The sequence below is a fragment of the Sebastes fasciatus genome, chromosome 19, assembly GCF_043250625.1.
Source record: "Sebastes fasciatus isolate fSebFas1 chromosome 19, fSebFas1.pri, whole genome shotgun sequence".
NCBI lineage: Eukaryota > Metazoa > Chordata > Actinopteri > Perciformes > Sebastidae > Sebastes > Sebastes fasciatus.
Window position 1 is genome coordinate 14,947,217 of NC_133813.1, and position 144,179 is coordinate 15,091,395.

Consider the following 144,179-nt stretch of genomic DNA (forward strand, 5'->3'; position numbering starts at 1 on the left):
TGATGAGAAACACAGCAGGAAAGCAAACTCAGACCAAGAAAAGACAGTCTAACAAACCAACACTGCTGAGCACACAAAGGAATAACCCATTGTCGAGATCCTCATCAGATTCTTGTTTGGTTTTCATCACGCTGACTTTCAGATAACGGCAGACAGAATCATGGCAACTTTCTTAAGTTAGAATGGAAGAAAACTGGGTTTACTCTACTATTATTATTCAAGCACTGTGCTTGGGTCTTTAAGTTGATGACTGAGAAGCCTACACACACACACACACACACACACACACACACACACACACACACACACACACACACACACACACACACACACACACACGCGTGCATACTGGTAAACACTCTGCTCAGCAAGGCCGGGGTGGTCCATGACTGTTCTGAAAGACGCCACCCATCAAGGGATCAACGGACGTCAGTAAATCCATTACTAAAAATACTTGCCAATCCTTTGGGATTACTACGCGTAGCAAGTGGACACTGTGTATGCCACAAATCTGGAATTAGGCAGTGAAAGGCTGTCAATGGTGCACCAACACCTGATCCACTGTCTAGGCATGTGTGTCCTCGGGGCAGAGGTGCTTGTAGCTGTGTCATTCGACTGACATGCAACATATGTCACACTGAACTTTCTTTAAAAAGGTTAAAAGCACAAACTTTAATTTTGATGGAGAAAGTAGTGGCTTAAAGGCTTTATGTATTCAATGCCACCTCAAGAAATATGGTTAGACATGAGCAAAAATAGACATGCACGAATAGTAAAGTCCATTATATAAGTTACTGCATACATATACTGTTGAAATTCAATAGCTTTAATAGGTTGCAGTGTTTGAGTTTTGTCAGAGGACTTGGTGGCACAGATTCAGAGGAGATGCAAGATTTGTTGGAGTATTACTAATATGTATTACTATATTTTCGGATCATGTAACAGTGTTTCTCATTGGGCTACATATTCCAGGGTGAGGTATTATGTACTTAGTGAGCTCCAAAATGATTTACTTGTAATCGCCACCAATTATTAGTCCTCCAAGCTAATCAGGATCAGGTGTTGGGCCACTCTGTTGTGTGAAAAAGCTGGGTTGAATCCAGGTTAGAGCGTGTTAGGAGCTAACTCCTGCTGTGTCTAAATTCCATACTACATGATACTAATATTATACAGTATGTTACAAATTTTCTTAGTATATTGTAATAGGACAAGAAATCAATGTGCAAAAAACCGGAGGTGATAAGACATTTCCCAATAGACATCAATCAATCAAACTTCACAAACAGAAATTAAACTTAATTATCCAATTAGTTTAATTCAATTAATCCAATTCATAAATTTTTCCTCCTGGAGCTGTTTCATCATTCATCCGTCACTATGGAGCAATAGTAGGGCTGCACAATTAATCAAAATGTTATCAAAATCTCAATATGGCCTACTGCAATTTTCAAATTATAGTATTTGTTAAAATCACAATATTTGTTAAAGGTAAAATGTGTGTCAAAATACCGTTTTAAATTCAATATTTTGGTGCTGCAGAGATTTCCTGGCCTACACAACATATTCTTCAGGCTTAGGAAAACATTGTGGTTTGGTACAAAAATCACACCTTAATCACTTTAATATATTTTTAAATGAAAATTTTTAAAAAATGTTAAAGATTATCATACCGTCTAATTTCGCAAATCATATCACAAATGCAATATCAGCCAAAATAATCTTAATTAGATCAGCCCTAAACAATAGTGTCCATATTCATACTGACTTTTTTTCAGTATGCTTAAGTTTTTTTTAAAATGGCAATATATATGGCCTTTCTAACAGTATCGCAATATATTGAATCGTTACCCCTGTATCATGATACGTATCGTATTACCAGATTCTTGCCAATACACAGCCCTATTGCTTGCACTATGCAACTTCGGCCACTGACAATGTGACATCACCTCATTAGCTTTGAGGCACACAAACTGTGTTATGTGGTGTTGATAAGCAGCAGATGACCATTAATTCATGGATATGAGCTTAAAGGTTAAGTGCAGCCTGTAGCCTCGTGGCTGCATAATCTGTAGAGGTTAAACAAGAGCTCAGCTGCGTGGATCTAATTATGATATGGTAAAGCCAACTGTCACATTAACCCCGCTGACATGTAACTGGTTTACTTATTTGATTGATGCACTGTCATGTTGCGACTGGCATCAAGTTAAGTAAGTGGGTTGTTGTTTTTGATTTCATATTGTTTTTATTGTAATGGGAACACTAATTTGTTTGCGGTTGCAGTGGATTCTTGCGGACGAGTTCATAGATCGGTGAAATTGCCTACTGTTGAAGAAGAGCAACAATGGGACGGTGTGTTTTTGTACACTCCATTAATTGGGTTGCTCGTTTTGCTGTTTACAAAACCTATACCCCGTCGTTTTTATCATAATCATCTTCTTGACTGAGCTTCGTAAATGCTCTCATTTGTTTATACCAGTTTGCTGATTAAGTCAACCTTGGCCTCAGCTGGTCCCCGTCCAATGCCTCCGCCTCATCCCTGAGGTCCATGATACCCTGATAGTCTCAGCTGGAGACGGACCAAAGCTTGCAATCCTATTAGACCACCATCTTCCCAGCCCCAATCACGGTTTAATTAAAGCAGTCAGTCATGGGACAAGAGTCCAAAGAGGACAAGTGAATTAGTAGTCATGTCTGACCCAGGAGGAGGAAGATTTGGATTTTTAATTTGTGTCAGTTATTGAGCTTGGTCTCTCGGATGTTTCAGTGACACTAGAGGTGATTTACAACTTTTAATACCAAAGTTTACTGGAAATGGGACAACTCCTTAAACAATGGACACTACAGATAATGTATTCCAGTTAAGGGTGTCACAATATACCGGTATTGGTGATAACGGTGATGTTTAAAAAATTAAATATTTATATCATGTTAAAAATACACATAAGAAACAACCTTGCGCCTCTTAAATCAGGCCTTTGTACAGTTATGGCCATCATGGTATAGTGATAATCTGATATTGTGACTTCCAGTATACTAAAACAAACAAATTTTGTTGTAGGCATTACTCTAAATGTTGCCTCAAAATATTGTGAGCAGAAATCTGGCCTCTCTGAAGGATAAACCCACTATACATTGAATGACTTGCAGAAAATGAAAAGGGGCCAAGGAGGGGCATTGTAACACAATGCTGCCATCCTTTAGCTGGCCGGTGCTATTTGTGGCATAAGCAATAGCTGGCAGAGCGGGGGTATGTAATGTTTCATGTCCAGATGAGGTATTGACTGTAAGCAGAGATGACTGGATGTAATCTTAGAGACACAATGCAATTTCAGCAGGGCCAATGAGACCATCATAAGGAATCAGGCACACATTTTATCAAGCAGGAAGCAGGATATTTGGGCCACTATACTCTACTATAATACGAGGCAATTTCCAAGAGGTTAGAAATCTCAATACTAATATCTCAATTTCCACTATACATTTTTATGAAAAAATGTAAAAAAAAGAGGAGTTCACCTATCTCATTTTTGACATTTTTACCCAGAGAATCACACCCCTCACTCATTCCTACAATAACACACTGTTGTTTCAATAGAGGAATGAGATGCGTGATGTCACTTGGGATCAGAGATGAGATTTGGCCAAACCTAAAATGAAGGTTTAACCTACATGAATCCATCTGACGCACAAGTTCCACTACGGGTAAATATGATTCTTGTTGTATTTATTCCGTGACATGCAAATGGGCCATCTGGCATTTACAGTTTGTTCAATATCAGTATTACTTTAAGCCATAAATCTTATGCAACGTTTTTTTTCTTTTTCTTCTCTCAGTACCCCTCCCTGCCCCATCAACTGTGTAACTGAAGTTACACAAGCGTTGTGTAGGGGGAAACAGTTGGCATGCCAACTAATCCAACCCAACACAAACCCAGCTGAGAGAAAAAAACGCACACAAAAAAAAAAATCAAGGGATGTCTGTTTCAATTCCGATAACATTTGGATCATTACATAATAATCCAGTACCAAACATGCAAAATATCTGAGCTAATGTCCTCTCTGGTGATGTACACGGCCAGCTGCCGTTTTGTGTAGCAATGAAAAGACTGAGCGTGTGGGTTCTGTCAGTGTGGGTATGTAATGTCACATTGTGGAGAGTCTCAGTCTCACTGAATGGTGCTCTCTGACAGCTCTAGTGTTTCTATTATTATTTTATAAAATACATTTTATGTAATGGTTCAATATACACATATTCATTAAAAAATCAAGCAAGAATGTTAATGAAATATTTAATTCACAATTAAAGGCACAATATACACGGATCAAAGTAAAGTATCTGTCTGTGTACCTATACAGCAGTGGTTGAAAAAGTACTTTTTACTTAAATAAAAGTAGCAAAACCTCAATGGAAAAGTACTTTGTTTAAAGTGCTGCATTGGAAATCTCATGTAAAAGCACAGAATTAATCAAATGTGCTTATAGTATTACTTTAAAAATAGTCTCCTGTGAGTGTTCAACATTTTATAATTGGATTATTATTGTTATTGATGCATTAATCTGTAAGCAGCATTTTGTTATTTTAGCTCATTTTACTAACTTGTTGAGTAGTTTAATCCAGTGGTTTTCAAAGTGGGGTCCGGGGACCCCCAGGGGTCGCTGAGGGGGTTCCAGTGGTTCCCCAGCAAAAAGGGGGATCACCACTGGTTTAATCTATAACAACGCATGGTATTATATAAATGGATTATACGTTTTGTATACAAAATCTTTATCTGAAAAGTTACTACTACCTAAAGTTGTGAAATAGATGTAGTAATGCAGTAAAATGTACAATATATCCTTCTGAAATGAAGTGGAGTAGGAGTATATGTATGTAAGTGGAGTAGCTGGAGCTATCAGGAAATAGAAAACAAATCAATTATGAAAATAGTTGCTGATTAGTTTTCTACCGACTGACTAATTGATCTCTACAGTTGTCTGCTGTGCATCCTGTATTGCTCTCCAACACCATTACTCCTTCTGCTCTCTCCTTTCTCTGTAATAAATATTCATTCCCTGCTCTTTCACTGTTTGTACTTTTTTCACTGTTTCTCTTTAATCTTATTCTGTCTGGGTCTTTTTTCTCATTCTGACTTTTCTTTCAGTAGTGTAACGTTAAGTAAGTACATTTACCCGAGAACTGTATTTAATTGCACATTTGAAGTAGTTGTACTTGAGTATTTTATTGTCATGCCACTTTTTTACTTCTACTTCACTACAATTTATAGGGAAATATTGTTCTTTTTACTGCACTACATTTGTCTGACAGCTTTAGTTACTTTACAAATGATAACGTTTACATTAAAAACATACAAAGTGCTTATAAAATATGATGCTTTATCACAAATGAAACTTCCCCACAGTATATACAAGTAGAGCTGAAACGATTAGTCGATTAATCAATCAGACAATTGACAGAAAATGAATTGGTAACTATTCTGATAATCGTTTAAAGGATTTTTCAAGCAAAATGCCAAATATTTCATGGATCCAGCCAGGGTTGGAAATTAACTTTTTTGTCTACCTGCCACGGTGGCTGGTGGTTTCCAAGTTTTACCAGCCCACTCAATAGTCTACCGTTGTGTATTTTTGGCTGGTGAGTGAAGAAAATCTAGCAGCCACTTGCATATTTTACCAGCACTTGGCTGCTGGCTGGTGTTAGTTTCCAACCCTGGTTCCAGCTCCTGACATGTGAGGATTTGCTGCCAATTTATTTTCAAAGGTCTTATTGATAACATTTTTATGTAGACGGATATTTAAAAAAATAAATAATAATAATACATTTTAGAGCTTTTAGAAAGGTGCCAAATAAAAGTATGACTTTTTCTGAAAAGAGTTATGATTGTGAATTGAAAATGACTGTTTTGTTTATCTCTGTGGAATACAATCAGATGGTTGGTTCCCAACTTCTAACAAGGCTTGTGAGACAATCGTATAACGACGTTGGTGTCACCTGGTATCTCTGGGTCGTCAGTTAGTGTGAAAAACAAATAAATGGCTGAGATTGACGGTGAGTGCCTGGCAACGACTTGTTGTGAAGTAAATGCAATGGAACAGAGGGGAGGGAGAAAATAATCAGGAGTTTAATCATTAAAAATGAGCAGTTCATGTAAAATCCTGCTTTTACATGAATGCATGAGTAATAATAATAACATGATATCATGTTTAATACATTCACACAGTCACAGGGAGAAGTTTTCTGCAGTGAACTTTTAATACTTTAATTATTGTGCATACTTTACATAATGAATGTAGGACTTTAACTTGTAATGGAGCTTTTTTTATAGTGGTATTAGCAATTTTACTTGAATAAAAGGTCTTTTATATCAGTAATCACATTATATTCTGGCTGGTGTCCCATGTACAGGTGGCTGTTTTATAAACATCAATTAACCCTGTAATTAATTAGAAATGCTTTCAGAGAAAGCTGATATAACAAAGTTTGTAGATGTTTTAAGAAATGAGGAGATGTATAAGAGACATTACCTCATTAACTGTGGCTTAAAATACACCATGAAGATGCTTATTATCTACTTGCAATGCATAATGAACCTTATGTTGCTTACATGCAAACAGGTTGCATTCACACTCTAAATGTTGGATCATGTCTGCAACACCTTCTTTAAAAGGTGCGACTTCCACAAGATGTTCCAACTAGTTTTTTTCCTCTCAAACGACCAGTGGCTCAAACTTCCGATCACACCGGCATCACAATCTGTTTCACCGTGTTGTCTTTATTATTATCATCGCTCCTCAGTAGGAAACCAACCTGCCCGCCAGGCGAGCCACAGGACGCACACTGTAAACAATTGCTGTTAATTTACAGCAGGATTTCAACAGTATTAACCTGTTATTGCTAAAAACAGTGCTTTACTGTTAATACAAAAGAAAACCTGTTAAATTAATTCTTAAAAAACAGCACTTTACTGCTGATTTACTGTCTAAAGTATCATCAGTAACAGTTTCATGCAGTATTTTTTTAATTCTGGGACCTGATCTGCACATGTGAGGCTTGTACATTGTACATGATTGTAAAATCAGTGAATTAGCTTTATTGTTCTTCACTCACATGTTGTTATGGTTTGCATTCTGTGCTTGTAGCCAGCTATAGACATACATTTTGGGAAAAGTGTCAACAAGTCTATTATAGCCTTTTTCCTAACAAGTGCCTTTAATTGTATTTAGTGTGACTATTTTTATGTCTGTAACCTGATAAGTCTATTCATCTAGGCAAAAAAATAAGGTTTATTAAAATGTATGTAAAAAATACAACCTAAATAGTGCATTAAAACAAATCAGTAAGATAATGTAAAAGAAAGGTGGAAAAACAGCTATATGATGTATCTTTAAACAGTAAATTAACTGTAAAATACTGTGAAATTTATAAAAAAAAACTGTATTTTTTATTAACAGTACAAAGCTTTACTGTGGGGAAGTTTCATTTATGATAAAGCATCATATTTTATAAGCACTTTGTATGTTTTTAATGTAAAAGTTATCATTTGTAAAGTAACTTAAGCTGTGAGACAAATGTAGTACAGTAAAAAAGTACTTCATTTCCCTATAAATTGTAGTGAAGTAGAAGTAAAAAGTGGCATGACAATAAAATACTCAAGTACAAGTACTTCAAATGTGCATTTAAATACAGTTCTTGGGTAAATGTACTTACTTACGTTCCACTACTGAAAAAAAAGTCAGAATGAGAAAAAAGACCCAGACAGAATAAGATTAAACCAGTGGTGATTCCCCGTTTTTGCTGGGGACCCCCTGGAACTGTATTTAAATACTATCCACTACATTTGTCTGACAGCTTTAGTTACTTTACAAATGATAACGTTTACATTAAAAACATACAAAGTGCTTATAAAATATGATGCTTTATCACAAATGAAACTTCCCCACAGTATATACAAGTAGAGCTGAAACGATTAGTCGATTAATCAATCAGACAATTGACAGAAAATGAATTGGTAACTATTCTGATAATCGTTTAAAGGATTTTTCAAGCAAAATGCCAAATATTTCATGGATCCAGCCAGGGTTGGAAATTAACTTTTTTGTCTACCTGCCACGGTGGCTGGTGGTTTCCAAGTTTTACCAGCCCACTCAATAGTCTACCGTTGTGTATTTTTGGCTGGTGAGTGAAGAAAATCTAGCAGCCACTTGCATATTTTACCAGCACTTGGCTGCTGGCTGGTGTTAGTTTCCAACCCTGGTTCCAGCTCCTGACATGTGAGGATTTGCTGCCAATTTATTTTCAAAGGTCTTATTGATAACATTTTTATGTAGACGGATATTTAAAAAAATAAATAATAATAATACATTTTAGAGCTTTTAGAAAGGTGCCAAATAAAAGTATGACTTTTTCTGAAAAGAGTTATGATTGTGAATTGAAAATGACTGTTTTGTTTATCTCTGTGGAATACAATCAGATGGTTGGTTCCCAACTTCTAACAAGGCTTGTGAGACAATCGTATAACGACGTTGGTGTCACCTGGTATCTCTGGGTCGTCAGTTAGTGTGAAAAACAAATAAATGGCTGAGATTGACGGTGAGTGCCTGGCAACGACTTGTTGTGAAGTAAATGCAATGGAACAGAGGGGAGGGAGAAAATAATCAGGAGTTTAATCATTAAAAATGAGCAGTTCATGTAAAATCCTGCTTTTACATGAATGCATGAGTAATAATAATAACATGATATCATGTTTAATACATTCACACAGTCACAGGGAGAAGTTTTCTGCAGTGAACTTTTAATACTTTAATTATTGTGCATACTTTACATAATGAATGTAGGACTTTAACTTGTAATGGAGCTTTTTTTATAGTGGTATTAGCAATTTTACTTGAATAAAAGGTCTTTTATATCAGTAATCACATTATATTCTGGCTGGTGTCCCATGTACAGGTGGCTGTTTTATAAACATCAATTAACCCTGTAATTAATTAGAAATGCTTTCAGAGAAAGCTGATATAACAAAGTTTGTAGATGTTTTAAGAAATGAGGAGATGTATAAGAGACATTACCTCATTAACTGTGGCTTAAAATACACCATGAAGATGCTTATTATCTACTTGCAATGCATAATGAACCTTATGTTGCTTACATGCAAACAGGTTGCATTCACACTCTAAATGTTGGATCATGTCTGCAACACCTTCTTTAAAAGGTGCGACTTCCACAAGATGTTCCAACTAGTTTTTTTCCTCTCAAACGACCAGTGGCTCAAACTTCCGATCACACCGGCATCACAATCTGTTTCACCGTGTTGTCTTTATTATTATCATCGCTCCTCAGTAGGAAACCAACCTGCCCGCCAGGCGAGCCACAGGACGCACACTGTAAACAATTGCTGTTAATTTACAGCAGGATTTCAACAGTATTAACCTGTTATTGCTAAAAACAGTGCTTTACTGTTAATACAAAAGAAAACCTGTTAAATTAATTCTTAAAAAACAGCACTTTACTGCTGATTTACTGTCTAAAGTATCATCAGTAACAGTTTCATGCAGTATTTTTTTAATTCTGGGACCTGATCTGCACATGTGAGGCTTGTACATTGTACATGATTGTAAAATCAGTGAATTAGCTTTATTGTTCTTCACTCACATGTTGTTATGGTTTGCATTCTGTGCTTGTAGCCAGCTATAGACATACATTTTGGGAAAAGTGTCAACAAGTCTATTATAGCCTTTTTCCTAACAAGTGCCTTTAATTGTATTTAGTGTGACTATTTTTATGTCTGTAACCTGATAAGTCTATTCATCTAGGCAAAAAAATAAGGTTTATTAAAATGTATGTAAAAAATACAACCTAAATAGTGCATTAAAACAAATCAGTAAGATAATGTAAAAGAAAGGTGGAAAAACAGCTATATGATGTATCTTTAAACAGTAAATTAACTGTAAAATACTGTGAAATTTATAAAAAAAAACTGTATTTTTTATTAACAGTACAAAGCTTTACTGTGGGGAAGTTTCATTTATGATAAAGCATCATATTTTATAAGCACTTTGTATGTTTTTAATGTAAAAGTTATCATTTGTAAAGTAACTTAAGCTGTGAGACAAATGTAGTACAGTAAAAAAGTACTTCATTTCCCTATAAATTGTAGTGAAGTAGAAGTAAAAAGTGGCATGACAATAAAATACTCAAGTACAAGTACTTCAAATGTGCATTTAAATACAGTTCTTGGGTAAATGTACTTACTTACGTTCCACTACTGAAAAAAAAGTCAGAATGAGAAAAAAGACCCAGACAGAATAAGATTAAACCAGTGGTGATTCCCCGTTTTTGCTGGGGACCCCCTGGAACTGTATTTAAATACTATCCACTACATTTGTCTGACAGCTTTAGTTACTTTACAAATGATAACTTTTACATTAAAAACATACAAAGTGCTTATAAAATATGATGCTTTATCATAAATGAAACCGCCCCACAGTATATACAAGTAGAGCTGAAACGATTAGTCGATTAATCAATTAGACAATTGACAGAAAATGAATTGGTAACTACTCTGATAATCGTTTAAAGGATTTTTCAAGCAAAATGCCAAATACTTCATGGATCCAGCCAGGGTTGGAAATTAACTTTTTTGTCTACCTGCCACGGTGGCTGGTGGTTTCCAAATTTTACCAGCCCACTCAATAGTCTACCGTTGTGTATTTTTTGGCTGGTGAGTGAAGAAAATCTAGCAGCCACTTGTATATTTTACCAGCACTTGGCTGCTGTCTGACATCAAAATCATGTTGGAGAAGCTGGAGCTTTATCAGGAATTAGAAAACGAATCAATTATGAAAATAGTTGCTGATTAAACGTCTTCATTATAAGTTCATATATTGGCTGTGCTCCTCCTATAATGTGGGCTTGTGTATATATGTATACAGTATATATATGTATATATAAATATATTTTATTTTATTTTATTGTTTTTAATTGTATTTATTTTACTTGTGTATATTCTTTTTACTTATATATATATATATTTTTTTTTGTATATATGTTTTTCCTGTATCTATACTGGCTTATTTTATATTAATATGAGGTTTATTAAGTTCCTTTGTACCGATAATGTTATTATTGGGGACGTTTGTGAATGTTTGTTCTGTTGTTTCAAAATGAACAAAAAAACAATAAATATAATATTGAAAGAAAAAAAAACACTTTTAGGCTCACATATCAGCTTTTATTGTATTCTGTCTGTAATTACAACAGTTTGCAAACATGCATGAGTTTTAAGATTAAAACTTTTTAAATCAGACCTCATAAACAAACAGCAGTCTGTTGTAAAAACACATATCTAAACACAGATGACTGTAGTAGTGCATAGTTTTGGCAAAAACAGTGAATAATATACCTCTTAATGGACTCATTTGTTATATATACTTTGCATTTTACTCGTTTAATAGTAACACAACTGCTTTAAAGGTATTTTCTGACAAGCTGAGTGTATAAAAAAGATATTCTTTTTACTTATTTATCTATTTTATGTATATAATATGTTTTTCCTGTATCTATACTGGCTTATTTTATATTAATATTAGGTTTATTAAGTTTCGTTGTACCGAGAATGTTATTACTGGGGACGTTTGTGAATGTTTGTTCTGTTGTAATAATAATAATAATATCTCTCTTGCATCCCCATCAGTATAGCTATACTTGATACTGGGTGACAGAGGATGATGGGCGGAAGAGAGAGAGAGGTGGAGGCTATCATGGAGCCACATTATGTAAATAAGGTGCAGGAGCATGTGCCAGTTAAACCGCAGTGCCGTGCGGAGTGAGACAGACAGAAAGCAGCAGCAGAGCAGCTTTTGGACGGTATAGCAGCAGCCGGGGCCGTCGGTAGATGGCGGTAACCCAAGAAACCTGATCCACAGGGTTCCTCGGCCACTCTGTCTCTCAGTTTGCAGCACTCGCACTGAAAGGCAGAGAGGAGCTGAAACACTTTTTGAAGGACATAATACAAGACAAGAAAGCCAGCAAAAAGGAGAGCTCACAGGAGGCTCCCTCTCCGAAGAGACGAAGAGAAAAACGCCACCATGGAAGACAAATCCAATTCGTTCTCCAGCAGCAACAAGGAGGAGAAGGCGGATGGGAATAATGTTTTTCAGAGGCAAGACTCGATACAGAAGAACAACACTGGCAGCCAGAAGGAGCACGCTAACTCGGTGGGCTTCAACAAGGGAGAGCGAGAAGAGGCCATGGTTGGGTTTGACGATCTGGACGGTGCGGCCAGGCAACACGGTTTCATGCAGAGGCAATTTGGGGCCATGATGCAGCCCGGAGTCAATAAGTTCTCCTTGCGTATGTTCGGCAGTCAGAAAGCCGTGGAGAAAGAGCAGGAGAGGGTGCAAACGGCCGGATACTGGATCATTCATCCATATAGCGATTTTAGGTAAGAGCTGGAAAAAGACACCTGCTCCTTCTTCTTTCTCCTCCCTCCTCTTTTTTTATTTTTTTTATCCACCCAGAGGGTCTGCAAAGCTAGATACACCTTCCACACGTAAAAGCTCTGTCATCCAGCCATGCACCCTGCAGCCCTGCATCCGATAACCTACCTCTGTATGCAGGGGCTGAAAGGCTCAAGCCTTCACTCACATAATGTGCTCGGTGCATTGGTGTTTCATTGCGGCATTTTCATTCTAATAAGAGAGAGAGAGAGGGGACTGCATTATAAGCGCAAAGGTGCATCATCATGTGTTGAGATGTCCTTGGAAAAGGGCTGGTGAATGTCATGATTTGGAAACACACACACACACACACACACCTTCTCTGCTTGTTATAGAAGCACATTCAGTGTCAGCTTTCTCCTCATCATTTATTGCGACAGTATACCTGGACACAACGTGACACACAGTGAGACATTGCACCATCATGGGTTGTAAACATTTCATTGTAGGCGACGAAAGGGGCCTTTGTGCGTAAAAAAATGCACAGATTGCGGTAAAAAATCGTGCAGGGTGAAACGATTATGAGGGAAAATGGCCGGTGTTTTTGAATGGATCAAGTCAGAATTGATCCCTGATGAATGAATGAGAGGTGTGTGTTTTTTTTAGGGAGGAAAATGTGATGGAATGTGTGTTTTCATGTCACACTCTCCTTCCTTCACCTCCCTCCCAATTGGCATTCACTAAATACCACAGTGGACATGATCATTATTTATTTTTTTATTTTTGGGCTTCTCATTCTCTCACCTGCAAAGCCCATATTGTGATTGTGCTAAAGAGTGAGGCTGTAAACTACATGCCACTCTTCCTTCACCTCCCCTCCCAATTGGCATTCACCAAACACCACATCAGTGACATGATTATTTATTTATTTTTTGGGCTTGTCATTCTCTCACCTGCAAAGCCCATATTGTGATTGTGCTAAAAAGAGTGAGGCTGTAAACTACATTTTGGATGAAAAGATGCAACGCCCCTATTATCACACATTTATGATAAGTAAGTGTTGCAAATGAGTCCACTAATGAATGAGTGGTGTGTGTGTTTTTTAGGGAAGGTAATGTGATGGAGTGTGTGTTTCATGCCACTTTTCCTTCACCTCCCTCCTTTGCATTCACTAAATACCACATCAGTGGACATGATTATTAATCATTTTTTATTTTGGCTTGTCATTCTCTCACCTTGCAAAGCCCATATTGTGATTATGCTAAAGAGTGAGGCTGTAAACTACATTTTGGATGCAACCCCCCTATTATCAACACATTTATGATAAGTAAGTGTTGCAAAATGAGCCCAGCCAGTATTGAGTTCAGACTTCTAATTTGTTCCAACATTTCTGGCACAGTGCGTTCAAATGGTAAACAAATGAGATCAGGTACACAGCCAGGGCGCCTGGTTCTCCACAAGCTGCGTGTTTACAGTTCACCACTCGACCAATTAAGCATCTCATCTGGCCCAGTCTCTTTACCAGTGTCCCCTGGCAGCAGCTTGATGGTGACAATCATCCCCGTTTTCCATTGAAGCTAAATGGAACGTGCCAGGACACGTTGATCCCTTCTTGCCTTTAACACAGGAGGAGCTGTCCTTGGTCCTGAAGTCAGAGCAGGCCTGAGTATGCAGCACCCTCAGCTTTTATGCTGCTGCTGCTACATCTGACCAAAAAAAGCTGAATTCTAACCTAAAGAACTGAAAGTTACAATTGCTTTTATTGGTTTGCAACAATTTGAATCATGCAAACGTGAGATAATATACATCACAACGGCTCTATACACTTCCCTTATAGTCACACATAAAGAATAATGCTATATCCTGCACTTGACACGGGCATATGCACATGTGCAAATGACTTGATCATGAACTTTGAACTTTTTCTTTCTCTTTTTTAACCACAGACTAATCTAGCTATCTAAAGTAATTCATGTTTCCTACAAAGATCCCTAAAAGCATCATTATAATCGTGGTTTCATCTTTATTTTTCTTCTTGTTCCCCTCAGATATGAATAGTTTTTTTCAGTGTGTATTGTTATGAAACTACGGAAAAGATGAATCATAGCGGATGTCGCCGCTGCAGCCTCTTATTAAACATTTAAAAGTAAATAAAAAGAATAAGTCATGACGCACAGACAGACATACTGTGTCCTAGCGTGTTGGCTGAAGCGGTAGCAATAGATTGAAAGGTTGACAATAGTGTGTGTGTTCAAAATGGTATGATTTAGGGTGTGTGGTATTAGCTATGATGAGCGCAAATCTCATGCTCATTGTCATTGCTGCATAAGTATGTTTCTACCATTAAAAACTCTCGGCTTCTATGCTGCTGGAGTCTGCAAGCTGAATTCATAACCTAAAGAACTGAAAGTTACAATTGCTTCTATTGGTGTGCAACAATTTGAATCATGCAACAGTGAGATGAAACACATCACAATGGCTCTAAAACTACACTTCCCGTATAATCACACATAAATGATAATGCTAACTAGGAGATTTCCTGTATGCGCCCACGCAAAGACACGGGCATATGCACATGCCCATGTGCTCACACAGATGTACAATGATGGTGGGCAAGGATTAGTAGCACAACACAACAGTCAATGAGCTTAGCAGTCTCTGAAAACAATTATGTAAGGAGATTGACCCCCACTCTGCAAGATGGCCAAAGGGTTACTAGACCTGAACAATTCAATGATACGCATATAGTCCTTTTCACAGCTGGCAATTAATTAGTGGTCTTAAGTGTATTTGTGATCTACAGTATGCTGAACCATAAACCTACATAACGGGAAATAATGGATTTGTATTACACATACAGTATGCGTGTCTTAGAGCATGTTCTATGAGACATATTGGGCCATCAATGTGGATTTTGCTATTTAATCTCAGCTCAAGGAGATTGTCCCTTTTATATCACTAACTCGGGCCCCCTAAGGTTCCTTCCTCGTGACATTCTCTAAAGGGCGTTTCATCTGGAGTCCTTGTCCTCTAGCCAGTTTAAAGACACAACCCCTTTATGCCAGTGAGATTGCTTCGTGGCTTGTGAAGTCATATCCCAGTGCTTCAAGCTACCTATCACGCTGGTGCATAAATGATGGAGGTGCAAGGGTACACTTTGTTTGACAGGTCCCCTTGTACTGTAGCTTAAAAGGTAATCTAGTTCTCTACCGCGGGGCTTAACTTAACCACTTAGTTATGAACAGCCGCGTCAGCCTGTGTGTGTGGCTGGTATTGTTTTTACCTTGGTGAGTCTGTGTGTTGTCATGGCGAAATGTGGTCCTGGAGACACCTATCGTAAGGGGCACTACCGCAGAACGTGGTTTTCGGTACTCTGACGGGTGTTTAAATGTTTGTCTGTGGACAGATTTAGCGTCACAACCGTGCAAGATGCAGTCATTAAACTTTACAGGTGTGTAGTTGAGATCAAAATGAAGGCCAAGTTTGAAGATGGGTGTGGTCTGGGAAAGGGTACTCTTTGCGGAGAGACTCAGTTTTACAGATCGATTAGGCGACAAAATGATATGAGTGTTAGTCGACTAAGAAGTTCTTCAGTTGAGGACAGCTGTAGTCTCTAGTTTTAGTTTGTTTGTATAAGAATATATGAAACATTTACTGTCCCCTATACTTTTCTATATCAGTGGCAGAACTTAATACGACCAAAAAGAGAAAACCCTGTATGGTCTCTTAATGAAAACTCTTACGTAAAGTACAGTCCATGAATGACACCGCTATTCACACAAGGCTTATTACGCTTTGGGGGAGTGTTTGAAACTTGATATCCAACATATTCTTTGTACACAGTGGCTGCTTAAAGATTAATGGCAGGTTAGTAATATTCATTATTCATAGATTTTTAGAGAGGCCTCATGCATGGCCTCATACACGCCTAGGGTTATGCTAAGGAGAGGCCTTTGTCGTAGTCTAAATGACTCTCAGGGATGTTTTCTTTCAGAGTAGGTTTTGAAGAGGGCCAAGACAGATGGGTGTGTTGTAGCAAATAACAAATAGTTAAAAAGCCACATTGTTGTTCTGTTTATGCAGAAAATTAGGGGCAGTGTTTTTCTGGCAACCTGCCCAGGTCATTTAAAGTTTGCCCTCCAAGAGACGGATGATGATGATGATTTTGACCTCCATTTATGTATGTCCAACTCCCATTTTTTCACTGTATACATCAGTACATGTATGTCACCTCTTGTAGCACGGACCCATACAGTATACTTGTCAAACTGCAGATTGAATTGGGTTGGCCTGTGCTGAGTAAGATTGTCTGGGGTTCCCTCTGTTGCTTGGCAGAAGTGGTCTGGCATTGATTATGATGGAGCACTTGTTGTAGGGAGGAAACCTACAAGAAAGAATGAGCTGGCTTGATTTGGAGCAGGACTGTTCGACTGACGCTGGTTCTTTGATCTACGGCAGGGGTGGTAGCTACAGTATGATCACCGTGCTTCATGGTTTGGTTTACAACCAAGCTGTAGCTCCAAGCTCCTGTTTTAGGTACTATAGACCGGTCCATCGGGCTATAAGAGAGTCAACCTTTGGCAAATAACCTGTATGGCTTTTTGGTTGGTTTTGTTGTCTGTGATATATTGAGGTTAGAATCACTCATTTGTATTAGTTCATACAGGGTGCGTACTGTACAACCTGGCAGATGAACCAATGCTGTGTCGGCACTGTGAATGCGGAGCCTACTGTGTTTGCGAACAGTGATCCAGTGATTGCAACTCCCACTTTAATCAATCAGAACAGCAGTTTGTTGGTGCGTTCCAGTGCGGGGTGACAAATTGAAGAGGGACTCAGCATACGAAATGACTAGCAGCAGTACAGGGTGCAGAGCTCATAAGGATGTGAATGCATAGCTGTGGCAAAACCTCTGGGCAACATGTGGGCCAGAGCTGGAGGTGGGCGTATACTGCTAGAGCTCGGGGTGGATGTGGAAGGGAAGTAAGTGCACCGACGGAGCTGGTGAACCTGAAGCAGGAGGTTGACTGAAATGCCGGTGTATGACGCACATGCTCTCAGCTACTGGTTTAACTGGGACTGGGTGCACTCCCAGAGCTGGAGCATTAAAGTAAAGAGCTTAATAAAACGATGTAGCAAGAGCTGGGTGCAGTCTTCGAGCTGTCGTCATAGCTGACTGCATCGAATGGCTCTTTAAATAGAAAGGGGGCAACTCACGTAGCATCTGAAATGCTCTTTTATTCTTTAACTTTGTAAACAACTTCTCTCTAATGCAGCTTTTTTTTTGTTTTTGTTTGCTGTTTCCTGTTTTATTCTAATTCAAGAAGTGAAAACACAATGTTTTATTCATTAGATAAGTGGGTGTCTGAGAGGTCATGTACAGTATAAACGCCACCTACACAAGTCATGAGAGAAAGAGAAATATCTCGGAGATGTGGGCACTCTGTGGGCTTTTTGATTATGTTAATATGAGTGGAAAACATTTCTATTACTTGAAACTTAGCAGTTTAACAGATGCTAATGTTTAATTTTTGAGTGGTATAAAGATCTTTTCAGATGTTTCTACCATTAAAACTTGAGGAATGAATAGCATCAAATCATGTTCTGTGCTTCGTTGTCCCACCCAAGGTATTAAGTCAAGGCTCTTTTGTATGAAGAGTCCACTCCATAAGCCCCGGTTCAATGCCTGCTGGTGTAAAAATACCTATGGTGGATATTATGAACCACCTAGGTGACCGCTGTTTAGTTGAAGTGAAGACAATTATCGGACACATGATCTGTGGATATTTATAAAGCCAAGGCCCTGTCTTAATTCATTCAAACAGATCCATTACTGGGTGGCCAGCCAGACAGGCAGCCTGCCAAACCAGCCAGCCAGTCCATTTCCATCTCCCAACAGCAGCAGCAATGCATGGGCAGCAAGGCGGAGCAGAGGAGGCAGGCGGGGATGGCGTCAGTGGAGAGTTTTTAGCCACGAGATAGGATTCCTGAAAGCATCTATTTTCATTCACGGTTGCTCGGCCCTTTATCGAGGCCCAGGACACTTCGTGAAAAGAGCAGGGTGCTGATGAATCACTTCTGGCTCTGTTCATCACAAGACAGAGGGCAGGGACATTAACACAGCCAGGAAGGATGAGAGGGTCTCATTCTAACGGGGCCCTGAGCACATACAGCAAGTGCCAGCAGCACATTTTCTTCGTGTCCTTGAATCATAGTTAACTTTGAGCCTTGGCAAAAGACTGAGAAGAGATTTAGGGAACATTGTACCTGCTAAACATCAACATGTTTCATTGTAAGTTAGCATTCATCTCAAAGCACTGCCGCTGTAGACTGTATATACTTTATTACTTTTACTTTAATGCTTCCTAGCCTCACTCTTACAGCCTTTAATGAATGATTTTGATGCATAAATTGGACATCTTTATCCTCTCAGACAAAGTCTTTGTGAGGCGTATTTACATTCTTTGGAAATGTGAATACACTATGTCTGCATTAACAACATGTTTTCTACCGCTCATTACTGATTCATGTGTGTCGCTTTGCAGGTTCTACTGGGACTTGATAATGCTCATCATGATGATGGGGAATCTAATCATCATTCCTGTGGGAATAACCTTCTTCTCAGAGCAGACTACCACCACCTGGCTGGTCTTCAACGTGGCCTCGGACACCATCTTCCTGGTGGACCTGGTCATGAACTTCAGGACGGGGATCGTCAACGAGGAGAGCTCCGAGATCATCCTCGACCCCAAGGTCATCAAGATGAATTACCTGAAGAGCTGGTTCGTAGTGGACTTCCTCTCCTCCATTCCAGTGGATTATATCTTTTTAATAGTGGAGAAAGGCTTTGACTCGGAGGTATATAAAACAGCCCGCGCCCTGCGAATCGTCCGCTTCACCAAGATCCTCAGTCTTCTGCGTCTGTTGAGACTGTCCCGACTCATCAGATACATACATCAGTGGGAGGAGGTGTGTATATATGTGTGTTTGTCTTGTCTACATCAGTTAACAGAAAGGAGATTGATATAAAAGCAGATAGCAGGATGAAGATGCAGAGTAAGAGAATTCTGGTTGTTTATATTCCTGTGCTGCACGGTGGTTTCCCTGGCTGCATTCTTTTTCCCAGCAGCACGGAAACAACCTTGAAAGGTTAACACGCAGATATAATTGTGCACATTCAATACTAATAGATGCTGTCAATCACCACTGGTCAGAAGGCTTATCTGTGGATAACAAGTGGTAATGTGAGTTTCAGCTCATTGATGGGTGAAATTAATTGAAAATCAGTAATCAAAAGTAATTGCTTCCATTCTTTCAGGAAGAAATGCTTTATTTAGTGGGTATATATGGATTCAGGGCATTATATAATGTAGGCAACTATTTTATCAAGACTATAACGATGTGTCTATATAAAGGTAATGTATATTAGAGGCTTAATGAGTTACTTAAAGGGATAGTTCGGGTGTTTTGAAGAGGGGTTGTAGGAGGTACTTATCCATAGTAGGTGTATTACTTACAGTAAATGATGGTCGGCACGCCCCCAGCTTGGAAAAACAGACAAGAGTTGCCGCACGGAAGCAAAGTAATGTACTGCTGTGGACGGGGCCGGCGGCAGCATAACGTATTTTAGCCGCCCGCCTAAAAGAAAGGCTCATCTAAACATGTTTTGTCTGGTGGCTTTGGCGAGAGCATAGCTTACAGCTTCAGTTCCCCCGTCAAAAGCACAGACTGTATAGCTAACTCACGGCAAGGTAAACCGGCGAAAAATTCTGAATATAGCGTACACTTAAACGGATATTGATTTTTTTTAGGTTGGCCTTTTTTTAGGTGGCTAAAATATGTTCTGTTGCCGGCCCCGTCCACAGCAGTATATTGCTTTGCTCCAGTGCGGTAACTCCTGCCTGCTTCTCCAAACTGGAGGCGTGCCGGCCGTCATCTACTGTAGGTAATACACTGACTATGCATAAGTACCTCATACAACCCCACTTCAAAACACCCAAACCTTTAATGTTTTGTTTGTGTGGTTGTACTAGGTGACTCTGGTTGATTTTGTGTGAACATCCACAAGGTTAAACCCCACTGGACATAACAAAGAGTGATACAGCATTACCCTCCATCGAATCATTGCACTCCCTGACTCCAAAACCAAGCTCTAGTCTTCTCCTCCTCCTCCTGGTAACGACTTCATTACATCGTGCTTCTCCGTATCATGACTGAACCATTCCAGCAGATGGATACATTTTAGGCATCATGACCTAAAGCATTACGTTTTGATTTGAAATGTAGTTCAGATAAGCGGTCGGCCATAACACCATCATTTTCAGATGAGCTAGCCGCTCTCCCTCTCACCTCGTCCTGAACGTCCTTGTCTCACAGCTCGCTGTCCGTCCCCTCATTGTCTGACTACCCTGTTGTTATCGCTGCTGTTATCCGTGCTGTTTGTTACACTGGCTGAAGCAAATTGTGCTGTTGTCAGGGCTCAACCTGGGTTTACATTCTTGGCAGTGCACACACTGTATAGTTCAATGATATATCAGTAACAATGGGAGTGAACAAAATAGGTTATTAACTGTATAAAGATGCATTTGGCAAAATTTCACTAGCACACTAACAGCTATAATCACGAACAGTATCCGGCCAGAACTTATAGTATAATTGTGCAGCGTGTCCAATTCCCAGCCTCCATGCTATGGATCAGCGAACATTTCTGGAGCAGGGAAAAGATCATCTTTGTGCTCGAGCACCAGTGAGGCAGCAGACTTTTATAGTGTTTATGCTAGCTTATATTTTTCCTCTCAGTGGATGTTGGAAACTGTGTTATATTACCCTCGCTGCATAATGTGGCATTTGAAAAACAAAAGCATTATTCATGCTTCGGCAAAGCATTATTCAAGCTGTTACCGTAAGATACACACACACAGCACAAACCATATTCTGAAAGTGAGCACCATATGGATTGCAATTGGTGTTATTATCTTGTCATGAACACTATGTGGGAAGTCGTTTATGAATTTTCAGATAGGGGCAGTACTGTATATGATATCGCCGTCTAGTTTGCGGGAGCTGCATGCAGTGGGAGGATGAGGTGGTATGGACCAGGTTAGCAAAACACAAATAGACGGTGCCGCAAGGTTAATGAAAATCTGCAGTGAGCATGCAGGCAGTGCAGTATACAGGGATGTGTCATAACGCTCGGATACAACAGCCGAGCTCGCAGCCCCGCGCTCTCACTTCGTCTCTCTCATGCTCAGTCATTCCTCTTTGTCTCCAATCGTCTTTCTGCTTATCAAACTCTGCCTGCCTCTCTGCTTCTCCCCCCTCCTTGCGTGCCTTTTTCTCACCCTTTCCACTCATCATCTTTCTCTACATGTTGTTGTGTCTAAATAATACAGTATAGAAATTAAGTACAGTTATTTTGGTGTAAACCACATTAAATAGAGACACACTGAATAATGGAAACAAACAGCGAATCGGACACGTCCGCAAGAGACGTTAGAGGAAAGAAAAGGCACTCGGTGGGAAATATTCCAAGCTGTCGTTACATGTTAGGTGTAGGATGCGGGATTAGCGCTTTAATGGAGGGACAAACGCAGTCCCCTGCCTTCATAATGGGTTTCAAGCAGTGAGCCATCATTACATCAGCATTGGGACGGACTCAGTTAGTTATTCAGACAGTGAGTTTCGACAATAAATCATCTCCCAGCCTGCATGTCCGTCATTCCTTCATCTGTCGTGTGCTCCCTGCCCCCCTCTTTTCACTTTGTCACCATCTCTTCCCTCCATCTGGGAAGTAAAGAGGGACGTTATTTCATCAGCGTCAGAACTGGGCTAAGTCAGATTTGTTGTTCGGCCAACACTCTCTGTTTGGTTTTATATCCGTGTCTTCTTCTCACAGGCTCCTACAAGCTTCCTTTTTTAACCTCACAGGAGCAGTTTTTCCTGCTCCGTGTGATAGATACCAGAGATATACATGTTAAACAAGTTGTCTTAATGTCTTATTTCACGTCTCAGTAAATACTTTCCGTCGTTAAGAGGTCAAAACAGGAACCTCTTACTGTATGGACGGCACTGCTGGGAAGTGGCTGCTGCGTATTGTGGTCTAAGTATAACAGCTGAGTGGCAACAGTATTAGTGGCCACAAAGGAACTGATGCATCTTATTTAAGCAGCTCACTCCGATTGTCAGTCATTAGAGAGGAGTAGTAGATGACTCCATCTGGCTCTGCCCGTTAGTGAGGAAAATAATGACGGCAAAAAAGAAAATCTATATTTGACGCAATAGTTTGAATAAGCATTAGTACGACACCTCTGACCTCAGCTCATGCCACTAGATGTTACTATTTCTATCTGTATGCGTGGCTCTCTGTGTGTGCTTGTTCAGTAATTCATTCGATTGTTTGCTCACACATAATTATTGCGATGCACGGTGCTTAGGGAAATTGCAGCATGCAGTGTGAAGGTCACGCAGAGCAGTAAATACGCCGTGCATACTCAAACATCCCACTTTAAACAAGCACCGATCAAACGGAGGCCGGCGACACTGTTTGCACAACCTGGAAGTTACTCAGTGGTTTTTCTAATGATCTTGTGATCATGTAAGCACTTGGATTACACATTGTAAGTGATTCTAAGTGACATCAGCATGTTTTTCGCTGCACAGTATGTGTAGCTCGCTTCGAAGACGTGTATAACCTGCTCGCTACACAGAAAGTGTTTTAGGCACTTTGTATGTGCGCCAGAAAGGGCAACAAGAAATGTAGACTAAGTCACATCTTGTGCCTAGGGGAATGTCTTTTCACGGGCATGTTGTTTTGCCTCGTTGATATGATGTTAAGCATTCTGGTCATTGTAACTACTAATTAAAACATTAGTTAAAACAGTGTTTTAATATAAAATTAGTAGGGCTGTCAATCGATTCAAATATTCAATCGCTAGATTGTCTACAGTTAATTGTGATTAAGCTGTCAGTGTGTCAGTCTGTAAAGGGGAGACTCATGGGAACCCATAGAACCCATTTTCTTTCAGATATCTTGAGGTCAGAGGTCAAGGGATCCCTTTGAAAATGACCATACCAGTTTTTCCTCGCTAAAATTAAGCTTAAACTTTGAGTGTTATTTAGCCTCTTTCGCAACAAGCTATTATGACATGGTTGGTAACAATGGATTCCTTAGGTTTTTCTAGTCTCATATGATGCCAGGATCTTCACTCTCACTTTATAACTGAGCCCACTACAACCTAAAATGCATTAAAGAAATTTGGGGCGTTAAAATAATCTGATAAACACGCTCTACACTACCCACCTATAGCACCAAACAGCAGACAGACAAAGTTAGCAACTAGCAGGTGAACATAGTGAAGCATTTAACAGCTAAAGCAGCAGCTATTTCCCTCAGGAGTTGGTGGAGACCAAAACAGAGCTAAAAGGAGAGTGAATACTGGACTGAAACATAACACCAAATGATGCTCCGAACTTTCGCTAATTTTGCAGAGGAAAAATGATCATGGCCATTTACAAAGAGGTGAAAATGGGTTCTATGGGTACCTACGAGTCTCCCCTTTACAGACATGCCCACTTTATGATAATCACATGCAGTTTGGGGCAAGTCATAGTCAAGTCAGCACACTGACACACTGACAGCTGTTGTTACCTGTTGGGCTGCAGTTTGCCATGTTATGATTTGAGCATATTTTTTATACTAAATGCAGTACCTGTGAGGGTTTCTGGACAATATTTGTCATTGTTTTGTGTGGGTAATTGATTTCTAATAATAAATATATACATATGTTTCCATCAAGCAGCATATTTGCCCACTTCCATGTTGATAAGAGTATTAAATACTTGACAAATCTCCCTTTAAGGTACATTTTGAACAGATACAAAAAATGTGCGATTAATTTGCGATTAAATATTTTAATCAATTGACAGCCCTATTATATATGAATATATATATGCCCACATGTTGCCCTAGTCATAGATTCCTACCATTCACTTATAGTGGCCCACAGGGGAATTATATTTAATAATTCAATGGACTAATGAGAACAGTTATCAGGGGCATTTTTTGCCCTTTCATCTTTATTTTCACAGGCATTTTTAGATCTTTCAAGGGCATTTTTGCCCCCTGCTCCTATTCATTTCTAACCCTGCTTCCCTTATGTTTTTCCTTATTATTCCATGTCCTCTCAGATACAGAGCTAATTATCCCAATGACCTTACAGTCACAGTTTTTTTCCAACTTCTGCTGTTTCCTTTGGATACAGTATGTGCTAATGTTGGAGAGATCTTCTAGGAATAGATTTAGTGCTGGTTTTGGTTCATTATATTTAATAAAAACACACGAAAGCAGACCGAGGGGGATAACATTTGTAAACTGCTGTAGAGAATCCCCACAGCTCCCAGTGCCACATCTGGCTCATCACAGCCACCAGGCCAACCGCCAGATCCCAGCTCAAGCACGAGGGCTCAGGTTGGGCTTGTGGCAGCATACCAGCCCCCCCTCTGGGGGGGCTGGTATGCCTTTATAGCCTTTACTGAGGCCTCAGGCACAATTTATCTGTTAACTCTACAACAGTCTACAACTGTATTACTTAACTTATGTCGTGTCTCACTGCAAACATTAGCACATTTTATACTGTCTAGTATTACGCCTGTTCTCAGTGAAAGGTATATTGACTTGGAGTGTAAATCACAAGTTTCATCATGATATAATATTATATTGATTCTTTAGACAACAATATGATATTTGCTGATATGACAACCAGGTGGCAATTTCCCCTGATTCAATTCAGGGGCCTGCGATCCATATGAGATGATATCTTATTCCTATTTAACACAATCAGTTGCGTTTATATCAACTGGGTTCTGTAGCGAGGAGGTGCGCTCGGACGGAAATGGTGACGCAGACGTGCCATGGGGATTTCAAAGTAAAGGTGTATCTTAAAGATGATTGATGTTTTCACTATACATCGATGATATTGGAGCATTGATCATTGAATCGCTACATCGATCCAGATAGATGTATCGTTACACCCTCCAATATTGAACATAATTGAGTACATACTAAATACTAAAAAGAGGAACATCTCAGCTTCAGGCTAAAGCTTTTGAGATGTTTGTGGTAATACTTCAGACATAGCAAGCTGACAATATGTCCGTTACTGTGCTACAGTCTACAGTATCTAAGGTACAATATATTTAAACATTCTCAGTTTTAGTATCTATTTTAACTGGCAAAAATACAAACATCAGCTTAAATTAGTTACTTTACTGTTTGTTGTATTTGTATAAGTATATAGTAGTATAATAGTAAATATAGTAAAGAGTACATATATTATGTCTTTTCTCTACAGAATTGTCATCGATGATTGCTTTATAAGACATCTGTTGGGACCTAATTATTATTTCTCTCTGTGATGCTGCATTGAACATCTGAATGAATACATTAGTATTACATTTTACAAACTAACTTAGCAAACTAGAGAGAGCTAACATTAGTCTAACCTTGTATAATCCCTACTATTCCGCTGGGACAAATAATTGATATATGGCATTATATTACAATAGATTTTTTTATTGATAAACTAGCTGTAAAATCATGATATATTGTGGCAGCTGAGGCCATACATTTGAATGAAGGCACACCATTTGTGTGTGTGTGTGTGTATGTGCGCGTGTAACCTTAACCTGTAACCTTAATTAACCATAATTATTACAAATACCTACTTCATAATACAGTGAATGCATACGGTCGATAGATGTGTTTTGACACATTTTCCCTCCAGTTTGGGGGGTTGTTTTCCTCTCTTAGTTAAACAGATATAGAGGTGTATCACAATACATGTTGTCTGGTCATGTTGCACAGTCAACTGTATTCTGATACTGTTGTAACACACTGTCTCACATGGTGAGTTACACAATGATTGCCACCCCCTGTAGTCATTATAAACATACTAGAGTAGCAGGAGGTAATGTTACCAGTTTCACCCACCACCTTACTTTATTCCTCTTATTTATTTATTTATTCTTTATACACATAGAGTTACATCATATCTTCACTAAACAATTTAACATTTTGGGGTATTTCATGTTTAAATGTACTTTACATGTTGTTGAGTGTCTTGTTATTCCACCCCATTCTTACTCTTTCTCTCGCTGTGTTTCTGTCTTTCTCTCCTTTCCTTCTTTCTCAGCTTCTTTATTTTCTTTTTTTCTCCGTAATAATTTATTGGGAGTAACAACAGGTGTATAGAAACATACAAATAGAGCACAAATGTAAATGATTGTCCCTCCATATTTTGGTATTTTTCCCAAAAAGCCCCCTCGCACCCAACCCTAACCCATTGCCGATGCAAAAAGGATAAAGAACAAAAAACAAAGTTGAATTAAATAAAAAATTAAATAATAAAAAATAACAGAAGATAAACTACACATTGACAGTAATGATAATAATTGGATAAATCCCAAACTACAGATAAAATAGGCTCCTAAACTTTACCATGTACTGTTAATGCTCGTTTCCATTTACATAAATCATATTCTTATTGTTTATTCTTATTCCTACCCACAATTCTGAGCCACTTCATTGATAAAACATACAGTGTAGTTCCTGAGTGGTTCACTTTTTCTTCTTTGCGTGTTCCAATTTCCTTTTTTTATGCTTCTGAGAGGGCGCTCCTGGTGATGAAACTGTGTCATCATCATCTCGTGCCTTCGTGTCATCACCAGAGCTGGGGTTTGTGGCATACATATGCCCTGAAGCGTCTTTTTACAAGGGCCTCTGCCAATCAGATGCACAGTCTTGATGTGGGGCAGAGCCTTCCCTGAATAACTGCTGTTTATTTATTTCATGATCTCTGGCATGCAATAAGAACTACATTCATTTTTTAATAGGAGGTTGAACTGAATGTGCGTGAGGCACATTGCGAGTGTGCTACGTAACCCCCTACACTATGTGCAGCTCCACTTTGTCAGCATCAGAGTCATTGAGCTGTCATGCAAAAGCAACGTCAAAGTGAGAGACTGAGTCACTTCTCGAGATCAGATTGTTCTATTAATTCACCGCTAATTGCCTGGAAAAGATGCTGGTTGATGATTTGTCTTTTTAAAGGTACAGTGTGTAGGATTCAGTGGCATCTAGAGGTGCGGTTGCAGATTGCAACCAACTGAATACTCCTCCGCTAACCCCTCCCTTTCCAAGCTTGTAGAGAACCTACGGTGGCCTTCAGGTAACGTTATAACGCGACAGGCTCTCTCTCGAGCCAGTGTTTGGTTTGTCCGTTCTGGACTACTGTAGAAACATGACGGAGCAACATGGCGAACTCCGTGAAGACGACCCGCTCCCTACGTACTGTAGATATGAAGGGCTCCTTCTAAGCTAACGAAAACACACTGATTCTTAGTTTCAGGTGATTATACACTAATGAAAACATAGTCCTGAATATTATATTCCATTTTCTGCTGATAAATCCCCCTAAATCCTACACACTGGTCCTTTAAATAGGTGGTATTTGCTACAGCCGACTGCAGAGCATGATGCAAGTGATCTGTTTAATTACAGTGTCTGTAGGGATCCCTCGTCCAAAGCGAAGGTGCACGGTTGACTCACAGCTCGGTCTGTAAACTGATCTGAAAGTAGGGAAAATGTCAGCCAAATGACCTGGGTGTATCTACTTCAGCAGTAGAGGAGACTTAAACTACATCACACTGGCTAAATTTGGTCTCCACCGAAATAACCCACTATTGTGTGACAGTCTGACAGCGGACCTGTTTTTAGCTCATTTGACACAGTATGTCAACAGACTGACATTGGAGGTGTGAATGTTTGTCTGCACCTTTTCACAGTGTTTTTTTTTTTAGTTTAATCGCCATGCTGAATTAAAGCCAAGACAGAACTTCAGAGGTGTTTTGTTGATATACATTGTTATAAAAATAGCTTCTCTTTACCTGTTGCATACAGCACTTCTTTTAAAGTACAGGGCAGTTACAAAATTAGATACTAGGGGTTGTAATCACCAGAGGCCCCACGATACGACATTATCATGATACTTGAGTCAGGATATGGTCTTATTGCGATTTTAAACATGCTGAGTATTGCGATAAGATATATTGCGATTTATAACTTTTTTCAACTGCAAATTATGCAGTTTGTCAACATCAGTTTTTTTCTAATAAGACACAGTTCACATATCTTGAGGTCAGAGGTCAAAGGACGCCTTTGAAAATGGCCATGCCAGTTTTTCCTCGCCAAAATTTAGTGCAAATTTGGAGAGTTATTTAGCCTTCTTCCCGACGAGCTAACATGACATGGCCGGTACCAATGAATTCGTTAGGTTTACCAGTATACCAGTATCTTCATAGCTTTACAACTTTGAGCCAACTACAACCTTTGAAAGTCAGAATAGCATCGGATTTTTAAGAGGTTAATAGTTTATATAATAAACGATTGATACTTGATATCCGTGTATCGATACAATATTACCAGGCAAAATATAAAATATATTTTAAATAATAAATATATATTTTCCCCCACCCCTATTAGATACATTCATGTAAAGAAAAACAGACATTTCACGTCAAGGTATAAGACAAGAGAAGGTTGATAACAGGGCTGCAAGTACCGATTATATCCTGTGCGTACATTACTTCTTTGGCAAATACCCATCTGATACCTTTCAGTTGCTTTTTTCTCCAACCAACAGTCCAAAAGTCAAAGATTAACAGTTTATGTATATGATAAACCGACAGAAAGCACTGGCATCGTGAGATGACAAAAAGGAGATGACGATGAAGCCACACAGTGTACTGTAATTTGCCACCTCAGCAACAGATAGTGCGGCGTCAAAGGAGATTAGTCGGCTTTGGTTTATAGACTCCTGTGGACTTGATTCACCTGTCTCTCTCTGAACAGGCTTTGCCAAGTCTTTGGTGCCTTGAGGCCTCCGCCCCAGTCCCATGCAGGGACACAGGTGCATAAGCACACACACACACACACACACACACACACACACACACACACACAGAAGGTGTGTTGTATCTTTTAGTGCTGAATCATGCGTCAGGTTGAGAGAGACTAAGATAGGCAGATGGAAACAGAGAAGAAACAAAGGGAGGAGGGCAGTGTTTGTATCACACAGCAGCAACAGTGATTCCTGTACTATGTTCCCTTGATTGATTTCCTATTGTGTTGAGCCTCTTTCTCTCTGTAATTACAGCTTGTAATTGTAGTAAGAACAAAGGTTTTTAAAATGTGACCCGGTAGTGTTTTTTTTTTGTCTGTTTGTATGCAATCACGCAATCGACCTCTGCTCTGTTTAAGCTGCGTGTTCATGTAATTTATCACAGTGACTGCAGCGCTATACCTTCCACAAAGACAACACAAATCTATACGTCTACAATGCATTCATCACAGAGGAGAGCGGATGGCATTTATAGGAGGGTAACTAAAAGGAGCCTGGCCTCATTACCCTGCTCTCTCAAATGGCATTTAGTTGTAGGACACACATACGTACAGTAGTGAGGAGGAGCAGGATGTGACCGGCTGCAGGACTCTCCTCCGTCAGCCAACAGCTCTGATGACTGTATGCAACTGTTTCCTGTCATGTGATTTGATGTGATGTGATGTGCGAGGCTAAGGATTGACATTGGGCTGTGTCATGTCTATACGTTTGTGCGTGTGTGTGCTTCTGGATATTTCATACCCTGTAGCCTAGAGGTGAAATATGGCAGCTTGGTTGCACAACCGATCTCTTTCCTTCCTGAAATATACTCTAAATATCAACCTGCCAATACAATGTATGCAAAAAAATATTAATTATTGACTCAAAAATGAGTGTTTGAAGACATCAAATCAAAACTGATAAATAACTTTAAAGCACCAATGAATCAGATCATCTTTTTTCAACTTCACACACTGCTGGTGGAGATTTACAGTAACTCTGCTAGGAAAGTTGTATAACCCAGGACATTATTTCAACTTTGCAGCAGGTGCTGGTTAGCCCAGATTCTCTACGAGGCACACGTAGGCTACACAGCTGGTTGTTTATATTTATGTCCTCAACAAGACAAACTTGGGTAATTCAACATTGTTTTGCAAAGCACACAAAGGTCTGGCCTCACTCGAGGGTACTGTAGGTCGAGGACACTAAAGGAGCAACTTTTCTGTGCCTGGAGACGTACATGTCATTTATCAAACAGAGGCAGCAGCCTGTGCGTCATGAGTGAAGTTTACATGTCATTTTTTTATGCATTAAAGGAGGAAGGAAGGAGCTTTACAGATTGCATGAAGATTAAAGAATACAGACACATTTTTCCACCTGCAAATGTTGCAGTTGTTATAAACTTGATATCCAATGCACAATGACACGTCGATGAGACATTTCTAGTGGGCATTTGGATACAGTAACGTGGTGGGAGTCAAGGGAGACATCAATCATATCGGTGCCACCTACATCCTCCGTGCAGCTGCGATGTGAGCTTCTGCTGGAGCAGTTGCTCTGTCTGGGTCACCTGTCTCTGCTTTGGTGCTTCTCCAGTGACTTTATGCTGATTCTTTGTGTTCTGTATTTCACATTATGTCCCTCCATCTTATTTGACTTTGTCTGTAAAGGTGCTCTATATTATCCAGAGCATTAGTGTAGCATCAGACAACGATTGTCTATGTAAAGATATAGAGGAATAATGTCTACCTGAGCAGAGAATGAAGTCTCACTCCCTCTGTGTGTGTTGTAATCCCAGCTTCTTCGTGCTTTGTTGACATAGCCGGGGCTGGCCACGCATGTTTTTAGTGCATGTTCATACATGTGAGCGTGCGCCTCCATAATGTAACTCACGGCTGCCGCTTCGCACTGCTCTCATACGACAGTTAGTGTGTGTACAGTTTATGTGTCGGTGAATAAATGCTACAACTCCTCCGCTCAAGACCCGAGCCAACTTTCTGTATCCTGCAACGCCGGCTCAGACTCTCTTAAGGCGGGCTGTTAAGGTGGACCAGCTTCTCTCCTTAAAGTGACAAGCCACTCCTCTGAGTTTTGCTCAGCTTTTAATTCATTTTGAATATTTCTTTAAACCGTTTAACCGATGGCATTAATGGGTTAAAATTCTTAATGTCGGTTAACGGTTAAACGGTTATTCATTAACATCCCTAGTAGGGAAGTATGTACACACTGTGTAGTGTATTGAGAGGGGACCCGCTATTAACCGTTACACTCTCCGTAGTTGTTGGTGTGAGCTTTTGCACCCAACTGTAGCATTGCTTGGGGGATGCAGCTATGTCATGGCAGGTGTATTACTCAGGACCCAAGGAAGCACAGTGTCAAGTGTGAAGTTGTTTTTGGATGAGCAGTTCTGGAGAAAGCTGCAAGCAGCAACACCGGAGGCCAAGCAGTCGGCCCGTTCCGAACAGGCACGTTTTAAAACGGGCGCTGCACTAGTATCCATAATTGGACAAACACATCATAGTAGAAGCAAATTTTCTGTCCAGTGCTGCTAAGCACTTGGCTACGGAACAGTGAATTCACTGTTCCCAAGCTCCATAGTGGTGTTCGTGCATGCTTTATCCCATTTGGATGAGCAAGTCTTAAAACAGCAGCATCCCCCTTTTCATGGAAAAAGCTAACAAATTAGCATTTTCATGTTAACAATGAGCATGTTTTTATTCAAGTTTGGCTTTCTGACAGGATAGCTTGTGAATGCCTTTATTTGATATCCAAATCAGAATTGTATTCCGCTTTGAGTAGTCTTGCTGTTGGAGGACGCAACAGGGTATTGTACTGTAGCATTTTAGCGGATTTGGGAACCCCCCACCCTGTATATGGTACTGCAGAGCATGACAGGGGCCGGCTGTCGGAGGCGAAGCAGACCTTTGTTGTCTCGAGTGTGGGAGCTGCAGCCTGCGGGGGGCTAAAGAGCTCTGTCACGTGTCTTTATGTGTGACAATCTGTCTGTCACACATTTGACATGTTCTGAGGAGGGGGATCTTCCTCTGTAAAAGAGGCCCCCACAGTGTCACAGGACCAGCATCAATGTTACATTTGTTGTTCTAAAAATGTAGAAAATGTGCTTTTTTAAACCACATATTGTCATTTCTGTTACCTATAGTTGTTACTTCTTTTATTTGAGCTTCAGATTGTGAATCTTTAAAAATATATTAAAATGTAGAATTATTAATTAATGTAGTACTAAATTTAGTTTGACAAAACAGAAGCTCACATTTGTTGGGGTGTAGTTCTTTCTTTTATTCACCATTCAAACAATCTCTCTCCCTCTCTGTCCATTTCTATCTATTCACCCTGTCACACACACACACACACACTCACACACTACAGCCTAATGGACTCCTCCGGTCCAATTTTGTCTCGCAGACAGAAAATGAAAGACAATGCTTTTTCCACTCCGCTGCCGTCTGGGTTGTTGTTGTCCTCTCTGTTTTAAGACGCGGCTCTCTGACGATGAACATAATGTGCCTTGAATCATGTTCCTGCTCGGCTCACTGAGGGGAAGCTCGCTCTTGGCCCACGGGATGGAAAATCCCCGACTCCACCGCCTGAAAGAACGAGTTTTTCCCTTCACATCCCCTGTAGATTTAACCCATTTTCCCTTGCCAAGTCACTCAGTGCTCCTTCTGCTGCTAGTCGGTCTTGTTAACTGCAGTAGAGAGTGTTAATTGCTTAACCATATGGTTTAGAGTACAGAGTTCATTGTCAGACCCGCGTTGTTAAAGTGGAGAGGAAAGTATAGCTTTAAACAGACTGATTATTCCGACACTGCTTTATTTGTGTTTTGTTCAATCAGAGAATGGAAGTAGTTTTACACACACTACAGTATAAAGACAAGCTAATTAATGTCAACAGTAATGCCAGCACAGCAGCTCAAATACTCAATTTTATTATTGGTTAAATGCAAAAAAAAGTGTGGATGTGTACAGGCGTTGCTCTTGGTATATCAAATATTGGATGTACCACACATAAACAACCAATGTGTGTCTTCCTGATACCTTCATGAATAGATCAAACAGGATACGGGAGAGGAGGGCTAGAAAGCATTCAAGTGAGAGGAAATATATAAGTTAAAAATAGGCTGGATCGTCAGCACCCATATGTTTCAAGCTTAAATAAATAAGTAAATCACTAGTGAAAACCATGTATTTCCATATTGGGTAATTTTGTTGAAGGATCAGTTGAAGTTCTCTATATTTTTCTCTCCCGTGTCGTATAGGCCAAAAAACACCTACTGAATTGAAAAAAAAAAAAAATAATTCACAAAGCTTCTTATTAAGTGAAAAGTTGACACTTAGAATTTAGATTAGCCAAACCATTTCCATTTTGAAAAACGTCTTTTTGCTATTGTGCTAAACTCTGCTGTTGTGGCTTCAATTGCAATACAAAACTGAGGTCTACGAGACTTAGAGTCATTAATGCTATGTCTGTTCTGTCCGCTGAGGCAATTTAGTACGTTTTAATAAATGTATTTTATTTTTAAAGGTTATTAAAATATCATATTAATCAAGCTTAAGGCAGGCCCACACTAAAACAAATGTCAAATCTTAACCGATGTTGAAAATGTGGGTGACCCGACACATCCAGAGTCCTGACTCTTAAAACCGCAGATCTCGCAAAATATCTCGCGATCAAACGTGACTTTAGAGTGAATAAACATGGCGGACAACGGGCAACGCACATGTTGTTGCCACAAATCAACAAGTTGTTCCTCCATTTCTGAGGTCCATCTTACTACTACTTTATGCTTAGCATTTTGATTTTTGCTTTTTGTTTTCCTTCCTTTTTCAGTCAGCTTGGTTCCCAATTGGCTATCGTTCCTTCTCATATGACTGAAATTTTTTTTTTACCAAGTTGCTGGGGAATGATTTATTATTTAATAATAAATAATTCAGTAAATTTATATCTAAATATCTATTTGTTATGTTTTGTTTTACAAAGTTAAAAGGCAATGTTTAATGCCTGATGTTGCCTTACACAAAAAAGAATGATCCCAGTCATTTCCACGCAGTGAGGCAAGGAAAAAGTGGGATTGGTGCATCCCTAACTGCGTCATCGGCTGTCCTCGGGGTTCCCCACACACAATGGGATATCCGATCGTAAATATTATTATTATTGTTATATGTTTAATATTTGTGGGTCAGGATGGACTTCCGAGCTGATCGGGGAATGTAAAAATCACTCTTAACATACTGTACTTCACACCACAGGAATATCTGGACAGATTGTAATCGGGCACAATATCGGCTTGATTCTCGTGTAGTGTCTGACCGGCTTTAGATTCCCTTTATAACAGCTACTGCTGGCTTTACAGGTCACTTTGTGTACTGTCACTGTAAGCAGATATAAAGGAATGACATTTAAAATGTTGTATGCTCCTCCACTGGGAGTATATCTCTGTCTTCTCATCTCTTACTGTCACTGTCAGTCCGTCTCTCAGCTCGGCCTGTTATTTGATGTAAGATATAAACAGACATGTCCGCACAGTAAAGACAGAGACACAGACGGGCAGTGGCACCGAGAGGCCGACTGAGACAAAGAGTAGGAACAGTTTGTCTGGACGGGAGGCCAAATCTCATGCAATACAACAAATATAAGTCACTTAAACATAAATGAATTGTAAAACATAAATAGAACCAGAGTTTATGCTATATACAATATGATTAAATCATCAGTAGTAGTGAGAGATACATGCACTGCCATCTTCTATTATTGAGCCTGGGGTGTAACTGTTTCTGCATCCCCATAGCAGCCAAACCAAATCAACATCTGCTATTTTCTTCCCAACATCTGCTTCTTATTTTTTTTTTTTTATCACGATTTTGTTCCTAAACTTCATTATTTTGACATTCGGAAGCAATATGAATCATTTTCATGACTTATATTAAACCCCCTCCAGAGTTCTGAGTACGGAAACAGTCAGCAAAAGCGGCTTTGATCGCCGGTCCGTCCCCATGGGATATCCCACAAGTTCCCTCCTGCATGGTGTGCACAGTACAGTAAGCAGACAGATGACAGATATAGTCTTGGGAGGGGGCTAAAGTGATAAGTGTGGAGATTAGGCTAATCTCAGGTTATTTCTGTTCGCTGGGCTGTTGTTGGTGGTTGCTGTGTGTAGGAGGTATGTCGGGAGGCTCACAGTGAAGAACACAGACCCGTCGGTGATCCCTGCTAGTTATCTAAGAAAAGCTCTTAAGATCTGTGTACTACAGCCTCTCTATACTTGACTGACTGATTCTCCGCGAGGCACATAATGATCCCTTGGTTATTTAGAGCGGAGGAACACCGCTCATGGCAGCCGTATCCTGTAATGATGCCTCGTGCAAAATAATTAATTTGTAACTAGTGAAGCATTTCTTCTACTTCCCAAGAGTTAATGTTGTAGTGGATGGATTTACCGTTATCCATCTGTCATAACGACGGATGTGCTCATCCATTGAAGTCTAGCTGTTAATACGAACGTGAACAGAACAATTTATATTGTCTCATATAGCGATGTTATTTATGGATGTCCATTTGTGACTACAGCACAGATTAGATTGTGTTGCGTATCAAGTGTAGTTGCTCATGATGCAACGGCTAACACAGTCAGAGGTATGTGAGGCTAGATAGTGTGTTGTTGCTCCACTCTGATTGTAATATCATTCTGCCCCCATATGGCTGTGTATTTACAGTGCTGCTGATGCATTTTTATGGTTATAGAGCACTTAATGTATCGCTAATTATACTACAGTATGTATCCTTTTTCCACATTACTGTATGCTAAGAGGAACCATGTTTACTATTAGAGCCATCGTCATTTTTGTTTGCACTCTAGAAGCCACAGTTAACAGAAAGGATCAAATGCAGTATCAATTTAATAAACCAATTAGGGCTGTCAAAGTTAACGCGATAATAACACGTTAGCGCAAATTTGTTTTAATGCTGCTAATTTCTTTTACGCAACTTGCGAATTTTGAATCCATTGGTACCAACCATGTCATACTAGCTCATACTTTATGTTAATCACATGCAGTTTGGGGCAAGTCATAGTCAGGTCAGCACACTGACACACTGACAGCTGTTGTTGCCTGTTGGCCTTGAGTTTGCCATGTTATGAGTTGAGCATATTTCTTATGCTAAATGCAGTACCTGTGAGGGTTTCTGGACAATATCTGTCATTGTTTTGTGTTGGTAATCGATTTCCAATTATAAATATATACATAAATTTGCATAAAGCAAGCATATTTGTCCACTACCATGTTGATAAGAGTATTAAATACTTGACAAATCTCCCTTTAAGGTAGATTTTGAACAAATAAAAAATGTGATTAATTTGCGATTAACTATTTTAATTGATTGACAGCCCTAAAATCAATATATAAATTGCACTAGTCTAAAATCATACTGTGAGTATGATATCTCAGTATATGGGGAAGGGTGTGCCCTCGCTGTAAAATGTGGAAGGAAGGGTCCATCTTGCTGATGTTTCCATGAGCACAGCAGGTCACCCTGTTCAATCCAGTCAAATCCGTCCTGCTCTCACATGGGCGCTAATCTTCCCTGACTGCCTTCTTAGCACAATCACAACTCTGGCTACAACACCCACCCTTCCTCTCTTTCACTCCTCCATGACATTTGAGAGAGAAAAAACAACTGCATCTTGCTGTCTTCTTTCTTTCTCTCTTGCTTGCCGTCCTGCAGCATATTCTGTTTGTTTGTAAATTAAGTGTGGTTAAAGTTCAAACGATAAATGCCCTCAAGATGTATATAAAAAAAATTTCAAAGTCCAAAATTAAATGTAAAATTGTCAGACAACTGAGTTTATTTCAGGAAATTAAGTTAACCACTTATTTACTTACTTACTCCTCTTCATCCCCTCTGGGTTATAAGGCTGCAAGATCTCTCCATCGTATTTTGTCCGTGGCAACGTGCTGCTCCTCTCCCCATGACAGGAGCATCTTGTCCAGCAGCTCCTTCAATTTAATGACGCAGCTAGCAGGGCCGGTTCTAGCTTTTTGAGGGCCCAAATGCAAAATCTTGTTTTTTGACCAAATGCTACTTTTTACACATTGAAAATATTTTAATTTAACTTAGCTGCATTGTTAACATCAAAATAATCAAAACAAACATGCAAATTCTATAAAAAAAAAAAGTTTTGGATAAATTATAAATTTACATTATGAACAAAAATTAACCACTTTTGATGTTCGATTTATGTTGAAGGTCACTTTGAATGATTAACTAATAATAATGTAGAAAAATAAAGATTTTAAATTTGTCCACATTCATTTCGGGAGGATGGTGAAAAAAGTGAATTCAGAGCCCTGATATATGTTTACCATCTGCAGACAAATAATGATAACTGAAATCAAACACAGTTATTGTGCATCGTTCTAAATATACTACAGAGTGAATCTGTTTCTGTTAAACGACAGCAAGGCAGCAGCGCCTTGGATCGATGTAGCGCGCCTCTCCGTTACCTCCCTGTTATCTCTCAGCTCTTTCCTTCTTCCCTCCATCATAGACCGACTGACAACATCATTCCAGGAATTAAATCAGCGTCCTCAGTCAAACTGTCCCGCTGAAACAGACTTGCATAACCAGACAACCGGAGGTAAAATGGGTCATGTTTTGAAAAGAGTTCTTCTTAAGCCTCCTGGCGAGTTTGTGGACAATACGTCCCAACATTTGTTTTTCTCAGAAATGTTCTGAGATAACTGATGAGTTATCAATGCTACAGTACCTGAACTAAAAGCACTGCTTGTGTTTGGAGGTGTCAGTCATGCGTTTATGTTTTTCTTCGAGCTGAGCTGATGTTGTTATTTTGTTACCGCTGCTCAGGTTACAGGTACAAATCAATAGAACATTCAACCTCCTCCTCCTCATCCATAAATACATTTACTTGTTCCCCTGATGCGCCGAGCCTTTCCCCGTACAGAGCAGACTTTTATAAGCTTTGAAAGAAATTTTCTAAAAAGAATGTGCATAAATTAACAGCATACATTAAATCCCCACAGGTCAAAAAGAAGACTTGGCACACAATATATAAATGCTGACAGGAGAGGAGGATTCTTCCATAACATTTCAAGTTAATGTTTAAATCAACAACGCAGTATCCACCGATGACATCCATGCAAGAAAGCATGCTAAATGTGACCCCTGTGGCTGTGTGAGCTTCTGCCCCGGAGCATGCTGCCTCTGCCAATGCAGCTCTGAATGGTTGAGCACAGATTAAGGCAGCAGAACAGTAGTGTTGAGGTTATCACGCTCACACGACCGAAATAGACGCAGAGCGGGTGAGACAGCGGGCAAGGCAGCTACGCTCGCAGTACAGTGTGATGTGCTTAGTGGAAGAACCGGAGAGAATACTGCTGACGGACACAGAAATGATGGAAAACAGAGCGGATGAGCTCCCATAGGAACGGGTCTTTATATGAACTCGTGATTGGCACACTATTACCAAGGGATGACTCTCCCAGTGAAATGAATGCATTGATTGATGGTTGGTTGGTATGGGCTAATCCAGTAGATAACAGTATCACCATCTATTTTTATCCCACACGTTCGCATCAAGTTGTGATATTTGAGTCCTTATTTGATGATCAAGAATCTGCTCAAGCCACGAGGCTACATTCAAACATTTTGTAGATTAAATATGTGGCAGAATTTATATCAAAGTAAGTGCACAAAAAAACAAAAAAAAAAACAAGAGCAGCATACCAAAAAACATAAAATAAGTCCCCAGTACTGTACGTCATTTGTTTTCTGCGAGCCGGAAATGAAATGAAAGACTTTAAAAGAAAGCCAACTGTGGGTAACACTTCAATGTGTGATTTGTAATTAGTTGTCGCTGTAAAAGTGAGGTTATCACTACACTTCTATTCCTAGTGGCTCATTAGTGGCGGTGAGTGCAGTGATGCGAATACTCTTTTTTGTCTCTCGCAGAAAAGACTTTGAGCGCTTGTCAAATGTTGGTTAGCTGCCGAAATGATGAAACAATCAGGTTGTAACAGCTTAAAATATTTTAACTAAATTAAACAAGATGAATGAGTGGCACAGAGGATGACTGGGATTTGTGTTTGGAATGAGTGGCATGTTAAAGATAAGTTTTGTTGGCTATTTATGACAACTAACGGGAAGAATAACAGACTGAGGTCATTTTTTATCTTCTTCATTTCCCACTGATAGTTTAGAGATCAGCAAAACATACCATATGTATAAAATCTGAGTCTAAAAAGTCACTATTTGGAATGACATCATTACACATGAATACAATTTGATCCATAAGAGTCTCAGCTTTACAGTCATACCAAATTTATGTAATTCTAAGACTGTTTAGGGACTCCAGTATGCAGCAATATATATATAATTTGTACCGAATGCAAAAAACGTCATGTTTTTTTGCCCAAAACTGCATGTGATTATCATTAAGTGGGCACATCTGTAAAGGGGAGACTCGTGGGTACACATAGAACCCACTTTCATTCACATATATTGAGGTCAGAGGTCAAGGGACTTCTTTGAAAATGGCCATGCCAGTTTTTCCTCGCCGAAATTTAGCGTAACTTTGGAGCGTTATATAACCTCCTTCGCGACATGCAAATATATGGTTGGTACCAATGGATTCCTTAGGTTTTTCTATTTTCATATGATGCCAGTATGCCACTGAGCCCGCTGCAACCTCCGAAAGACAGAATAGCGACCGGATCTGCCGGCGGATTTTGAAGAGGTTAATTAAAAATCGATACAGCATTTTGGTAAACAGTATCACAAAATATAATATCACGATGCTCATGTGTATAGATATTTTCTTACACCCCTAATATACAATATTATTACACTCTGAAAGGGGCCATTCGGCTTACTTCTTCTTCTTCTTTTAGTAATTCCCTCGTGGATATCATGCTTTACTGTGCATGTAAAGCAGGAGTGCATGCAGTGACAAAATAATGACCTCCTTTTTCAAAAGAGTTCCCAGCTACATTAATAGATCACTACTTGTTTTCCTTCCCTGTAAAGATCACCACCTGCCTTTTAATTAAGTCTCTGGCTACAAATTACCGTTGGGCCTCATTACCTAAATGTACCGCTCGATACTGCTGCAAGATCCACAGAAACAACAGTTCTCACACATGGCTTGGAGAGCACAACGTCCTCTTCTTGTGAAGTTTCTAGTCTTGCATCGTAGACAGATCTGCAGACTGATTATTTTTTCTCAGAGTTTACAGTGTGCTGCCTGAAGCACTGAAAAAATGCCAACTCTATTTATGTTTATTTATTCCTGAACTATACATACATCAACATGATTGTGCATACGTACGTATGTGAATTGTAATTACTTCCAGCATGCTGCTTTTCTTTGGGGCGGGGGGAGAGAATAGCACTGGAAGTCTATTTCCAGTGTATATAACATAGTCCCACGTCTAGCTTTATCTGCTAAGACATACATTGTCTTCAGGAGTTTTTTTTTTTTTTTAACTAAAACAGTTAAAAGTTTAATGGTCAACAACTTTTCTGGTACATAAAAAGAAGAAGAAGGAGGTAAACATGAGACTTGCTAAATCCCAGTGAATTCCCATTACATGATAATATGATTTTTCAAATCCAAGTTCAACTGTAATTTTGTGATTAAGCAACACCGAGAGAGATCCAAAAAGGAGATTTACAAGACGATGTTAAGCGGGAGAATTCCAGATTTTCCTGGAAGCAGTTTTGTCATCCTTCAATGTAATAGCCAGTGGTGGATTTAATCCCCTCAAATTAGTCCCTCGCTAATCCTCACTAACCTCAAACAGAGGTCACTCATGTCCAATTTGAAGATGCATAAAGAACACTTTGTAATTGCGTGTTCGAGGCCCACAGCTTGATGATGAGTAATTCTCCTGCGTGCTCTTTTTCTCTGCACATCACATTCAAAACGTCGGCCTACAGTGCGTACATCAACCTGACAGATTGCAGTTAGAGTAACCCCTTTAAAAAGGTGAAGTGAAACATACACTAAGTTTTGATGCCCACAGAAGTGTATGTAAACACACCTCCCAGGTTCCTCTACTCTACCGTACCGTACTGATGAATGGATGGGGACGTGCCAAAATGTGAATGAGCTCCCGTGCTGGCTTGACACAAACCGGCGTGTGACCTTGTGTCGCTATCACATCCCATCTTGGCTGTTCGTCTCCACTGTATTAGAGGATTATGCCGACCTTTGCCCCCGGTCAAATTTAATCTCGACGCACTTAATTCTAAGCCTATATTTTGCCGATGCCAACCGAGAGCATTGGCGGTGCTTTTGACCTCTCAGTCAGCGCTACCTATTTCCTGTAGTCGTGTAGTTAATGAGAGCTTATAGCTGGTGGACACACGGCTCGGTCAATTGTTGTAACTCTGAAGTATAAATCTACTCTTGCTGCTTTCCTCTCCTGTGTATTATGTAATGTGAGCAGGTGGTTAAAGATTATACAGGAGCCTCTCGACATATGGCACAATCATGCAAACTCACAAACACCGCACCGAGGACGTAGCGGTGTTGGATTATGTATTAGACTGGACTTTGAAATTACATGAATCAGCACAAACAGAGTGGGACAAAATCAAAGTGATAAATTGATGAAGGAACAGCTCAGCGACACATCAGACCAAAAAGAAGCAGGGTCTTGTATGTTTCTTTCTTCACTTCTTCTCTTGTTTCTTGCATTATAACAAATAAAGTGCTATATAGAGACATTGTTTTAGCTCTAATAGAGTGTATTTCAGCAGTTGTAACAACTGCAACACCTCACTGTTTCAAATGGTTAAAATATATCCTCATATATCCCTACATCACAGTGAAGGTTATCCTCTCTAATCCTGTGACCTGACCGGTGATCTACACCTGGAGCCCCGATTATTAAGAGCTCTATTATTAGACTAATACCTCGTGGCTACCTGCCGACTTTTCAAACCGGTGCCCATGAAATACAAACCCAAACAAATCCCACATTGTGTTAATGAGTTTCTCTGGGTGACCCAGAGGTCGCAGAGGCTTCCCAGCAAAGTGAAACGGTCCCTGGGAATTCATAAAACCTCTCTGCAACCTTCACACACGCCACCGCCACCTTATCGCTCGCTAAACTCTGCGCCCCCCATTTTTTCAGTCTCTTTTGTTGTGTCAACCCTTTTTTCTATTTCTGCCTGCTGTGAATCATTTGCAATTCAAAGAGGGACCAAAGAGCTACTTTCTGTTTTCCAGTCTTGTTGCAATCCTCCAAGAATGTATACCTTTATTAGTCACCTTTCTGTCTTTGTTTCCGTCTCCCCCGTTCTCTCTTTGTCTTGCCCTGTGCCTGTTGTTCTCTCCTGTTATGTCACCAAACTATAATGAATGTGAAGACACACACACCCAACAGAGGGAGAGAGAGCACTGCTAAATTAAGAAGAAAAGATGTAGGCAGCAGAGGGGAGATACTGGGTGCATTGAGACAGCCGTCCTGTAAGCTAGAGGCTAATTTTAGCCTGTGAGGGCAGTGCACTGTATCTCCCTGTGGATGAGATGAACCATAGAGGGATCTGAGCATCAGTTCAGCCTCTTGTTCTCTCATCTGTTGTGTGCGTGGACACTGTCCTTTGTGCAGAAAGGTTACAGGACAGTCACAATAGAGCCGGGGGGGATGTGGATTCAAAGAGCTTTTTAAACACCTGGGTTTTAATGGCAAACTGGTTCATAATTATGCCAGAACACATGTCAGCACAACATGAAGTCCATGCTCAGGCTCTCCGTCTTTTCTGGAGTGATTGCACTCTATGAGAAGAGGAAATAAGTAGCCCTTGCAATCTGGTCAAAAGTGGTCAGTATTTTTTTCCAAATTCTGAAGTATATAAGGCAGAAAAAGTAAAAATAGAACTGAGGAGAAAAATAAAAGGCAGGTAACACCAAAATACAGCGCCAAAGATCACAGGGCGTCAAAATTAGATTTGCACATGTATAACAAAAATCATAATAACACACTTACTGGATAATCTATACAAAAGTCTGTATATAAAACTATTTAAAAAGATGTATTTGTTTTGCTACTTAGTATGCCACAATCTGATTGAACCTGGTATTTTGCACAGTTGCAGATAAAGATCAGGCTACACTAATATTATTAGTATTATACTATTTGTAAAATTAGATTCCAGTGGTGGCCACGTAGGTTTATTTGTAACTCATGTTATCTTAACATTTCCAATAACTCCAGAGTGTTGTAAAGTCCAAAAGTCTAAATTTATTGAAAAAAATAAATAAATATATATGTATATTTGTTGGCGTTTAGCTTTTCAAAAACAAATTTCACTTTCAAATGTTTAATGTAACAAAGTATTACTAATTTCTGCTCTTATTTAAGTAAAATATGTAAAAAGATCTTAGTTAGATGTACATTACATATTCACATATTGTGTGACCTCAACCTTCTATACCTCTCTTTTACAGTCTGGCATCATTTTAGTCCATTTATTACTTCAAGAACTAAATATTTTTTTCACTTACAACTTTGAAACACTGCTCAAACTTTTCATCGCTAGTGGAGAAAAACAACAAGTTTACAATTTCCCACTTTGTGTGATTTATTTTAACCTCATGACAGTATGGCATACCGTCCCCCGAGTCCCGATTAAATGGTCGTTACACTTTATATAATAAGTACATGATAAGTCGAATGGGCAGTTTACAGAGAATGGCAAGCCGTAAACTTAAAAATAGATACTAATTACTTGAACTCTTCCATTCAACAAATTGGCAAATGGCACAGGTTTTATTATGCAAAACCCACCAATCAGCAATCACCAATCTTATTCTCCATATTTAACTTTTGTAGAGGGAGAAATTTAGCTTCCGTGTGAGGGCGATTATGGAATAACTAACCTGGAGAGAAGTAATGGGTTTCTCATGCTAATGAGACGCTCTGAATTAGTGCCTCAGCCAGCCGGGCGTGAGTCCATTCTCTTCGCCCAGATCAAATGTGAATGAAACCGCTGCACATCGCACATATGCTCACTCACCCTGCTGATGACTTTCTATTCTGATATTTCCTGCTCTGATGAAATAACACCACACCAGCTCACGGCTTTTAAACACACGTACCGGCTGATTATTCCACATGCATGCACTCCCTTTTATCATTCTCATTCACCTCGCTCGCTCTGCATTACCTGCTCTGTGCTGATGTACTGTATGTGCGTATTCCCTCCACTGGTCAGTTTGTTTTGGAAAGCAGCCATGTTGAATTATGCAGCTCAACATCTGTGTGAGATGCACACACGCCCACACATACACGATCACTGGCGGCAACCAAAATATCTGGTGGCCAAAAACAGGCACACCATGCCCTCCACTTCAAAGGTGACTTTGTACTTTTGTGAACGTTTAAAGTATCTTTTTATCTTTGAAAATATATATCTCTTTTTGTATCTCTGAAACACCAACGCATGTGATGTTTCAGACACACTAACAGATCTAAATCAGCTGTCTGTCTGTTTCCTGCTCGGAGTTTCATACTTGAACATGATCAGAATCTGAACGTGCATTTTCACACAACAAAAGAGATGCTAAAGAGGTCTAACCGAGGTCTGTCTGTGTCTCTCTCTCCTTCTCTTTGGCAGATCTTCCATATGACCTATGACCTGGCTAGTGCAGTGGTAAGAATATTTAATTTGATAGGGATGATGCTGCTTCTGTGTCACTGGGATGGCTGCCTCCAGTATCTGGTGCCTCTCCTCCAAGACTTCCCCCCTGACTGCTGGGTGTCCCTAAACGGTATGGTTGTAAGTATTACACACTCTTCTCTTTTGTTTGTTATTTTGACACTTGGTATATGTAAAAGCAATTTTGCATGCCATGGCTAAATAGTTGATTTTGTGTTTTAAAAAAAACTGAGGCTAAAGCTGCAAAAAAAACACATTTGATGACCTTTGTAGAAGGCAAGGAAATAAAGAAACAGCATTGTTATTGTATTGCAGTATAGGACTAGTCCGTCCTAGTGTTACAGTGCAGTATGATAAGAGTTTGACCTGTGTTCAAACAGTATGTTGTCACTTTTAGCGGTACAAGAGGAAAGGTTTTGAAGATGAGGACTAACCGATGTGTTTGCCAAACGTAAAGCCAGGGTCTGAAATTAGGTGAAATCATCAGGACACCCGCCACTTTGGCAGGTAGGGGAAATGCTAGTGATGGGAATAGAGAACCGTACTTGTCCGCTTTCTTGGCATCTCATGCCTCCGTGACCATCGATTCCTCTTTTTGATGCTTTCCCCACAGTTACACGCCGTAACATGTTTCAGTTTGTTTTGGACCGGATCCACGGCGGAAAGAAAAAAAAGCTGTAGGGTGCACCCTATTTTTCCCTGATAATGCTTCACTGTGAACAACAAATCCCTGCTGAAATCAACAGGATGAGTGTTCGTAACGTTAGCTGTTACAAGCCGGTGGGCAGCACAGTCCTGCTTGGATAAATAATGGAGCTACTAACGTTAATGGAGGTGCCATTCAGCTATTATTATGAGATGTTCATGTCTTCTCAGCAAAATGACAATTGGGTGAAGGTAGATTACAAAGTTATCATGATGTGTTCAAATGTAATCTAGTAAAATTAAGTTTTTGGCGAGAAACTTGAATAAATCCAGTTTTTTTTTGTAGGAGATGTTTTCACAGCAATATAAAAAAGATATTAGAGGGGGAATTATGACCTGTTTAACTTCATAACAACTTACCAAGATTTTTTTTAATCAAAGCAAATATTTAAATAATCATAATCATTTAAAATGTGTGTTTTTATGCAAATAACCACCATAGATGACAATAACATAGTACAGTACAGTACTGTGTACAGTAACCTCCCTCCCACCAAAACAGGGCTCCCCCAGAAGCTACAGTGTAATTCGAACACTGTAATTTACCATGTATATGTTTTTTATATAAAATATATCAAACATTGTATGACTTCAGATCTAAAATGTTATTCCTTCATTTAGCGCAGAGATTTCAAAAGTGGCAGATCAAATTTCTGAGTGGCAGATAAAAAAATAAATACTTGTCTGCCACAGTAGCAGGAAGTGAAAAAGGTTAATTTCAGACCCTGCGTGAAACTATATGAAAAATATAGTATTTCTGATAATTGCAGGTGTATTGATAAAGAAAGTGCTGCAGTTATAATGAGTATTTTTAGAAACATAAAAATACAGACTTGGTCTTGTTCTCTCTTGGTGTTTTGTTTTCATATACAGTAGTGTCGGACTAATTTGGAGCAGGAGTCTATCTATAAATAAGAGGTGCAGGTACATTTCATTCGGGACATTGTTGCAGGTACATTATCGATCTTCCAATCGACAAAGAAACGGAGCTTAAAGAGGCAGTGAGACAGTTGTTTAACCAAATATTACTACAGTGCATGAATACCAGTGGCAGTGTAACAGCAATGAGCTGTTTTTATTCTCGTCTTATTGTTTCATAGTATTTACACATATTGCACTTTTCTTAACTTTTTTTTAGGGCTGTCAATCAATTGAAATATTTTATCGTGATTAATTGCATGATTGTCCATAGTTATCACGATTTATCGCAAATTAATAGCACATTTTTTATCTGTTCAAAATGTACCTTAAATGGAGATTTGTCAAGTATTTAATACTCTTATCAACATGGGAGTGGGCAAATATGCTGCTTTATGCAAATGTATGTATATATGTGTTATTGGAAATCAATTAACAACACAAAACAATGACAAATATTGTCCAGAAGCCCTCACAGGTACTACATTTAGCATAAAAAAATATGCTCAAATTTGTTTTATGTGATAGGAAAAGGAATGTCTTTGGTTTTGGACTGTAGGTTGGACAAAAATTATAATGTTAATTTTTTCACAATTTTCTGACATTTCATATAATTAATCGAGAAAATTATCTGCAGAATAATTATTATCAGAATCACAAATACTTTATTGATCCCCGCCGGGGAATTTGGGACGTTACAGTTGCTCTTATATAAAAGAAAGAAATATAAGAAAAATAGAAAAATAGGAGTTTGTAATATGTAAATTATGTACATAATGCTACAATTAGGGCTGACAATCGATTCAAATATTTAATTGTGATTAATCGCATGATTGTCCATAGTTAATGACAGTTATTTCCTCACCAAAATTTTGCATTTGGAGCATTATTTAGCCTTCTTCCCGACAATCTAGTATGACATAGTTGGCACCAATGGATTCAACAGGTTTTCTAGTTTCATATGATGCCATTGTCTTCACTCTAGCTTTAAAACTGAGCCTTAATGCGTGAAAGAAATCTCCATAGTCTATGTAGAAGCCTAAAAAAAAGATATTTGCCTAGTTTGAGATCTTTGTGTTCCCCTCTGTATGTGCTCATCTTTCTCTCTCTCTGAGCTGGGGTCAAACGGACTGTGGTTGCTCGTCTGCGAGCCATGTGATAGTGTAGAAGTGTGTATGGGCCTCCTGGGTAAATGCTGATTGTAAATGGTCGCCCGGGGAACTCTTCGGCCCTCTCATCTCCCTCTCTCTGACAAACATTTCTGCACTCCACATGCATACTGACTGCTTAGAGGCATCAGACTCGAGGTGCAAATGTCAGCTTTCCTTAACATCACAGCCCTGTACCCGACTCTTATTTTGTACTTTAAGGCAATGAGTTGCCCAACTAACATGTGTTATTCATCCCGAGCAGACATTATCCATCTCTGCTTGCACCGAAATGAATTTGCAGTGGTATAATTTCCCACATAACAGTCACAATTCAGCCTCGCTAATGGTTATGTACACAAAACTGTGCAAACAGCTCCTTCATTTACTGCAACACCTTTGATCAACATTGCTCTACATTCATATTAATCACTGAGCTTAATTATAAACGTGTCCTTGCACTTGAATCGGCTATATTCCCCTTCTTGTATGCAAATCGATAGGAAATGGGGATTATGTAGAAGGCTAATTAGCTGCCCCCCTGTGTGGCGGGATCATTTGCACCGTGGAAATCTATAGTCATAGCTGGGGATTGCAAAAGGGCCTTTGAAACATGGAGCTAATAAACTGTCGGATACCTGCCTGCTGGACACTTATAGGTGAGCTACACAGCTGTGACGACTGGTAAAATGAGACTAGAATCATTTGTATGCAGTATGTCGAAACAACATTACAGAGATACGTCCCAGCTGCTCACAGATATAAAGTTTCTAGTGACACGTTGTGACTGCAGCTGAGTCTAGCACACCTATATATAGAACCTCACAGAGTTCGTCTGTTCAGGAGTCTGAAGGGACAATAATGCTTTCACGTCTCAGCACTTTCACAACTTCTTGGATTAGGATTACCATATATTTCATGAATCTAGTGCATTTTTGCTTCTTGTGTTCAGGTATGAAAATACAGATTGTGACAGCGTTCAGGCTGCTGAAAGGATTAGCGGATTGATCGATTAGTCGATAGAGAGAAAATTAATCTGCAACGATTTTGAAGAGCCAGACATTCTCTGGTTCCAGCTTCTTAAAGGAAAGTTTGTCTGTTTTCTTTCACTGTAAACAGAATATGTTCGGGTTTTGGACTGTTGGTCAGACAAAACAAGCAGGCTATTATGGACATTTTATAGAGGATCACACTGCTTTTACAACACAATGCAAGAATGTGGAGAGAAATTGGTCTCGATGTTGGTAACAAAAGTGTGTTTTGTGATCCGCAAATTAAGATTTACAAATGTGTATGACGATTGTTTTGTGAGTAGTCTATAATGTTTTGCAAATTTTACAAATGCATTTTCTAATCCAGCAACAAATACCAACCGATTTGAACAAATGTAAAACTATTTTGCCAATTAATACAACCCAACTTGAATACATGTCAGCATTCAACATGGATATTTCCAAATTTATTTCTAATTATTCTAATTATATCTGCTCTTGAAAAGCTTCCTGTGTGTTTAAATGTCCAGCACTTCAATTTGAAAAAAGTCTCCAAACTCACATAAATGCACACACGACAGTCACATTCAACAATCTGTAACGAAATGTAGAAAAAAAAAAAAAAAAGAAAGATAAACATGTAGAATACATGTATTCAATCAAAGAGCCTACATTTTTGTCACTAGACTTTCTTCAGGGCAAATTTTAAACAACAGAAAATCTCAATAATGACATTAAAGATAACACATCTGTGCTTTTTAACCAGTGGACCAACCGTCTGAAAACACCTGAAAAGTGAAGCCAATGCTGAAGTGCCTTTAACTTGCATTCTTTCTAATAGCCAGCAGGGGGCGACTCCTCTGGTTGCAAAAATAACTCTGATTGTATAGAAGTCTATGAGAACTTTATTTATTACCTCAGTAAACATTGTAAACATGACTTTATGGTCTCAAACGATAGTTTCAAGTCTTCTTCAATACAGCATGATGTTCATTTAGTAAATGATGGTCCCATTTAGAGTCAAAAAGACCATAAAGCAGGGGATGCTTTAGGGCGGGGCTACCTTGTGATTGACAGGTCGCTACCAACTCTGGGAGTTGTCCGTGTTTTTGTCTTACAACTTTAACCGTTTCACAGTGTGTTTTCAGTTCATGAAAGTTAACTGTAACATTTTGGTCAACTGAAAATGTCTTATTCAGCATTTGGTTGTACATAGCTTCACCCTCTCGTGACACTTCTGGTTGCAAATAAAACAACATGGCGACGGCCAAAATGCCGAACTCGAGGCTTCAAAATGACGGTCCACAAACCAATGGGTGACGTCTCGCTGACTACGTCCACTTCTTATATACAGTCTATGGCTTTAATGCAAGTACACTTAGGAAATGCAGTTCGCAATTGCACTTCTTGTGTTGAAATACAAACGAAGCTCAACAGATTCAACATATCACAAAAAAAAAACTGAGGATGAAACAAAACAGGAACCATTCAGCAATTATATTTAATTTCCAGCTTGCTTTCTATATTGATTTCTCCTCAGTTTTGATGACTGAGTACTCGCATTGGACCTAAGTGCGCAGAACACAATCAATCCAGAAAATAATTGATGAAAATGATCGTTAATTACAGCCCTAAATGAGACACATTGGAGGCTAAATCTTTGCGTATGTGATTGGTCCTGTAGGATGTCAGCAGCTAACATAGTGCTACTGACTGTGATGTGGTAGAATGAGCAATTTATGGATTCTCTTCCCTGTGGATCCTCGCAGGAGTCGAGGCCTGTGTGCTGACTGCGGTCTGGCAAATCCAAAGTGAAAAGCCCTGCCCACATTTGGGATTCCTCTTCTCACACCATCGCAATGCATTAGTGTTCATGCGCTCAGAATCTTGATAAGATATCTCCCCTCCTGTTTAAATACCTAATGTGATTCTCCGGGCTGTCGGGAGAGCGGACTGTCAGGTGAATGTCGCATTCGAAGGTCGATTCTTCTTTGTCTTGAAGCTGCCTCAAGAACGTCTGCTTTTTAAACTCTTGATTGCGTCATGGTTCAGTTTCTGTCGTTGGTACGTTCTGTCTCCAGCTGTGAGAAGAAGAGTGGGGCCATCGAGGACTGCAGATACTGCTGAGTGGTGCAGCACCGGGTGTAGGACTGTTATCTTGTTGACTAATGGCCTGAAAGTAGCTTCTTACTCTTTAGAGGCTGCATTTACTTAATCACCAGACAAGATAATGGTGCTGTCGCTGCGTTGGCTCGGCTGAGAGGGGTGATGGGACGTTGCTTTTGTCTGCATGTACAGTGTAAAGATATAGGAGCACGGGGGAGCATGTGTGTGTTTTGTGAGTGTTTGTGTGCTCTCTATATCAAAGAGACGGACAGCCGAGCAGTAGCCTGCTGAGGATTCGTGTCTCAGGGAGATTCAGGGCCAGACAGATAGACGGATACTGTAGGTAGACAGACAAAAACAAAACAGACAGGCCCGGCCTAACCATGCATAACCACCCTTCAGCCTCTCTTATCCCCGGACCACCCGCTACTTTCCCATCTCTTTCTTCTCCATCCTCTGAATGAGTCACTTCCAGCAGCCGGGCTCAGTCCAGAGTTTATGAATTAATCAAACTTTCTTTTATACCTCTCCTCTCTGATGGCGCTTCCCTCAACATGAGGACAGGTTTCATCTGAGTGAACTATTTTTTTCCCCCTGATGTGAACAGCTGTGGCTTTCTTAATTATTTTGTGCAGAGAAAAAATTGGTTGGTTGACATTGTTGTGTGTGTTATTCTCCACTCCTCCTAGAGAGTCTTTGCTGATAATAGGAGATTTCAATCTTTCTTTATTCAGAAATGCAGGAGTATTTCCACCTGAAATGTCAAGATGTGGAGTACGGCTGCTGAGGATGGCACTCGACAACAGTGGTGCTGAGTTATAAGTTTGACAAGATCACTTTTGTTATACATGGAGGTAGGGCTGCACGATTATGGCCAAAATGATAATCATGATTATTTTGATCAATATTATGATCACGATTATTATCACGATTATTTATAGATTTTAGAGACAAAATATTTTTATTGCAATTTCACATTTAAATAAACAGAGCACTGTTTTCACCTCCATGTTGTGCTACATTACAACCATCAAAAATTCAAAATGTTATCCTTTTATTTTGTTTTTTGTCATCTATTGTTATTTGCATAAAAACACACGATATAAATGATAAGAAAATAATATTTTTAAATAGTTGCTTTAATTAAAAAAATCTTGCCATTAGTAGTTCTAATTATATATTATAAGCTGCTTAGAGCTAGTGTTAGGAATTAAACATAATTATAATTCATAAGTCATAGTTCCCTCTTTATTATCAATTATATATTGCTATGAAATATCTCCTTCAAACAACTGGACTTGTTCAAGTTTTTCGACGAAAACTTAATTTTACATGATTACATTTGATGCGTCATGATAGCCTTATAATTTACCATTGCTTAATACTAATTTTTATTAATTTATGCATGAGTTTTCTAGTAACGGAGCACACATTCTATCATGTTTATTTAATTGTGACAAGCCAAAATCGTGATCGCGATTAATTTTCAATTTTCAATTGTGCAGCCCTACATGGAGGCTATAGCCATCTGGAGAGAGTGCAGTACAGTTTCTCCATACCAGACATAAAACAGGCTGCTTCCTTGTTTAGTTTAACCTTTCTGATTGAGGGTGTGCTCAGTGAAAGTGGTCTCTGCTTACTTAGTTGCACATGATTAGACACCAAAAGAAAAAGCAGAAGTTCCCTCACTCCTCAAAGTGCCACTCTTGTTGTTGTTATTGTAGACAGGAATCCATTACCCTTCAGAGAAAGTAGGAAAGACAGGGCTTCTACCAAGGTGACAAAATGTCGTTATTTATTAAGCGATAAAGAAAATAATGAGGGAAGTAAATGCATCACAAAGCACATTAGTTGCAACCCCACTAACAACTCAAACTTACAACTGTGAGGAAAGAAAGGGAGACCTCTGCAAAAAAGAAAAAGAAAAACAATAACAGGGGAAAACTGTTGAAAGCTTTGGCAGTCCAAGATGCATCATTCATCAGGACTGCTGAAAACGTTGGAGACAGAGAAAAGCACAACCTTCACACTGAGATCTACCGCTGCGAGTGCTTTTGTTGCCAACTTACAGTTTGGTGGTCATGCAGGCCGGCGGACCCCTGCACGCCCTCGCTTATGTTTTTCAAAGGCTGCCGTGCCTTCTGTGCACTCCCAGCGAGAACAGCTTGTAGTTTGATTACGTAATTGAAAAATGAATATTGTGCATAATTTTTTTCCTCCCATGCATGGGACAGCTTGTCGGGGTTTTAGAGAGTTATATGATTGAGTAATTAAAAACAGTTAATGCGGATGTTTGTGCTCATTCGTTTTAAAGGGCAGCATTTACCTGGAATGAAACATGGAAATGAAAACACAAAAATACGGTTGTACGGATGAGTAACAACTCTAATTTATGTTTTTTGCCCTGTGAGCACTGGTGCAGTCGAGGGGTCAAATCCTGTCCTCTACAGCCCAGCATTACATCCTGTTAGTCTCATAAATGACTCGTCGGTATCAACAACAAGCAGGGCCTCTGGGTCACACTCCGCAACACAGCGACGATGGTGAAGCATCGATTGCCTTCCCGGTCACATCACCAGTCACATCTTGCGTGACGGTACTGTTTGACGAATGAATTCAAATGCTGGCAAGTTGTTAAACATTACAAGCACAAGTCAAACACTTGGCTCAGTCTAATTATAGAAACTTTGATTTGAATACTAGTTTTAATGCATGTGATGATGACGTTTGTGAATTCACTTTTTCACTGTTACTTTAAAGAAAAGGCAGAGCTGCTGCTGAGAGATGAATATGTAATATCTGATGTCACTTGTTTTGCTGCATCCAGGGCTTCATTATATTTAGACCTCTGGACAAACTGAATACATCTGTTGTGTTAGTCATACTTATTAAAATCAAGGGGATTGTAGAGAATAGGAAAAACAAGTAGAAACTGCATTTTCTGGTGTTTAATACTGCAATGACTCACTCTCCCCAAAGAACAGGCAAGAAAAAGAATAAATAAATAATTCTGTCTATCTATTCACTACCCTTTTAACATGCAATCACTATGCACTGCACCAGACCTGCTGTGACTCACTTAACTGTAATTGCAGAACAAACGCAAAATCAAGGAATCGACCTAGTATCTATGCTTTTGACCAAAGCATAGATACTTTCGTTAGTACACTGTGTGCACACTATGTACTTACTTGTGTAGTGCATGAATTTTGACAGGGTAGTGTTGTCTCAATTCGCACACGGCTGTTGTTCACCGCTGTTGATAGTCAACCACGGACATCAGTTCAGACAGTTAAATCAACCCGATAATGGCTTCTATCCAGGGTCTGGAATTAACTTTTTTTCACTGTCTGCTACTGTGGCAGGCAAGTTGTTTTGTTGTTGTTGGATGGATGGATGGATGGACATTAGTTTCAGTGGCTATTTGTATAAATTTCCACCCCCTCCTACCATGTTTTAGTCTCATAAGAAACGCTCTACAACACGCCACATAACCTGTTGCATTACCCCCAAACAATGCTGCTTTACTGTCATTTCGACAAAATGTTGCTAGTGCGACATTTTTAATGAATACTATCCGACTCATTAGCAATTAAAAGTACTAATAACTTATTTGTTATGAAACTGGACCTCTTTAAAAGACTTTGTTTCATTATGACATTATGACAGTAGTTAAAGCTGCAGTGGGTAGAAACGGAGCAAATATGATTAAAAAAGTTATTTTTATAAAATGGTCACTATATCCTGACCGTAGTGTTTGAGACAGGTAAAAAAAATCATGTTCCTCTGTGTCCTCCGGTGCTCCTAATGGCATCTGCAGGATTTCACAGATCGGAGGAAAACAAGCAGTAAGAGCTGATCAAATATGAATCAATATTCTGTTACTGTAATGCCTATTTCTCTCCTCAAATGTTTTCAGAAACATCTTGTAGTGTACTGTTTAGCTGTAAAATTAGAAAGTTTGTGACCCGGCAGCCATGTTGAGATCTGTTGAGGAAAAACCAAGCACCGCCCACCAGTGAGAGCACAGCCAATAGGAACGCTCTCTCTCTGAAATGACCTGTGATTGATCAAAGTCTCCCATCACGGGCTAGATTTATTTAAAGCCTGAAAACAGAGCCATGAGGAGGTGCAGAAGTCTAGTTTTCTTGAATTACAATATGCTGAATTTCAACATAGAGTACACATTCTGTGTGTGTGTAAATAGATTATTCAGTCTATGTGTTGTGTGCCACAGTAAGATACAAGAACGCTACATATTTCTGTGACAAAATATTTGCTTTACAGTTTATTTTTAGGGAAAGAAATGGTGGTTATTTGTATGAAGCCAGTATTTTTTGGCTGAACCCGTTAGAGAAAAAAAAATCAAAGCTGCCAACAAACAAACTGGACTCTATTTGTTATTAAAGCTGTCAAATGTAATTATCACAAATTTTCTAATCAGTGTCTGGAAGAATAAACTAATCAGCATGGAGATGAGAATTGGTGAGTCATCCAGGGCAGATGATTAGCTGTGAATTTACTCATTTGCTAAATCCCGGTTGATGAACAGCGTGGAGTCGAGCAGAATGGTGACAAAAGCAGGCACCGGCGTGTGAACGTGATGAGATGTGCTATAATACAGTGTGGCATGGGGAACCAAAAAGACAGAGATTAACTATATTTTCTGGAGGTTTCATATTTCTTTCATTCTATATGGAGCGCTTTCCTCAGCGTTTCTTGTTCACAGGAGGTGAAGCTATAATGGAGGAGTCAGCAACTCTGCCGTGGCGACGCGGCGGCCTGCACCGGAGAGCTGTCGCATTTGTCTCCAGATAGGAGCTTACTGGGTTTCACAAATGTAGCCTCCATGGGCCTGTTCGGGTTGCTCACTGGAGATTCTGCATGTCTCCGAGCAAAAAAGGCACACATTTGACACGCACTGTGTTAATGAGGCGTCCAAATCCTCCTCTGACACCAAGACATGACCTCTCCTGAGGCTGAGACCAACACAAAGTGCGGGGAAAAAAGAAATCTGTGAAAGCTGGAATGCAACTATATAGGTAGTATTGTACATTTTCAAGCCTTCTATAGTGATACAATCTGATAATGTGCCCCAGGGGTCCTATAAGAGCCTCTGTTCAGCCGATTATACTGTTGTCAAGCTATTAAATAGGCGTTATCAGTCGCTATAAGCCCCATAGATGTGCGTCAATAGGGATCTAGTACACCCATTAATAGGTTTTATCATCTATTCACATGGTAGATCACCGAAAGAAGGTATAAAAGACAGCGACCTCTAGTGACCGTAGTAATTATTACAGGAGCAGAAGCGGAAGTCCGGCGCTGTAGTATAGACGGTGTGAAACTCCATAAGGGGTGGAAATCAAGGACAATGGATGGGACACAAAACACAGGGTTTTCACCCAGGAGACTGGAATTTGCATCATGTGTGGAACCAACAATGTGTGGTTGTCTTTGGGTTTGTAGTTATTTCAACCCAAAACACAATGTGTATACCTAAACTTAAACAAGTGGGATTTTGTTTGCCTAAACCTAAAGAAATTGTAGTTTTATTGCCTAAAAAAGTTGTATTTGCATTAACGCGTTATTATCGTGTTAACTTTGACAGCCCTAGTTCATAGCTGTGCTGAACGGCTACACTCTCTGCCGGAAGGAATTCATGGCGTTTCACTCATTTGTACACTTGAAAAGTGACAGAAGCAGATGTGGGAAGAATATAAAACAGAGCTTCAGGGAGAAGTTCAAATCCTCTCTTCTTTCTTACCTCCCCACGCCTCGACAATCACTGCGAAAAGTGGCCGCAATTATGGCATTTTTTTTTTAAGTTAAAGAAACCAGCCCCTTAATTCTGATATCAAAAAGGTTTGGAAAGAGGGGGTTTCAGACGCTGTTTGATGATCTGACAAGTACTGCGCTTGAAGCATACTGACCCCTAAAACATTCCCTTTGAGGTTACAAGAAAGCGAGATAGAGTGTTTATTCTCATCACTTATGCAGGATGCTATGATACAAGATGGGCCCTCTGAATCTGCTGAGAGAAATCCTAAAACTCTGCAACTGAGAGGCCTTTAAGGCGTCTGTGCCCAGGGGTCCATCTTGTCACGATCCATCCATCCATGCCTCATAATAACCCAGTCTCAGAGAGCATATCGTCAAACACTAATGACAGACAAGAGGAGTCCTAGGAGCTGATCTCGAGCGGCAGAATTACCCTTCTTCCCGGCTGCGTCTCTGCGTGCTCCACAGCCGGCAGCGACCGATCGGGTTCTTTTCAAACGACTTAGCCTGAGTAATGACGGGACGACAATGAAACGGCTTCTCATAAACCCAGCTGGACACATTATTGGATAATAGGGGCCTCACGAACCCGACTGGAGATATTATCGTGCAGTAGTTAAAAGGCAAACAAGACGACGTCACTCTGAGAGGAGAACACATGCCGTGAACGATGAAAAGAATGACTCTCGCCCAGCGCAAATCACTTCCCGAGAGTTCAAGATAATCTGACTCACTACGTTTTCAACTAGTTATACCCGCAAGCTGATATGTTATATGACTGCATGTTTGCTGTGTATATCTGTTCCCCTGCTTCCAACACACTGAATCCCATTACAACACTTATGAAAATCAAACCAGAGAAAGAGAGAGAGAGGGCCAGTCCTCCTTTCCTTTTTCCTCGCTGTGAAGGTTTGCCCCGGGCTTTTTGGAGGAAACAATTCCTCAGACATCTGTAAATAATGCAAGTTTTTTTACTCGCACAAATGAGCTGTTCTGCTCCCTTTGGCGAATGGGAAAGTGAATAAAGCCAGGTAAGGTCCATGCAGAGAAGGGGTGTTGAAAGACTGAGAGAAAGAGAGACAGGTAGAAAGTTCAGCCACTCAGTGAGGGCATTAGGATGTGAGGCATGAAGAGTACGTTGGCAGAGTGTTTGGTAGAGATTCAGTGATCCATCAAAGGAACGCCTGTCTTTCTCCTCTGCCTGCTGGAGTGCCTTCCCTCCCTTCCTTTGCCTCGCAGTAACTCCCCCCCCACCCCCTCTTTGTCTCTCTTTCTCTCTCTTCGCCCTTGCAGAACGTTTCCTGGGGTAAGCAGTACTCTTACGCCCTCTTCAAAGCCATGAGCCACATGCTGTGCATCGGGTACGGCGCCCGGGCGCCCGTCAGCATGTCTGACCTGTGGATCACCATGCTGAGCATGATTGTAGGAGCCACGTGCTACGCCATGTTTGTGGGCCACGCCACAGCTCTAATTCAATCACTGGACTCCTCACGCAGGCAATACCAAGAGAAGGTAAGCACCAAACACCGATATTATAATATTAAATACCTCTGAGATTATGAAGAAGATGATTTCAATTAAGTAACTGTATGAAGTACAAATCGTTCACGTTTTGTTGTTTTGAAGGTAAGTAATGCTAATAACCAGTGGGATGCTCTTAAAGTATTAATCTGAGGGTTTTGCTCCTTCCGACTGCATAAAATCCTGCTCATTGGAGCTCGACTTAAACAAATTAGGCCTTCTCTCAGTGGCCCCATGGACCAATGGGTTGAGCTCTCGCAGATCACAATATCCGGGGCGATGACTAGGAAAGAGGATTTTCTTCCCCCAAGCAGATCACATAAGGCCAGCGGGGTGAGGAGGTCTGTGACATGACCAGCCACCTCATTGTCTGCATGCTGCCAGTGAACACATTTTATTCTTCTCTTTCATTTCAGTCCCTATTGCATTCGTTTTTTTGTTTTTTTTTTGCGTAGAGGGTGATTATCCAGCAGTTCAGCCGAGCCACCATCTGTGATCCCGCTGAGGGGCCTGGGCAATTCCCAGAACACACGGCCATGACTGATGCGCTCTGTGCTCGCACGCAAGAACTTTAACTCCCAAACTTTTCCTACCCTTACGCTGCAGAATGTACATACTCCATGGTAGTTAAGGGGATTACAGTCCTCTATTATAGGTCTTTATCCACTTAAGGACGTAGTTGTGATTAAAATAAAGACCTTTAACTTATGCGGTAACATAGATGATGTAAGCACCAGACTGACCGATTCATCTACCATGATGCATTAATTTCATGTTCCATGTGCCGGGTACTTTTCCAGACGGAAGTCGAGCCATTTAGGCTTCAAGCGCCACTGAGCAACTTTCATAGGAATGAACGGGGCCCCGCCTCCAACGCTTTATCCAGTTCTCTTTTTATCATATTTGCTCAAACTGTCATTATTATTATGTCACTATTTTGAAAACAGTCAAGCCAAAGCCAAGCACAGCCCACCGGCCGGAGCAAACTCTCCTTTTACAGTCAAACAGTGCACTAAAATGTGTTTCTAAAAACATTTGAGGAGAGAAATAGACATTACAGTAACAAAATCTTGATTCATATTTGATCAGCGCTGCCTAGTTTGACCGTTTGGTCGGAGTTCACGAGCTTCACGAGCAGTGATTGACAGCTGCGTTAGAGACTCCCTGGCTATGATTGGTTGTTTTTCTTCAGTTGCAAATGCCATTAGGAGTACAGGAGGAGGCAGAGGAACATGATTTTTGCACAGATTATCTGGCTCTATCTGGCTACTGTCAGGATATAGTGACAGTTTGAGCAAATATGGCAAAAAAGTTATTTACCAACTGTAGCTTTAATAGACCAACGACTAAAAATTTGTGCCGCAACTAACAATCGTTTTCATTATCGATTAATCTACTGATTATTTTCTCAGTTAATAATTTTGTCTGTAAAATTGTTTGTCTGGCCAACAGTCTAAATATACAGTTAACTATCATATATGACAAAGAAAAGCAGCAAATCCTCACATTTGAGTGAATGTTTTTGCTTGCAATCAGTTAATCGATGAATAGCCCGACTGTGTTTATGTGAGCATATACACAGATACACACTAAGGCAGGACTGGACTGATGCACAAAGTACACATCAATTATCCGCCGGGAGGTTGTTTCCATGATTCTTATCAGAGCGTCGACTCGGCAGAGTCACCTTGGCTGTGACTATAACAGGACATGCTAAAATACCACTTCATTAATTTACACCTTGCGCATAAAAGCATTTAGTCGTTATCAATTCATTCTAAAACGGCGGGACGACCTTGCCAGCCGCTCCCATGGTCAATGAAAATCTAGGGAAACCACCCGTCTGTTATGTGGCTGGTCTGTGGGTTTTGGTGCAGTGTTGCAGTGGTGTTATACATGGCACTTGGAATTCATCATCAGGAGCACAAGCTTTTATGCCTTCATGCAATTTACAATACTAATTGCTGCGGTATCATTACCGCACAAAGCCACCCACAACTCAAAAGTGGTGGAAATGGTGAAATCCACACAAGGAGAAGACTGATCTAGTCAACTTCATGATAAAGAAGTTAACCTAAATGGGATCATGAATGCTGATTATTCAGTTTCGTCATCCTCGAATAGATGGAGAGAAAGAAAACGTCTTCCTCACACTAATAACCAGCAGGTCTATTGACAACAGAACTGATAGCAGATCAGAAAAAGTCAAATAACTTGAAAAATACTTTGCAGAATAACACCACTATTAGTGGAATGGGTATTTAATTCACGACATGGAGCTGAATTTAACATAATTGAAAACATAATTCTATGATCGATCATAGCCCGACACACAGATGTCACAGCAGACAGCGCATGACAGAGGGTCGCCTACAGCAAACAAGTCAAAGTCACTCTCTGAATCAGTGACATGTGTCTTGCTCAGTATGTGATGTACATCTGCTTCACAGCAAATCTGCTTAATCTACATCCCACTTTAGCCTCTCCACATTCCCTCGGGGCATCGAACTGACAACTCCAAGGCTTGCGAATGCCACGTTTGTGGTAACAGAGCCCCAGTGTGCAGCCAGATCCAGCTATGGGGCAGATTTGCTGCATGGCTGTGCATATGAGTGGAAGCAGCAGGCTGAGGAGCAGCATGGATGAGTTCAGGGTGCTCAGCCTGGAGTCATTACATCTATCACTGCCATAGCTGTAGGGTTGGGAACATGGAGAGATGGATGTTGGTGTGAGGTTAGTTAGACTTTAGCAAAGGACAGACAGAGGATGTTTATGAGATGATGAGGAGCTAAGAGATCCCAGTGATAAAAGAGAAAAAAAGTGCATGATCAAAGAAAGGAAGGAAACAGACTAGAAGAAGGATATAGCAGAAGAGAGCAGGAGGGGGTGGAAGGAAGTGATGGTGTAAAGCATGCATGGTCTCTAGACAGCCTGCTGTGGTGCCCTGATGCTGAATCACTGTAAACCAGCAGACAGCTGTATGTCACTCAGCAGCTGAAGCTTTAAGACATACAGTATATAATCTGTGCCTTATTCATATACAGGGTTAAGAGTGTAATCTAAATCATAACTTAATTACTTGTCTGCACTGAAATACTGTAACATTACCCTAGATGACACACAAATAGATGTAAAACCCATTTGAGAACGATCCGTTTGAGCTCATGTAAACAGCAGAAACATTTCTAACCTTCCCATTTTAGAACCTTCACCAACAGCAAATGCCTTTTATTGCAAACAAATTATATTTGATTGGGGTTTACCGCATCTTACGGTACCTTAAAACATATTTCTCTGGGATGTTATGTTTTGCAGATAACAAAGTGCCCCTCGGGCTGAGCAGGAATGCCTGACCGTGTCACTGGCAAGAACAGAAGTGGGTTAATTTTGTACCAAATGGTTCATCCCAATGTGAGTGTAGAAGTGACTGTCTCTAGAGAGAGAGAGGCACAAAGAGACACATGGATGAGGAGGAATGTAGTCAGCATTTATCTCAATTGCTCCATTAGAAAGTATAATTGGATAATGAACCAATAAAATCACAAATTTGGGAATCAAGTCATCATTATGAAAAGACGTAAAGCTGGAGGCCACATATCAAACCTGAAGTATCGGGGGACTTGTCATGTCATGCTCAGTGCCTGACTCTGGGAAAAATTTGAGTTTCTAAGATTTTGTTTTTTTGCATTCTGGTGATTTTAAAAGAGTGAAAATAACAAAACTGAATAATTCGCCCCTCTGGTTTGAACTTGGCATGTGAATCTCTGGCATAAACTAATATTCATCTGTTTTTATTTATTTGTGCCCCTGCTTCAGTATTTCTTTCTCTTAGTTCTCTCCATTGTCCTCTCCGTCTCTCACTCACTAAAGGTCCTTTCAGACACAACGCGACAACGGCATCACTGCGCTCTGAAACCCATTATTTCCAACGGCTTGCGCCGCGCAACGAAACAACTGTTGGTGTAGTTCTATTGTCGTCCGTGTGGAAACAATAGGGCTTTTTACACACTGTTCAATCAATCAATCAATCAATCAAACTTTATTTATACAGCACCTTTCAAACAAGTCAAATGCAATTCAAAGTGCTGTACAGATGATTTACAAAAATGTAGAATGTTAAAAATGGATTTAAAACAACCAATATAAAAAGTAAAATTGAAAAAGGAAGCAATAAAAGATGGGTATTTCAGATAATAAAAGATAAATAAAATACAGGGAAATAAAAATAACAATACAAATAAATGAATACAAATTATGAAACTACACAAAATAAGCAGATTGTATTAAAATAATGAAATTTTAATATAATAAAATAAAATAAAAGAGATAATAATGATCAGCAATAAAATGTTGATTAAACAAAATAGAGTAAAATAAACACTGAAATGATGATATAAATAAAATAAGTATAAACAATAAAACCATACAATTATAAAACACTACATAAAAGTCAGACTAAATAGATTTGTTTTTAGTTTACATTTAAAAATATCAATATCAATATTTGATAGTTCAGTTCCAGAAACAGAAAATTTGTCATAAATCGGGAGAGTTGTGACCCCGGGAGGAAACCAGGAGAGGGAGATGAAAAACGGGAGTCTCCCGGGAAAATCGGGGAAGGTTGGCAAGTATGCATAGAGCCCCTGCCACTGGACCGGACTACCACCTCACAGCTGCTGTTGGCTCTCACCCACTCTATTGTGATCACCAGAGGCAGTGAGGTAGACAGTGTTTATTTTCAGGTGTCAGGGCCTTGGCCTGGCTGGGAAGATTTGTTTTCACGACCCTGTCTCTGTCTGTGTGAGGAAACAGGGACTGATCAAAATAGATGAGCTGAAGTATTCTCCCTCTCTCTCTCTGTTTCCCTCTCCTTTGGGTCAATACTTGGCTTCAGGTTAATGTGGACAGAATTTTAACTCCCACTAAGATGAAATTAATGACTAGAAACAGGACGGTTATCACGTGTGGTTACTGGGAGTCCTGTGTCCAGCCATGCGTAAGCGCAGTAAGAACAAAATGTAGAGTCACAGGCCATCTGGCTTTCTGATAGTGAGGCCACAAAATATTTCATCCTTTCTTCTATCTATTTTCTCCATCCCTCTCACTCCATCCCTCTCTCGCTCTCTTCCTCTGGCCTGTGTACTGTACTGTGAGTAACAGCAATTTTTTAATACCATGATGTATTTATTTCAAATTCCCGTCAAGAATAAGAGGGAGATTCATCCCTCTAAATCCAGAGAACTGAGACATATTACATATTTATGTAAAGCACAACTATTAACTGATTAACCAGTGATTTAACTTACAGTAAATATACCTTAAAATAGATTTCAAGTGTTCAGTAGTAGTAGATGTATCTGAAAATGATAACAAATAACTGCTTATTTTGCCTAAAAATCATTCAATTATGGTTGCTAAAGTAGTTGTAACTGTAAATACATTTTAAGTTAACTTTCTTGCAGTAAGAATTAAAATAGGGAACTACAAAAGACATACAAAATAACAAATAATTCAGGTTTATAACTAAAATGTTATGACACTTTTATTATTTGTTCAAAAGAAGTCAGTAATAACTACTAAAGGATTATGAAATTTACAATTTTTTTTTCATTTTTTTGCTGATTAATGTGCCCTGAACATGAAGTTAGGTGAAACATTTCTAATCAATAAACTGCAATGATGCTACATTAGCGGATTGTAGGCAAGGCACGTTAACTTATATAGCACAATTCATACACTGAGACATTTTCAAAGTGCTTTACATACATTTTTAGTTCAACAGGAAACAAAACCAAGAGAATGGAGTCACCTTGGCAGACGCTAAAAATCAACACTGTACTCTGAACTACTCGTGGGCTCAGAAATAAAAAAATCGCAACAAAATATTCAAGAGAAATTATGCAAATAATGATGAATCATTGGTTTGTTGTCTATGCAGCTCCTAAATCTCTCCAGGATATCAGGTATACCTTGCTAGTTCACATTAGATCATAGCTGGGTTGCCATTAGGACCGGGCTTCCTGCTTGGGTGAGATAATCGGAGCGGCTACCTTGGCCTGACATCGCCCCGAGCCTGTACTTGTTCCTACTTCCCTTCACCACCTGCCTCCCTCGTCCTGTCTCTCTCCCCCCCTCCCCACTCATAGAACCAGGACATGGCACTGTGACTATGTGAGAGCACGGCTTGTCCTCAATACAGAGACACAAATACACAGTCGCTGAAGACCACACTTTGGTGGAGGTGTACTCTGCTTGCTTGTTTTACTTCTTAGCACTTAGAATATTTGGTGTACATATACATGTAGCAACTGATATCCATCTGCTTTCTTTGTCTTTCCAGTACAAGCAAGTGGAGCAATACATGTCCTTCCACAAGCTTCCAGCGGACATGCGGCAGAAAATCCACGACTACTATGAGCACCGCTACCAAGGCAAAATCTTTGATGAGGACAACATCCTGAGTGAACTCAACGACCCTCTCAAAGAGGTGAGACAGCTTCTCTCTCAAGACCTTAAACTGAGTGGAAGCATTGGTTCTTTCACTTAGCAACATTTAGAAATCTTTTTGAGAGTGTCCATTTGAAGGGTTTTATTTTTGGAACAGGTAAAAAATAAAACCTCAAATCCAAAAAAAAAAGATGAAAAAAAAGTCCTTGACAGGTAAGCTGTCACACAATGGTTTTTAGTTTGGGAACATGAATGAGTTTATTCCCTAAAGATGAAGAGTGAAACTGAAAATGAAATACCAACAACTGTCATCTCATCTTATAAGGTCAAAGGAGAAAAACGGCAAAGCGGATTCTCCTCAGCATTCTGGGTGGACCCGGACTGAGCATCCGTCAAGATATGAAAACATTCTGCATAGAAACATTACCTAAGCCTCACTTTCACTTGTGATAAACCACCTTAGCTCCAGAGCTGTTGAACAATCGCTCTTTTATTTCTAATATTTCAAGTCAGCAGTATAGCACAGATACACAGACACACTAGTTGGACTCAGAGGGGGACTCAAAAGTGCTCTCTTAGATGCCCCTATGGTAGATAAAACATTATAAAGTGCCCTCTTAAATGCCCCTATAGTAGCTAAAACATGATAAAGTGCCCTCTAGCATGCCCTTCCAGTGGAGAAAACGTAATAAAGTGTCCTCTAGTTTGCCCTTCCAGTAGAGAAAACATAATAAAGTGCCCTCTAGGGCATCCTTCCAGGGGAGAAAATGTGATAAAGTGCCCCCTAGGGTGCCTTTCTTGTGGAGAAAACATAATACATTGTCCTCTAGGGTGCCCTTCCAGTGGAGAAAACTTGATGAAGTGCCCTCTAGGGTGCCCTTCTAGTGGAGAAAACATAATAAAGTGCTCTCTAAGGTGCCCGTCCAGAGGAGAAAACATAATAAAGTGCTCTCTAAGGTGCCCGTCCAGAGGAGAAAACATAATAAAGTGCTCTCTAAGGTGCCCGTCCAGAGGAGAAAACATAATAAAGTGCTCTCTGAGGTGCCCGTCCAGAGGAGAAAACATAATAAAGTGCTCTCTAAGGTGCCCGTCCAGAGGAGAAAACATAATAAAGTGCTCTCTAAGGTGCCCTTCCAGTGGAGAAAATGTGATAAAGTGCCCTCTAGGATGCCCTTCCAGTGGAGAAAACGTGATAAAATGCCCTCTAGGGTGCCCTTCCAGTAGAGAAAACATGATAAAGTGCTCTCTAGGGTGCCCTTCCAGTGGAGAAAACACAATATTGTGCTATATAGGCTGTCCTATGCTATAAAACTTTCTGCGCGCTGGTGCCCCTTTAATTTCTTTCGCCCCTGCCCCTCAGACAGCCTGAGTCCGCCTCTGCACAGCCACACAGCTTGAGGATCAACTGAGTATACTGTATCTTATTCACAAAGAGAGGTAACGAGAGAGAAGTTGAGAGTCAGTAGCAAGTTTCTAAGTTCCTGGCTGACCTCCTCGTATCAGCAGATTACATGGGTAATTAAGTAGAGGTGGATGGGAGAGAGGAGAGCACTAAAAGGCAAAGCAAGCGTAGGAATCGTGACCATCTCTCATGTAGCCCCATTAAGTCACCATGCGGCGGTGTGGGGGGGAGTTGCTGCACGATCCCAGACACTCGCGGGGAGGTGCATGGATTTTAAGGTATGACTTACTACACAGAAAATCCTGCAGGCTTAGTCCACCGTGCACAGCAAGCAAAGTTAAAATCTGCATAGAGACAGCGTCGCACAATGAAAGCTATGCCCACGGGACGGACGCATAAAAACAAACTGAGTCTTTCCAGAGCAAAACAGGCTACATGAACTAGCTTACGTCACCACTTCACTGAATAACTGTTGTTTAGATGTGTCAGTTATGGATTATTTCACCAGCCTCTTCCTCCCAGAGACTGTAGAAGAAGCAGGTTGATTCAGAAACAGGCATAGTGTTTGTCTGTGTGGCTCATTTTCTTCCCTCTGTATAATTATTTTCCAATAAGGCAGCCTTGTGTTCTGCATAAAAAAATAATTTCCTGAAATTTGCTCACATGAGATCAGAATCAAATTGCAATATTTGCAATATAATATTGTTGCAGGGGAATGTAAAGATTTAATTTGTCTTCTGCTGTGCTTCTGGTTCAGGATTTTGTAGTTTTGCTACTTTTCCTTCGTGTCTGCTGGCTTCACTCACTTTTTTCAGTGTTTTTGCACAGACGAGACATAAAGATGAGGATTGTACAGCCAACCAAACGACTTTTGGTCCGTTTTACAATCTTTCTAATCCTGCTTCTACCGTACTATTAACTCTATGGAGTGCAGTGGATTGTTTCCCCCCTCATGACAGGTATGCAGCTGGTTATTCCCAGTCTCGAAAAATGAAGATATTTGTCTGATCATCCATCAGAGATTGAGGCTACTTGAGGGTTGATTGAGCAACATGTCCATAGGGGCATGTGTTATTATATAATTTTTTTTATATTTTTCAAGAAACCCAATAAAAACAAAAAAATACAAAATCAGAAGAAGCTTACAAGAAGTATGGCTTAGAACGGGTCAGAACCAGCGGGCAACTCCGGGGCTGAAAAATGAAGCCAATGCTGAAGTGCCTTAAACTTGCATTCTTTCTAATAGCCAGCAGGGGGCGACTCCTCTGGTTGCAAAAAGAAGTCTGATTGTATAGAAGTCAAAGAGAAAATGAGCCTACTTCTCACTTGATTTATTACCTCAGTAAACATTGTAAACATGAGTTTATGGTCTCAGTCGCTAGTTTCAAGTCGTCTTCAATACAGCATGATGTTCATTTAGTAAATTAAGGTCCCATTTAGAGTCAAATAGAACATAAAGCAGGGTATGCTTTAGGGCGTGGCTACCTTGTGATTGACAGGTCGCTACCACGGCGTTGGGAGTTGTCCGTGTTTTCGCCTTACAACTTTAACCCTTTCACAGTGTGTTTTCAGTTCATGAAAGTTAATTGTAACATATCTATATTATAACATATACTTATTCAGCGTTTGGTTGTATTTTGGCTCCACCCTCTCGTGTCACTTCTGGTTGCAAAACCCAAGATGGTGAGCCTTCAAAACGGCAGTCCACAAACCAATGGGTGACATCACGGTGACTACGTCCACTTCTTATATACAGTCTTTGGTCAGAAGAGTACAGTGAGTGAAACAAAGTAGAGAAAATACTCGGCTTTGAAAGATTACTGTATTATCAACATTCATTGCCAGGCTTTACCTTGATCATTTTCCTTTACCCGCCTACACCCCACCCCTCACTTCTTCTTCGTCTTCTCTTTTAAAAAGCCAGATGAGTAATGCCAACCTTCATGCGACAGCCAATGCCACCTTTCTAAATGAGCTTGCGTTTGCCAACTCCTCTCTGAATCATATCAGACTAAAAGCAGCTGCACACTTTAAAGAGACAGTAATAAATTATAGCTTACTCGGTTACATACATCTTGATTTTTCAGTGCGCTACAACTAACGGCAGCTTCTCTGCGAGGCTCGGCCTACTTGGCCTCTGTTGTAAAGTGGCCATAAGTTTTGTTTTGAGACATAAAGGCAGGGAGCAGCGGGGTTTGTTTTTCAATCTCTTCATCCCTTGTCTGTGTCCTAGTCTCTAAACCTAGTCCCTAACCGTTTAGCAGCCCGAAATCAATTAATTCAGCTCCATGCCAGACCCGTTCCCGGTAGACCGACTGAGACCGAGGTAGCTGAGCTGGGCTGATTGCCGCTGAGTGTCCAGCACAATTTTGGGGGCGCTGACTTACAGGTCAATTTGAGATCAGAATCAGCTCCACTTAGCGGCACTCAGACTCGCTTTGGGTAGAAGGAGGGCCGTGAAATCAGCCCGAGTATACTTTAACTGATTCTGGCATGTCATTCATCACACGTCTCGTATGAGTCCGTCAACCAGGTGTGCCAGATTGAGGCTGCTCAAGCAATTCTGACTATCTGGGATTTTCAGTGGATAAAACAGCTTTGAGTTTGGTGTGTAGGTCAAAGGTAATGATGCTTAGAGCAAAGTCCTCAGTTAATCATCCTGGTGTGCAGCTATGGACAATAGAAGTAATTTAAAATCCATCTGCTGAGATGTGAGACTTAACATTAGTGGGGTTTTATAATTTAGTTTTACCGTCTATAAAATCTTTCCAAGAACTCTTGACTGGTTTGCACTCATTTTGGTACACTCTGAAAATCAACATGTGCAGTGACGTCACACTTGTTTGACCCAGGTAATCCATCACATCGAACAGTTCGCCGCTGTACTGCAGCTGTGGGCAGAAACCACTTTAAAAACTCTCCTTGGTGTGGCTTTCAAGGACGCTCCGACATCCAGTAATTGATTGTTTGCTGCCAAAAAGCATTTAATTGATAAGCTCTGGTATTGGACAATCTGGTCAACAAAGACGCAGAAGCAAAACATGAAGTCATAGAAAAGGAAAAGGGAAATTGCTCTGCATTAAGTGGTTTGCTATTCAGCAGCTTATGTCTCAGATTTCAGATGTCCATTAATGCATCAACAGGGGGGAGTTTTCCAAACAGCCCCTGTTGCTGTATTAACACTATTACCTGTATTGCCACGCCTTAAAGCATCCCCTGCTTTATGGTCTATTTGACTCTAAATTGGACCATAATTTACGAAATGAACATCATGCTGTCTTGAAGAAGACTTGAAACTAGCGATTGAGACCATAAACTCATGTTTACAATGTTTACTGAGGTAATAAATCAAGTGAGAAGTAGGCTCATTTTCTCATAGATTTCTATACAATCAGACTTCTTTGCTGGCTATTAGAAAGAATGCAAGTTTAAGGCACTTCCTCATTGGCTTCACTTTTTACTCACTGATTACCACAAAAAGTCAAAGATTTGCAAGTTGATTTTCAGACCACTGAAACACATAAACAAGAGAATATAAATTATAAAAGATGTGTTTGTCATGAATGGGCTAAAATATAACAGCCAGACGGTTTTGCTATTCCCTCTACCCTCCCTTTCCCTTTCCTCTGTCTCGCTGCCTCTTATTCTCCGCCATATGACAAATCTTTAAATAGGCATAGCCAAAGATTGTTTCCCCAAGAGGACTCCTGGCTGGGCATGAAAATTGCTTACTATCTAATTCATTAGTTCTGGTGCATGATTGAGGTCAGAGCCCCGTGGCATTAGCCGACACCGGCATCTGAGACTGAGCTAACATCTCTTTGCGAGCGTCCCAGAGATTGGTTATCTCTCTGTTAATGTCCTGTTGTCACTGGAGGAGAGTTATCCCTCGCAGGGGGGGCAACACCACACCAGCGCAGATGCCAAGTGCCCCGGCTTTTCCATCTGCACAGCAACAGAGATGTGTGGGTAAACAGACAACAAGCTCCTAATCTCCTGCTGGGTCTGAGGGGACAGGATGAGACCAGAGAGATGGCCTGCAGCCGGCACCGGAGGGCAAACTCATCAGGATGTGACTCGTGTGCCAAAAAGTTTCTCCTCAGGAGTGATGGGGGAGTGCTTTAGACGTATTAGGGATGAAGCAGCAATACGCATCCAATTCATTTATGCCGGCAGAGATGAAGGATTTGAGGTGGTGTTTTGTGTCAGACTACCTCACTGATGCTCCTTTTTCAAGTTGTAGGTGGAAATTATTGAATTATTTATATGGCGTGATCTCATCTGTTTGACTTTATTTTCTTTCTCCACCAGGAAATTGTCAACTTCAATTGCCGTAAGCTTGTGGCCACCATGCCTTTGTTCGCCAACGCGGACCCCAACTTCGTGACGGGGATGCTGAGCAAGTTGAAGTTTGAGGTCTTCCAACCCAACGACTACATTATCCGAGAAGGCACGGTTGGGAAGAAGATGTACTTCATTCAACACGGCGTCGCGAGTGTCATCACCAAGTTCAGCAAGGAGATGAAGCTGACGGATGGATCCTACTTTGGAGGTGAGAACCAAAAAAACATTTTTTTTTAATGTTTTCTTTACAGGTTTCCACATGAAAATGCAAACATGAATTATATACGTGGGTACTGCTGCCATGCAAGAACACCATACTGACAGTCACGCATGCATTCCTGCAGTATGTTCATACGTTTATATATTGAGACATGAGTCTAGCCTGAGGTCTTGCGTTTGATGCTGTTTGAAGTGAAGTTACTGTAGATGTAGATTCTCATTAACCACTGTTGGACGTTAGTCAGCTTCTGCAGTTACGTAACCACTCATCTGGTTGTTGGAGTAGGCCAAGGCATGGATCAGGCATCCCTTAGGACACACAGAGGTTCCTCCCCCACCCTAACACCCTCACAAACACACACACACACACACACATGCATGAACTCTTCCCCCCCTCCATCTCCATACGTTCCTGCTGCATCTACTTGGCACTAACAAAAGCTCGTTCTGTTCTCTTTCTTCTCCCTCTCTGAAACATTACAGAAATCATACATTTTTGAAATGTCAAATGTAATTTCATTGCACGTTGTTTACTCAGACACGACAATGTCTGCCTGTGGATTTTGTCAATGTGAAAGCAAGGCAAAGTTTCCTATTTTAGAGGTTCTTGCATATTTTATCTGGTGAGTTCATCCCCACTATGGAGGAGTCTAAGAATACCTTCTCTTTGGTGTGTCTTTGCTGCATGCAGTTCACGTCTCACAGGCGAGCCAAGGAAGGCAGTGAAACAAAAAAAAAAAAGAAATATTTTTTTTCCTGCTTGTTCAAACCGCAGGATTGCTGTCACGCCACTAAGTGTGCAAAGCTACTTGCTGTACAGTGTATATGGGATTGCCGGAGGAGAGGGTGTATTTTAAATTCTCAGCACAGAGTGGACGTGTCATATGTATAAGATGTGTGGCAGTTGCAGAGCTGTTCCAACTATTAATCCTCTGAGGCTGCAGCTCAAGAGAGATTCTGCTAAAGAATAATTGTGGCACAGAACAACTACATCTTGTTTAAGAAACTAAGCTGAAATGTCAGAATAAAACCATCGGCCAATAAGGCACTGACAAATGGACCGTAATGGCAGCGAGTGCATTTATCAAACAAGTTCAGACAAAAAGAAAAGAAACCACAGCAGTGGTTAACTGGCTACTGTTTACAGTAAGAGGATGGAAATAATTGTACTGTAGTTCAAAGTCGACTGAACAGTGGTGGGCAATGCTATACTTTGATAGTTAGACGCTCGCATATCATCAGTTAAATTCTAAAGATCTTCGGTATAACAACTATACAGTTTGTGCCGATTAAGGCTTTGGAAAGAGCCCAGATAAAAAGATTAACTCTTTTAGGAAGCTAAAACTTTTAGTCTTGTGTATCCCCTGGTGGCCCTCTGGTGGCTCTAACTTGTAATGCACCTAAAGCAGCTATAGTCAATATGTTTACACAAACTGTGTATCAAATGACGATGTGAAAGGGGTCGCTCGTAGTGGTGAACCGACAGAAAATGATCACCTGAATCTGCAGCTCCCCTTGGCTTTACAGAGCTTTTGTAGTTTCAGCTCATTGTTTAGCTGCGGCTCTACTGTTTTGGTTCACTCCCACCGCTCTCATAGCGTCACTTTCAGCCGCAGCGGGCTCTAAAAATCCACTGCACTCTACCTGCTCAGCACCAAACGGCCGACAGTTACACAGTTAGCAACTAGCTGGTGAACAGCTGGTGAAGTGGAGCATTCAGATTTTTCCCTCAAGAGTTGGTAGAGACCAAAAACAGAGCTGAAAGAGAGTGACTACTGGACTCGCATTCATCAGGTGGCTTTACCTTGCACGGCAGCTGGATTCTCACGATGAAGATCTCGCGAGAATTGCGGGATCGCAAATCACACGAAAATCCATCTTGTCAGGCTTAAAAGTAATGCGTTTGTGTCTGGCAAGCCAGAGCACGGACAAATCGGCTTCCTGTGAGGAGCTACTGGCAGCTACAGGGGTGGCTTAAGTGTGTGTGTGTGATGGCACGTAGAGGCGGCTGTTTGTTGTAAACAACAATGGCGGCTCCTGAAGAGCTTAGCGTAGATGCTGCAATAGCATCAGTTATATCAGAACTTCATTGAAATTGAAAGAGCAAAGAACAGCACTGAATGCTTTTCTCAATGGAAAAGATATTTTCAGTCCTCTCCCGACTGGTTTCGACAAGAGTTTTATTGACAAATGGTTCATCCAATCACCTGCCAAGTATTTATTTTTTTGTAACAAACCATCTAGCGGGTCAGGTTACCCCCGCGACCCCCTAACGGGATAAGCGGTTGCAGATGATGGATGGATGGATGTGTTTACAACTTTGTTTCTACTGCCCCCAAGTGGCCAAAATAAAATGCAGGTTTAAGGACTAGAATAGAGCTGCAACTAAAGAATATAAACCGTGACAGAACCTAGTGAAAAACACCCAAGCTAACACTTCAAATTGTTTTGTCTGAGCAACAGCACAAACCCCACCTAAATTTACTTTAGTTTACAATCATATAACTCAGCGAAAAGCAGCAAGTCCTCACAGTTTAGAAGCTGGAAACAACAAATGTTTGGCTGTTTAGTTTGGAAATCAACGATCATCATCAGTTAACAGCTGATTTTATGTTTGTCTGCTTGATTCATTAAGTAATTGTTTCAGTTCTTGATTGCGGTATAATGAAAGCTATGAAAAAGGGCAAAATGATTGGCTTCCTTCCTGCTGGAGATAAAGTCAAAACGAGCTAGACTATTCACTCAACAAACTGCTCCCTCTAAATTGACCTCTGGAGACCAAATTTAGGAAATCCAGGAAATGTGTTGAGGCAGCTAGACAGTTAGTGCTTTTCAGGGATTTTTGGATTATCTTTTTCGAGCTTTGCCTAAAACATTTTGAAGGTTATTCTGTACCAGAAAATATTAACTCTAATTTTGTTTTGTTTGCTGTCTGGTGTGCTCTCATTCTGTGCAGAGATTCACAAATAACAGCTCAGTCCAGATTGATTTAGCAGAATCCAACGGAGTTCATACTCAGTGCAATAAATAGTGCAGGAAGCTGAAGGAGAGTTCATCAGCATCTAAAATCTGCTCAATAAAAAGGGAAAAAAACATGCGGTGAACATACAGCAAAAATTTTCCCATTTAATCTTTTAATTAAAAGATATGTGTTGTATCTGTCCAAATAATAAAGGGCGCACTGTGTCCTGTCCGTGCCGGGCCACCTGCTGTTGCCTTCTGCCCAGCTGGTATTCTTACCCGCTTGTATGGCATTAGTAGATGAGCCCTGAGTTGGGAGCAGCTGGCTTTACCAGGCTCCTCACTCTACCCCCTTTTCTCCGATGATTCGCACTCCCCTTACAACCAGGCCAAACCGTGGCCAGAATGAGAAATCAGTGAGACAGACACAGAGGGAGGCAGAGTGAGTAACAAAACTGAGCCCAGCCACAGGAAACTATTAGCATAGTAATGAGCAGGACATCTATGAGGACAGTAGGTCACAGAGCACCTCCAACCACGGTCAATGTCACGCCTGCATGCTACGAAGGTATCATAGTAATCACTTCTGGGCCTACGTGAATGGGATTACATATCAGTGGCACGCAGCTGTAGTGAAGTCACTGAGGCTAAGAGACTAATAGTGTAATGCTAGGACACAATGACAGACAGTGCATGGAAATCCCTATTGGGCTTGAATGTCTTAGTCATATGGGACTCTCCTCTCCTCGGTCGACACCACGTTAGGGGAAGGGAAGCCGGTTGCCATGGGAGTACGTGCGAGGCTTTGTGGCTAGGCAACAGACACGTGTCAAACTGCATCATGTGAAGTGTTGACAGGGCTACACACACACACACACACACACACACACACACACACACACACACACACGCACACCTTGGCAGTGCTAATGTTTATTTTTTTATATATAAGTATGCAATAATAATGTATAATTCCCAAAATACCTCATGAAATAAGGAATAATCCCGCAACATTATTCATTATGGCAGTGGCACTGAAACGGGGGAGATGGAGACAGACAGACAGAAGATCATGTCAGCCAGTATGATGTATGTACTGTATATACAAGTGTGAAAACAGTGAATGTAAGCGCAGTCTAAAAATACAGCTCATTGTCAGCTTTCATGTTCTCAAACAATCACTCACAACTGGAGTTCAGGGTAGTCTGACAAAATGAATTAGTACAGTCTGAAAGTGCTATTCCAACAGAGAGCAAAAAAATTTAAAAACAAAGTTTCTTCTCCCACTTTTGCTTGATCCATTATTCTTCTGCCGGTACGATTCAGTTTTGGAGTGGTTTGGCTACCCGACAACGGAAGGTAGAGCAAGTTGTCCGCCTCACTGACGTTTCTGAGAATAAGCGAAACATACATGAATGGCACCACCACATAGGCCTGTGGTTCAATTCCTGGTATTGTCATGTGTGGGTTGTGTTCACGGGAAGCCGGCAAGAGTTCTCATCCTTGTTGCTTTAATAGTGACTCCTATTTGCTAGGTTGGCCTTGTCAAAAAAGTTAAAGAGGACCTATTATGCTCATTTTCAGGTGCATACTTGTATTTTGGGTTTCTACTAGAACATGTTTGCATGCTTTAAAGTTCAAAAAACGCTTTACTTTTCTTATATCGGCTGTGCTGCAGCACCTCTTTTCACCCTCTGTCTGAAACGCTCTGTTTGAGCTCCTGCCTCCTCCCCACCGATAAGCCCAGTCTGCTCTGATTGGTTAGCTGACCCACTCTGTTGTGATTGGTTATCCGATCCAAACTCTTTGGACTCCGCTTGAGTAACTATCTTGGTTTGAGGGTGTGCCAAGCTAGCCGCAAGGCAGGTATTGTGCAAATGTATTACTTGGTGACATCACCACGTTACGGAAGAAAAGGCGGGACTTCAAGCATGGCGTTTCAGGCAGTTCAGGAGCTGTTTTGTGAGGGTAGTAGCTTTGGGCTTTGTAACTTTGCAGACCTTGTACTTGCATGAAAAACTATATAACACACTAAAGGAAAGGGAAAAACACAAAAACATAATAGGTCCCCTTTAAATACAACCTCCTGCATGTCTTGCTAAAAGTTCTCCGAATTCAACCATACCATTCAAAGGAAAGACAGTTTTGGAAATACACTTTTTTCCCTTTCTTGTTAAGAGTTCGATGAGAAGATTGATACCACTCTGGTGTCTGGATGTCAAATATGAAGCTAGAACTAGAAGACGTTAGCTTAGCTTAGCATAAAGACAGGAAGCAGGGGGAAACAGCTGGCCGGGCTCTGTCCAAACATAAAAGATATGCCTGCCAGCTCTATTATCACCTGATTTTCCACTGTCAAGTAACACATTTACCTCTGTTAAGCATCATGCAACCACTTCACTATCTGTCTTTGTTTCTCCGCCCTTCGTGAAATACATTTAACAAGACACAGGTTTTTCTTTCTCTCTCTCGGTGTATCTTCCTGTGTTAACCGAGGTACCACTTAACGGTAGCTTTTCCATCATAACAGCACTAACACCTTATTCACACCCACAGCTTGAGAGTGCTGCTCTCACGTCTTGTGCACACTCTGTGCTCTATTTTCATGACAGCTCATGGCGTAGCCCAGTCATCACGACAAGTTAACATTTAACGACTTAATGAAGATGGAAGTTGTGCTGTAGATTGGACGGAAGTGCAAATGTGGGTGGCGGCTGAGCGGTGTGCTGGTGGGTGAACACGATGGAACAGGAGCCAAAGGAAGTTGATACTTAGAGGACGGACACTGTGTTACAAGCTTATATAAAGAGGAGAATGAATGTAGGCTGAAGGAACGGGGGGGCGGATAGATAGACTGTGAACTCTCTGTCTTGTGTCACTGATTCATGAAAACACTGAGGAGATGAGGCGCTGTGAATGTCAGGTGTTACCAACACATGTCATCTGCAGTAGCACACGTATTCATTTCTTTTACATAAGAGGCTCAGGTGAGGCACATCTGATTGGTTTGCACGTCTTTTACAGGCATCTGCTGCATGGACAGCAACACTGAGATTAGGGTTGCATTCGAAACCGCATACTATATTAGCAGTACGTACTGATTTGGCCAAAATGTAGCATTTAGTATGCAGTATGCGAACAAAAGCGAACACTTCTGAATATTTTTGAGGCCGTGTCGATTTTGAATATTGGCAGTTTTACGATATTAGACGGCGAATCGAACATTTGCTCCAACATTTTCAGAGTTTAAAAGCTCCATAAACTGTCGTGACAGATAGCTAGCGCCTGCCGGGGTCGCAACCTCGCCAGCCGGGCGGTCACTCTCACAGACCGCTATGAGCTGGCTAGAGCTCTCTAGAGACCGGTCTGTAGACAAGAGGCTTTTATTTCCTTGTTGACGGATAGTTTGTTTAAATATCACAACACAAATATTCATAATCTCCCGCGGGCATAGCTCGCTCGCCAGCTGGCCAGTGATGCTCACAGACCGGCTACAGAGTGGCGAGGGAAGAGACAAGGGGAAAGAGCAGCGAGCGGAGAGATCCCTGCTGAGATCCCTGACACGACCCTTTTTACCTTTACTCTTATATTTGTAGGGATATCAGTTCACTGTTTTGTTTCTGTAACTGAAAAAGCAGTTTGAGTAAATTTTGTCGAACAATGTTTTATATTTCCCGTCTCCCCTCGTTGATGATCCTGTTTGTCTCACTTCACTCTGAGTTGTTCGAATAAATAGCTTAAACCTGCAGTATCTTACAAAGTAAACAAATATAACATAAGCAAAAAAAGTCAAAGTTGTATTTTTGTAAATTTTTTTAGTGGTACTAGTTCTTTTTTTTTGTCCAGTGCTTTAAGACATTTAAAGGCTAAATCCTGGTCTAGCATACTACAAAATACATCACTTTAACCGTTTCATACTGCATACTACTCCTCAGTAGAAACAGGATTTTATTCTGTTGTTATTGACATCAGAAGTGAAACATTTCTTTTGGTCTTTTACATTTTAGGTCCCATTACTTTAAGCTGAATCAACAGCATGACCTTTTTCTCTCAACATGAGTTCATGCAATCATCTAATTGCTCTTTGAAAGATTTTAATAGGCTACTTGAACGACTATTATAGCAATAATAAGCATCCTACTGTACAAAGAGAAAATGACCAATTTTAGCAGTGCAATCCAAGAGCCAAAATTTAATCCAAAGGAACATTTTATATGACTGTTTATTATCTGCTGTAGCAGGTTTATTAGAAAGGGCCAACCTGAACAGACCACTGTGCCCGGTCCTGTGTGTGGTGTAATGGCAATGACCATCGGTGTTGGAAAAGTACTAAGTACTTTACTGAAGTACAACTTTGAGATACTTTACTTATTAGTATTTCGATTTCATCCTGCTTTTTACTTCTACTCCATTTCAGAGGTAACATTTGTACATTTTACTGTCAATTGTAATCTCAGTAATTGAGTGTGTGTGTGTATAGTGCGATTACTTTTAAATTTAGAGGTAAATGTAGTTAAAGAGGACCTATTGTGTTCATTTTTAGGTGCATACTTACGTATTTTGGGTTTCTACTAGAACATGTTTGCATGCTTTAAAGTTCAAAAAACGGTTTACTTTTCTCATACTGGCTTTGCTGCAGCACCTCTTTTCACCCTCTGTCTGAAACGCTCTGTTTGAACTCCTGTCTCCTCCCTCCCGAAATGCCCAGTCTGCTCTGATTGGCCCCCTCTGTTGTGATTGGTTAACCGATCCAAACTCTTCGGACTCCGCTCCAGCTCCACTCGAACTACCTTTGTTTGAGGGCTTGCCAAACTAGCCGGTAGGCAGGTATTATTATGCACATGTGTTACTTGGTGACATCACCACGTTACGAAAGAGAAGGCGGGGCTTCAAGCGAGGCGTTTCAGGCAGTTCAGGAGCAGTGTTTTTCTGTGGGGTAAAGTCACTCCCTTTGGCGAGGATTTTGGCTTTGTAACTTTGCCGACCACTTGCATGCACAAAAAACAATACAACACACCAAAGGAAAAAGCCTAATAGGTCCTCTTTAAACATATACACAAACAGGAAACAGGATGTATGCTGTGTTATTATCTGGTGTGAGGGGAGCAGCTGCAAGGTCAAGTGTTTTGATGGATTGTCAAAACACAAAGCAGCACATCTCTGCATGTAAGAAACTATGTAATGCTACGTAACCATACCTCTGTTTAGTTATCCATTACATTTGAGAACTGATGCAGTGATGCCTTTTTTTCTCTTTTTTTGTAAAGCTGTATGTTATTATGGGACCATTAGCTCTGTGCAGGATGATGAATTATCTTAGTATAATGCCAGTGACAGCACCGCTGATGGGCTTCTCATTTTATTTACATCCACATCAGCTTCTGCTTCTGTACCTTTTGTACCCGAGGTTCATCTGTATGCTAATCTGTTTTGCAATTTACTGGGATGATTTCCTTAATGTCCCTCTGCACTTCTGTGTCTTCACGTGTCAAATGTGTTTATTATGCTCTCACTTTTTGTCCTCCTTTGTGTCTCCGTGTCCATGCAGAGATCTGTCTGCTCACCAAGGGCAGACGAACGGCGAGCGTGCGTGCAGACACCTACTGTCGACTCTTCTCCCTCTCTGTCGATCATTTCAATGAGGTGCTAGAGGAGTACCCCATGATGCGACGCGCTTTCGAAACCGTCGCCATCGACCGATTGGACCGCATCGGTAAGACCTGCCTACATCTTATTCCTGCCCTGTCTGATTGGTGGTATCTCTTGCCTGTCATCGTGCCTTGTTGTCTTGTCTTTATCAGTATTTGTTTGCCTTCTTTCTTCATAAAAGCATTGTGTCTGCCATCTTGTGCTGCATGACCTGTATGCTATTTTTGTTGTTAAAACTTCCGTCTCTTTCTTTGTCTTAAATAACATTAAAGAAAATTTTGTGTAACCAGCATTAATCCTTCTAAAGAACCAAAGTAGCGTTTTGTGGTTGGATTAACTGGAAGGCAGTGCATGTCGCTGTCCGGGAGGGAGTCACTTCGCCCCCTCGTTGGTTTGGTGTTGACCCCCCCGCTGGATGTCAGCGAGTGGATGGAAGCTAACCTCACATGCATGTGTGTCTGGCCCTCTTTCCACTCATCTGCACTCCTGGGTATGAGCAGCACCCCACCCCATGTCAGACTTCTCCAAATCAACCAGTGGAGAGAAACAAAGAGCAGAGCCAGGTGACGTCAGGGAGCTGGTTCAGGCTCTGACTATCTGCTGTAGAGTTTCATTCAGCTCCTCATCAACAACACTTCCTTATTTTCACTGTCTAATTCATAGAAGAACCTGGCCATGACAGATTATAGTTGAAATAATGATAATGCTTCTGACTCACACATTTGATGCAGTTTAAAAAGGGGCACATGTATGTAATACAAACGGGGCAATAATTGGTTGCATTGACCCTTATGTTGCACATTCTCCCACTCCTTATTCAAATGGGTTCAGTCTGCTCTAATGATTGGAACTAAGACATTGATGAATTAAACATGCAGAAGATAATAAGGATCATTTTTTAACTGACGGAAGTAGAACTAATGTCTTTGTCTTCGCTTATGTTTTGCTGCATTAGAAATATGTATCTAGTTTTCTCCTTTTATTACTTTTTATATATGAATAACAGCGGTAGCATATTTCAGTATCACATTCAAGTATTAAGAATGGATTTAAGGTCCAGACGCACCAACCCGACATCAAAGACCTAGCGGCGACGAAGGCCTCACGTCGCGTTGCCTCACGTCGCCTTTGTCTTGGCCAAAAAGTTGCACTCGAACACACCGCAAAGACTACAGCCGACAGCCAGTTAGCACGTACGTTCTGTGCCTGCGTGAGATGAAATAACTCTCCACACCAGCAGGCAAAGTGATTTCTCTCACCGACAAGCTCCAACGGCGATTCAAGATGTTGAATCAGCCAAAAAAACTCCGACGAGGGCAGACTAGAGCCGACGGTGTGGGACATACCGCAAAAACTAAGCCGACAGACGCTCACCGACAGCCTCAAACTGTCCGACGGATGACCGTTGGCTTGGTGTGTCAGGGCCTCTAAAGAGTAAACTTTAAGTGTAAAATGAGGATTATTTTCCTCATCTGTTGCTATCTCAGATATTACTGTACGTATTTTAAGATCTGGTATCACCGTCTTATCCAACCCTGTTTATTAGAAAATAAAATGAAACATTTGTCAAAACTTGACCAAAGGGCAAGTTCAGATTCAAAAAGCACAGTAATGTATGAAAAATGCATTACAATAATTACAATTACAATTCTTACAGTACATGATTGTTTTCTTTGTAGCTCAGCTACTGTACGCTGTCAATGAGGCGGTATGAGGATACAAGGATGCTATGACTAATATAAGTAATGAGTTTGACTAGTGTATTTCCACCTGTGACAACTAGCAAAATCAAAACGTAATTTTAATTTGCAGGTGGATGCTCTCTAAGTTAACTAATATTTGCTATTTAGGCAACAGGTTACTGCTGGTGAATAAAATATTTTATAGAATGCTGCTTCCTGCCTTGTTACACAGAAATAGTAAAACCGATAATGAATTTTTACGGTTAATGATTATTTCTTATGCATGAACAAATGGAATTTGTTAACTAAACCACTTTTGAAATGAGTTATGGTTCATATCGTTAGTTTTTATGGCTGCCACACGGAGCAGCTCATCATCACAAATGATCAATTCAAACAACAGACTTTAATGCCTGCCGACAACGCTAGCGGCCATAATGTTTGGTGATTTGTTTCCCTATTATTATAACCAGAAAACAACATCACCTGAATACAGAACAAAATACGAATTTACATAATGACAGTGTGTCAATGTTGTCTCATATCAGTGGTTAAAGCTTGCAGTCTGTATCTACTTTTCTATCTGTTACTGTGTTTTTTCTTTGTCATGGCTTTGTATTTGTGTATTATTTTGCCTGACACAGGCACGTCAATATTGAATTGCTGTGCAACCCAAGTGTTGACTCAACATTGAAATACTGTAGTGTCAGGCAAGACAGCAACAAGCAATGAACAATAGAACAAGACCGCTCAGAGCCAATCACAATCCACGGTAACTGTTGAGACAACCTTTTCTCCTCACAATTACGTTCATATGGAAACTGTATTTGGGGGGTGGGGGGAGGACATAATGGATGACTGGATTATAGCAAAATATCTGACAAAATGTGCAAAACGCTCACTCCAAAATTCATACAAGCCATGTCTGTAAAAGTTTATTTTAAACAAATCAACTAAATGTTCAGTGCTTGTCCTACAATATCTACTCATGACAACTGACGCCAATAAAACTACTTGATAGAGTTTAGGGAACGAATGTGGTCAAGTTTGAATTTTACAAATGACAACACTGATTTTTGTTTAATACAAGACACAAACCCTCCGTCTCCATACAACTAAACTGCATTCTCAATGAGGGAATTTGGGATATAGACGTCTGTAAGGCGTGGTAAAGGAAAACGCTACAGTGCCTGCTTTATGGGCCCATTGGATGCGGAAGATCGCCGGCTGATCTGGGTACTTTATCTCTCACAGTCAAGGCATTTTGGCATTATGCGCCACTGAGCAACTCTCATAGGAGAGAACGGGAGCTGCCTCCAACGCTCCACGGTATAACAACATTCTTGAAAGATACGTGGTATAATAACAAGTATAACAAGTGAGAAAGTCCACTAAGGGCTGGTGGGACAGGTGGTGGATGGGTCCAACACATACAGGACTTTCCCCGCAGTTTGTGTCCTGTGTGAAACTCATTTTAAGCCAAACCATGATGTGTTTTCACTAAACCTAACCCAGTAGTTTGATAGCCTAAACCAAAGAAAGTAGTGTTGTTTTTGTTTTGTTTTGTTTCAATTAACAACGTAAACTACGTATTTAAAACTGCGATCGTAAAAAATATGTTTCCCTCAAATCCTCATTGAGAATGCAGTTTAGTTGTATGGGAACGTAATTTAGTAGGAGACAGGATTGGCCTTTATCCACCTCTACGTTAAACACCCACACTTTGCTATATGAATGTCCCCCATGCTTCTTGCATTATAACTGAACACTAATAACTAATTGTGAAGTAGCTGCATATGAACGTAATTCACAGGGGACAAGGTTGCATTTTCTTTTTCCTGGACTAGCATAAAATAAAAATAAAACTCTTTATTTGCCCTGTAGTGAAGTCCCTTCACAACATGCCGTTTGGCCTCAACAGTCCAAAATCTACATTTGCCCTTTTTAATGAGAGCTACCAGCTTTTCACCAAATGTTGTAAACTGAAAGCTGCCCACTCTGACGGCCACCTCTCAGAGTGACATAGATTCGATCCATCCTTTCAGACTAACCATGAAGGGGGTTTTGTCTCATACGAGGGAAGATACTTTGTCATGATCCGTGCTGGTTGTATCGTTTCTATATATGAACTGCATTTGGTTACATGCTTGTCTTGCTCTAAAAAAAAAAGGAAAGAAGAAAAGTAACCATGCTTTGAAACCAATAACGTGTTGCACATTTGACATTATCTTTTATCTATCTAAAAATTATTTGACCAGGAGTCCGTCTTGAGACGAGCACATCTCGTTTTCAAGAGTGTCCTGGCCGACGAGTAGGCATCAGGTAAACACTTTATTCCAATTCCAATATTCGAACAGGGACTAATAGGCTTGCTAAAGGGATCCGGTCTCAAATTCATCCTCCAAGAGTTTGACCTCTTGCTGGAGGTCACATGTTTTAATTCCTTTAAGTCACCCACACCAGTCCTGCAGATGTTTTGATGGACACATTCAAAATGTCAACAACTAAGACAATCAAAGAAACAGAAGATATCTCATCCAGTGTCACATGCCATGTTTATTTTGTAAGAGAATAATTACCTGGATTATGAACACATGCTCAGCTCTATTGGTGTGACATTTTAATCTTTGAACCCTTCGTTCAAAGTGAATTCACAAACAAAATCATGTCTGCAGATTAGTAAAAACTTTACTAATGCAATGCCACATACACTATTTGTTACATGCAGAAATCCCATTTCATTATTTATTCATGTTGTCACCAATAGAAGTTTCTGATTGTCTGGCTTGAAATATGAATTCTGTCTTTTGTGTCAATAATTTGGGGGTAAAATTTAGACTTTTCTGACACTAATAAAAGGGAAGTCTTAAACTGTATTTGGACACAGAGCTACAGTAATGTCATGTTGACTACATGTGGAGGGCAAAAGTTGATTTAATCCATTTATAATCATTGTCACACACATTTACACCAGGTATTCTCTCTAAAATAAGCATTTAAAATAACCCTCAACAAAAATAAAAACTGAAGAAAAAAAACATTTCCTGCAGTGACTCATAAAAGAAATTATTGGTGAAATTATTTATCAAATTGCATTGAGAGTCAGAATGAAAAATGTGTCTCTGTAAAGCCTTGAATGCACCTCAAAATCTGTGTTTTTTTTTTTTTTTTTAACAAATACAGCCTTCATTATTTATATGATGTTTGTGAACATTGTATTTTGCTTGTTTTTTATGTGTTTGTGTGGTGTGTTAGCTGGCTTTTAGACTGTTTTACAACACTTATCTTTTATATGTCAGATATGGGTTGATTACTGTATTATTATTATTTGTTCGAAATCATATTGATTGGTGAAGTTTGTATATTGAACTAATCTCACTGGTTCTATTTTGCCAGGAAATGTAAATTACTAACACGATACTGTAATTGTTTTCAAATGGTGATTTGACCCATAGCTGATACATTTCAATTCAAAGTTTTGTATGTAAAAAAAAAGAAGCATTTCTTTACCCATGAGTGGTGTTTACATTTTGTTTATGTTTTTGTTTGTGTTTGTTTTGATTTTAAGGGTTACTATTTTTACAATCTTCTGACAATGTTACAAAATCAGCTTATAAATCATTTTATAAAGCATTTTGCGGACATGTTCAGAAATGACTGGCATTCATTCGAAAAGCAGTCGAGGACATTTTGAGCAGAAAATATAGAAGTTAAGAATGATAATAAAATAATTTAACGTTAATTTAACGTTCAGAGCAGGTCAGTGTTTCTATAAGAACAAGGTGTGTATATATTTCGTAGTGGGACTCATTTACCGTGTCATTTACTGTGATATAGTTTTAAGTAACCACCTAATTCAACTGTTGTCAGGTCATTAAATAGGCGTTATCGCTCTCTATAGGCATCATAGATGTGGGTCATTAGGGGCTTACTACACCTACTACATTGTAAAAGTGAAATTAAAACTTAAAAGCAACACGTTCTAACCAGGCCTGTCAATCGATTTAAATATTTAATTGCGATTAATCGCAGGATTGTCCATAGTTATCAACATGGGAGTGGACAAACATGCTTGCTCTATGCAAATATATGTATATATTTATTATTGTAAATCAATTAACAACACAAAACAATGACAAATGTTGTCCAGAAACCCTCACAGGTACTGCATTTAGCATGAAAATATGCTCAAATCATAACATGGTAAACTGCAGCCCAACAGGCAACGGGTGAAAGCCCCGTGTTTTGTGTCCCATCCAGCGCCCCCGACCTTCACCCGGTACGGCGTTTTACGCTCTCTATAGCACAACGCCTCACTTCTGCTTTTGCTCCTGTCTAGGGATATCACGGTGAAGAAATTTTCCCACCAGTTAATAATCTTGTGACAACACCGGTGTTACCGATTACACCAGACATTTTACAAGAAAATATGACGCTCAATATCTGTAGAGCGTTTCTTTGATTTTTGCCATTGGATGGCTGTGTCTGGCCTCTCCGGTCCAGCTTTTGCTGCGGGGCTGCAGGTTTCCACCTGGTGCCGCTGTACCATGCGTACCAGCTGCGACCACGCGTACCAGCTGTGACCACGTGTACCAGCTGTGACCACTCCGTCCTCCTCACGCCGATTGCCATTAACGTTACCGTTCCGTTATAGAATTGGGTTTAAATCCAAAATATTGCACTTTTTCTTTTCGCTTTGGCACCAAATCTTCCGTCATCGTCTTGTATGTCAACTCTCTCTGGTCCAGTGTGTGAAATCAGACTCTTCCGTCCACAGTCCACTTAAGCCGTTATATCGCGGGCTTCAAGACCAGACCACACTACATTCACAAAACAGTCATTTTACCTTGCAGAACGTGGAAATATACATACAACCCCACTATTTCGAAACTTAGCAGAGCTAACTTTGACTCAGCTAGTGTTAGCGTTCTCATTGTTCATAACCTTATTGATTAGCTTTGATTAGCTTAATTTGGAAACCGACGTCACTGGTTTTTGCAACGGCTGAGTGGGCATTTCCATTTTTGCAAAATGGAACAGATCACAGATGGACCCGCCCTTCAAGTTTTTTTAGCATCCGCCGTCCAACTATGTATTGAGAACAGGGCGCTGATACGCGGAATTGAACTAATTGGGTTTTATTTCTATATAAAAAAAAGGCAAGTAATGTAATGGGTATATGCCTCAACACCGTGTAACACTGACTACCACGGCAATCCTACTCCTGTCGTAATTACTCCGGTCGCTAGAGGTCGCTGTTGTGTTCTTCTATACCTTCTTTCGGTGATTGACCATGTGAATAGATGACAAAACCTACTATTGGGTGGAACAGGACCCTACTGACCCACATCTATTAGGCTTATAACCACTGATAACGTCCATTTAAGGACCTGATAACAGTCTATTGTACGGAAGCCCTGAAAGGCAAGTGCGAATTTTTTTTTTTTCTGGTGATCCATTTTCTAACTCTGATCTAAATTATTTGATCTCCTGTGTTTATGACTTAAGAACACATGGAGAAAAAAAATGTTTGACAGGATAATCTTTCTAAGTTCATTTTTTTTTGTCTGTGAAACTGGTATGAAAAAAAAAATTGTAGGCAGATTTTTCTGCTTTTTCTATTATTATTTTTTGCCTCTGTGTGAAAACAGGAGAAAAAAAATCAGGTTAGATTGTCCAAATTAAAAAAATAACAGCTTCAATCCCAGAGGAGCTACGTTAGCCTTAGCGACGATAGCGTTCGTTCCCTCAAACAATGTGACAACAGACAATACAAACTAATGTTACAGTAAACTGACGTTAGCTACACTATCGACTTAACCTGGGTTGTACCTGTTTTCACACAAAGGCAAAAAAAAAGTAACTTAGTAACTTTTCTACCTGTTTCACCGACAAAAAAAGGAACTTAGAAAGATTATCCTGGCAACAAAAAAAAACACAGGAGAGAAAATAATTTAGATCCGAGTTAGAAAATGGATCACCAGCAAAAAAAAAAAAATTCTCGCTTGCATTTCAGGGCTTCCGTACTATCGGCTGAAGTAACACTAAAATATTTCCAGCTGGTTAGTTAGTTAAGTTCTTTAGCTCCGGGCTGCTGAAAAGTTTATATTGACTTTCACTTTTTATGGTACATATATACCCTACAGTATTCTACCGATGCACAATAGATTTTCCCAGCCACTCAGATAATTTCATCTCTGTTGCCATAGCCATAATGTAGCATGGAGAATAGCAGCTTTCTAGGAGAAGATGTGAAGTGAAATGATTTCTTAAAATAACTTAAATGTGTATATATATAGCACTAAAAGTCTGTTATATTGTTTGATAAGTGTCTATTTTAGATTAGAGGAGGAGAGAAATACGAAGAAGCGCAGCAGGAACAGCAGCTGACTGAAATCCTAACAATCCTCCCGTGTCTCCTTACCAGCAAACATTCACTTCTTCACACTTTCTATTTGGAGGAATAGTAAATAAGTACATATGTGTTGTCCCTCCAATCTACAGAGTTTAACCTTGACAACTTTAAAAAGGCACTGACAGCAGCCTTGTAAGTCAACAGTAGTGTAATAGTCGGTACGTGGTGCTAGTTTTAGCTCTCAACCCGCCCCTGTAGTGACTGTTGAACAACATCAATCCTGTCTTACAGCCCGATGCATGGCTTGTTGGCAGCCTTGAGAGGAGAAAGCCGTCCAGAAAATGCCGCTCAACTGTAAACTCGGAAATCTTGTGCCCTCAAGGACGCGGCTTAATGATTGATTGACTGAGGCTAAAGCCTTCAGCACGCTAAAAGTCAGCTCTGTCTTCTTTACTGACAAAATAACGCGTCACAGATACACAAGGTCAGCAGTAATTACAGGAAACACTTCCTCTAAATACATAATGGACACAGAGTAAAGTAAATCTTTATTATTACTATTCTTATTATTGTCAAATGTGGCATATTTCTACAAAAGACCAGTTTCAAGACATCCTTCATGCTTTTTAGTACCACTTAGCATTTTACCACAGTTTTGCTTCCAAACTCCCAAAGCCACAAAAGTGGTGTTTAAAGAAGCCATCTGTCAAGTTTTTATTATCACAGTTTGTGACTTGTGACAGGCTGGGAAAGATTTCCAGGCCTGTGGGCTAAAAAAAATCCCGTTATAGGGCACTTTAACAACCAATTTGTTTACCGTATTAACCGTATTATTATCGTAAATGTCGTAGACAAATGTGTATTTTTGAATAAATACAAATTTTAATGATAAAGATAACATAGCATTCTGTGGTAAGATGAGTTTAGTTCTCCATAAAGGTATTTAATGTATAATTCACAATCTGTACCCATTGTGGTAGTGTGTTAGGAGTAGATCTTTTCTCTTTCTTATTGTTGTTTATACATTTTTTTTTTTTAAAAAAGGTTATTCTAATTGTCCTTGTGATGTGTTTTAGCAGAGGTGTTATTGTGGCTTTAAATTTATCCTTAGAGTTTAGTACTTTTTTTGTCCATTCTTCGACACAATCTGTCCAGTAACGTGAAGTGTGGGTCCAACTCATCAGTATTCTTCTGTGTCTCATCGTCCACATCAGCATCTCCACAGTCTGCGCCATCACGTCACACTTTCAGTAATCTGTGTCTCCTTTTGTGTCCTTCACTCCTCTCAAATCGTGTTTTTCCCATAGTCATTACCATTCAATGTCCTTCACACTTTTATATTCAATATGAAAAAAACATTAGTGGATGTGAAAAGATGCAGCTTGTAAGATTGAAAGAGTTGAAATTTATACATTTAGTAGAAATCAAGAGGAAGCTAATCTATTGAAGATGTGGTGATAAAAAAAAGATGCAAGTTTTTCCTATTAAAACATACAAGCTGCATCTTTATTATTACTGTCCTGACTCCTGCAATTTTCCTGTGGTTTATGGCAACCAAAGTGTGCCACTGCTGTATGTGCTCACCTCTCCTGACTGCACCCCAACAGGGAAGAAGAACTCCTTGCTGCTGCAGAAGTTCCAGAAGGATCTGAACGCCGGCGTTTTCAACACGCAGGAGAACGAGATATTGAAGCAGATTATTCGTCAGGACAGGGAGATGGTGATGATGGTGGACCGCAAGCAGTCAGTCACCGGGATGAACTCAACACCAATGTCAGGAAACTCCATCATTAACTCACCAGCCTGTCAGCCTCCCTTCCCCACCGCCTTCAGCACCAATCAGCTCCAGCAGTCCTCCGTTCCCATGACTTACAGTGCTTCAGCTATTGCCAATGCCTCCGCCGCCCGCATGCTGCCCGCCGCTGCCGCGGCTGCAGCCGCAGCGCAGGGGATGTACCCTGTTCCCAGTCTTTCCCACCACAGCCTGAATTCATCCTCAATGAATCCACAGGCGCCGCTCCAGCAGCAGGGAGCGATCATGTCGCCCTGCTCCTTCACGGCGGCTATGTGCAGCCCGCCCGTGCAGACCCCTCTGGCTAGCCGGAGCTTCCAGTACAGCTCGCGCACGGCCTCCCAGCTGTCACTCATCCAGCAGCCCATGGCTCAACAGTCCATATCCACACAGCAGCTGCAGCAGCCCGCTGCGTCGACTGCAGCCGCAGCCTCTGCAACGCAGCAGCAGCCGTCGCCTCAGCAACAGCAGGTCCCTTCACCTCAGCGGGGCGACATCCACAAGAGCACACAGGCCCTGCAGTCGGGCAGCTTGGGTCGAGACGTCAGACATTTATCGGCCTCCCAACCATCACTGCCACACGACACGTCTCTGGTGCCCAGAGTGCACCCAGCCTCAGGAGACTCTCTGGCCTCCATCGTGCCACCGACGGCGGTGGCGATCCAGGGGATGAGTCTGCAGAGCGGCCTCCGCACCACAGTGCCCCAGCGTGTCAATTTATTCCGGCAGATGTCGTCAGGAGCCTTGCCCCCGGTGCGCTCGGCGGCCGCGGCGGCAGCAGCAGCGGCGGCGGTGGCAGCAGCAGCATCCTCATCCTCGACCTCAACCCAGCACAGGGAATCCCCCGGATCTAGGAGAGATTCTGTCCTGAGCAGTACGGAGACTGAGCAAGACAAAATGCGTTTCGCATCAAATTTATGATCCCATTTTTTTTCCCTTTTCATTTTTTAAACTTCAATATGTTTCAACTCATTTTTAAAAACGGGAGATACAACAAAAGAGATAAAGATGAGGAACTTCAGCATTTTTTTGTTTCTCTCCAGTTTTCTTCTAAAATAACCTCATAGAAAACCCTGTACATACGAGCCCTTGTATTATATTTTAGACACATTGTCTCCCTAAACTTAAGAATGTATATTATACAGATACATCTCTCTTTTCTTTTGCGCCATATATATATATACTTATGTATATATATATATATAAATATATACTGCTGTGTGTATGGGTGTGTGAGAGTGTGCGTGCATGTGACCGCGTGTGTAAAATCCAACTAGAATATTTGGCAATGGCAATTCAAAAAGCTGTAGTATAAAGTCTTCCTTTCTGAGAAATATAAAGAATTATATACAATGTATGACATTTTATTAATTAATTTATTTTCTGTTTTTTTTTTTTTATTTTAAACTGGGATGCATTGTGGATTCAGATTTTTATTTTATTTTTTTTTACCGTTGAGGAAGAGAAAAATTGTCCTATTAAGCAGCTTTAGGCACCACTGTGGAATAAAACATGCAAGCAACTCTTGACAAATAATCTCAAAAAGCACACACACTCTCATGAAATGAATCTCACACCAGTTTCCTGAAACCAACACAGATACTGTAACTAAGTGTTATGTTGCTCTCTGCAACGACAATACAGTGTGCGGAGCCGCCGTATCCCCGCAGCGGCTCCCATACCAACCATGACAGTGTTATGGGTCCAAAGGGAATAGATAACAGAAATGCTGCTTTCTTTGTTTATGTTCGAGGAGTGTGGAGAAAGACGTGGATGGATGCTATTGTTTTCTATTTCTAATTTCAGATGGCTGAGATGTTACGTAATGTCGCTTAAAAATTCTGTGTATATTTATAATATTTATAAACTAAAGAGTATCACCATTATGCAATAGACTGTGACATAAAGATTACCTATATGTGTGCTGTAAATAGTTTTGTAGAGCTAGTATTTACAGATACTGTGTGGTGCATTCTCTATCATAACAATGTCTTACTTCTATCAGGAAACCTGGATATCATCTATACGCGAACAAGGTTTAGTGACACATGTTTCATAAAGAGATAAACAAACCTTAATGCAATAGCTAGCACTACTTGATGCCTGATTGGAGGACATTCAAGAAGGGTTCTCTCTGTATACTATCCTAGCCCTAGTGTAGTTTTTAATTTCACATCAAGTGAACAATATTTACCTACGATACACAACTTGATTTCAAAGTGTGTCTTTTTTTAGTTGCCTCATTTCCCCAAAAACTGCTGAGGATCATTTTCTGCATTGTATTGTTCGAGGACGGAAATTAGGCTTATTCTCTTTCTTCATCACACCTTTTATTTTGTACACTGTACTGTACGCTGTCATATCACATTTACTGTAGTTGAAGAGCCTGGCACCGCATTTTCACACCCATGTGTTTTAGGTTAAAGACGTCAGGTATCACTCAGTTTTCACCCAGAGGTGTGTTTTTGTGCTGCTGCTGCAGAAGAAGAAACGCTGGTTTGCATTAAGGTTTCTGTCTCATGTAAATCCATCATGTGGGCTTAGGTACTCTAAACTGAGGCAGGGAAGCAAGGTCAAAGCCAGAATACTGTGGTCCTGTTCAGACCTGGCATTAACATGCGTCCCGAGTGATCCAATCACAAGAGGACAGCTCTAAGTATGTCTGTTCACACCTGGCATTAGAATGCGTCTCCACATGCGTCTTGAGTGACCACTTGTGATCGGATCCCACTTCCCCCGCTCTACATGCAGATAAACACGTAAACACACGGCTAATACAGCAGACGTTGTGATGTAATATTACATGAACGTCAGTAGTAATATCCTACATATTCGTGAATTCCGGTACATTTTATTAACATCAAAATAAAAGGTTATTGTACCGGCGGTCCCCAGGGACCTCCGTGTCGCCGACACCACTGCCTTGCCAGGCAACAGCGCCGTACAGAGCTTCAGAGAGCCGGGCAGGAGAGAGAGTGAGCAGGAGGGCGGGTGTCAGCTCCGTGCAGAACACTGGAACAAAAACACAGACACATCTCCGACAGTATGATAATAATGGTCTTTTGAATGCCTAGTAGCCTATAAATAAGATATATCCATCCATTATCTGTAACCGCTTATCCTGTTCAGGGTAAGCGGTTACAAGCGCTCCGTCTGCCTGTCTATTCACATGAGGAGCGCAGTGAGATCCCAGCTAGACATCAGTTTAATAGGCGGTCTGTAATGTGTCCCAGGACACATTCGCGTACACACTGCTAAAAGAATGTGGCCATATGTGGTCTGAGCGATCGGATCTCAATGCGTCCTCAATGAGTGCGTTCACACCTGTACTTAGAGATGTGATCGCCTGTGATCCGATCACTCAGGACGCATGTTAATGCCAGGTTTGAACAGGGCCCGTGACTCTAAGCATAAAAGCATATTTTGACTATTTTAATCTTAGAATAATTAAAGTACTTGATGACTCAACTTTAAATAAGCCGTCCAATATGGCTTTTTGTGCACGAGGCTGTCAAATGCGATCAAATGTGACAAGTATTCAGTGCTATCTGTGCAGGATTCCTATTCAGAGTCGTAGTTTTCAGGGCGCCAAACATCCCGTCAGTTCAAAGTGACTAAGCCCCCTCCAGAGATGCCGTTTTAAAAAGATTACTTCGCTACAGATTGTGTCGATAGTGTACCAACGCAGTCAAACCCACCACCAATGTCATGAAAGCATGCACTGTCACAAATACTTAAAAAGATACTATCTCGAAAAATGTTGACGTTTAAATGTAATGTTAGATTATGTTTTTGTTCATTGTCTGTCTGCCTAGACGTTATCTGTGTGTGAACAGAAGACTTTCCACATGGACATTCTTAAGTATTTGTGCCTAAACTATAGCCATGTTTCCATCCTTTTTGTTACGAGTGTGAGCTCGGTGCGTCTGGGGGGGAGGGTGGGGTGGGGGGGCACATCTGCACACAACTGCGCGTTCATTGTTACTATACTCTATGTGTTGTATGTCTCAGTGTTTTTAGACGGGAAAGGAGTAAGCAACGATGGCCAAATGTCTCAGTTTATCCAATTGGTATCTTTACTTACAATGTGAACTTCTAGAGGCAGGTTTTTTCTAACATTCTCGGTCAAGCTATATAGAATATTTAATGAGGTTGTGTACAGTTTAAAAAAAAAAAAAAAAAAAGCAGTAATATCACGCTCAATGAGACATTGTACAAAATTCGGAGCACCTTTATACCTTTCTTTGTAGCTAGCCACTGATGTTTGGGTTGAATATTGATGTGTGGAAGGAAACTGGCCAAAGCGAAACATTCATTGTCTTTGTTTTTAAATTGCACTTTCTGTAATAAATAAAAAGGTACGGATTCTTTCAGCTAGGGGTTAGATGGTGAATGAGTTAGTGAGGGAGTATATTTGTGCTGCCCTGATCCTGTATGAGGTTCTAAATGAGGTGGGAGATGTTCTATTTACAACGGAGAGCGCTTAATCGTGAATATGCCATAGTGTATAGGAACTAGTACACAGTCAAGATGGATAGCAGCACTGTTGCTTTGTGCTGTTTTTGATACTTGCCTTTGGAGGGAGAGCTTCCCAACTATGTGCTTTTTTCACTATCACAGCTAACATACTGGAATGGGCATTAACGGTGATGTACAACACAAACTAATGAGCTTACATATTATTAGCAGTATAGAGACTCTCAACAAACCAGCACATATATTTGTATATTTCTTTTTGTTTGTTGTTTTGAGAAGAAGGAAGAAAAAAAAGATGCAAAAAGGAAGTGAGAATAACACTAATAATGCCCAGAGAGGACAAACCAAATGTTGATTTTGGTTGTGATGACCACAGGTTTCATATGTTTACCGATGATATGCGCAGTGGAGAGAGGGGTCCTCTTAAACGCCCACTCACATGGTCATTGTTCAGCTCATCTATGTAATCCAAGGCTTAGAGAAAAATCAGTCGGTTACTTGATACAGACGAAAGAAAGGTACATGTAAACTTTCTTACAACAATATGCAGACAAACAGTGTTTGTCAAAAAATCTTTTTGATTTTTTTTTTTTTTGTTTTATTTTGTTTGTAAATAATAAACCTTTAAAAATATAGAAAATAAAAGACATATTGTCATTTAAAAAACAACGAGTGTGTGTCGTTCTATTGTGGAACAGTGTGTGTTTGTGATGGAGACGGGCGCTTTTTTTTGCTCATTTGCAATTTGATGGAGGGAGAAAATGGAGGAATGATTTGAGAGATGAGACGGTGATGGAGAGGGTCATTCGGGAAAAGTGTCCGTCAGCGGTTACAGGCGAGTCCGCGTGGCCTTCAGGGATTTCCATTCATTACCTACAAATCCAGTTATCTATCATAAAGGCATCATACAAAAGACAGATGACTATGTGCTCAGTGAGTCATTTTTCAAGAAGTCAAGATTCTCTGATTCCAGCTTCTTAAATGTGAATATGTTCTGGTTTCTTTACTCCTCTATGACAGTCAACTGAATATCTCTGAGTTGTGGACAAAACAAGACCTTTTAGGACGTCATCTCGGGCTTTGGGAAACACCGATCGACATTTCTCACCCTTTTCTGACATTTTATAGACCAAACAACTAATCGATTAATCGAGAAAACGATCAACAGATTAATCAACAATGAAAATAATCGTTAGTTGCATCCCTAGACAGAACCTTGCTCATATTAAAGCTACATTGATTTAGAATTGCATGTTCAACAGAGCTGCAACAATCAGTCGATTAATAAATTAATCGGCAACTATTTTGATAATCAAATTATTGTTTTAGTCATTTTCCAGCTTCTCAAATATCTGGATTTGATGATATTCTTCTTCATATATGTTAGTGAACTGAATATCTTTGAGTTTTCTGCTGTTGGTTGAACATCACCTAGGACTCTGGGCCATTTTTCACTATTATCTGACATTTAAAGGTGCAGTGTGAGGTTGCAGATTGCAACCAGCTGAAACTTTTCCTGTGTGTCAAGCGTGTAGGAGAACTACGGTGGCCGACGACAAAACGTGATTGGCCCTATCTAGAGCCAGTGTTTGATTTGTCTTTTTTTGCGCTGCTGTAGAAACATGGCAGCCGGCTCCGTTAAGAGCGTGGATGTATGAAGAGAACTGGATACAGCATTGGCGGCGGGCTCCCGTTCATTCCTATGAGAGTTGCTCAGTGGTGCATGAAGCCAAAATGTCTCGACTGTCGAGAGATGAAGTACCCGGATCATCCGACGTTTTTCTGCATCCATTGGGCCCATAGAGCAGGCTCAGTAGCGTTTACTCCGCCTCTCAGTCACTCGGTCTGGGACTCATTCACATAACTCTGAATTTGGCTATGAGTGTATTTTACAACTTTTAGGACCTAATGATTTAAATAATGACTATTCAAGTGTTCATACTGGGAAGTTGATTCACCTCAACAACAAAAAAATTATCCGCTGAGTTACAGACATCTCTTGCCCAATGGCATCACGCGACGGACACGGAAGTTGTAATTCCACCGTTTGGCCACTATGAAAATTTGCTTCAAAGCCTGGCGCTCTTCCTGGATGGTTGGTTAAGAGGACCCGCTCCCTATGTAGATGTAAACAGCTCATTCTAAGGTAACGAAAACACAAACAATTCTTATTATCGAGTGATTATACACAAAAGAAAATATACTTAATAATATTATATTCCATTTCTGCCAATAGATCCCTCTAAATGTTACACACTGCTCCTTTAATGGACAAAACGGTTGATTAATTGAGAAAATAATCTTCCTATCGATCGATTGATTGTGAAAACAACACTAACTGTTATAAATACATTTGTCAGTAAATGCATTTATATACACTTTAGAATGAACTCTGAGTGCTTTACTATATATTCACTCTATATACTATACGCTGTTGTCTGTTTCCTCCCTCCCAATTTAAAATTGAGCACAGCTCAAATTGCAGAGGTGGTTTGCGGTTACCTTTTGAAAGCCGGGCTCAGCGGGGTTACGCCAGGGTGACGCATGCTTCAGCTGATCTGTAGCTCCGCTATCAGACACACGCTGCCCTCCATTAGGCATTTATGCTTCATTACATGTGAGTAATTGTATTCAGGGGGGGAATTAATTTTTCAGCATGTGTGATGGGACTTAAGATGACAACCAAAGTTTGATTACAAAAGTATCATCACAGGAGCATCGTTACCTGAACACATAAAGACCAGAGACAGTCATGTTATGAGAATATATTGATATTTATATGATTTATCCTTTGTCCTTTTATCCATTTACTAGCTTTTTTCTATAACTTTTAACCACATTTCCCAGTTTTCTTCAGCAAACTGGAGTTTCCTCAGTTATCAGGCATCACTGACTGAAGTATGAAACTTATATGTCTCATACTTGATGGATACTCGTATATTAACAGATAAGGTTGTGGAAAAAGCTGTGCGGACCTTTCTAAATCGTTGTTACCGTTCTGCGAGTTAAAGGAACAAAGCCCATCCATTCATCTTCTATTCAGCTGGTAAAACTGTTCAACTTGTGTTTAATTATAGAGATAGTCAGGCTTAATGGGATGAACGAATGGCCCGCTGATTAGCATGCTTAAACACTGGTGATGGAAGTACAGCCAGCATTATTAGACCATATTAAAAAAATGAAAAATGTGACCTAGAGTCATAGTTTATATAAGTTCATTTCTATCAGGATTTGTTTTTGTGGCACAGGCAGAGAATCCTTAAAGAATATTTTGCATTGTGTTTAACTCATTTAAAGGAGACATATCATGAAAAAGTCACTTTTTCACCGCCACTACCCAGAAGAGAGCGAGCGGATCAAGTCCACCTGATGGGAAGAGAGAAGAGCCAACCAGGGTGAGTGACGTCCATAAACACATCACCTCCTCACGTGTTGAACACCGCTCTGTCTTTTATTTAGGCTATTATCTCGTTGCTGGTTGTTACTTTGGATAAGGAAACATATTTGTCAAATTAAAGAGGAGAAATTACTGTTTATAATGGGGCTGCCACATTATCAACAGAGAGAGACAAAAACATTATAATAAATTAATAAAATTAAAGTTTAAAAAAGGGGGGTATGACCGGGAGGGAGTGAGGGAGGAAAGAAGAGAAATGTTGGCAATTTATTTTCCCCTTTTTTATTTTTTTTATTTATTTATTTATTTATTTATTTATTTATTTATTTATTCATTTATTTATTTATTTATTTATTTATTTATTTATTTATTTATTTATTTATTTATTATTCATCCATCTTCAACCGCTTATCCGGGGTCGGGTCGCGGTTTATTTATTTATTTATTACTTGTATATTTTAGCTTGCTACGATACAGTCTTGTTGTTTATTGCACCATCAGACTTCTTGAGTCACTTCATGGCTTGTTTGGCTTCTTTCCAGGGAACTGTGATGTCAGCAGGTTGTTACTTTGGATAAGGAAACATATTTGTCAAATTATAATTATCATTTCTGTTTTTTTCTTGTTTAATATTTATATTAGGTAAGAGACAAAAAAAACTGCAGCACAACAGAAGCTATACATTTTTACTTGTATATTATATTATCTTTATTTATTAATTTATTTAAATTAATAAAAAATTAAGTTTAAAAGAGGGGGTTATGGGCGGGAGGGAGTGAGGGAGGAAAGAAGAGATTTTATTTCTTTTATTTAATTTTTTTAATTTTTTTATTTATTTATTACTTGTATATTTTAGCTACGATACAGTCTTGTTGTTTATTGCACCATCAGACCTCTTGAGTCACGTCATGGCTTGTTTGGCTTTTTCTCCAGGGAACTGTGATGTCAGCAGGTTGTTATGAATCCATGAGCACTACTGTAGGTCTAACTCCCAGGGTGCACCTGTCAACACCGTTAAAACCAAAAGTCTCTCATCCCAGCATCCCCTCATCATCCGTCACTCCTCTTCACACACTCCCACTTCTCTTCTAGGCCTGTGTGTGTGCACGGTTGGGATTAGTGCGGGTTATCTCCTTTGAAATAAGACTAAAATAAGGTTACAGGCTTAAAGCTTGACCATCACTGATCCAGCACAAAACTCAAGGTTGGCGAAAAATGTGTTTGAGAGAAGGTGTTATATTTGTAGACGATATTATTATCATTAGCTAGAATGTGTAAAGCCCCTTAGAAAGTAACCATCACTTGGACAGTTTGACGTCCCTTGGTACCATCTGTGTAGCAATTTCAGCGTTACACAAACACAACATGCGCTTTAACCTTGGTGTGGCTTGTGACCTACAACTATATCTGCTTGTCCTTTAGAATAATGTTATCCTATACTGTAAATTAAATTATTTAGGATTGCATATCAACACATTTTATTTAACCTGCAGCACCGGGTTCAACAATCACGTAAGTTAAATTATACCAAGGTCATTATAATATACTGTAAGGCCGGGGGGAGAGACCACAGAAGTGTGTGGTAAAGCCTTTCATTGGCAACCAACAGCCAGAGAGGGAATTAAATGTACACTGTAAAGAGTTATAGTGGATTTGAAATGTAATTATTTTCCCATTCAGAATGAATCTGTTATTGGTGGCATCTCTGTGCTGTTATTCTGAAAAACAAATAATGCTGCGAAAAGCCTAGAAATATCACAGATACAGAAGTATAACTACTGTAGTATCAATATGAAAATAGTCTAGATGTCTTTTAGATGCATTCCCGAAAATTCAGCCTGACATATTTGGTATCTTTTGAAACTTTGAGATCTCATAAACCCCGACAGGGTGATGCATAGTCCCTCATCCTCATCCTCATCTGCAACCGCTTATCCCGTTAGGGGTCGCGGGGGGGGGCTGGAGCCGATCCCAGCCGACATTGGGCGAAGGCGGGGTACACCCTGGACAGGTCGCCAGTCCATCACAGGGCTGGGTGATGCATAGTGAAGGGGTTTATTTCACAATAATGACTCGCTAGCTGTACATTATCCCACTTATTACACGGCTACTTACTCAAGAAATCAATGATTTGACACAAAACCGTCCGCCAGAGTCCGACATCAGAAAACGCTCATAGCAACGGTCTGTTATAAAAAAATAGAGTGGTGCAGGAATGAGTCATAAAACCAGGAAATGAGTTAGCATTTTAGCATTTCTGGTTCCCTCGTCTGGAAGTCAATGTTTTTTTGTAATGTTTTTTTTTGTTAAATGCCTGAAATAAGGTCTGTGGTTAACACAAGCTGAAGAGATTTTAACGTTTTGTTCTACGACATAAAATACATCAATAAATACCCCACTTGTGAATTTTGAAGCCTTTACGTGTCTTTAAAAAGGCGGTTGCTAACAGGTGGCTAGATGAGACTACTAAACGTCATCACGCCGACTTGTCCGCCTTTACAGCCTCGTTGTGTAGACTCACGCTCATGCGACCGTGGTGTAGTTCGTTTATAGCCTATAGCGTTAGCTTTTTACTTCTGGCGATTGCATTCACACTTCAAAAATCCTAAAAGTGGTGTTCATTTGTGGAGATTATTTTACGGAATAAAACGCGTAACATTTGTTTGTCACAGAATTTACTTTCTGCTATAATCCAAAACCCAATGGAAATATCCCATTGGTTTATTGTTGAGGGAACCAGGATGATGCTAACTAACCATAGAACGCCGTGATTGACCAATCAGAATCGAGTATTCAACAAAGCTGTGTAATAATAGAAATTTAAATAAAGCTCTGTGGTTTAAGAGGTTAGTATAATGTTACAAACTGCTCCTGTTTTATCCTTGTCCATGCACTTCATGACTGCATGCACAGCAACACGTGTCAGTTTTTGTCCTGTTTGTCCCCGTGATCGAATTTCATCAGGCCAGTCGAATCAATGTTAACTTGCTTCCCTCCATCGCATTTCATTTCAAACAATCACCTCGAGACATTTGTAACATTAAAGAACTGAGCGACCGTCCTCGGGTGCCCATGTAAGGTCGCACTCACCAGGAGAGACGACCGCGGTAATCCACAAGGTGATTTCTGACGGGGGCTGATCTAAAGTGAGTCATATTTATGCAGCCTTTCATTCCAGAGATTGATTGTGGACTCTGTTTAGAGGGGTCACCTCATTTTCTGGTTTGTCCCACGGTCACCCGCCTCCTCCTTTCACATCCCATATTTCCCCACTGTCCTGAGTCAGACTCATTTTGCTCGGTCAGTGTGTGTTTGTGTTTACTCTGTATCTGTGCGAGCACTGATGAGATGCACAGTGTCCAGCCTGTTGGGCATGCGAGAGCTTCCTGGGAGCCAAAACAGGACTCTGATTAGGATGCGAGAGCAGCCTTCGTCTGCTGCTGTGTCTGCGTCTGACCAACCTATTTGTCCACAGATCACGTCTGATTTATGACCCTTAGTTTAAACCCTTTGACCTAGCTGGGAATATAATCCACTTCCATTTTAATATAGTGAACCTGCCTTCTCAAAAACACGCTTTTCTTTCTGCTCCGTGTTTGCGGATTCATAAATACACAACATGTCCATAACATGTGACATCAATAAATATTATGCTGAGATAAAAATTAACCACTTCGGACGAAAAGGCGCATGAATGACATGATGATTCGGAAGGCATTTAGTGCGCAATAAGAATGCTTTTCTTGCTTTTGGCGTGTCATTTGCACGCCATATAGTCTGTACTGACTGGAATTGTAAACGCATCTGCGTTAATATGCTGCGCACAGAGCTGGTGAAGTAGAATAAATAGTGAAACCATAAAATATGGTGGGCAGGAGGGGAGGTGGATAGGTCCAACAAACACAGGACTTTCAACCAGGAGACCGCTGTTCCTAAACCTCCTCATGACACACGGAAAGTCTTTGTAATGTCGTGCTATTTATACTTTCTTTTAACATGAATCTCACAGCACAATCACACAATCTTCTCTACTGGACTTTAAATGAGGCTCCGTCCATTTACATGCACCAACATGGACGGCAAAAGGTCAGAGGTCATTATGAAGCCATCTCATTATGCAGATTCTTCAAAGAGGAAACAGCGGGAGCGCTGCCTCTGTGGTGGTCTGAGCTCAATACTGAAGTCTGTAGCAACAGACCTTTTCTATGTGGGACAGTAACTGTTCTGGAGAGTGTTGTTCTGCATCTCGCTTTGCTTTTGGAAAACTTTAACATAATTTCCGCATGTCATTTAAACACATTTCACTAAATGTAACAACGCACGTACAAGCTGAAATTTTGCTCTGCTGAAATGCGTGTATATTTTATTCGCTGCAAGGTCGATGGGGATTTGGGTTCAATCCGTAATTCAATATAATCTCTGACTGAGCGTTTCTTTCATCGCTCTTTCTGACAAAATAAACATGCTCCTCAGGTTTACTATTCATATTGTAAGACAAATCAGCATCCACTAAAGCGTATTCTATTAGAAGTTGCAACCTTTGTTAAGTTAAACAACGATTACTTTGTACGCATACAAAAAAAAACTACAGCTCCCATGAAAATGTACCATTGCTGTAGAGGCGATGCTTACAGTGTTGTAAACCTGGTTTTATCCATTTCCCTAAAATCCACCAACACTCTCTTCTAAAGTATATTTTTCAGCTCTCTAGCTATAACCTCTGATATCTGTTATTACAGTCTGTCTGACACCTCAACTCGCCTCTTCTGTCTACTGTAATGTTAAACCTGTGTCGGTCATGGGAAATGCTGTTCTTTAAAAGTCTGCTAAAAGACAGAAATATGAAATAAACAATTTTTATTTTTTTTAATTTAAAAATAAGTTGTGGTGCAAAACTTTACTAAAATAAGGTTTTGTATGTAGATGTAAAGACTTTTGATGTGACAAATTCACCATTGAATTTTTCACATTTTTGTGCCATTTATCAAACACATATTTATTTGATTTTTTTTTCCACCTTTTGAGGTTTGACTTTAATTATGTGCAACTTCTTCTGACAGGAGAATTCGCTCCAATGTTTATTTTTCTGTTTATCTCTAATGAATCAACTAACGGTAGTGGATAGAAACCCACATTAATTTGATTTTTGGTTTGGTTAAGATTTGCACAACAGTTGGATGGAAACTTGACTAATGTTAGGGTGATATGAAACAGGAGAACGCTGCAAATCTTCCTCACAATTTTCCCAACTGATTGCTAATTATTAAACCGTCATTGATTGTTTTTTAGTTGATTGAACAATTGATCCTGTTATACCAGCAGACTGCATGCAGCAGCTTGTCCCTCCTCCCACAGGGAACACTAGAGACATTTCTTCTGTCTAGCAGGATCTTTTTTTTCTGTTTCTGTTTTGTTACTTGCGTGTGGAACCCAGATGTGCCATGAGTCACTTTAACCTTTCCCGAGCACCTCGCCTTCACATAGTATTTAACCTCAGATATGAGCTGGACTTCTCCGCTGACCTCACGGTGGAGGTTAGAGGCTTCTTGTTATCTTGTTACTCACACTCTCTCTCTCTCTCTCTCTCACACACACATATTCTCTTTCTCCCTGAGCTAAAGCCTTTCTATTTCCTGTAATAGCAAAAGCTGCTCTACCTGATTATCAGCAACAGCATTTTGAGAGAAAAACGTGACCAGGAAAGTGAGGGCCAAACATAAGGAAATGAAAGATATGAGGTAAAATGAAATGTGAAAATTGTTATATTAGCCACCTTGACTCTTTATCTAGCAGCCCATCACTGCCCACACACCTATTGATGAACTGTCAGCAGATGGTGTTTGTCGTCTCTTTCATGGAACACAACTTTCCATCAGTTACACCTAAAGGATTTCTCCCCATTCCTGCATTTTGATTCTCCTCACTTGCACCCAGATCTGCTTTCAATAAATACAGAGGGAATAATAGTCTGTGGAGTCGCTTTTATAAATATAAATTGATCAGAATCACAATCAGAATCAGAAATACTGAGGCGTTACAGCTGCTCCTATATAAACATCAAGAAATGTATGAAAATAGAAATAAAGGAGTATGTAATATGTGAACTATGTACATAATGCTACAATATATGTATGAGAAATACTAAATAATAAAAGTAAATAATAAAAATAAAAATAAAATTCTAAATGGCCAACTTCCTGTTGGGTTTATGGTATACCTTCAAGACGCTTTTTTTTTTTTTTTAAACGTTTCAACATGTTACATATACCAACCAAATTTCATACATCTAGGTGAAATGCGCCAATTTGCTTCACCCGAACACGAGATCCATATCAGATATCTATTTCATGCACGTCTGATAATAATAATAATAATAATAATAATAATAATAATAATAATAATAATAATAATAATAATAATATACATTGCAATTTCAATAAGGCCTTGCAGACCCCTGGTCGGTGCTCGGGCCCTAAATAAGAAATGAAAATATAAGAAATATGTACAGATATTTGCATTAAGAAATGCAATATATAATATAAGTAAATACAAAATGCTGAGAAGTGGGATCTATTGTTAAATATAAATGCAAGAATGGTATAAATAAGATTTAATTAAGAATATTTCTTGAAATGTACAGTATAAATGACATCAAACATCAACTTTGCATATTATCATCATAGCGGATTAAATCCCTTCAGAGACCAAATGTGAAAATCCATAGAGTTGTTTGATAATTATAGATAAAAATGACACGTAAAAATCAATGGGACAACTGGTAATTTGACAATAACTTTTCAATTTTCATTCCTTATTTGTTCATCTATTCCTTTTCATTCCTATACACAGCAACATAAACAACCGGATTAAAATCCCCCCAACATCTGCACAATGTAAAGTATCAGTCGGCACATATTAGGAGAGTAAAATGATTAGAAAGGCGCAGAGCACCACAGGTTTGCCTCAATCCAATTGAGCGTCTCAATCTAGAGATAATAGCTGCATGAACTGCTGATTAACTGCAGGGAGAAGGGTATTAGATCAGATACAGTAAGTGGGGGGTGTTATTAAATTTATAGAAAAAGTTCCTTTTGTGGCCTCTCCAATAATCATTTATCTTCATTTGCACCAGGCACAAATGAGATTTAGACGTCTTCTTCTGCAGGTTGGTGACAAGGATTCATTCGTCACTGTGGGTAAACGCCATAAATGCATAGCCTACGTGTCATCCAGAGATTCAAACACATGACTCATGTGGATGAATGTATTGCCCCACGAGAAGCTCCGTATCTTCAGTGAATCATCTCCCTCTGACTGACTCTCTGATCCCACACACATGCAGCAGGCAGGCGTCCTCTTAAGGGTCTCGATCAGCAGATTATCTGAAAACTACATCAAGGACGACATACAATATCCCTTCACCCAAACCCACTCTTCCGCTCTCCACCGTTAATCTGTCTGAACGAGCCAGGATTAATTCTTTCCCAGAAATGCCAGCCTACAATATGAACAAGTGAAGGGGCAAAGGCGGACCTGACATCCTCCTGCTGATCCACCTCAGGTCAAGGCCTCGTACACAACAGAGACTGTCGACAAATGCGCAGTGAGTCAGTTGTACACTGAACAGATCAGGAAGAGGTCAGGATATTATAATCCAGTTTAAAGTGCACTGAAAACTTCAAATCTTCTCTACAACACTGCATATTCCTGGCTAAATAAGCAAGAATCAAAGTGGATGTTATATGTATATATTTATTAAAGGTCCCATATTGTAAAAAGTGAGATTTTCAGGTCTTTAACATTATAAAGCAGGTTTAAATGCTATATAAATACTGTTAAAGGGACTGTTTGTAACTTTCAGAAATGCTTGTTAACAGCGACATCTGTGGCCGTTAAGTCAACGAAATAAGCAGGAAAAGAAACGTTATCGTCTCCGACCGGGTGCCAGTGTCTCCCTCCGGCGGCGGTTGGAGACGATAACGTTTCTCGCTGTGGAGCCCCGTCATTTCACAAGACACGGAAAACCTCTGTTGGTCTGGAGTAGCTGCAGTATTTATTTCTGCACAAATGTCCACTGTACATTTACTAGATATTCTCAGAGCTACGAAGTCTACGAACGAGCGCGGTGTGTGAGTGAAGGAAGGCAGGCAGGCAGAGGAGCAGAGTACAGCAGAGACGCCGGCCCTGGAGACCAAAGCTACAGTCTCCCCCGCGTCCTCCGACCGCGTCCAACACTGTTTTGCAAGACGGGCTTCACTAGATATAACTTTGCGCTTTTGGTGCTTCCGTGTAGTTTGTGTTGGAGTCTGAGCCTGAACAGCGTAGCCACATATGCCAGCGCGCATGGGACACCGACCCGGTAGATTTATACGTGTAAGAAGTTACAAACAGTCCCTTTAATTTTTTTTATTTTTTTTTTATTTTGTATTTAATTTTGTATTTTGTTTCTGCACAATTTCCTGTTCCACACTCCAGTACAGATGGTGGCGGTAATGCACTTTTAAGATGGTTCGCCAACCGCCAATAAACACCAAAGAAGAAGAAGAAGAACAAGAAGAACAAGAAGAAGAAGAAGCAGCTCACCTGGCTAAAATGGTTAGGGACAAGTGCAAATACGAACAAACTCAATATGAAGACTGGATGTGGAGCACAAATTGGAACTGTAGACAGGTGAGCTTGCTAATGAAAATGCTACATTCTAGCAGCAGAGGTAGAAGCTAATATTATTCATTTCCACATAAGTTTCAAATTTGTATTATTCTAAATATTAATATGTACATATCCAGGACACCCCCTGCTGAAAATGCAATCCTGTAGGCTTGCATGTGTATTTGTATACAGTATGCATTGTACTGTATTCACATGTGTAGGTTACATCATGTTTAATTAGTAATAGTAATTAGTAGTAATGTTATTAATTAGAAGTATATATATATACTATACTATATAATATCTCATTTTAAAAACATTGTTTGCTACTGGGCAGTCTATGATCTATATAGCAATGCATCATATAAGATGATCATAGATTTTGTAAAGTACAGTTTTAATCATAACAATGATACTGTAGCTGTCAGGTTAATGTTGAATGGTAAAAAAAATTATATATCCCTCTGAAATGTAGTTCTGCAGAAGTTTATGTAGCATAAAATTGAAATGCTCAAGTAAAGTACCTCTAAAGTGTCCCTTTTATTTATTTATTAATTTATTTATTATTTAACCTTTATTTAACCATACAATAGATGGATATAATCTCTTTTCTGAGGGAGACCTGGATTGTTTTATAAGATAAGATAAGATAAGATATTCCTTAGTCCCGTAATCATGTGACTGTTATGTGACTATCATGAGCGTTTACCTTTTAAGTTTGCGTCTCTGTGCAGATTTATTAAATCTAAAGAAGAGCTTCTGCTCGAAATGTCACTAACTAAGATGTGACAATAAATTGCACTTAAAGGGAGCTACAGTGTGCACGGACCTTCTACGTTTTTCAGAACTGGTCCAAGACAGCACATCAGTTACAGTTTCAATAGAAATAAAAAACAACAGACAGGAAATACAATCATCAAACACACAAGGAAGGAAGTGACTAAATCCAGCTCAAATAAAATAGTTGCAGACTTAGTTACATGGACTTTTAACACGGCTACAGTAAGAACTGGTGACACATGCATCCTCACAACCTCAATCACTCAAAATACTATTTCTGCCTGATGCTACATCTGATGTTTACATTTCACCAGCATGCAACGAGAGTATTGAATTCTAATGTAGTGAGAGGAAAAGATATATGATTGCATAAGATCACGACATGTGTTATATCATCAGTTTACAAAGGGGAAAGATCAGCCGGTTGTGAAGGTTTTGTTGTGGATGAATCTTTTCTTTTGGAGAACAATAAACGACTACAGTGCAATATTGTTGGATTATATTTGATCTGAGGGATTGACGTCTGCATTGTTTTCGAGTATGACTGACCTGAATCTGGTCGGACAAATCTCACATGTGAGGGCATATACGGATGAAAGGTCACATTCATTTTGATAGTTTATAAAGTAAGATACAAAAGATTATAAAGTGTGTATGTTCAGTTAAAGACTTACCACTAGTTGTGTCACCCAAACACATTTTCCCCTCCTTCCTGGTGTGAATCCCCGTCCTCCCCAAGCTGTTAATGTATTATCATTACAGTTTATTGATTAGAAATGTTTCACCTGTCTCAACGTTCAGGGCACATTAATCAGCAAAAAAGAAAGAAAATTAATAAATTTTAAAATTGTTTAGCAGTAATTACTGGCTTCTTTGGGGGAAAAATGAATAAAAGTGGCATAACATTTTTGTTGTGAACCGGAATTATTAAATACTTTTATGTCTTTTGTAGTTTCCTATTTTAATTCTTACTGCAAAGAAACATAGCTAACTTGCCGGTTTTTGGTTAAAGGTACAGTGTGTAGGATTTTGCAGCATTTAGTGGTGTGGTTGCAGATTGCAACGAATTGATTGCTTTTTTTTTGGGGTGCTCAAAATGGCAAAAAAAATTATTTGAAACATGCAACAGCAGCTTCTCTTCCAAATATAATGACACAGTTACAATAATCTACGGACCTTAATTTGGACATTTTCACGTGTTGAACTGCTCGTCTTATTTCCACGCAGATAACAGCGTCATTATGTTAGCAAAGTGATTTTACATTAGAAAATGTGACTTTAAAGTGTGAGCATTGTGTACCTGCACAGTCATGGTGTGTGGCACACATTGTGGTAATGCATTTATTGTCACGGTGTGCCTCGATGGACCTCAAATCCTGGTCATTCAGTATCAGTTAGTCATCACTAAAGTAAACTGTAATCTGGTCAGTTGGAGGGCAAAAGGATGTAAGAGGTTTCCCTCTGATGTAGAGCCCTATCCCAGACTCCATGGACATGTGACACCTAATGCCTCCTGCGTAACAGTAAATAATCCTGTCATCGTTAAACCCAGCCAGATTAAAGCAAATCCCTTATGAATTGATTTTTTTGTTGTAGTTTTCATAACCATATTAATGATAATATTATGATTCTCCCTTTCGTTTTTTCTTCTGTGTATCTTCCGGACGAGGATGCGAACAGATTGCAGAACCGTTGAGGTCGGTGCATATATAGAGGAGGGTCGAGCCACGTCGCTCCGTAGGGAGACTGCAATGTAGGCACTCAGGCTGGCTAACGTAGCACGTTCAGATGTTCAAAACATGCATTTGTAATTTAATGGATTGAGAAGTGAATGACCTCTGCAGCCTGTTAAGTCTAAGCTGTGGGATCCTGAACCGTCTGTTAGACGACATAAGCTTTTATTTTATTTTTTTCCCTAAATAAAATATGAAAGGGATCGGAATGTAATTCTATTATGGTACTGCTACTGCTGCTAGTTCAACTGCGAGTGCTTTTACTATTCTAACTTCTAGTACTTCTAATGTCATGAAAAGTACTTATACTATTTTGCCATAACTTTATTGGGATGTTCTATGTGTAATACTAAACTCTCATTTAATTTTTCCCCTGTTCTCTAGGACAGACTCCAGGCTGAGCTTCAGGACAGCACTGCTGCAGAGGGGACTAGAAGACAACACTATGGGACTGCAGGTGCTCCATGATTTACACATACACTGTCTTTACTGTAATACACGGTCTGCAGAGTTGCTTGGTGTCACACATGGGAGAAACTGTGGGTTATTGCACACTGTACAGTTGCCTTTTCAAACTCAAAATTTCCAAAATGCTGGTTTTACAATCAACTTGCATATAAAAAAATCCCTAATTATAACATCATTTCAATCAGAAATACCTAAACTACTCATCTACAATAACTCCCAGTCCTTCTTTTTGTGTTGCAGCATGTCAACACATCTTAAACTCTTTGCTTCCTAGGTCAACAGATTAATTTTCCCATCTGTTGCATTCACAAGTCATATTGTGCAGTTTACTCAGCTCCTTGCGTGACAGATGTCTTATGCAATCCTGAAATAATCTGGCATTAAATTTGGACCAATAGAGAAATTCTTTCTCTTTCTGTCATCGTAGCTGTCTTAAGTATATCTGTGGCATCTTTTACATGCAAGCCCTAGATTCTAAGAAGTGTTGTTATAGTGCAGATTTGTGCCCCAATTCCTCAGACGGCCTATGAAGTATGCTTAGGTCACTCTTAAAGGTACAGTGTGTAGGATCTGGCAGCATCCAGTGGTGTGGTTGCAGATTGCAACCAACTGAGTATCCCTCCGCTCATTCCTCCTCCTCCTCCTCCCCAATCTTTTAATGTATTATCATAACAGTTTATTGATAAGAAATGTTTCACCTAACTTCACATTCAGGGCACATTAATCAGCAAAAAATAAAGAAAATTAGTACATTTCAAAACCGTTTAGTGACATAACATTTTTGTTATAAACCCAAATTATTAAATATTTTTTTATTTCTTTTGTATAGGGCTGTCAAAGTTAACGCGATAATAACTTCTTAACGCAAATTTGTTTTAACGCCAATAATTTCTTTAACGCATTAATGCAACTTGCAATTTTTAGGTTGTAGCGGGATCAGTTTTAAAGCTAGAGTGATGACATCAGCATCATATGAAACTAGAAAAAACATAAGGAATCTATTGGTGTCAACCATGTCATACTAGCTTGTCGCAAAAGAGGCTAAATAACGCTCCAAACTTACGCTACATTGTGGCGAGGAAAAACTGACATGGTGATTTTCAAAGGGGTCCCTTGACCTCTGACCTCAGGATATGTGATTGAAAATGGGTTCTATGGGTACCCACGAGTCTCCCCTTTACAGACATGCTCACTTTATGATAATCACATGCAGTTTTGGGGCAAGTCATAGTCAAGTCAGCACACTGACACACTGACAGCTGTTGTTGCCTGTTGGGCTGCAGTTTGCCATGTTATGATTTGAGCATATTTTTTATGCTAAATGCAATACCTGTGAGGGTTTCTGGACTTGTCATTGTTTTGTATTGTTAATTGATTTCCAATAATAAATATATACACACAGTTGCATGAAACAAGCATATTTGCCCACTCCCATGTTGATAAAAGTATTAAATACTTGACAAATCTCCCTTTACGATACATTGAACAGATACAAAATTTGCGATAAATCGCGATAACTATGGACAATCGGGATTAAAGGCGGTTAAATATTTTAATCGATTGACAGCCCTACTTTTGTAGTTTTCTAATTTAATTCTTACTGCAAGAAAACATAGCTAACTTGCCGGTTTGTGTTAAAAGTACAGTGACGTAAAAACACAAAAGCCTCTCTTTAGAGCCAGTGTTTGGTTTGTCCGTTCTGGGCTACTGTAGAAACATGGCGGTGCAACATGCAGGACTCTGTGAAGAGGACCCGCTCCCTGTGTAGATATGAAGGGCTCATCCTAAGCTAAGAAAAACACAATAATTCTTAGTTTCAGGTGATTATACACTAATGAAAACATAGTGATGAATATTATTTCTATTTCTGCTAATAAATCCCCCAAAATGTTACACACTGTTCCTTTAAGGACAACCAACAGTATTTTCTGTCTATTGTCTATTTAAAGCTCGTTGGTTTTGTGAAATCGTATCTTACACACTTTTATATTATTTATACGTATTTCATTAAATTACTGGGTCATATATTTGTCATAAAGACACAATATGAATAAGATAGTATTCTCGCTTTCAGTCTTGTAAACCGGCGGCCACTAAGCACCATTTTATGTATTCATGAGATTTCTGACTACATACTTGCCCAAATCAAATAGACTACAATCTTTAAACAAGAACGGAGGAAATTGTGGTGTCAAGAGTATCATTTCATTTTTGTGAAAATCATGAAAACATGAAATAAGATTGGAGCCTCGTCAAGGAGAGCAAAAGCCTTTTAAGGGTAAAACATGTCCAAAACAAAACAAAAAGCCATCTGCGTGACCTGACATCCCCCCTCATGTTGCAGGACCTCGCTGTTCTGACAGAAGCTATGTGATAATCAAATGGTTTCCTGTGTCATCGGGAGGAAGTATTACATCACAGAACGAAGGGACATGACATGTACAGATGTGGTGTCAAAGTAACCAACCAGATCCTGATGATCAGCCTGAAGTCATAAAGGGCACACTGAGTGGCCATGTGGCTGTTACGCAGTCAGCAAGGTTGCACAATCACTGTTTCTAACCTAAAGAGGGCTGCGACAGTCTGTTTGCATTACGCAGTCCATTTGATATCTCAACTTTTGCATGGATCGCCATGGAATTTTTGATTTGTGATTCCTGAACATTGTGTCCTGTGACTTTGGTGACCCTCTGACTTTTCCTCCAGCACCACCGTGAGGTTGACATATGATTCGAGTGAAATATCTCTCAACATGTATTGAATGAGTGCCAAGAAATGTGCTACAGATGTTCATGTTCCCCTCAGGATGAATTGTAATCACTTAAGTAATCCTCTGACATTTCATCTAACAACTTCATCAGGTCAAAACTGAAATGTATGCAATACTTTGGTTTATGACAAAATACCTGTAAAACTAACACTTTTTGTTTAGTGCTAATAAGCAAATGTTAGCACGTGAACATTAAATTAAGATGGCTAACATGGTAAACATCATACCTGCAAAACATCAGCATGTTAACACTTTCATAGTGAGCATTTTAGCATGCTAATATTTTCATTTATCTCAAAGCACCAGATTGCCTAAGTACAAATCTTGGAACCCTTCGGCTATCGTTCTGACGACGGATAAAGCTTTGGTTATGCTTTCTGCTGGGACGGCCGCACGGGCATGACCTGATGCGGGATCGTGACGAGGAAAGGTTTGGATTGGGTTTTTTCCTCGTGGCAAACAGACATTCTCAAAGCACCTCAAAGTTCTCCATTTACCCCGCCCATCCGCATCGCTGTGGTTAGAAAAACGTTGCTATGCGCTGGGCGAAAATCTTCCAATACGGAACCCCCGCGAAGAGCCTTGTCTGATGGTGTGACGTCACTTTGGCCATGCGGACACTCGGCATATATCATGCTTAAGCTTCTGGGGTTCCGGTGTAGCCAACGGGTATATCCGGGCCAAGACTTCCTTTTCTGTGCGCTGCTCGTTGTTTACAGTCTGATTAGCACCTTCAGATGCAAGAGTTGGAGTTGAGAGACAACATGTACGACCGGATTGTTTCACAAGTAGACAGTTTACCCGCTAATTTCAAATCAATAAAAATCTAAATCATCATCAGACGATAGCCGGTGGTTTATAGAGTTATGGCAAATGCGTTCCGCCTCTTTTGCTCTCCACACAGACTGTTCAACCAAAGCCTGCTCGAACACCACTCGGACTACAAACGGAAACTAATACGCTTCCGATACCAAAAGCTTGTCCCGTTGCCTACAAATGATGCATATGAGTGCAGAATCTGTTCATGGAGATTACCTAAATTCATTCTCACAGAGCTGCCAGCATGTCTGCAGCCTCTTAGTCATGTTGTGAAGTGCTCGGTTCAACCACACCGAATATACATATTATAAAACATCTTTTTCGATTGTTAAAGTTTTTAAATTGATTGACAAAATTCAGTCTGTTTATTTGTTATGAATCAAACATCTCCTCATGTATATATCAAAGAGGCTTTGGTAAAAAAGGCAGTTTAATCATCGGCAATGGTGCTACACAGCTTCCTCAGATTCAGAAGTGGAAAGCCTGAGCTCTGGTTTCTGTGTGTTGCCATCTAATTCACACTCTGTCCATTCATATGCAACCGAGCGTGCCATGACGATTTACGTAGCTGACACGTGGATGCCATTAATCAGGTATTGGCTCGTGTCTGGGGGTGGTGATAAGACCAGCGGTTGAGGATGAATGCCGGTGGGGATTTTTTCCCCCTTTACAGTACATTTTGTCATATTGATTCATTCTATTAACATAACAAAGAGGCCAGGTGAGCTCTCTCTTGTTGCGAGTTTGTGTGTTTGCGTGTATCCTGCTCTCAGATGTTGCTCTGGAAAGTTTCTCTTTGTCACCCTGACATTGGAGGAAAGCTATTTCTGGATCAGTGTTTGCCTTTTTTTTTTTGGACTCCGATGTAGCATCCCAGATGATGCATTGACAAGAGGGAAACTGTTGGGTTACCTGAAATTAATGAGCTCAGAGAAAAAAAAATCAATGACTATTATTAGACAAGTGAACATCTTTCATGGATTCAGATTCTTATTTTGAAATAGATAAACAGAGCAATTTCTATTATTCATCGATGGGGTATTATCACGATACTTAAGTCACCATATTGGGATTTTAAACATTTTGCAATATGCTGACTATTGTGATAAGATATATTGTGATATATATTACCTTTTTTTCAAATGCAAATTACTCAGTTTGTCAACATCTGTTTTATCTAATAAGATACAGTTTTCATCTCAGTTTTCATTCATATATCTTGAGGTCAGAGGTCGAAGTACCCCTTTGAAAATGGTGATGCCAGATTTTCCTCGCCAAAATTTAGTGTAACTATGGAGCGTTATTTAGCGTTCTTCCCGACAAGCTATACCAGTATCTTCACTCTAGAAGACTGAGCCCGCAACAACTTCTGAAAGACAGAATAGCGGCTGTCGGATTGTTAAGAGGTTAATAGTTTATATAATAATAGATCGATGCATGATGTCCGTGCATCGATACACGCAAAATACCCCGATACTACACGATTCCCCCCCAACCCTATTCATCATATATTGTCTTGTTCTTTTCATAAACCATCTAATCAATGTTTGCCTCGCCTAAAGTGAGTTAGTGGTTTGTTTTGTACAGACAAAATACAGATAAAGTTCTGTCTAGTTTTGCTCTGAGGTGACCCTGCCCTCTGTGTGATACTGCACATTTCAAACAGCACCACTTCAATCACTGACAATCACTTTCTTCTTCTCTTTGTTGATTCCCTCTCTTTTTAGAAAGTGGTGCCCATAACGTGTAAAACTCAGTTCAGGTCTTTTTTTGTTGCAAATTATTTTGCAGCAAGGCAGGCAGCATAAAAACATAAACACAATAAAACAGTAAGAGAAATGAAGACATTAAATGTGCCGGTGCTATAGGCACGCAAAGCAGAATACAACAAAGGTTTAGGTGATAAAAGCAAAGAAAAACAGAGAGAATAAGACAAAGTGCTATAAGCTGTAAGAGGAACCAAGAGGCAGGTTATGGTGAATCAGTATTAAGAGTGTTTACTACACATGGGATAAATGGTTTCTAATTTTCTGCAACCGTTGTCTCTAACCAGAGGGGACGGGATGTTAAATTCCTCAAAGAGAGGATTGTCTGGATTTGCTATTTAGCTTTCTGGGCTATTAGTTGGTTAAATGTCTCTGGCAAAGAAGGCTGCTGCTCCGCAATTATTTACAATGACTACGTTTACATGTGCAAAATATTGTGTTTTTTGCCCTTATTCTGTAAAAAGACAATATTCCTACTAAGCTGTCTACATGGCTAATGGAAAGGAATATTCCACTAATATTCCCGTTTACATGCAGCCGTGCATACTCCGATTAACGTAACCGGTGTGAACACAGCCTCTTTCTTTCATTCCTTCAACCACATTCTAGAAAAGGTCGGCGTTGTGACATTTGCACATATCTACAAACCTGTTGATATCCAAGTCTTTCATAATGTTTAAAGTAGGTGTGTTTCTCCTTCCGACCAGAAATGTGGGCTTTTCTTTTGGGCATGGATCTCTGCAAACTGTCGGCTAGTTGGTTTGTGTACAACGCACAGAGCTGGCCGTAAACAGGCAAGAGGTTATGTGTTGTAAACTGCCGTAAAAACACAAATTGAGGCTCATATTCTGAATGTGCTGTATACATGTCCAATTTAGTAAATTCGACTTCATTAGATTTGTCATACACATACATGAAATTTGACCTCTGCATTTAATCCATCCTTAGGAGCAGTGGGCTGCTGTAAAGGGGAGCAACTTGGGGTTCAGCATCTCAGGGATCGAACTGCCAGCCTTGAGGTTGAGGTACGACCCGCTCTACCCACTGAGCCACAGCCGCCCAGGATGGAGATGCTTCATCATGAAAGACGGGACTACAGGTGAGACTGAAAACTCTTGAGGTCTTTTGAGACCTTATAGCCCCTGTAATGCTGAGTCCAGCAAGTCATAATTCAGAGCCTGTGTTCGAGCTGACGCTATTGGCTTGCTCAGCAAATTATCCTCTCTCATCTCACAGAGCAGAACGACGTTCATTTTGTTCTTGTCATCTTGACATTAGAGAGAATAGACAAGTAGTTCTAGAGGAAAGTGTTATGATGAAGGGATATTTGTTCCGGCAGAGCATGAGAGAGCTGACAGTGTTTTGGCCAGGTGGTTGTGTACAGCAAGAGATGGTTCAGAAAGGAGACGGCGCACTGAGAGTCAGTTTCCTGTTATATAGCATCTTTGGTATAGCTCAGTGTTTATAATGCATCTTACCCATGTGATTCCAACAATAGATACATTTTGATCCAATAGATTTGAGTAGCTTTTGATAGTCTGTTGTTCAGATGAAAGGCACACAACCACAACTAGTGTGTTTGGTCCTTATCTGTCATTTCCCACCATTGTCATCCTTATAATAAACTCCTTATCTATTCTTTAACATCCTTTAGGGTCACTTGACTTGATGACTCCTGGATGAACTAATATCCTGATAATATGCAAGTACATTATTACTTTTTACTGTAGGAAGATGTTTTTAGTATATGTTTTGTTCATTTCCCTGGTTTTGCTTTTATTTGCATTTTATCTGGAAACCTTGTTGTTGTTGTTGTGTATTATTTAGAACACATGTAAATGCAGATTTAATTTTGGCACCAGGCTCTAACTCCCTGCCAGCGGATCATGCAGAGAATCAGCAGTAACTGACTGGGGATTCATCCACAGGTGGATGGCAGCAGGCTGTTGCGGTGTGATTGCACAGCAGAGGTTGAGCAACTTCATTTGACAGCTTAAATAGACTTTCCAGTCGGTAATGGCACTGCACAAATTCATCCAAGACATGAGCAGGTCAGAACACAGCTCCACTTAAGTTGTCAGGCTGAAGCTACTCTGCAGGCTTGTTTCATTTCAGCACTTAAATGCTCTGTTTGGATGTTTCTGAGCACTGTTCGGTCACGCTGAACACTCTAGGCAGAATATTTGAAGCACCCGACCCAAGTTATCATTGCGTTATATAAATGAAAATTGTAACTCAGACAGATGTCATGCCAGGTCAATGTTACGACTGCTTTGCTGTATGTAAAGTGCAATTAGTCTGCCAATCTGTATACCAAAAAAAGAAAAAAGGCCCTGAATCCCTAAACACGATTGCTTAGAATGCATTTAAATGCATTGTGTAACATGGAAACAGCTTCCAATCTTTTTATTTTTAGAAAAATGTAATTAAGAAATATAATTATTATAATCTGTCCCGAGTACTTTTCATGTCCACTGTACATTTGGCATCTCTCCACTGTTCACTCTGTATTTTCATGATTTATAGTCATATTTTGCTGTCAACCAGTGTGGTCAGATTTTTTGCAGCTTCCTATGGAGCCACAAAAGTTGTTTTTTTTCATTTATAGTGGGGCGGCATAGCTCAACATATCATAACAATTGTTCATCTTGTGATAAAAGCACCAAATACACCAAAAAACATCTGAGAAAAATCTGCATCATCTTTTAAATAAGTCAATCTGTTATGTGAATCTATGTTTATAATTCATTTTACAATAAATTATATAGTGTATTTCTTTCTTTTGGTGTATAATGAATCAAGAGAACAGTTTCTGAGGATTTATCCCCATCATAATGTTTCACAAAGAGAAACACCCCTAAGGCTGAATGCTCTGGACCATAAACTCCTGTTCTTCATACATCAGTCATCCGTAGCACCATGAAGAGGGCATGTGCCCTTAGTCCATCTACGCCATAAGTCAGTTTATATGCTGCCAAATTAAATTCTGATGAACAGATGAAAAGAGTTTTTTTTGCTGACCTGGTGAAAGTCATTCATGCATTCGCCTCTTTCAACGGCTGATTTACTGCAACACTCTCTGTACCGTTGCCTCAATCAAAATCAAGTCGCACGCTTGCAGTTTGTGCAAAATGCTGCAGCAAACCTTTATTTCTGCACTTATTATTCATGTTATGTATTATTATTAGTTATGTATTATTTTCCTACCTTTAACAGTGTTTTAACAAATTTTGTGAATGACTAAGAAGAACAAATTCCTCACTCGTTCAGTCATCTGTCGGAGTGCGCCCCTGCCCTCTCTGTCTCTCTCTATCATGTTCTGAATTTTAAGTTTGTCACCACCATCCTCCGTCCTTGAGCCCGGCTCCCTGGTAATTAAATTAGCAGGATGACATGCGCAGGTACTAAAACCAATTCATATATTTCCAAAGTTAACAGCCCTCCAGGGGACCGACAGTGTTGCACAGCCCCACGTGTCTACGTGTTGATGGTAGCTGCATGTTTCCTGTCTGTCACTGCGAGTAAACAGCACACTACGGATAAGACGGTAGTGTCAGATAATCATTAATTTACAAGCTGTTTCATGATATCAGCATACAGTGTGTACTCCAGTTGCATATTAGATAGGGGTGGGAATCACCACGATACTTTAGTCAGAATACAATCTTATTGCGATTTTAAACATTCTGCGATATGCTGAGTATTGTGATAATATGTGTTGCAATTTATTACCTTTTTTCAGCTGCAAATTATTCAGTTTGTCAACATCTGTTTTGTCTAAAAAGAAACAGTTTTCATTCACTTATATCTTGAGGTCAGAGGTCAAGGGACCCCTTTGAAAATGGCCACGCCACCTCTGAGAGACAGAATAGCGTCCGGACTGTTAAGAGGTTAATAGTTTATATAATAAAAGGTAGATAATTGATGTTTGTCTATCAATACAATATTGTCCAACCCGTTCTCACTCCCAACTCGTCAAATACCCCCGTTTGGTAAGTGCTCCTTGGCTCGGTGGAGGATGGGTCAAACAAACTCAAGACCTTCAACCAGGAGACCGCTGTTCGTGTCCTGTGTGAAACTAAAAGTAATGCTGACTTATTTTGTCATGTCAGTCTTTAGTCACATGACTCATCGGTATCGTCAGTGAATCACGTGACACGTTAGTATTGTCAGCTCTGTGAGTCACTAGTCCTCCTAACTCTAACTAAGTGGTTGTGTTGCCTAAACCTAACTTTCTGTGAAAACGGAAGTTTATTTTGAAAGGACACTATGCATGTAACGAGCGTATATTGACACGCCGTCCCTGGTCCGTCCAAAGGTAACGCAAGAGTGCTTCGGTCTTCGATGGCGAGAGGCACTGACCAAGTGGCGGTATAAGACGAGTCGGGATTGAGAAAGTGTTGTATGGCCATGCAAAACATCGTAATACTATGCTGTATCGATTTTTTTCCCACCACCCCTAATATTCAATTTGTTTTTGTCGTTCTGTGACCTTCCTCTTATGTGGTTTTAATAGCTTATTTCACCTCATACTGATGTTTTCGGCTTGTTAAATGACTCCTTTGATGCACAGTGAAGGAAAGAAAACACCCGACCTGCTCCAGAATTCAGTTAGCTCCATTTCCTCGTCCGTCTCACATTTTTCAGCATATCACCTGAATTATTACTGTCCTATACAGAGCAGACCAAATTATGCCACTGAAAGAAGCATTAATAAATGATAAACCAGCAGCTGTGAGTGTCGGTGTTATGCAATCACGCCCCTACCAGTAATGTGAGTATGTGAGAGAGAGAGAGGGAGAGAGTGAGATGACCATGTGGCTGAGGTGAGAGAGAGCGAGCGAAGTGGCCAAGACTCCAGTGATGAGGCTGCATGAGACGACTTATCCATATTGATGCAGTGTTTACCACCACCGCCTCCCCGCGTTGACCTGAAAGTTACTGTTGAATGCATTATTAAAAAGGCTCAAGGGCTTCAAGTGTTCTGAACAATATGTAGAGTTTGATATGTAACGCTACAGTAAATGCATTCATTTACATGCTGCCTCGTTAACACTGGTACCTTTTTTTTAAAGGTGCTCACATTCAATAGAGAGGCAAGAACGCCAGGAGTGGCAACACTTACTGAAACAGCATGTTATTGCACAATACAAGTATCCATGGAGAACCATGTGTGAAGTGTGAAAATGGTTTCAGAATGTTGTTTGTGCACATCCAGTAAGCAGCCAGTTAGTTAACCGCGTGTCATGCTGTGTGCCTCCTCTGCTAACGGCGTTGTTCATGTCTCCTCAGGAGCACAATGCATAACAGTTAGAAGGGGGGCCTGTACAGTACAGTCATTTGTACATAAACAGTTGAAGTGTAAAGCGCCGCATGAGATGGCAATCTTTGTCCATTGCGGATGACGAAATATTGACAGTAATTGTATGCAAACCCGAGGGGTTTAACACTGGCAATATACTGTAGATCCACGTCGCTTTGCTCCAAGTCTAATAAGACTGCTTTTTCATCATTATGCTCTAGTTGTTGCAACAATCTCTCGGTTGACCAGAGGTGTGCCCCAACTCTCATTCAACTAAACTCATTTAGAATTAGTCTATTACATAAATTGTGTGTGTTGGACCCTGTTTTTATCCGAATGCCATATATATATATATATATATTTTAAAGGGCGGATCCATCTTCGTTCTGTTTTATTTTCAAATGGAAACGTCCACTCTGACGTAGGTTACCAAAGTATGCTAATCAAAGCTAATCAATAAGGTTATGAATAATGTGAATGGTAGAACCAGCTGAGTCAAAGTTAGCGGTGCTAAGTTTGGGAAATAACTAAAAGGGTTAGGTGCGATTTTTTTGAAGTGGGGTTGTATGTATACTCCTGCTTTTGCAAGGTAAAATTATTACTTTTGTGAATGTAGTCTAGTGGCTTTAAAGCGATATAACGGTTTCAGTTCTCCGTCGGAAAGGGCTGTCTGATGGCGAGGTGAAGCGGTTTCCGGACGGGAGCAGCAGAAAAACGTATTCAAGCCACCCTAAAAATATTCAAGTGCACGCTATATTTAGAACATTTTCATTGCTTTATCTCCCCACAGACAGTCCTTTACAACGGGGGACGAAGCCATTGGCTTTCTTCAAAGCCACCAGACCAGACTCCATTCACAAAAACAGTAATTTTACCTCCGCAGAACACGGGAGATGCTGGTCTACCGCTGCATCAATCAGTTAGTTAGCTTGTGTTATTGTGTGACTTCCGGATCTGAACTAATGTGGCGTCCACACAGCAGAACCAGTGCCGATACTCCTGTCTGCTTCTCCAACCTGCGAGCATACCGACCGCCCTCTAACTTACTGTCTGTAATACACTGACTATAAGGATGTATATATACTATATATGTAGCAGCGTCATAATGCAGAAACCTACGTCAGGTCACGTGGGAAAACGTTTTTAGAAGGGCTTGGGAAAATAGCATTTTGACACTAATACATACATACGTTGACTCAAATTTGAATGTTCGGCTTTGAATACATAAGGAACGCCGCTGGGAAGCTACAGATGTAGCTTGTGCTCCCCTGCTTATGAAGTTTGCTCCATAAATTAAATTTGATTTAGTACTTCTGATTTCATGCTAGTTTTTCTTTCTTCCAATCTTGGCTTTTAGAAGAAGACACTAGTTTATTTTAAGGTGTCACAATTAAAAAAAGGGTGGGAACCACAGCTACATATATAAGAGGGTGAGATGCAGACTCTTTGTCCCCGTACAACTATATCCTATCAAAGCGATCTAACAAACAGTTTTTCCCCAAAGGCAGAGAAGAGCTGATTCCAGAGTTTTCTCATCTTCACAACACGTTTTACACATATTGATTCAAACTTGTAAATGCAGTCGGCTGAAGCTCTGTGGGACCTCATTGACATTGCAACAGGAAATGCAGCGAGTTACCTTTGATGTTCTGGCACTTAGCTTGTCATTATTTTTATAATGTGCGTTGTTGTTCAGGTTCAAAGCTTTTCTCCTCAAAGTATTCTTGCCCGTTTCCTGGCTGCCTTGTAGAAGAATGAACAACATGGTTAAACAGGAAGGATGCATTTACATTTACATTTACATTTGAAAGGTTGCCAAAACAGAATAACTTAAATTCTTAGATTCTTGGACGTTGTAAAAATGAGAAAACTCTTTTAACCATAGACTTATCAGAGATTTTAAAGCTGCATTGAGGCCACATATCACTGATCCAGGTCAGATCGCTGTGAATTGATACTAAGATATCAGTGCATCTGCGCTGCATGTAGATGCCAGAGATTATTTACAGTTTAGGTGTGAGAGTGCTGGCTGATGGGGAAACCTTATCAGCATGTCGCAGGGAAGTGTATGCGTGCGTGTGTGTCTGTGTGTGTGTGTACTACCTGTGTTGGGGTAGTATGGGGAAAGCAGGTAGATAATATTCATCACAACTTTTGAATTTGGGATATTTGTTGCAACATATAAAAACAGTCTGCAATTGTATTTGATGGAAAATGGAGGCTACACACTTGAGGATGCTCCCTACTTGAATCCAAGCAGCTTTTTGTACTGATTGTGATCTCCCCAAGACTGTGACACAGCTGGACAGAAACCCACAGTGTGAGACCCACAGTGATTTTGAGCTGTGGCCACCACCTACGCAGCCAGTTTGACTTTCTGTTTACTTCTCTGCCAACTGTTGCCACCATACTGACATTTAAAATGTATGACTAACCAATCAGTGACATTTCTGAAGGGTAAATCAATCAAAATAAGAGAACCTGTGAGGCTTTTGCTGGCTCTGGCCTGTATGATTGACACCTTGGCCAGCTCACATGGAATACAATTAGCTGATTCAATCAGCTGATGACCTCTCAGACGGGTCAGTTGGACTGCGTAGCAGCAATCCACGTCAGCTGAAGGACTGAAGAGTGTTTTATTAGGCCGAATGAGAACGACTATACATAATGTTGAACAAAGTAACCAATATCTGATTCAGTAGATGTTGTGAAGTGCAAACCTGTCATAGGGTTTTGGCAGTAATTATATTATCGGGTGTTTGGAAGTGTTATTGACGAAAGCTGCCAGTTGCTGCTGAGATTTTTTCTATACAAGCAGCCCAGTGATGGTGTCTGCTTTTTGCTTTTATTAACATCTCTCCCTCAAACATTTGATTAAAAAAAAAGGAGAAGGACATCAGCAATAAAGCCTAAAAGCAAAGCTAGAATGGACATATATAATCTGTAGAGTGGCGTACCATTTTAAAAGCAGATGGAGCTAAGCACTCAGCAAATGAAGACTAATGTGAAGTTGCTCTTATATTTGTTCGACATGTTGCAGCCAAAGTAGTGTTGGCTAGAAATCCATAAGCATTAGTATAGTGGGCCAGCAGACAATAGCTATATGCATGTCATACTACACCAGCATTAGGGAAAGGCAAGATATACTACCAGCTGGTGATCAATACTGATGATTTTCCTTAACCTTAATGCTAAGTTTCAAAATATATCAGCTCAAAAATATACTTAACATTGTTTTATCAGCTTGATACTTTATTACTTTTTCTAATTTAATGGGAATTTCTTGCTTTGGACGTGATGACATGATTCAGAAAATGAAGCGTTACCTTTGTTTGGGGTCTCAGTGACGGTACGGAAGTACAGATGTTACGTGACGAATAACTCAAAGTGACAAATCAACGTTGACTTCTGGTTTCACACGGGATACGAACACAGGTCTCCTGTCGCGAATAACAGTGCATTACTTTTCCTAGGCGTTAATCTATATACTTTATTTCTTTATGCATAGCCCGTATAACATATAAGAGATACCATGTTTTCCTAGAGTAGGTGTCTGCTTCAATAACAGCAGTATATGAGAGATGAAGACAGACAGGGAAGTAACCCATCCAGAGGCGATATCCTCACCTTTGTGTTTACAGCTTGCCAAGAATGATCAGTGTACCAGTGAAAGGTGCTCCTCTGTGTCTGAACTGTACGTGCAGGTCAGCCTTAGACCCACCTAGGGACAAATCGAAACAAACCACTGTGTTAGCTCAGTTCACACAAAACTAAATTTAATCCTGAAGTAACAGCTACTTGAGTGGAAAATCAATGATGACTGTTATTGCTGCAAATTCAACTATCCTGTGACAGCGAGAGAGGGAAGGAATGGGTATGATAATGGCTTTCCCGAGCTAAACAATATGGCTCTGTGTACTGGTGCATGTTGCCACAACCGGGCCATAAATTCACTGATACCCGGGGCCAATTCTGCCTAATGCTTCAGAACTAATTTAAATGATGATGAGCCGTATTACCAGACCTGTGCTAGTCGTGATCACCACCACAGCCCGGAGGAGCTGTTCTCTTAAGATAGCGAGAGTTGAGGAAAAGCAGGCCAGGAGAGAAGAGTGGAAAAGGTAGAGAAAAGCATGGAAAGATGTGAAGAGGATATGAGGAAAGGAAGCTCATTTGTCACCATCTTAAAGGCTAATTTCGCTATTTCTCAACCTGGACCCTATTTCCCAGTGTTTTTGTGTCAAAGTGACTAATAGAAACAACAATTGCTGAAATTGGTCGAGTATTGAAGGAGAACGCTGTAACCGGCAGCCGCGAAATGAGCTGTGAGGGCAAGTGAGCAGCGTCAATGTAACGTTACATTCACTAAAAGAGCTTGTTTTTGCCACTGACAGGCAATTGACTCAGATTGTTAGTGTCTGACAACATTATGGGAAGGACCCTACAGAGAAATTAACCGTTTTTCTTACCTTTCGTTTGATCCAGTCTGTTTGTTATTGCGTCCAAGTCCCGCTCAAGGAGAAGTCTCGTTGTGAAATCTGAATATCCATATGCTCTGGCTCAAATAAATATGGGCGGCCATCTAATTCAAAGACCTCATCCACATTGTGGAACAGAATAACAGAATATTGATTCATATTAGATCAGCGCTGCCTGGTTTTACTGTTTGATCGGAGTTTGCAAGTGATTGACAGCTGCTCAGAGACGGCAGACTCCAGCTCGGCTCTGATTGGTTGTTTTCCTTCGGTCTGTGAAATCTTGCAGATGCCATTAGGGAGCACCGGAGGACACTGGAGGACACAGAGGCACATACTTTTTTTTCAGATTACCTGTCTCATGCACTACTGTCAGGATATAGTGACCGTTTTATAAAAAATAACTTTTATAAATCATATTTGCTCCAATTCTACCCACTGCTGCTTTAAAAGTTGTTGTGACTGGATAACTACAACAGAAACCTCTTCCTAGAAATACTCTGTTGTCATATAGTTTGGTGAAATCCTAATACATTATTTTAGAACTGGGAAATGTCATTAGTGCAAAGGGCCTGTCGGAGAGAAATAATCTCTTTTCATTCCCATTTCTCCTGCATGGGTTGCCACGGTCCAACCATCTGTTCACTGGCTGTTTATTTCAGTGCATCCAGATCAAGAAATATGCAGAACATTCTCCATGTTTTAAAAAAAAAAATTAAATAACCATCTGACACGAGAACTGCCAACAGTCCTGTCATGCATTTTACTGAAGGTTAAGCCAATCAGCAATGTCCGCTTCACTCATAACTTATTTTTTTCTTATTATGAACTCCATCAAAGAGTATGTGGATCTGGTAGGAGGATAAAGGGGAAGGATGAATTCAAGGAGGGATGCAGTGGGCTGTATGTGTGTGTGTGTGTGTTTGGGGGCAGTAAAAATGAGCCAGGAGATCCAGAGGAGGGGGAGAGACATGATGGCCGGGAGGGGCGATGAAATGTGGCCATCCCAAGGACACTGCACTGAGGTTGGATTTATTGATCGCAGTGACATGTACTGTTGAAGAAGTATATTCCAATCTCACTGTAATTGTTACATTTTTTTTTTTTATTTGTGTAGTAATCGACGAGGGGGGGGGGGGGGGGGGGGGGGGGGGGGGAGGGGAGTGCTTTCAATCGGCTTAGTAGTCCACATTTTGATTGTTTCCACAGTGAATCTGTAAGATTGAACTTGTAGGATTATAAGAAATATAAATAAATAAAATGCTATGTTTAACAGTGTTTTTATGACGTGTTGTTAAAGATGCTCTTTTGGCTAAAGGACAACCGTCATGTTCATATCCTTCCAGCATTGCTTTCTGTGTGTACATGGGCATGTTTACAGCTGCTGACTTCCTCACACATCACATTACACCTTGTGTGACTCACCAGTGAACCTCTGAACAGCTGGTGCATGTAGAGAGAGAGGGAGAGAGAGAGAGAGAGTCACAGTGACATGTGGTGGGGGAATCGGTTCGCACTGAGATGACAGGAAGAAAACTCTGTATTAACCTGCTGCCATCACAGTGGAGGAGTGAGAGCCAAAGTGATGATGGCTGCACTCCATTTGCTCTGCTTTGCCTTCCTGATTGGGATGCTGTATATCATCTACCCATGATAGTTATTGGAACCCAAATAATGGACAAATAAAGGCTGCTAAAAGATTTGTTTGTTGATTTAAAGTATCCAGATCTTATTTTCAGCCCGTTCTCATTCCCAGGACGTCGAATACAGATGCTTTGTCACAGCCGTCTGCGTTCGATATCGCCGCACAAGGCACCCTTTAGCGGCAGTATGAGATGGTGGGCGGTGCTCGGTATGTCCTCAATAGATCTCAACATGGCAGCCGGGTCACAAACTTTCTCATTTTACAGCTAAACAGTACACTACAAGATGTTTCTGAAAACATTTGAGGTGAGAAATAGGCATTACAGTAACAGAATATTGATTCATATTTGATCAGCGCTGCCTAGTTTGACCATTCTGCTAGATGGCAGCTGGACGGCAGACTCCAGACTCCAGATTTCTTTTTTCAGATTACCTGTCTCATGCTCTACTGTCCGTTATATAGTACGTTATATAGTGACCGTTTTATAAAAACACTTTTTTTAATCATATTTGCTCCATTTCTAGCCACTGCTGCTTTAAGCACGTGTTTACTGTGACCGAAAAGGAATCTGACAAAACGTCAGTATGTGACGAGTTGGGATGAGAACATGTTGCTTAATTTGAAATTGCATTAGGAAGGGATCTCTTCTACGTCAGTATGGAGACGACGAACACTTACAGCAACCAAACACAGTTTCATTGTACTTATGAGCGTGTGAGGAGTGTTTTAAGACTGACTTGGAAAAATGTGATCGTTTGCAGACTATTCCTCCTCCACCTGGCCTCCACTTCATTCTGCTTGATGCAGCAAAAGCGTCATCAAATAGTGATTTCCAGACCTACCAACACACCCACATGTCTCCTTTTTACTTTCCCACCATTTGAGCTCCTTTGATGTCATTTATCCTGCATTTATTTAATCTTTTAGCGAGTTGTGAATCACACTTTTTGTTTCCTCATTGATTGCATCATTGATCTATTTCTGTTTCAACAAGCACAATGAATAATGGTCTATTGCCATGGCAAACAAGCAGAATGGAGTAAAATATGCAACCACCAAGATTCCTCTAAATGAAAAGCCTGGCCATCAGAGATACTAAGCCACCATGCTGTTTGAAAATGAGACAACTGGTTACATTTATTCTCAGATTGCACTGGTAATTGTTTGATGTAGCTTGCTATGGCATTATTGCAACTGGGGAGGACTAGTTGTTTAATAAAGTATACAGAAAAAAGGAATCATGCTGAGATTAAACTGGTAAAAAAAGAGAGTATGGCACTCCAAAGATAGTTAAATATAGTATTAAGCTAAAGCATGTATTAAAAAAAGGAATTACTGTTATGAAAGAAGCAGACATTATAGACTGAAGAGAGACAGTGTGCATATTAAAGCTGCACCGACCACATAACAGTTTGCATAAAGAGCTTGTGGGCGGCAGAGTGACCTTGAGACAAAAGAAAGCCCAGTAAAGAGAAAGTCACAGGTTTGATTCTTGTGACGGCGAAACGTGTCCCTCTCGCTGCATTTTAACCTTTTAAAATGCCATCGAGGAATTCATTTTCAGTTGCGTCAAATAAGACTTTAGTTCGTAATGCAATACACAGCTTGCAGGAGTACATGAACGTGTCTGTGATGCAGCCTGTTAATATTTTTCTAGTGAGCTCAAACTTGCGGTGGCTCTCTCCCAGTCTGTCTGGGCATGTGCAGAGAGGCACTGCAGTGCTGCGCTGTGAAAAGAGAGAGAGAAAGAGAGAGAGACAGAGAGAGAGAGAGAGAGAGAGGAGTCTTGACAGTGGGGTGCTCGTGCCCTGCAATATTCGTGTTGCCATCGCCATGTGTTGAGAGAGCATTTAGAGGTGTATAGTCCACTGCTGCAGCCCCGCATCATGAGACATCCATTAAGAGCGTGAAAAGGTTAATGTTAATGTCAATGTCAGCGACCTATAAGGCGCCGAATCAGTTTTCACAGCACATTCTCTCATTGCACAGCTCGTCAGCGTACTAGAACTTGTCTCTTTGCAGATTTTTCTCTTGCCAAACAACCAAACCGAGTCCATTTGGTGCAATGCGACCCCCTAAAACCATCACATCTTAGATTTAACAGTGTAGTTCTGCTCCACAGTTCAACTCTCTTGCTTGAGATCTCAAGGACAGCTCCTTAATCAAGAGGAAGTCCCATCACAGACAGTTTTAGTCTTTATTTGTTTTTTTCCCATACAAACATCTGCCAACTGTGTCCTTTCTCCCCGGATCACTTCTCTTTCAACTGATTTAATTTCAAGCCTATTTTGTTCTCTTCGTGGTGCAGATTCTTTCCCTGCAGAGGGAGGAAAGATACGTTTCACTTGATGTGGCACTGTTGAGTCAAAATGTCCTTAAGTTTAAGGAATGTGGCAACTAGATGGACTCAAACCGAGAGAGAGAACTGATTAAAGCAAGGTTAACTTCTACCTTGTAACCAAGACAACATAATAAAAGTAGTTAATTTGAAAGAGACAATAAAGTACATTGACAGAGTGAAGGGTAAAAAGGCTTCCTCTGTTGTTCTGTGATGTTTTCTAGAAATTGATGAGATGGCAAAAGAGGCCCAGATAATTATTTCATATCTCTAAGGCAGAGAGGATGTTGCCAGACATTATTAGCCCTGCAGCTTTGATACAGTATCGGCCTGCGACATTAATTGGCTCTACTTGTGCTGTTGCAGGCATGATCATTTCTCTGCCTCTCGGCCAGTGCTGATGCATCAGAACAGGTGGAACATAAATGGCACAGCATGTGCACCTCAGAGTCGTGACGCACCCTGGTATTTCTAAAAGCTGTCATCCATTTTGTGGGCAATGATGACGATAGTGGTCGAAAGAGGGGCGGGGGGGGTGGGATCTCTTGGTTGAAAGGGCCATCAAGTGGCCGGGAATTGAACTGCACATTTCCAGAGACGGCTGCTGAGCCAGAGGAGGCTCTGCTGTAATGAAGCAGGTAGACCGGTGAAAAACACTGCTTTCCCTTCGACTAAAATGGTCACGCTTGAGCGGGCCCTTTGAAGCAGGCTCAAGGTGCTATTTTCCTGCTAAATGATACTGTAAGATTCCCTTTCAAATAGAAAAAAAACATAATTGTAATAGGAGTATTACGTTTCACCTGAGTAGACATTCTGACTAATGACACATTCTGAATAAAGTTAAATCATACCTGACTGACCTCACAGATTGAGAAGCTAACCATAGGGGCTGTAAGTGACACCACAGGCCTCTTGTTTCACTGGGATATCCTTTACAGGCTCCTCAGTAGCTCCGCTATCCAACTCCCCTGTAATGCCACACTGCATTCCTCAGGAAACTGAAGAACTCTAGGTTCTGCAGATGCCAGTGAACAGTGTTTTGTGCTTAGATCGGGCCTGCTGGTAGAGGTCACACAGAGGTCAAGGTCATTTAGAACGAAAGTCAACAGCATAGTGTGACACAACTCTAAATCACTTGACCCTAAGAATGAAGATAGCGAGGTGAGTTTGGGTTTATACAGCAAGAAAGTTAAAACATAGCTCTTGCTGATATACTGTACGTGGCTCCGTTGACATGCTTCATGTTATACTGATTGGAATCCAGTGGTGGAAAGTACCTATTTATATTAGTTCTGAGTACATGCTTAAGTGCAATTCTGACGCACTTTTATTGGAGTAAAGCTACTTCATACTTCTACTTGTGTTTCAGAGGGAAATATTGTACTTTTAACTTCACTACCTTTATCTGACAAGATATGCTACTAATTGCAGATTAAGATTTTAAAAACCCATAATGAGTATATAGAATATGATGCATCAATAAATTATACAACTACATTAAACATGAAAACACAGTCAACATTTGTGCTGCTCACATGCTGATGTATCAGTTCTAATAATCCAATAACAGATAATTATTATTATATAATACTGACAGGGTCTGATCTGTCTGCATAACAATTTTTTTTTTTTTAAACTTGTGATAGTTGTATGTACATTTTACTGTAACACTACTGGTTTTACTTGTAATTGAGTTATTTTTTTACACTGTATTATTGGTACTTTTACTTAATACTTCTTCCACCACTTTTGGACTCAAATTTAGAATTGCTTTGATTCATGATATTGATCTGTTGATCTGTGTCTGAAATTATGTTTTTTTCCTCACCTGCCACTGTGGCAGGAACATTTCTACTGGCCACTCAGTTTTTTCTTCTGAAATCTATGTAGATGCTTTAGAATTGTAAACACTGAGACAGTGGTACCAGACAGTAGAAATATGATATATAGCCTTAATCTCTGACTATTTTTAATTTAGGAATTACTCTTTAAAAATTATATTTTTTTGCCATGGTGGCAGGTGACCTGAGATTTTGACCTGTATTTGGCAGGTGCTAATTTCATTCCCTGCTTTTACATTATTATACCATCATGTAGCAATGAGAGCAAAATGTCAATGGGCAGCTCATAATTCATAATCTGGCAACATACTCCGTTATTCTGTGAATTGTACAGGCTCTTTAGAGGTTTTGGTTTGATTCTTAAGTTTTAAGACTACAAATGTTTAGACATGATATAATGAGGTACATTTTGTGCCTCTGGGCCCCAGGCTATAAATATACCCTTTATGTGATGCAATCCTGCAGTCGATATTTTATTCTAGATGCTCAATTAATTCACAAACTCTGGTTTTCTCTTTCAACATGCTGCTCTGCTTTGTTTGTGATGACATCGTTGATATTTTGCTCCATAAATCCTCAGAGCTTTGATGCAGTAAATAGAGACATGAATCTGCTTTGCTCATATAGAAACTACAGAAAAGATGCCCTCTGGTTTATGACAGAGGATTTAAAGCATTGGTCTGAGTAAATGTTAGTAAATCCAACACTTTCTCGTTTGATTAATGGGTTCTCCTTGTTGATGTTATGCTTAACTAGTAAACAGTTCATGCTGTGTTTGTTTAGCTGAGATAAATCCTGCATATTTGTGTCTCTTCAGACGTCACAAGCTGAAAACATCATTGATTAAGGGATGCTTTCATAAGTATTTTTAAATATTTTGTGAAGTTTATGTATTTCAAATGCATCAGATTTGATTCAGTAAATCTAACTAAAGTCTTAGTGGGATACTCCAGTGATTTGGTATCTTATTTCCATAAGATTTGAGGGATTTATGGAAGACTTTTTCTATTTTTTAATAGGTCAAAATTGAAGCAACAGAGGCCGAGCTACGCTGACTATCAAGCTCCTAAAACATGGATCCTATACTTTTCATACCACAACTCAGTAGTCTTCTATTAACCCTGGCATAATCTGTTTTTTGTTGTTGTTTGTTTTATGTTGGAAAGCTCCTTCCATTGCCACAGAAGAAATCAAGCTACTGTTTTCGCATGCTGAGTATTTCTCAGAATTTTATGTGTGGCGTGCCCCTTTTTAATATTTTATGAAATCTTGTTAAATCAATTCGTGAATAATGTATGCTTCTAATAGAGGTACAATAAATGAATTACTTGAGATGTATTTGTGCTCCTATTTATAATGCATTTTAATGTGTTGGTTTTATGATGGTGATCAGGAGGAGGAGTACAGGAGCCTGGTGGGGGACTTTGTTGCCTGGTGTCACTCCAACCACCTGCAGCTCAACACCGCAAAAACCAAAGAGATGGTCATAGATTTCAGGAAGTCTAGACCACCCCACGACCAGTACAGATCGATGGGGACAAGGTGGAGGTCAAAGGACAAAGGAGGACGGTCTGCAGGACAGATAATAATGCACACAGTGCACTTTCATAGACTAAGCTACTGGAGTTACCCTGCACTATACTAATTTTTAACAGTCTCTTCTGCACTATATTCACTTTTTAATAGTCCTGTATCACAGCTGTTACCCTGCACTATATTCAGTTTTAACAGTTTTCTTCATCTCCTTGTATTTTTATATCTGGTATATTTTTTTTGTACTTTGTATTACTAACTTTTTTACTGCCTTTTTACTAACATGTTTTGCACTATGGAACTGTGATGCTGGAAACTTGAATTTCCCTCGGGATCAATAAAGTTACTATCTATCTATCTATCTATCTATCTATCTATCCATCTATCCATCTATCCATCTATCCATCTATCCATCTATCTATCTATCTATCTATCTATCTATCTAATCTGTTGGTTTTATGAGCACCCACTTCAGTGTCAGATTTCCATTTAACTGAAACACAGAAACTAAATATTATATATGAATATAAATACATTATTTTTTTCTAATTGATCATGAACTATTATGATGGAGCAGATTTTGCATTTATGTAATTATTTAATTAATTAATTGACTTATTATTATTGAGCAGTTATTTCCGGAACAGCCACGCGGTGGTAGCAAAGATGCAGACGTCATGACGCACAGCAGCGTCGCGTGTGTATGTGTGCGTGCGTGCGCAGGTGCTTGTGTGTGGTTGAATGATGGGTAGATGTTAGTGCTCTCTGTTCCTGTCAACTTTTTAAAAGTTTCACCGGGGAGAAAAAAGTGAGTGAGTGGGAGTGGGAGGGTCTGTGTCGTTGTGCTGCACCACTTCACTCCCTGAAGTTGTAGCAGTGAAGGAGGAGGTAGTAATCAGTACTAGTGTGGATTATACTGTCAGCAGCACCCAGGTGGACTTCACTGAGATGATACTAAAACAGCACAGGAGTCCTCTTCTGCTCGCCGTCTCCTGCATGTACTTCTCCGGAGGTTTGCTGTGGTCCTACCAAGAAGAGGATGCAACGGACGGGTAATTGGAGGAGGACATACAAGTAACAACCAAAAATAACACTAAAAGGACTCCTTGTGTGCATTAAACGCTAAACTTTAGTTTTTTTCTTTTCACAGTGAAGAGTGCTCTGAGAATAACATCTCTACAACAACATACCCCTGTGTGAAGTCCACTGGAGAAGTTACAACGTGTTACAGGTACACACTTATTATTCATGCAGGATGAATGGATGATGTTAAAATTGAGTTTTTTGTCCTTCTGACAAGGATTACATAAATAGAATACCAGCAGATTCATGGATAATGAAAATAATCAGTAGTTGCAGCTAAATAAAACAGTAACAATAAAATTTGTTGTATTTATTTCAGCACTTTTAAAACTAGTCAACACAAAAAAAATGATCAATTAAAGATTTTTTATTTTTATTAACAGAGGTTTGAAAAGTCACAGTTTACCTGATATATTGTAAAAATAACAAAAAAAACAAATACTTGACAAGACAGATAAAACATATAACAGGTAAAACACACACACAGTTATAAAGCAAATAAAACAGGTAAAGTAGATGTAATAAATAAATATAAACAGAACTGTTACACTAGAAGTATAAAATATAAAAATAGATGTAATGTAAACAGAGGTAATTGCAACTTGTAAAATAGGTAGGGTATAGATGTAATAAATAAAATGTAAACAAAGGTAGTTGCACTTGAGGTGTATATTGTATCAAGGATATATTGCACAATATATTGCATAATAGTGTGAAATGATCAAGCTGCAGTCCAGTGTGTTTTGTGTGCCCATGTAAAGTGATGTAAAATTAGACTTGTCATTTATTATTCAGAGCAATAATGTTGTTTAAATATGCTTGGTTGAAATGGAAACTCATTTGTAGGCTACTTTGTGCGACACTTGGGTACAGTTTTGCCTCATGAAGCATGGAAAGATAAGTGAAACATCACAAAATCTTGTCACTTGAGCTTTAAAACAAAAATGAATAGGCTCTAAAAAGTGTTCTTTTTTACCACGCATGTGATTTAGTTATTATTTTCAATGAATCTACTCTCTTATATGAGTTCTGCTTCCCTAAAAAGGCTGCAGTTGGGATCATTACAGATATTGCAAAACTCCATGACTCTTTTAAATTTGTTATATAATAATGTATCTAATGGAATGAAGGGATTTCTGGGGAGCCATGGGTGGATTTGCCTCTTCATCATTCTTTGTGAACTTAAGGGATCATTGCAATCTAAATATCCACAAGCCTCCAGACTGGTCTATTATGCTCTGACACTGGCTTTAATTATGACGGTTCACAGACACCGAGGACACAGCGTCTCCTCGCAGCAAAACTCCTGCGGATTAAGTTGTTAGAACCTAATCTGTCTTCATTTCAAGGGGCCACCTCACAGGCATAATGCAAAAACTTGTAACTACTGACTTTAGAGAGGTAGTTCAGTCAAAAAACAATTAAAATATACACTGTGTTTCTCCCTTGAGGCCAATTCATTCATTTTGGTATAGAATAGATAGAGTTTACAGCAACAATTTTGACAAACGTCTGTTGTCTTTGTGATGGATACAAGCTGAAAGTTGAATAATTTTATTAATGAAATTAAACTAAACACCCCGACACTTCTTACGGTGCTCCTTTAAGATATCTTTATTATATAATGCACAGATGATAAATGCTCAAACACCACTTTGCGGGAATGTAATGCTCTTTATTGTGATTCAGGCTGATGAGATGGGTGTACTGTTGCTTTGGAAACAAAATCATGCGACTTATTTAGGGAACTAATTTCAAACATTTTGTCAATCATCTTGATTCACAGCAAATCTATTTCTGTATGTCCTTTTCTGGGAAAGTGTATCGAGGAACTTAAGAAATGCCAGATTGTTTTAATATCTCCTCTGAGAAGTCTCTCCAAATGTAGACTTTGTGAGGTTTCATCTCTGCATCACTTGACAAACTGCTGGCCGTGGTTCAAGCGCACAGTGACATCCTGTTTGATCTTCAAATCTCAAACACATTCTTAACATAATTATGTTGGTTTATGGTTATTGGCTGCGGCCACAGTTGTTTCCCACAATGTTTATTTAAAGAAGAAAAAGTGTTTCAGCTAAGAGCCCAGATAACGTGTCCTGGATGCATTTCAGTTCACCTGCACGGTGTGAGCTGATGACTGACCATCAGCCCTGTTATGGTTAGTGGAGAAGTTTTATTGTTGTGCCAAAGATTCAGATTAATGACCTGAACTTGATAAGACGAATGTTGACTTTGTGTACTGCATTTTTTTTAAAATACAGTCATATACCAGCGCAATTGTGCCTTGGCATGACTGAGATGTAGTTCAAAGGGAACCAAGCATGATTAAGTTGGCAAGACTCCGTTGCCAAAGGAAAATATAGACTTATGGCATTCATTAGGCGCTCTGTAGAGTATCAGTGGATCTGCACATCTCGGAACATTTAGTTACTGTTATAAATAGTTTTTTTTGACAATGGCATATGTATGTAAAAGTTGTTGCTTGTACACATAGGTGTGCTACAGCAGTTTTGAAGTCCCCAATAGGCCGTGGGACACACATTTTACTTTTGTTTTTGGACAACATTTTGTAGAACTGCAGTCGTTAGATGGGCGTCAATTTGTATACGACTAAAGCTTAAAATGCACATGAGCAGTTCCTTCATGGGGTGAATATATGGTAATGCGATCATCACCCTGGATTTAGTTTTGGATAATTTTTTTGTCCTTTTGGTAATTTTGCACATTTGACAGTCCAGTTTTTACCAGTTTGCAAAAGAGACTTAGGTTGGGTCCGAAATTCCATACCAACATGCTATTAAGTACGCTCAAACAGTATGTGAGATATTTTACTATGTCCAAAACCTTAGTATGAAACCAATAGTATGCGAATTGCATACTATTTCTGGTGAAATATTACAGTATGCAACGCTGGACACTACGGCAGCATAATTATCCCACAATGCAATGCGGTAGGGACAACAACGTTCATGGCAGATGTTGACAGACAGCTCTGTAACATCAATAATGCTTTAATTGTAATTTAACTGTAAGTAAAATATTTCACTTTGCTAGGCGTAATATATATATTTAAAATTAATTCAGATATTGATTCTACCAAACCTTTTGTTTTGGTCACATGAAGTTGGCAAAGGTTACCATGATTACACATCTGGCAAAGAGGCGCTCAGGAACTGACGACGTAAATTACTGCTCAGATACATACTACTGTTTATTCACACAAAAGTATGTTGAACGATAGTACACCTATTGAGTATGTAGTGCATAGTATGCGATTTCAGACGAAGCCATAGAGATGAACGATGTCACTCTCACATCTGTGTGGTTAGAGTAGTTGCCAGGCAACTATTGGAGACTCCAGGAAGTCACCGCTCTTAGCCAAGAAATGCACATAACGCCCTGCAATGCTATGTTCACACTACGAGCAACAAAATCAGCAGAACGGCCAGCGTGGCAGGTTACATTGTTGCCGAGTCGCCGTTGAAGTGTTGCTCAAACATTCATGACGTAGTTATGTTGTTAAATAGCACTGGGAACTGGCTAATGGCATTTCTGTAGATAGAAACGGAACAATTTGAAACAAAAACATACGTGGTTGACGCTTCACTGTATCATTGGAGCGCTGAAAACGTGTTCATCAGTTTGTAGCTTCATGTCACCGGCTTCCATTGAACATGACTTGTATTTATACTACTTCTTGTTAGGGCTGTCCCGAATAGCATGTTTTGGACTTCGAAGCTCCGGTGAGAAATATTGCAAGGTATTTGAAGCTTCGGGACAGCGCCACTGTCGCCACACTGTACACACACGCACATCTACACATAACAAACAGCGTTATCTGTCTGAGAATAACTAATAATGAATAACATTGTGGGGTTATTCCTGATTTCATGGGCTATTTTGGGATATTGGGCTATTGATATTTGGGCTATTTTTCTACATTTTCTACGATTTTGGAGGTTGGTTACCGTGGCAACGGTTGAAGCTTCGACGCATTCGGGTCAGCCCTACTCCTTTTATATATTACTTGAATGCAGCATGTCAATTGATGAGCTTTTGAGGTGAGTTTTGTTACTCTTTGACTGAGCCAGGCTAGCTGTTTCCAGTCTTTATGCTGATCTAAGTTAATCAGCTGCTGGCGTCATATTTAACAGACTAATGTGAGAGTGGCATCGACATTCTCATCTAACTCTTGGCAAGAAAGCAAATAAGAGTATTTCCCAAAAATGTTTAGAGGCATTGAAATTCAAGTCTTCTGGTCAAGAGGGAGAAGAGAGGAACGCATTAAGGAATTTTGAAACAGGCCTCCTTCGGCTATGGCATTCCACTGTGTACAGTTCAACACTCATCCGTGGGGCATTTATCATATTGTGAAACAGCATCAGTGGACCAGAGAGAGCATATGTCGCAGTACAAGAGACGTACCAGGGCCTCAGCTGACTCGGACTGAATCTGTCTCACTGACAGTGCAGGCACATTCTTCTCTCACTGTCTTTATGGCTTGTTTTATGTGGAGACTGTCATGTAGGTTCTGTCTAAGGATTCAGCATTTTTCAGGCTTCAAAATAGTAGTTTTACAGGCTGTAGCACTAAATATGCTTGGCTCACAATAAGATGTGAGAGGGTTTTTGTTCCAGAAGTTGTATTTAAATCACGACTGCCTGTGATTGCAACATAACTGCTTTACTAACAGCCAAAGAAGGGTTGGATTGAAATGATAAGGTGTGTGCTGTTTGATCCAATTTGGCAACAGCTTTAGTGTTAAGCGGTGGTCACTGCCGTTGCATTTTTCAGTGTAGCAACCTCCCATAGTATTGACCATAGCATGGCTTATCTTTGTTAGGTTTAATGTTTTTGTTGCTTTTCTTGTGTTGGTTTCGTCATCATCATTTTTCCAAACCACCGTTGTTGCCGCTGAAAACCTAAACCCATCTGTGTCCAGAGAATTTTGTGAGATTGTGTCACACAAAGTACGATTACTGACTTAGCTGGACAAATGCGCCGAGTATAACCAAGAAGAGGTTTTTATTTGAGTCCATGTTGCAGATTTGAGAGGCTTCCAGGTGTTAGTCAGCAGTTATCCAGCTAACATCATAATCCTGCTTCGTGAGACAGACCCCCTGGGGGAAAATATACCTGACAGCGGCTGTTAGGAAGCAGCAGAGTTTTGAGCTTTCATGAATTACTTTAAGCTGAATCACTTTATCTGGCAGTAGGGAGTGGCAGAACAGATATTTATTAGGGCTGTCAATCAATTATAATATTAAATCGCAATTCATCTCATGGTGTTCCATAGTTAATCGCGATTAATCGCAAATTATTTTTTTTATCCGTTCAAAATGCACCTTAAAGGGAGATTTTTCAAGTATTTAATACTCTTATCAACATGGGTGTGGGAAAATATGCATGGCAAACTCAAGCCCTTCAGGCAACAACAGCTGTCAGTGTGTCAGTGTGTCAGTGTGCTGACTTGACTATGACTTGCCCCAAACTGCATGTGATTAAATTAAGTGGGCATGTCTGTAAAGGAGAGACTCGTAGGTACCCATAGAAACCACTTTCAATCACATATCTTGAGGTCAGAGGTCAAGGAACCCCTTTGAAAATGGCCATGCCAGTTTTTCCTTGCCAAAATTTGGCGTAAGTTTGTAGTGTTATTTAGCCTCCGTCGCGACAAGTTAGTATGATCCGTTTGGTACCAATGGATTCAATAGGTTTTTCTAGTTTCATATGATACCAGTATCTTCACTCTAGCTCTAAAACTGAGCCCGCTACAAGCTAAAAATCGCAAGTTGTGTTAATGCGTTAAAGAAATTAGAAGCATTAAAACAAATTGCGTTAACGAATTATTATCGCGTTAATGTTGACAACCTTAATATTTATGAAAAGGTTATGTACTAAAGATTGATTGTTTTTACGCTGTTCAATCAAACAGTACATTTAGAGCAGTTTACTCAGACATGTTTTTCAGCTGCTGAGATTAAGTATCATATGACATCTCTGAAAAAATCCAAGATGATAGCCAGATCCAATGTGTTAACTATCATAGGATCTGGGCACATTAATAATCTTTGTTTATAACTTCTCTTAGGTGACAAGAGGGTACATGAAACAGTGATTACATTGGCTTGATTTATTGTGTATACGATGTCGGCCTTACCTACCTTGTAAAGGAAATGCTTCTCTGGAAAAGAAGCAGAACACAGTGAGAGTGAGTCTTTCCACTCTACAGCTGCAACAGTTATACATAATTGATGTGGGGCATTTGTAATTGTTGCTTTGTTATTTTTCCAAATAATTCTGGTGGTACTAAGCATTTAGTTGTGTTCCCCCCCCCCCCTCCACTCTCCTCTGCTCCCGTCCTCCTCTGCTCAGGAATTCAGGGGAAACTCTGGTTTTACGCAGTGAAGAAACATTTCTTCAGCCCCCTATGAGACTTATAGTCATGATGCATCTCATCATGTACTTGGCAGCATTGTTTGTATTCCCCAAATGTCCTCATCAATTCATTCCAATGAATTGCATTGGAATTTGGTTTGTTTATTTGTTGTGTTTTTCATTTTCTTGTTCCCCATTGTTGCCCCAAAGTGTGTAATAAGATTGATTTTCTTTGACTGGAAAACTGAGTAATTCATTTATATTATGATTTCCAGACAGTGATTCAAACTCATACTGCTCAGTTCCAGAGAAATGATCACGTCGGTTGGATTATTCAACTTGGCTACAAAGCTTCAAGTCTCTCTTGTTTCCTTAGTTTTCAAATCTGGTTTCCACATCAAATTTAAATGTATTCTGCGCCTTGGAATAATCCTCTCAGCTGGACTTTTGTTCCTTCTCCCAATTCAAATAGCTTTCAACAAGAGAAATACACTCGGGAGTTCACCGTTGCCATATTGTCATCCCTCCAGTGATTGTAGCTCCATGAAGGATAAAACTGTGGCACGGCTTAAGGAGTTCAGCAGGCCCCAGTTATTTATGTTTTGTCCTTTTGGTCTACTACATTTCTACTACAGCTATAAATGTTCTGCACTGAAAAGTAGAATGAGTCTAGACTTACGGACAACATACGAGTAGCATCTTTCAGGAGAATTTCTTGGGGGAAAAACATGTAACTCAGGAAAGCCCCAATGTTATAATGTTACTAATTGAATGTCAACTGAGCCATTGGCACACATCCAATATTGTAACGTACTTATTTAATAGGTTGGAGTCCTTTTTAAATATATACATTTTCCCTCATGTTTGAATATCTGCTACAGTATAATTAGTCATTAAGCACAGTGATTATTCCAGATTAAAGACTGAAAACCTTCTGCTGGAAAACTGATGATTGCACATGAGGGAGATGGAAAATATTAGGCAATTTTAAAATGACTACTCTCAGTCTCAGATATTCTCTATAGATGCCTGTTTTATTACTTACAAACCCAATTATCAACCACCTCGTGTGCTACTGGATATGCGTCAGAGAACCAGTTAGTAGACTTGATAAGTATGCTTGTCAAGTCTTGTCTTCTTGTTTGTACAGAGCAGCACAGTTCATGTCAAAAGATTTTGGAAGATAGCACTAAAGCAAAAAACAACAAAGCATTAACACACTTTTCCGTAGCTGTTGTTCTGTTGTTAACAAGGTCCTCATGGTTTCCACAAACACAGATGCTAAGTGACAAAGCAGGCATATTTGTGATTTATTAAAACCACATCTAGAATTACAAACTGATTTGGGTCAAACCGCAAATTTATTTTTCAGGAATGACAACATTATAAACTATTGCAGTTTTAGCATTTCAACAGACAAAAATGCAACATGATAAAGTAAATAAGTTTTCTGAGGCAGGAGCATGGAATAAGTCCAAGCTGTTTCACAACAGCTCTTTGAGTTTACCGGAATGAACCGTCAGTAGATGCCGAATGAGATAACAATCGCGGAAAATCATGCCAATCAAAAATGCCTGAATGATTTACAGCACCTGGCACTGTTCCACAGCATTTTGACACTCTATACCGAGTAATAAGAGAAAGTGAAGGGTGAAAGTTGCTAGTATAATCTACACCATTCCACAAGAAACTATTATTAAAAGGCAATAAACTCTTGCTTTTATAAACTGCCTGAATACATGCGCTAAAGTACAGAGACAACCATAAGACAGGCCTGATATATTCCATAATTCATCATAAACCGAATCCCTGAGTATGATACATAACGTCCTGTCAAAGAAAAGACATCAACATCTGTTTTCTATCAATATTCAGAAAGAGGATATGTAGCCTGTTAACTGAAGTAGACTGCTGTATTACAGAGACTTTACTGTGGACTCAAGGAGTTGACACGAACATTTGGAGTTGCTCTTTAATGACAGCTCTGAATGTTAAAAGGGTTTAAAGGCACGGAGGAGGAGGTCAGCTGTTGGATTGAGCTAATGAGCCTAGTCTGTCTGATTTAAAATACTATGAAAAGCATAATGAAATACTATTCATAACTTATTTTTCTCTTTGATTGGCTCATAGACAACTATACCTTTTGTGTCAATCAGCTGCAAAGTCTTCCTGCTCACAGTTCTGTTTGTCTGTGATGGACTAATTTTCCCAATTTGATCAATTATGAGCAGAAAAAACACAACTTGATCAGTTATGGGCAGTGGTTCTCAACCTTTTTGAGTTGCAATCCGCCAGATTAATCAGGTTGTTGTTCGTGACACCCATTTTATTTTCAATATATTATTTAATTTTTTTCTCCACAACCATCTGGCGACCCCCGGAAATTATCTTGTGACCCCCTTGGATGTCCCGACCCCCAGGTTGAGAACCACTGAGATACTGTCGCATGTTTTGGGAGGACAATGTCCTTTTTCCAGCATTTTAGTTTCTTTGTAGGTCAGACAACAGTATAAAAGAATGAATGGATCATCCTGTGGCCTTTGAATTAACCTCAGTGTATTTACAGGCTGTATGAAAGCCCTATAGTTGGAGCACATACGGACCCAGTGTTTAGTGTTTGTGCTTATACAACATGTCTTCTTTAAAGCCACTAGTTTGGTTTTCAATGATTCAATACAAACAGGAAAGAACTTTATTGTGCTAGTTGTTGCCCACAGGGGGAATTATAACAACAGGGTTATTATTGTGTATTACTTCATTGTTTTTTTTGTTTTATTTTTTTTGTTTTTACTCACTTTTGATTAATTATGTGCCCGTGTGCTCATGTCCATGCCCCACTTTAGTAAATACCCCGCACAGGTGAGATTAGTTGCACCTGCATGTGCAGTTCTGGGCCTGTAGACCTCATTTGAAATACATCATTACTTAGGAAAGGCCTTGCCAATTATTTTTTTTGCTCCTCTGTCATACATCAAAAGAGAAAAAATTAGCTTGAGGGCTTGGTGTAATTTATGTTCCTGTTGTAAAAGATGTTGTAAAGCAACCCCAAAGTGATTTTCAATGCAAAATAACACTACACAAGTCTTAAGAACATCACTCTTTTGACATGTATATGTTCCCGTCTTAATTAGGGATTCACCGATACCACTTTTTTTCAGACCGAGTAAAAGTACACGTACTTACATTTGGGTACTCGCCGATACTGAGTACCGATACAAGTACTTCTCTGTGCCAAAAACGCTCGCCGGCTGAGGTGAGATCGCGGCCCAGCGGGGTCGGGCACACCACCGGCCCGTCTCGGTGGAGCGTGAGGACCCGAAAGATGGTGACGAGAGGTTAACGTCGTGCTGCTGTAAAGTAGTATAGGTGCCGTTGTATCAAAGCCGTTTTGCGAGTACGAGTACATGAGCACAGTATCGGACCCAATACTACCATCCAATACTGCATCTCTGGTCTTAGTAGAAGAGGGGGGACAGTATTGCTTTTGTACATCAACTTTATTTATGATTATCACTTGTTTTTCATAAATGTCTGTGCTCAGACATCAATTATCGGTCACTTTAGTCTGTCTTCCCATCCCATAGAAATATTATTGATGTTACTAATTCATAGCACATACGCCTTAGAGCCAGCCATTATTGTGTGTCACTTTAATGGTGTCGCACTTTGCACCATATTATGAATAATATTGTTATAGAAGCCAATTGGTCGTGAGTAATTTCTGCAGGTCCTGTCATTAATAGATTAGTGTGCTGCTGCTGGAAGTTCTCACTGTTGGACTGTGTTGTGAGTGGGAGGTGGAGACAAATCTGATTTACATTCGTCATTCATCTTTGCTCCCGTAGGGGGGGATATTTTACAAAACATTTTAATATCTTTATTATTTTATTTTAAATGAGATGTTAAAGAGCTGTTTAAGTAGTGATATGCCCTATTAGGTAACGGATGAATCCCCATCCTGTTCCTTAAAAGCACTGAGGAAGATGCAGTGAAGTGCAAGTTATCACAGTGAGAGCAGGGGAGGACATGTTAGTGTTAAGGAGCATTCCTTAGTGACGGATGTATGAGCACAAGCTGCAGCAAACATCCTCTCTCTCCTTTCTTATTTCTGTAATGCATTGCACTTCACACAGAGTGGTGTGTTAGAAATATACATACAGTAGGAGTTTATAACTATACTATTAGATTCACATTTTACCATTAAAAACACCACGACAACAAATATGGCCCCTAAGACATTTCTTTGCCTTCTTTCTCTCGTTCTTTCTGTCATTTTCTTTCTTTGAATAATTAGATATCCGCACATTTTTCTAATCAGACTTATCGTTTAAACATTTTCAGTATTACTGACAGAGAGTAATTTAAGTTGGCTCTTTTGCGTTTTACCATCTGTTTCCATTTGGAAAAAAAAGTAATATGAAACATGCCTTTACTGGAAAGTCAATGACTTTGACAGTTCTTACTTTATAATGTCTCTTAAATCTTGAAGTTGTTTCATCAGAATAGTTTTAAGACTGTTGTTTGGATGATTTTGACCTGTTGCCCAGAGGACACATTCTTCAGCACTATAACGTAGTTATCCAGTATTGTGGAGGACACGCTGTAAATGGAGATGGATGTTCTCGCTCTGACAAAGCCTCCATGTCTTCAAAGGCATGTACAGAGTGTGGGGTAGATGTTGGCTACCAGCTGAATAGCTACTGTAAATGGAAATGAGGACTAAATGTGAAATTAACATAAATCAAATATATAACTACTAGGGCTGGGACGATACACCTATCTCCCTATTCAATACTATCACGATACTTGGGTGCCGATTCGATATGTATTGCGATTTTAAGGTATTGCGATTCGATATTACGATTAATTTGTTACCTTTTCTAACACTAGACCATGGGGAAAAGCTGAATCATACACTTCTAGAGACTTTTACTCTGGAAAATATCTAAATGGATTGACAGTAAACATGTTTGATTTTCAGCATGTACAGTATGAAGTCTGAGATGTCCTGAAGTCAAATATATCAGCCATTGTCAGGCATTATTTATTACCTTTTTTCCCAGCAACCCAAAAATCAAAGAATAAAGACATTTCTCTTACAAATTAATAATATTTTCTTTTTGATTTATAAGGGACATATAATGTTTTATACTTCTGGTGAATATGATCAGATTTATTTCTATATACTGTATGTGTTTTGTATGTACTGTACCGTTTGTTAACACCTTATTTTGAAAACCGGACGTGCATACTTCCTCTAACTACTCCAAGTCCGTCGCTAGCTCTGAGCTCTCCCCGTCAGCTTTGTTCTCTTTATACATCCATGGTCAGCTCCATCGGGGCCGTTTGAATGCATTTAACATAAATGTCAGTATATGGGTGCTCTACAGTTGTAGCATCGGCTGATTTGACCACGGAGATGAGAGTGACGGCTGGCTTGACCACACGTTACCATAATACAATAACGTTAACATGCAGTTAGCACGAGTTAGCATGCAGCTTTAGCCGTGATGTCTAGTGCTGCTTTTCCTGGCAATGTGTGAAGCCCAAAGTGTTTCCATACTTGACTTGACTGTACCACTTTGGATTTAACATGTGAGGGTGCAGGTCGTATCCCCGCAGACCCTCCACTGTTCTGT

The 144,179-nt window shown here is 39.9% G+C and overlaps 2 protein-coding genes across 3 annotated transcripts in view; both read left to right on the forward strand.

Annotated features, from left to right (window-relative positions):
* The first annotated feature begins 11,743 nt into the window (after positions 1–11,743).
* On the forward strand, positions 11,744–92,156 carry hcn1 (hyperpolarization activated cyclic nucleotide-gated potassium channel 1). Its single transcript, XM_074617667.1, has 8 exons — positions 11,744–12,437; positions 18,978–19,401; positions 45,024–45,185; positions 58,009–58,227; positions 64,577–64,723; positions 70,397–70,637; positions 79,158–79,322; positions 88,903–92,156. Exons 1-8 carry the CDS (start codon positions 12,082–12,084, stop codon positions 90,006–90,008), a joined length of 2,820 nt encoding a protein of 939 aa, XP_074473768.1. The 5' UTR covers positions 11,744–12,081; the 3' UTR covers positions 90,009–92,156.
* A 39,582-nt stretch (positions 92,157–131,738) lies between these two features.
* ccbe1 (collagen and calcium binding EGF domains 1) overlaps positions 131,739–144,179 on the forward strand; it is a 40,847-nt gene continuing 28,406 nt past the window's right edge. For both annotated transcript variants that reach the window (XM_074618251.1, XM_074618252.1), the window contains exons 1-2: positions 131,739–132,131; positions 132,230–132,310. In XM_074618251.1, coding sequence (XP_074474352.1) covers positions 132,028–132,131; positions 132,230–132,310 — 185 coding nt within the window. In that variant the 5' untranslated portion in view covers positions 131,739–132,027. The remainder of the gene's footprint in view (positions 132,132–132,229; positions 132,311–144,179) is intronic.

Bases quoted from the DNA above. Each gene is read 5' to 3' on its own strand.
- hcn1 (XM_074617667.1), top strand. From the start codon at position 12,082: ATGGAAGACAAATCCAATTCGTTCTCCAGCAGCAACAAGGAGGAGAAG. The intron at 19,402-45,023 runs GTGTGTATATAT...TCTCTTTGGCAG, and splicing joins ACATACATCAGTGGGAGGAG to ATCTTCCATATGACCTATGA. The intron at 79,323-88,902 runs GTAAGACCTGCC...GCACCCCAACAG, and splicing joins CGACCGATTGGACCGCATCG to GGAAGAAGAACTCCTTGCTG.